Consider the following 144,179-nt stretch of genomic DNA (forward strand, 5'->3'; position numbering starts at 1 on the left):
TCCGGCGCCTTCTCCCCTATCACGCTAGCCAAGATAGCGAACGCCTGCAACCAATTATTAAAAGTTTGAGGAATTAAACGCCACCTGCGTTTTTTTTTCCTCCTCCTTCTTGTACTCCGTTCTTTTGCCTTTGTCTAAATTAAATTTCTCCAAAGGCAAGAGGGAGAATATTTCTACAAATTCATCCCTCCATATCTTTTCCTTAATTTCCTTTTTAAGATGGGCCCTCGAAGCACACATATACTTCCCCTTTTGCCCTATCATCCAACCGCACCGCTTCCCCATCTTTTTCCGTTTGCACGGCTACCGCCACCCCCGACTCCTCTGCCCCTACCAAGCTGTCCCCCAGAGTACCTACCCTACTGGAGGGGGTTGGCATTGAAGTACTCCAGGCCGCCACCGGCGACGGTCCAATGCCTGCCCCCCCCGCTCCCCTTGCCTGTTCTCCCCCAGTCGCCCCGGCAGGGGCTCCCGTTAAGGAGCCCTCCCTACCAGACGACACACTACATGGCGTGTTAAACGCCGAACCAGGCAAACCATCAGGCCCCATCTCCTGCCTCCGCAAAAATTCCCACATACAACCTAACAGTGCCCTCAACTCGCTATCCCCCCCATGCGCACCGGAAAATCGACCGCACCACTACCTATTCCCAAATTCCCCCCAGCGGGCACAGATCTAGCAACAACATTGAAAATGTTTTGTATGGGTAACTCACCGGGCTGTGCAGGTGCTGTGGGGCCACCAGCCACCGATCCGTCTTCCTGGCGTCTCGTCCTGGAATCCATCCATGTCCCGCTCGGTCCATCCGATTCCTCTGCCGACTGCCGCCTCTCAGCTGCGCGCGCAGCCGCCCCGCTGGAACTCAAAACACCGGCATTAGTGACATTCTCCGGACAAAGATCCTGTGTGTAGGATCGAAACGTTGCAGCTATGTCTTTTACCATTGAGGAATAAAGTGCTGTTTTATTCATGATTAACCCCTGGAGTGCTGATTCAACACATTTTGTAAGGATTTCCTGCTTCTTCCGGTCTTTGGGTCCAGACCTTGGCTGTGGATCGTGCACCCTGCAAGCCTGTAAGTGCTACAACATATTGATTGGAAGTGCTGTTCCCCTTCTCATCTCTTTCTACATTCTCCGGACCAGCCTGATGCTGTCCCCCTCTTTGCGTGATCCTCTGCTCCGACCCCCACCCTCTGGTCTCCTGGCTGACCCCCCACTGAGTCCACACTGCTCACCTCCTGCAGCTCTGGACCCTCTGTTCTCTCCTGCCCCGGATCCTCCTGACGAGCTGGGACAAGGGCGCTCCTCTCTGCTACCCCCACCACTGGAGCGCCCCCCCCCCTCTAACTGCTCCTGGAGCCAACCGTGCAGCCGCAGGTCCCGGCCCCCTTCCAGCACGGGTACCTGAGCTGCACGCTGTGCTACGCCGCCGGTTAGGATTCCTCCCAGCCCTGGCCCCCCCCCGCCTGCTGTTGCGGGGGCTAACCCGGCTGGAGGTTCCATAGATGGGCTCCCTGTGCGGCGCCGATGCACAGGTGCGTGCTCGGGGCTCAGCCTCTCCAGCGCACGCGCCCGACGTGGCCTCCTCTCCCTCTCCGGAACTGCCGCCGCTCCCCCCTCTCCCTCACTTGCCAGTCTCTCCAGCCACCCGATGCCTCGCTTAGCCGCCGCTGCCCGGATCCGCTCCATCAACGCCTCCATTCCGACCCCTGGTACCGTCTTCTTCAGGCTCTTCCTAATCGCTGCACCCTCCGGTCTTCTCCTGGTTATCTTCCTCCTCCGGTCTTCTCCTGGATGATTTTCTTCCTCCGGTCTTCTCACGTGAGTCTTCTTCTTTCTGTCTTCTCCCGAACGTCCTCTTCTTCAGGTCCTCACCCTTCTTTCTTCTCCCGCTACGCTTCTATTCTTCTTCCGCTGTCTTCCCTCTTCAGTCTTCACTCTTCTCCCCGTCCGGCTCCAGGTCCGTCTTCTTCCTCTGCTGCACCCGGAATGACTCCTCCCCCCTTCCTTCCCGCTCTTTCTATCCCATAATCCTTCGCTCCCCCTCTTTACCCCCTCCCCTCCTAACCTCATCCTAACCTTATCTTTTAAAAACATTAACCCCTTCCTCCCCGTTAACCCCGTCATGTTCGCCTCTACCTACAGCCCTGCGGGCTCCGGTTCCGGCCTCCCTTTTCATACGCAGCCTATACAAATGTATCGGGCTCACACTGCATACCGGTAGTACATGGGGAAATAGAGCATGCTGCCATCTATTTATCCTGTGTATCGATACACAGGGTCTACACGCACATGTGTAAGATTAGTGAAAGTCCATTGACTTCATTCACCATGTATCACGCAGCCGTGCAAAACACGTGTAAGACACAGTGAAAACAGTTGTGGACATGAGCCCGTAGAACGATAGTCCGAGCTCTCTGCATGGCTTATTCTTGTGCAAGAATCGGCCATTATTTTCTGTGGGAGTGTAAAAATAAACACATTGCAGTCACATGTTGTGCGGTTTACATACGTCTGTGAGGGTTTTTTAATGCAGGTTGCTATGGGGACCACATGGAAAAAAAGAACCAAGGAAGTGCGAAGCAAAGAAAAACGTACGGGAAAAAAACGCAGCATGTCCTATCTTTGGGTGATCTGAGACTTTTACTTCATGGTGCTGTTCCTTTAAGTTACTGATTAAAGATGAGCGAGTATACTCGCTAAAGGCAATTGCTCGAGCGAGCATTGCCTTTATCGAGTACCTGCCCACTCGAGACCGAAGGTTCGGGTGCCAGTGCAGGGGAGCAGTCAGCAGGAGGGAGGGGGGAGAGAGGGAGAGAGAGATCACATTGCATATATACATTGCATGCAATACAGCATGTTCTATTTCACTGTGTATCACGCGTGTGCAGCTTTTTTTTCCTTTGGTTTGCGTATTCCCCGCTGTCTATACTTAATGCATTGCATATGTGCGGCGTTGGATATGCAGTGCTGCTACAGATCCGCATACGCGGCTTCCACCGCAGTAAAACGCTGCATGATACACCCAGTGGTTTCTTCATACGGTTGTGTGAATGAGGTCTTAGGCAATAATGAGGGAGGTACTACTGCGTTTCCCTGAAAATAAGACCATGTCTTATATTAATTTTTCCCCAAAAAGAGGCACAGTGTTTTATTTTCGGGGAATGTCTTATTATACTGACGTAGCAGGCGCCGTCCGGGTCCCTCCCGCTGGTTTTCGCAGTTCCAGCAGGTTTGTGTGCAGTTCTCAGCGCCGACAGAACATGGACTGCTGGTAACGGGGTTTGTAACTCTCAGCTACAGCAAGCGATGTTCTGTCGTCATTGAGAACTGCAAGCAAGCCTGCCTGGGACTGCGGACACCAGCTGGAGGGACCCAGATGGTGCCTGCTAGCTAAGTATTGCTTTTTTTTCATGTAGAGTAGCTAGGACTTATTCTTAGGGTAGGGCTTATAGTTCAAGCCCCCTCCCCACCCACCCCCCAAAAAATCTGGGTAGGGTTTATTTTAGGTGAAACACGGTATTAGCAGTACTATTCTTGTTATATGGTCCCGCCTGTCCCCCTCCTGGCCCTGTATATAAGGGTGCTGCCTATATTTTCTGATGACAATACATGTATTTTGGGTACTATATATATGCACACGTTGTCTATTGGTGAGCCGCTGTCTGTGACAGTTCACTGGATATATTAGCTTTCTATAGGATGGAGTATACTGGTGAGGTTTCTGCTGGGAGCGCTCCCCTTGGGGCACTAATCCCATTATATAGGCAAGACCGTTATATACAGGGCTATGGGAGGGATAGAAAGGACCATCTAACTAGGAAAGTGTTACCATTAGTACTTCCCATGTCTTTTCTGTCACTGTATCTGTATACTGAGCAGGTCGGTATGGCATAGGCCACCTTGCGTGTTTTGCGCACGGAGTACGCTGTACGGTCGCACCTATACCCAGTTTTTTTACTTTTGCCTCACAGAATCCTTGAAGGATGGCAGGCTACATCTGCTGCACGGACCGGTCGGCGTCTGTAAGATGCACTACGCTACTTGCTTAGCGGAGCCGTGCTGCACAGATAGTGTAGTTGTGCTAAGCCAAGTGGAGCTGTGACTCAATTACTCAGTGGCACGCTGACGTGGAATACGTTAGTGTTACTACATCTGTAAATTGATGTCTTGCAGCTTTAAAATCCGCCCCACAGGTCAATTTAAACTGTAGATTGTTTTTCCGCATTATATGGATGAGATTTCTTTAAACGTGTGACTACTTCTCCATTCACTTCTGTGGAGCTGACGGAGATGGTCAAGCACTGAGCTCCCATGAACGGCGGAGTCGTAGTCATGCAATGAGACTAGTGCTACGCGACCAAGATCGCTGTATAGCCCTGCGACCTCACACTCTCGGGCCGGCTTCACACCACCGGTTTCCTATTGTGGAATCCTCAGTCGTCGTCCACACGGAGGATCTGCAGCAAATCACACACATTGAAAGATACATACTACTGCTACTTCCTTCACACTCGCGGTCATCCGCATTACAGATTCTGCAGGAACGCAGGGTCGCCGGCCGAGGTAATGGCCAGATTCCACTCCGGGATCCTGCATGCGGAATGTGAAGCCGGCCTTACTGAAGATAATGGAGTTGCGATACAATTCACAAGTAGCTGCGACCAATATATTGCAAAAATCCAACCTCGGTGAGGTTTTTGCAATCTGTAGGTTGTGGGAACTTGCGTGACCCCAATGATATATTTGAGAATGCAAGTTCACAGGGCTGCACAGCGATCTTTGGTCACATGACCCATGTCATGGCGAAAGGCTCCATAGAGCTCCAGCCTTAGGGCTCATGTCCACGACTGTGTTCTCACTGCAGAGACTGCTTTTTATTAATAAAAATGTGCATTTCACAGATATAATGGAGTACGCGTTTCAGTTCTTGCTAGAACCTTGCTCACCTTCATTCAGTAACTTCAGGCCACCTGTCCACGGGCGTTGTGTTTTCCCACAGCGAATTTCCGCTGCGGGAGAACCCTAAAGTCACCGCGATTTTCCGCGATGAACCTATGATTAGTGAACATGCATTATAACCATGCTGACTATCTTTTCAATGCCTATACCATGTATGTCATTTTCTTCTTCTTTAACGCTTTAATAAAGAAAGTATTTACAAAAAAAAAAAAATGATAGGTTCATCACGGCATGCTGTGATTTTTATACACAGGTGGAAAATCGCGGCAGATAATCACTTGTGTAAATCAGGCTGCGCTTTCCATAGTTATCCTATAGGAAGCGGTCAGTGCATTACCCACGTGTGGATTATCGCCGCAGATAACGCAATGATATATCGCCCGTGGACAGGAGGCCTTAAAGGGCAATTAAACTGAAGCCTCTGTATTTGTAGTAATTTACCACATAACATTTTTCCGCTATGTTCCACACGTAATCGCTTTACAATATACGTATTTTCTGTACATGTCGTAGGCTTCTGTCTGATTGGTTACTGAACAACTCTTTCCATTTGGCAGGCGTACTCATATCTGGGACCTTCAGAGGGGACTGTGGACCTTTTAAAAAGTGAGATGTTTACTAGAAGTTGGACTCGTGGCCATTCTGAAACCATTGCATTCTTGATGGCCGCCTTCACTAGCAAAATGCTGGCAGAGGAATCTGTACCATAAAGCTAGCCGAGGAAGAATGTAGCCTTTTACGTATTGAACTTTTGTAATTCCCTGCTTGCTGATCGGTCATCACAGAAGGTCTCAGCAGTGTTGGTTCAGCACTTGTTCTGCTGACCTCAGTAATATTGTCCCATCCAAGAACAGGAGTTTGCTTTTGGGCGTCCTTACAGAAGCTGCAGGAGTTAACATTGCCTTGTTATGCTGGAGAAAATATGGCAAACATGGCTACGTTCTCCGCTGGCCCAAGACTTGGTCATTTGGTACAGGTAACCAAGTTCAGGATAACCAAGGTGCTGTTATGTTCCTTCAGGGTCGGCAACTGCAAATCCTGGAGAAACTGGGGAGCCTGCTGAGAAGTGTTGGAGAACTCAAGGAGGAGATGAAATTTTCGAAAGAAACCATTCCGAAATGAGAAGAACAGATTAAGGATGAGCTAAGAGGCAAGAATGACGCGAAGAAGGTTAGTCCCCAGCACCGAAGTCTTAAAAGAAGGAAAAGTGAGACCACGAAGGCGTCTGGCGGATATACTAGTCCTGAGGATGCAGAAAGCGAAGGGGGTAAGTGTGAAATACAGTAATGCATGAATGCAGGAAAATTACATATTATGCCAATCTTGTGTACAGATTATAGATGTGCTGTCCACTTCCTACTGCATATAATCCATACAATCTGCACATACAGATTATGGCAGTGCTGGCCAGTTACTACATAATCCACAAAACTGCATATATATAGATTATGGCAGTGCTAGACAGTTACTATGTAATCCTCAAAACTGCATATATAGATTATGGCAGTGCTAGACAGTTACTATGTAATCCTCGAAACTGCATATATAGATTATGGCAGTGCTGGCCAGTTACTACGTAATCCACAAAACTGAATATATAGATTATGGCAGTGCTGGCCAGTTACTACGTAATCCTCAAAACTGAATATATAGATTATGGCAGTGCTGGACAATTACTATGTAATCCTCAAAACTGCATATATAGATTATGGCAGTGCTGGCCAGTTACTACGTAATCCTCAAAACTTCATATATAGATTATGGCAGTGCTGGACAGTTAGTATGTAATCCTCAAAACTGCATATATAGATTATGGCAGTGCTGGCCATTTACTACGTAATCCACAAAACTGAATACATAGATTATGGCAGTGCTGGACAGTTACTACGTAATCCTCAAAACTGCATATATACAGATTATGGCAGTGCTGGCCAGTTACTATGTAATCCTCAAAACTTCATATATAGATTATGGCAGTGCTGGACAGTTACTATGTAATCCTTGAAACGGCATATATAGATTATGGCAGTGCTGGCCATTTACTACGTAATCCACAAAACTGAATATATAGATTATGGCAGTTCTGGCCATTTACTACGTAATCCACAAAACTGAATATATAGATTATGGCAGTGCTGGCCAGTTACTACGTAATCCAAAAAACTGCAGAGACATGTTATCGTAGAGCTGGCCACTTACTATGTATCACACAGGATCTAACTCTAAAGTGAATAGCCGAGAGTAGGGAGATATCAGAGGGGGCCACAGTATGTGGTCTCCAGTCACGTGATCGTGGTTATCCAATGTCTAACAGCGATCATGTAAGATAAAAAAAAAAAAAAGTCTTCAATCAATATAAACTGTCATCTCCCCTCACGGATTTCCCGAAGGGCCTGGGAAATGTAAAATCTCCTTGCTCCAAAGGTAGCCAAGAGTTGCCTTGTTGAGTGGTCCCTGATCACATGATCGCCATTATTTAATGGTATAAAAAGGTAGCGATCTACTTAGGCCTGTCTCACATGACGGATAGGAGTTAGGGATCCCGCATGAATTTGATCAGCGGTAATTCGCGGATCAGTCAAAATATAAAAAGATGTTCTGCGCATGACTGCCTGCGTAGGTATGCAGTTATGCACAGTACATTACGTGGCCGTACGCAGGGCCATGGTTGGGCTTACAGTTGGGATCCGCTGCGGGCCTCCGCTAGCGGATTTCACATACGGCCGCGTGAGCCGGCATTATTCAGACCGCTACCTGTAATACATAATTTACGACAAGCCCCGGGATCGCTGAAGCCTCACAGAGCACCACTTTTTACACCCCATCCCTGTCGCTGAGGTCAAGTAATACCCCCACAAAAAATGTCGGGTTTGCAAGCCTAGTTTTAATGTCCCATGTGCCCATCCCAACCAATTACCCCCCCCCCCCCCCCCCCGTGGGGAAGGACAGGGATTCTTTTTAGGAAGTCAATTTTTTTTTCTGCACAATGGGGCCTGGAATTGATTCAGTTGTGCCCTGAAATCCAACGGGTGTTCCCTCCATTACAGACCTAGCCATTTGTCCGGTAAGGAGATTGGGACTACAATGCTGAACACAGAAGAACTAGCGCTATAACATTTGGGGTGCGTCTCCCCAGTTTTCCCTGCTTGAAACAAAATAGACTATCATAAAAGTGACATTAATGTAAATGATTACATTTTATTTATTTTTCACATGCTTTATTATTTTGCAAAAAACTGTGTGGTCAGAATGCTCAGTACGCTCCAGTCGTTGTAAACTGTTAATGGCGGAGGTTTCTTCGTTAGTGGGTGAACGTGTGCCCCACTTTGCGAAAGAACTGTCTTGGAGTGAAAAAGTTCAGCCATTTAAGACGGAGACTTTTCTTGTTGCCTCCACAATTCCACTGGTTCCATGTTAGGTGAAATGTGGTTTCTTCTTTCAGGACAATCTTTGATTTGGGAGGTCGAACTTTGGACCATTCTTCAGGTATCTGAGCAGCTTTGTTCTCCGGAGGGACGTGTATCACGTAATAGTGAAAGGGCTTTTTTATTGTTCTCCAGCAATTAATTGATAAATTATTCAAAACATTATATATATCCAAAATTAGTTCCTGAAAATACTAGAACTGGTCCCGCTAAATACAAGATCTCATACAGATAAACTGACGAAAAAATAGTAATGACTGCTGGAACACAAAATGGGAGACGATTTACTGTTTTTAAGGGCACAAATTAGTTATGTCACTAAGGGGTTAAAAAATGGACTAAAAGGGATATTCCAGGACATTAGCTACTGACAACCAATCCTCAGTATAGGTCATCAGTAGTTAAACAATGGGGGCCCGCCGCTCGGGATCCCTAACAATCAGCTGATCGCTTAGGTCGGATGTCGTCATAGGTGGTCAGGAGAGTAAGTAATAGTCGGCTTCACATCCCGTCCGGACTGCAATGAGGAGCCGGAAGTGTAATAGGAGGCAGCGCTCCCCTTGATTTTAATGGAAGTGAATCCAGCTCTTACGCTTATGGTGCTGACCAGCGATGACAGCATCCTGCGCACTGCACTGACAACGGGGCCAAACGATCAGCTGATTGGTGGGTATCCCGAACGGGGACTCCCTTCAATCAACTAATGAAGTAGGGCTTTCTGACTACTAACAAGATTAGAGCAATGCAGACATAGGTCTTTTTTCGGTCTTACATACTATGTTACTATGTCCATCCAGTGCAGCCCATAGAGGAAGGCAAAGAAAGCCCAATGAGGTAGAAGCCAGTTTCCCCAATTTAGGGGAAAAAAATTATTCCTGACGCAGATAGGATCAACAGCAGTTATACTGTGCCCACCATAGAAGGTCCTTGTATAAAGCCTCTGGGTGGACTGTGGCGGTCAGTGGAGGTGAGCCTCCTGCTGAAATATCTTCTCTGATAACCAGGTCATCCTCCAATGTAAATGGTGAAGTGCAGAGCTTGGACAATCGCCCTGGCCCCATCAGTCAGCTGATAGGTGGGGATCCTGGGTGGCAGACTCACACCAATCAGACACTGATAGCCGGTACTGAGCATAGGCCATCAGTTTCTACAAGCCGGAGAACCCCTTGAACGCTCGCAATCTCGCGACTCAGGATTTCAGCCTCAGTGCCTTATTAAAGAAAACACTCAAACATCTATTTGGAAGCAGCTCATCCCCCACCAAATTAAAGGGCTACCTTCTCATTCCCTTACAGGCGCTGGACTTACCAGCCTCTAATTCACACCAGCGCTGTTTTATCATATGTCGGGCCTGTGTGCAGTGAGGGAGAGTAGCTGTGTCCTGCTTCGGCTAACAGACGGAGTCCTAGAAGGGTCATTACAATACAGGAGCTAATTCTTCCAAGTCACTTTACACTTCTGATATGAGCAGAACTCTCAACAAGACATTTCTTCTCCTATCGTTAGATATTATATACATATTATTTTATCCATATCACTGACTACAGGTTTACATGTGAGGTTCTTGGCGCAGATTTTATTCAAATCATGCGAGCCCATCTGCCCCGTCACGGCGACCTCATTCAGATGGGTCCCTACACTAAGACTATATCTATGTAAGAGGAGATATACAGATGTGGCATGTGTCACTTCTCCATGTGGCTCATGTCATCATCTGTCAGAGCACAGAATCGCATTATCCTTTATAAAGCATCAATAGGCTGCAGAACCTTCTAATAACTGAGATAGTCTGCAGATGTTACATCCATACACATCTATGTGGCTTCTATTCTACATTAGGTACGTCATTCCAGTAGGAACCTTGTTATGTGCCACTTTATAGAATAATACCTATAGACAGATGATGCTGTGAGTTCCCATACAGGCAAAGTGGAAAAACACACTGCAAGTGTTAAAGGGATTCCCCGGGAATACATAAATAGCCGCTAGATAACCCGCCACTAGAGCTAGCCTTTTAATACCCTCATCTAAACACTGCGCCCCCTGCAGACCAGACCTAGAGATAAGCACTCCGAGACTGCAGGATAACCATGAGGATATAAGAAGGTTAGAGCGCATGTAGCGATCATCTATTTATCTGCTATATAATTGCTACTTACATCTAACCAGAGAATCCATATAAAGCCGACCAATTACACTGGAGATCTCCTGTTCTACATATACAGTGTTAGTATAGGGACCCATCCGATTGAGGAGCCCTGGAGGGCCAGATGGGAAGCGAAATGTCATTTACAATGTGTTCTCTGCTTATTTAGGGACAATACTCAGTGTAATTGGAAGGCTTTATCCATTGCAACGTGTCCTGCATTCTGCTTATTCTGTATGGTCAATCACATTTTACCTCATCTGACTTTACTTTATCTTAGCTTATCTCTCTTACCTACTATAGATTATTTTATATTAGCTCATCAATCTTAACAATGTTACCTATCCTGTGGGTCTTTGCATTGGCTGGGGGGTCTTTGCTTTGGCTGGGGATCTTTGCTTTGGCTCTTGAACGTTTCCAGCTTGACTAACTATAGCTTGTCTATTCTTTTTTTCCTGTAGTATCTGACATGTTATTAGTCTATCCTTTGTATTATACCTGATTTTGCTGTTGTTGTGGCTCTTGGACTTTGCTGTGGCTCTTGGACTTTGCTGTAGCACTTTGACTTTGCTGGGGCTCTTAGACTTTGCTTTACCTCTTGGTCTTCTCCAACTTGACTAACTATAGCTTATCTGTCCTATTTCACCTGTAGTATCTGACTTACCTGTGGGTCTTTGTTGTGACTCTTGGACTGTTGCTGTGGGTTATTGCTCTGGCTTTTTGACGTTGCTGTTGCTCTTTGACTTTGCTGTGGCTCTTGGACTTTGCTTTGGCTTTTCGTGTTCTCCAGCTTGGCTAACTATACCGTATCTATCCTATTTACGTGTAGTTTCTGACTTATTTTTGCTTATCCTCTTTATTATACCTGACTTTGCTGTGGGTTATTGCTGTGGCTCTTGGACTTTGCTTTTCCTCCTGGTCTTCTCCAGCTTCACTGACTATAGCTTGTCAATCCTTTTTCACCTGTAGTATCGGACTTACCTGTGCGTCTTTGTTGTGGCTCTTGGACTTTGCTGTGACTCTTGGACTTTGCTGTGACTCTTGGACTTTGCTTTGACTCTTGGACTTTGCTGTGGCTCTTGGGCTTTGCTTTGGCTCTTGGGCTTTGCTTTGTCTCTTCAACTTCTCCAGCTTGACTATTGCTCATCTATCCTATTTTTCCTTTTAGCATTTGACTTTTTTTTCTTATCCTCTTTATTATACGTGACTTTGCTGTTGCTGTGGCTTTTTGATGTTGCTGTGGCTCTTGGACTTTGCTGCGGCCCTTGATCTTTTGCTGTGGCTCTTGGACTTTGCTTTTCCTCTTGGTCTTCTCCAGCTTCACTAACTATAGCTTATCAATCCTTTTTCACCTGTAGTATCTGACTTACCTGTGTGTCTTTGCTGTGGCTCTTTGCTGTGGATCTTTGATCTTGCTGTGGCCCTTGGACTTTGCTGTAGCTATTGATCTTTGCTGTGGCTCTTGAACTTTGCTTTACCTCTTGGTCTTCTCCAGCTTGACTAGCTTATCTATCCTATTTTACCTGTATTATATGACTTACCTTATTTTAGCTTATCCCCTCTACTATACCTGACTTTGCTGTTGATGTGGCTGTGAGTCTTTGCTGTGGTTCTTTGATTTTGTTGTGGCTCTTGGACTTTGTTGTGGCTCCTTGACTTTGCTTTGGCTCTTTGTCTTCTCTAGCTTGACTAACTATAGGGTATCTATCCTATTTACCTGTAGTTTCTGACTTACCTTATTTTAGCTTATCCTCTCTTTTATACCTGATTTTGCTGTTGATGTGGCTGTGGTTGTTTGACTTTGCTGTGGTTGTTTGACTGCGCTGTGGATCTGTGACTCTGCTTTGCCTCTTGGTCTTCTTCAGCTTAACTAACTATATCTTATCAATCCTATTTTACCTGTATTATCTGAGTTACCTGTGGGTCTTTGTTGTGGCTCTTTTACTTTGCTGTGGCTCTTGGGCTTTGCTTTTGCTCTTCGACTTCTCCAGCTTGACCATCGCTTATCTATCCTTTTTTTCTGTAGCTTTTTGACTTTCTTTGGGTCTTGGACTTTGCTGTGGCTCTTGGACTTTGCTTTTCCTCTTGGTCTTCTCCAGCTTCACTAACTATAATAGCTTATCAATCCTTTTTCACCTGTAGTATCTGACTTACCTGTGTGTCTTTGTTGTGGCTCTTTGCTGTGGATCTTTGACCTTGCTGTGGCCCTTGGACTCTGCTGTAGCTCTTGATTTTTGCTGTGGCTCTTGAACTTTGCTTTACCTCTTAGTCTTCTCCAGCTTGACTAGCTTATCTATCCTATTTTACCTATAGTTTATAACTTACCGTATTTTAGCTTATCCCCTCTACTATACCTGACTTTGCTGTTGATTTGGCTGTGAGTCTTTGCTGTGGCTCTTGGGCTTTGCTTTTGCTCTTCAACTTCTCCAGCTTGACTATCACTTATCTATCCTTTTTTTCCTGTAGCTTTTTGACTTTCTTTGGGTCTTGGACTTTGCTGTAGCACTTTGACTTTACTGTGGCTCTTAGACTTTGCTTTACCTCTTGGTCTTCTCCAGCTTGACTAACTATAGCTTATCTGTCCTATTTCACCTGTAGTATCTGACTTACCTGTATTTCACCTGTAGTATCTGACTTACCTGTGGGTCTTTGTTGTGACTCTTGGACTGTTGCTGTGGGTTATTGCTCTGGCTTTTTGACGTTGCTGTCGCTCTTTGACTTTGCTGTGGCTCTATCCTATTTACGTGTAGTTTCTGACTTATTTTTGCTTATCCTCTTTATTATACCTGACTTTGCTGTGGGTTATTGCTGTGGCTCTTGGACTTTGCTTTTCCTCCTGGTCTTCTCCAGCTTCACTAACTATAGCTTGTCAATCCTTTTTCACCTGTAGTATCTGACTTACCTGTGCGTCTTTGTTGTGGTTCTTTGACTTTGCTGTGACTCTTGGACTTTGCTGTTACTCTTGAACTTTGCTTTGGCTCTTGGACTTTGCTTTGGCTCTTCAACTTCTCCAGCTTGACTATTGCTCATCTATCCTATTTTTCCTTTTAGCATTTGACTTTTTTTTCTTATCCTCTTTATTATACGTGACTTTGCTGTTGCTGTGGCTTTTTGATGTTGCTGTGGCTCTTGGACTTTGCTGCGGCTCTTGATCTTTTGCTGTGGCTCTTGAACTTTGCTTTCCCTCTTGGTCTTCTCCAGCTTCACTAACTATAGCTTATCAATCCTTTTTCACCTGTAATATCTGACTTACCTGTGTGTCTTTGTTGTGGCTCTTTGCTGTGGATCTTTGATCTTGCTGTGGCCCTTGGACTTTGCTGTAGCTATTGATCTTTGTTGTGTCTCTTGAACTTTGCTTTACCTCTTGGTCTTCTCCTGCTTGACTAGCTTATCTATCCTATTTTACCTGTATTATATGACTTACCTTATTTTAGCTTATCCCCTCTACTATACCTGACTTTGCTGTTGATGTGGCTGTGAGTCTTTGCTGTGGCTCTTGGGCTTTGCTTTTGCTCTTCGACTTCTCCAGCTTGCCTATCGCTTATCTATCCTTTTTTTCCTGTAGCTTTTTGACTTTCTTTGGGTCTTGGACTTTGCTGTGGCTCTTGGACTTTGCTTTTCCTCTTGGTCTTCTCCAGCTTCACTAACTATAATAGCTTATCAATCCTTTTTCACCTGTAGTATCTGACTTACCTGTGTGTCTTTGTTGTGGCTCTTTGCTGTGGATCTTTGACCTTGCTGTGGCCCTTGGACTCTGCTGTAGCTCTTGATTTTTGCTGTGGCTCTTGAACTTTGCTTTACCTCTTAGTCTTCTCCAGCTTGACTAGCTTATCTATCCTATTTTACCTATAGTTTATAACTTACCGTATTTTAGCTTATCCCCTCTACTATACCTGACTTTGCTGTTGATTTGGCTGTGAGTCTTTGCTGTGGCTCTTGGGCTTTGCTTTTGCTCTTCAACTTCTCCAGCTTGACTATCACTTATCTATCCTTTTTTTCCTGTAGCTTTTTGACTTTCTTTGGGTCTTGGACTTTGCTGTAGCACTTTGACTTTACTGTGGCTCTTAGACTTTGCTTTACCTCTTGGTCTTCTCCAGCTTGACTAACTATAGCTTATCTGTCCTATTTCACCTGTAGTATCTGACTTACCTGTATTTCACCTGTAGTATCTGACTTACCTGTGGGTCTTTGTTGTGACTCTTGGACTGTTGCTGTGGGTTATTGCTCTGGCTTTTTGACGTTGCTGTCGCTCTTTGACTTTGCTGTGGCTCTATCCTATTTACGTGTAGTTTCTGACTTATTTTTGCTTATCCTCTTTATTATACCTGACTTTGCTGTGGGTTATTGCTGTGGCTCTTGGACTTTGCTTTTCCTCCTGGTCTTCTCCAGCTTCACTAACTATAGCTTGTCAATCCTTTTTCACCTGTAGTATCTGACTTACCTGTGCGTCTTTGTTGTGGTTCTTTGACTTTGCTGTGACTCTTGGACTTTGCTGTTACTCTTGAACTTTGCTTTGGCTCTTGGGCTTTGCTTTGGCTCTTGGGCTTTGCTTTGTCTCTTCAACTTCTCCAGCTTGACTATTGCTCATCTATCCTATTTTTCCTTTTAGCATTTGACTTTTTTTTCTTATCCTCTTTATTATACGTGACTTTGCTGTTGCTGTGGCTTTTTGATGTTGCTGTGGCTCTTGGACTTTGCTGCGGCTCTTGATCTTTTGCTGTGGCTCTTGAACTTTGCTTTCCCTCTTGGTCTTCTCCAGCTTCACTAACTATAGCTTATCAATCCTTTTTCACCTGTAATATCTGACTTACCTGTGTGTCTTTGTTGTGGCTCTTTGCTGTGGATCTTTGATCTTGCTGTGGCCCTTGGACTTTGCTGTAGCTATTGATCTTTGTTGTGTCTCTTGAACTTTGCTTTACCTCTTGGTCTTCTCCTGCTTGACTAGCTTATCTATCCTATTTTACCTGTATTATATGACTTACCTTATTTTAGCTTATCCCCTCTACTATACCTGACTTTGCTGTTGATGTGGCTGTGAGTCTTTGCTGTGGCTCTTGGGCTTTGCTTTTGCTCTTCGACTTCTCCAGCTTGCCTATCGCTTATCTATCCTTTTTTTCCTGTAGCTTTTTGACTTTCTTTGGGTCTTGGACTTTGCTGTGGCTCTTGGACTTTGCTTTTCCTCTTGGTCTTCTCCAGCTTCACTAACTATAATAGCTTATCAATCCTTTTTCACCTGTAGTATCTGACTTACCTGTGTGTCTTTGTTGTGGCTCTTTGCTGTGGATCTTTGACCTTGCTGTGGCCCTTGGACTCTGCTGTAGCTCTTGATTTTTGCTGTGGCTCTTGAACTTTGCTTTACCTCTTAGTCTTCTCCAGCTTGACTAGCTTATCTATCCTATTTTACCTATAGTTTATAACTTACCGTATTTTAGCTTATCCCCTCTACTATACCTGACTTTGCTGTTGATTTGGCTGTGAGTCTTTGCTGTGGCTCTTGGGCTTTGCTTTTGCTCTTCAACTTCTCCAGCTTGACTATCACTTATCTATCCTTTTTTTCCTGTAGCTTTTTGACTTTCTTTGGGTCTTGGACTTTGCTGTAGCACTTTGACTTTACTGTGGCTCTTAGACTTTGCTTTACCTCTTGGTCTTCTCCGGCTTGACTAACTATAGCTTATCTGTCCTATTTCACCTGTAGTATCTGACTTACCTGTATTTCACCTGTAGTATCTGACTTACCTGTGGGTCTTTGTTGTGACTCTTGGACTGTTGCTGTGGGTTATTGCTCTGGCTTTTTGACGTTGCTGTCGCTCTTTGACTTTGCTGTGGCTCTATCCTATTTACGTGTAGTTTCTGACTTATTTTTGCTTATCCTCTTTATTATACCTGACTTTGCTGTGGGTTATTGCTGTGGCTCTTGGACTTTGCTTTTCCTCCTGGTCTTCTCCAGCTTCACTAACTATAGCTTGTCAATCCTTTTTCACCTGTAGTATCTGACTTACCTGTGCGTCTTTGTTGTGGTTCTTTGACTTTGCTGTGACTCTTGGACTTTGCTGTTACTCTTGAACTTTGCTTTGGCTCTTGGACTTTGCTTTGGCTCTTCAACTTCTCCAGCTTGACTATTGCTCATCTATCCTATTTTTCCTTTTAGCATTTGACTTTTTTTTCTTATCCTCTTTATTATACGTGACTTTGCTGTTGCTGTGGCTTTTTGATGTTGCTGTGGCTCTTGGACTTTGCTGCGGCTCTTGATCTTTTGCTGTGGCTCTTGAACTTTGCTTTCCCTCTTGGTCTTCTCCAGCTTCACTAACTATAGCTTATCAATCCTTTTTCACCTGTAATATCTGACTTACCTGTGTGTCTTTGTTGTGGCTCTTTGCTGTGGATCTTTGATCTTGCTGTGGCCCTTGGACTTTGCTGTAGCTATTGATCTTTGTTGTGTCTCTTGAACTTTGCTTTACCTCTTGGTCTTCTCCTGCTTGACTAGCTTATCTATCCTATTTTACCTGTATTATATGACTTACCTTATTTTAGCTTATCCCCTCTACTATACCTGACTTTGCTGTTGATGTGGCTGTGAGTCTTTGCTGTGGCTCTTGGGCTTTGCTTTTGCTCTTCGACTTCTCCAGCTTGCCTATCGCTTATCTATCCTTTTTTTCCTGTAGCTTTTTGACTTTCTTTGGGTCTTGGACTTTGCTGTGGCTCTTTGACTTTGCTGTAGCTCTTGGACTTTGCATTATATCTTATTTCACCAATTTTGAGCTTATTCACACAAGCGCTTATACGGCATATTTTTACACCTACTGTATATATGCGACCATCTGAAGTATTGGTTTCCAATGTATTCGTTCACATGGGCCATTATACGGCGCGTAATAACAGCGACCTGCTGAAAATAGAACATACGCGATTGAAATACGTGGCAACGCATATACAATTGCTAAAAAGATAGTTGTGAAAGTATGAACAGGCGAGCATACGCTTACTAGCTCTAGCTCTGGCTGTAATAGCTGGAAAATGTCCACGGACGTGCAAACATATGAATAATATTCGTGTGAATAGGCCCTTTATCTGTGGTATCGGACCTACCTTAATTTAACTAATCCTATCTACTATATCTGTCTTCGCTGTGGCTGTTGGATTTTTTTGCTGTGGCTGTTGGGTCTACACATTGGCCACTCTTATGCATGTGCTTTTTAACCGCGATTTCCACGACGTTTCGAATGCCGCGCTAATTGTGGTACAACGCTTTCATTGATTTCAATGGGGCCTTGCAGACCTGCGCTCATACATGGCATTTTATAACAGTGCGATTTTCATGCACTCTCTGCTGTGTTTTGGTGCATTTTTGTGCTTTTTAACGCACCTCATCACCCATAACAATGATGGGATGCATTAAAAAACGCTGTCGAATGCATTAAGCTGCATTTGAAAAAACTGATAAAAACTGCGGTAAAACAATGCATTCAAAATCGCAGTATTTTATCAGCTTTATCTGTAGTATCTTACCTACCTCCGTTTAGCTAATCCCCTCTATTATACCTGTGTTTGCTGTGGCTGTGGCAGTTCTTTTATTCAGGTGGCATAGATTGTGATGTCACATTACCATTTATTAGAAATGTACTGGTTATTGTGAGGTCACAGCACTGGTTCTATGGGTGTTTAACAAATATCCTACTGTGTGATTACAGGAGGAAGTGTCCGTTCACAGGTTGTCCGCTTAATCTGCAGCAGATTTCACACTTGTAATTGAAGTCAAATTAAAGGGGTAAATTCGCTGCAAAATCTGTGAGGAAATTAGCAGCCAATTGGCGACGTGAATGCACCCTTAGGGCTTATTCATACGGGCGTATATCGGCCGGGTTTTCACGCCCGGCCAACATACGCTGCCCCTCTGATGCATTGGTTTACAATGCATCAGTGCACAGGGGCGTATGTCTGCAGTGTAAAAGCGCTCTTATGTCGGTGGCAGCAGCAGCATTGACTCTTATGGGAGCCAATGACAGCTGCAGGACAAGGGGGGTGGGAGGGAGATTAGCGGCGTGACTACTAAACTTCGTCCCCCTCCTCTTCGCCCCTTGCTGCTTTTTGCAATGGGAAGGGCGGTATGGGGTTGGAGCTAAGCCCCACCCCATCCCACCCCTCCCATTGCAAACAGCGGAGAGGGGCGGGAGCTCAGCACACTAGCTCTCGCCCCGTCCCGCCTTCTCCCCTTGCAGAGATGGGGTAAGATAAACGCTCGTGTGAATAAGCCCTTAAAGTCACTTATGTGGCCTGCGTCTCCACCCATCATTTTGTTCCATGCCTTTATACAATGCTTGCAGCACATTGTGGTAACTACAAAAGCAAAATATATATATTATGATGAAAAAATAAGACCACCTCAAGTGGCACCCCCTGTATCCTATAGATATAACCTAACCCAACTGTGTTCCTTCTGAAAGGAAACATCATTACAGTTTTGGACTAACGGCTCATCCTGCTGCAGACGGCTGTAGCTGGGCTTCTATCGGTGCTTCGGATATGCCTACAGTGTGATTGTAAAGGGAAGTATCGTTGGAAAGTAGAACTTGTATGGCAAAAAACCAAGTCCCAAGAAACTCACAAGATACCAATGATATCATCACACAGTTACCGCAGCGCTGAGCAGAGCCGATCACATAAACATCCATCTCCCTTCATCACCCGAATGACAGTTTACAAACTTATAGGAGGTGTATTACCTAAATTTGACCCATGGATCCAATTTGCTGTTATTTGTGCGTGGTCACAAGGATCCAGGCGTTTACCTTTATCTTCTTCCAAAGGGTCTCCTATGCCAAGGTATCTGGCAATAACTTTCTCCCGCACTGTATGCTGATGAATCCCGGGGAGCGCTGTAGGCATCACTCAGTATGAAAGGGGGCTTGTTCTTGGCTGAAGAGAGCCGGACCGCTGGCGGTGGAGGAACCCTCATCAGACGGTCCGGGGTTCATTAGCATACTGTGCTAGAGAAAGTAATTGCCAAACATCTTTGCATAGGAGACACTTTAAAAGAAGATAAAGGTTCCTTGTGGCAGCGCATGTATAACAGTAGATTGGATTCATAGGCCAAATTTAAGTGACTGACTTCATTTAAATCTAGGAATACTATTCCGCAGTTACTATGGTAACACGCCATCTAAGGCCTCATGTCCACGGCAAAATAACATTTTAAATCCGCAGCGTTTCTCCCGCAGGTGTGATCCGCGCCCCATAGGGATGCATTGGACTCCCGCAGGTAGTTAAATACCTGCGGATGTCATTTTTCCCTGAGGCACGGATTGCGTGTGCGGGAAAACACCTGCGGCATGCTCCATTTTAGTGCAGGTCTCCCGTGGGGACGGCTCCTGCAGGCTTCTATTGAAGCCTATGGAAGCCGCCCACATCCGCGGCACACCCGCAGCTGAATTTTTGCTCCCCGGCACGGGAGCACGGGAAAGCAGGAGTTAAAAATAAAAAATCTGCCGGGCTGAAGAAAGAAGATACGGCTGCGACAGAGGGCAGATCCGCAGCGTCCGGACAGGTAAGTAATTCTTCTTTTTAGGCCTCATGTCCGCGGGAAAGGAGGGACTCGCTACGGGATTCTGCATGGAGATTCCGTGGCGGGCCTGATTTTCCCCCGTGGACATGAGGCCTAAAAATATTGAGACCCTGGATTGCTATTATGTTGCTTATTTACTATTAGAATGAAATGCCAGGTGTTTGAAAAATATAGCAATAAACCTATTATCACCCCACTATCATAGGACATATAATCATACCGCACAGTCTACCTCCTCCCCCTCCATGCTGATTCTGTCCTGTTGGATGAAGGAACCATGCATCATCTCTACTGGTCTCAGATGTGTCTCCTCCTTCTCAGACCTGAAGAAAGTGATGTCTGTAAAGAGGCAGCGATTCTATTCAAGTGGCATAGATTGTGATGTCATAATTCCGCTTATGAGGTAACAGTGCTGATGTTCTATGAGTGCTTCAATATCTCATACTGTGAGACTTCAGCTATATCAGCTGATTTTAATCCTTTAAGCACCACATGCGGGAAACTTACGGTGCTTGGTCTCCGGTTTTAGGCCTTATGCCCACTGGAAAAATAGAATTAGCAAATCTGCATGTTTTTCCGCGGGTGAGACCTGCAGTCAAATTTGCCCGTAGGGAATCATTGGCCATAAGCGGTCAATTAAATTGAATTTAACACCCACAGATGTGATTTAATTCAATTTGCGGATTTCACACGCGGAAAAAAAAAACGCAGCATGCTCCATTTTACTGTGGATGACGCACGGATGGGCTCCATTCAACTCATTGCTTATGATCTCCCACAAGCAATAAAAAATCAAATTAATGGTGACCCGCATTGCACCCGCTGCGGAAATCCGTGTGGATCATATTTTTCTAGTGGACAATAGGCCTTAATACTGGCTGATAGCAGAAGTAAAGCTCCTGCTCCTACAATCTAGCAGGAGGAGCTCGGGTCCTCTCAGCTGTTAGTTACATCCCATGACCTGAAGTAGGAGAGAGAAGCAGTTTTTAAGAGCTTTACATAGCGCTCCATGAAACTATGTACTAAAGAGAGAAAGGCAGTGATCACATGTTCACTGGGTGCCCCCTTGCACAGAAGAGCTGCAGGGTCCTAGTACACCCGGTTCAGCTATGTTAGTTACTACTGTTACTATGGGGGAATGTTTTTCCCTGTAACTGGGGCTGCTGTGGATGCCCGAACTACATGAAGAAATCCTCTGTCACAGCTGTGGCGGAGGAGAGCAATGTTCTCCCATTGAATTCAATGGAGCCGTCAATACAGCCGGCTCCATTGAAAGCAATGGGCTGCCGGCAAGCGACAGCATCCAGGGGTTTCACATACATAGAACACCAGTTTGCTGCAGTTACATGCGTTCTGCGAACTGGTGTCCTATGATTTCCGCCGCGTGCCGCCCACTCCCATTGAAAAGCATTGGTTCTATTTAGATGTGGCCGGCAAGCACAACTGACAGATGCGCGTACAAACACCCATGTGACTGAGCCCTACTAACGTTGGTAATCTGTCCGAAAGCAATCAGCTTTACCTGAAACCGTTTCTACTCGAGGTAATTATTTCCAGAGGAGTCAATGTAAAACCAATTAATTCATTCTAGACATTTCAAAAAACGCACCAAACCACATTTAATGGAGAATAAATATGGTCTTTAATACCAAAAAATAACAATAATAAATGAATATAAAATACTGTAAAGAATAAATGACCATTTAACATTGTATTGGACATGTTACTGTGTTTTATCTGTGGTGTTACATAGGACTGCAGGTCACATCTACTACTTCATTATCTGTCCTTAGCATTATCACAGTCTTCTCTGCTGTTACATAGGAGCAACTTTTGAGCAATAATCATTGTGTGCCTTTTAAAGGGGTTGTCCCGCGAAAGCAAGTGGGGGTATACACTTCTGTATGGCCATATTAATGCACTTTGTAATGTACATCGTGCATTAATTATGAGCCATACAGAAGTTATACACTTACCTGTTCCGTTGCTAGCGTCCTCGTCTCCATTGCCGGATTAGACGCGCTTGCGCAGTCCGGTCTTCTTCTTTTCTGAATGGGGCCGCTCGTGCCGGAGAGCGGCTCCTCGTAGCTCCGCCCCGTCACGTGCCGATTCCAGCCAAACAGGAGGCTGGAATCGGCAATGGACCGCACAGAAGCCCTGCGGTCCACCGAGGGTGAAGATCCCGGCGGCCATCTTCACCAGGTAAGTAAGAAGTCACCGTAGCGCGGGGATTCAGGTAAGCACTATCCGGCTTTCTTTTTTAACCCCTGCATCGGGTTTGTCTCGCGCCGAACGGGGGGGCTATTGAAAAAAAAAAACCCGTTTCGGCACGGGACAACCCCTTTAACTGCAAGCTCATCACTCAAACGTTGACTGATCCCTTTGCGCTCCAAGGGCTCTGAACGGGGGATGAAGAACACAGCTGGACCGCTGTGTTCTTTATACCTCGGCTATGTTCAGGGAGCAGGATACAGCTGAAACAATAGCATCAGTGGTATCCCGCTGTGACCTCCTGATAAGGCTGATCGTTGTCTTTTAGCATGCTGAAAGACAACGATTAGCGATTGCTTAATGAAAACTGCACGATGTCAGTGCAATTAGACACAACGTATATTAACCTATTGAAATCAATGCCTTATTTTCCCATGCGAGTTCTATCCATTTCTCAGTCGGCCAGAACTCGCACGGGAAAAACATTTGCGTAAATAGTCCCTAAGAACCACATCTAGTGTGATGTTAATTCAAATATTGGGAGTTTGTTTTGCATCCGTTGGTTACGCTAAGGGGTTAAACACATGGGCGTTATAATGAGACAAAACCACTGATTATAACGGTTTTGTTCTCATTAGCAGTATTGTCGCCCGTTAATAGTGCGGGTGAGATAAGATAGGAGTTGCCCCATCCTTCCGCACTTGGGTCCTGCACTCTTTCCCACATGTAGTAATACTATCTAGAGCGGTTTTATATTTGTTATAGCGCAGTTTTTTTTGTTTTTTTTTTAAATCTTTGAGTATTCATTCATGCGCAAATAGCTCCGTAGCGGTGAGCGCAGTTGGGCAGATAAACCATTTTTTTCAATGGGCTCAGTCACAACTATGTGTTTTTCATGCGACCTTCGGTCGTGACGTAAATATTTGCACATGCACGAGTCATTCTTGTACGTATATCGGCGCGTAGTTCTTTTTTTTTGCGCACGCAGGTCATTTTCACGTGCATGTGCAAAACACCCTGCCCTGATTTAAAAGGCTATTGAATCTAATGAGGTCCAAATGTGTTGTTTTCCCCGCGGTGAGTTGCACACATAATACGCAGTAAATGGACGTTCGTTGTTCCGGCGTGCGGACGCTGCGAATCGGTACACAAGAGACATAAATGGCGGCATGCTCTATTTCCTTGTATGGGCCGCCTACAATCTGCTGTCCGTACACAATACATTGCGGACGGCCAGCGTTTCCATACGTATCCCCGCTCTTAACAGATTGACAAATTACAAAACCCACCCACTGTGCATACTAGTGGAGCGTATGGGCTGTGATGTGTAAGCTCCGCAGCGTGGTACGCATACGGCCGTGGGCATGAGCCCTCATGTATCACAACACTTTACTGTATGTGACCTCCAGCTGAAGGGACATCAGGTGATGCAATACGACAAGGATCCAAAGCACAGAAGTACAGACTGTGTTAGACAGGTGGATGTGGGTCAGCCTCGCCATGCACCAGCTGGACTTTGGATTGTCTAAGGACGCAGCACTTGGGGAACCCCGGGTATCACCCATGACTCCTACAAGCAGTATTTGGTCTTTGCTGCCAAGTCCCCAAGCCGTTACAAGGATAGTCCCAGTAGTGCGGCTGCTGGCGGTGCACTGTGCTGGGGTGCCGTACCTGATGGTGTAAATGGGTGCGCAGCCGGAATACTTGCAATAGTCAGGGCTGGTGGCATTGATAGCGGCAAAAGGTTTGGGCAGGCAGCAAGCAATAATGCTGTCAGATAAACAGAGCCGAGGTCAGAGAGCTCAGAAAGCCGGCAGAGGGGGTACACAGGACGGAGGTCAGAACTGCAATGGGGGCTTTGTCACAATGGCTTAAGAGACTGATGCTTATACATCCTCCATGATGATAGGAGGTCTAATGTAGCTGGGAGCAGCATGTGATTGGGGGGAAGAGAATAGGGGAGTGTGAACTAGTAGGAGACACCAGGGGGCAGTGTGCAGCATATGCACAGTAATGCCATCTGAGGGGCTCCAGCAACAAGCGGGCAGGAGGAGCGGCAGCAGCGGTCCGCCATGACGGAATGATTGAGAAAAAAAGATTTGTGTTTTCAGTTGGCCAAGTGAGAGTCCTGACCTGAACTCTGACAAGCTGCTGTGGATGACGTGACGAGGGCACGCAGGCCGTCTTACATATATTGGTGAGCTGCGGTATATCTGTAGGGAGGAACGGTCCATAATGTCTCTTTCAATGGCAAAGGTCATATGTCCGATATTTACCTGCGCAAAAAAATATGCAGCGGTAAATATAGGGCAGCATATTTAAAACGCGGGTAACTGTGGCATCCGTCTTTTTTGGATGTGAAACCCCTGGATGCTGTCATATCCAGGGGTTTCACCTCGTGCTCAATGAGGCGGCGGCAACATTGCCAACCCCATTGAGAACATACAGTGAAGATCACGATCCTCTGGTACAGCTGTGACAGCTGTAGCACAGGAGCGCGGTGTTCTACCATTGAATTTAATGGAGCGGGCTGAAAGCAATGGGCTGCCGGCAAGTCCTGCAGTGATTTTTGGGGTAGGGCTTTAAATATAAGCCCTTCCCTAAAATGTGTAAAAAAAAAAAAAAAAAAAAAAATATATATATATATATATATATATATACTCATTTCTCTGCAGCTACCGGAGCTCAGGCGCATACAGCTGGGTCTTATCCCTGCACTGCTCTGAAGTGCTTTCAGCAGGCGGCAATTTAAAATCCCCGCCTGCTGAAAGGGCTGCCTCTCATTGGCTGAGCACCGTGACCAATCAGAGGCAGCACTCAGCTATTGAATGACAGTTTGCAATGGGAGTGGGCGGGATGGCGTGGAGCTAAGCTCCCACCCCTCCCTGTCCCTTGTCTATAGCCAGCAATAGGAGGGGGCGGGATAGATCGAAGCTTAGCTCCGCCCCATTCTGCAGACGGTGCCTGCTATCTAAGTATTGCTTTTTTTCATGTAGAGTAGCTAGGACTTATTCTTGGGGTAGGGCCTATAGTTCAAGCCCCCTCCCCACCCCCACAAAAAAAAATCTGGGAAGGGTTTATTTTAGGTGAAACACGGTATTAGCAGTACTATTCTTGTTATATGGTCCTGCCTGTCCCCCTCCTGGCCCTGTATATAAGGGTGCTGCCTATATTTTCTGATGACAATACATGTATTTTGGGTACTATATATATGCACACGTTGTCTATTGGTGAGCCGCTGTCTGTGACAGTTCACTGGATATATTAGCTTTCTATAGGATGGGGTATACTGGTGAGGTTTCTGCTGGGAGCGCTCTTCTTGGGGCACTAATCCCATTATATAGGCGAGACCGTTATATACAGGGCTATGGGAGGGATAGAAAGGACCATCTAACTAGGAAAGTGTTATCATTAGTACTTCCCATGTCTTTTCTGTCACTGTATCTGTATACTGCGCAGGTCGGTATGGCATAGGCCACCTTGCGTGTTTTGCGCACGGAGTACGCTGTACGGTCGCACCTATACCCAGTTTTTTTTACTTTTGCCTCACAGAATCCTTGAAGGATGGCAGGCTACATCTGCTGTGCGGACCAGACGGCGTCTGTAAGATGCGCTACACTACTTGCTTAGCGGAGCCGTGCTGCACAGATAGTGTAGTTGTGCTAAGCCAAGTGGAGCTGTGACTCAATTACTCAGTGGCACGCTGACGTGGAATACGTTAGTGTTACTACATCTGTAAATTGATGTCTTGCAGCTTTAAAATCCGCCCCGCAGGTCAATTTAAACTGTAGATTGTTTTTCCGAATTATATGGATGAGATTTCTTTAAACGTGTGACTACTTCTCCATTCACTTCTGTGGAGCTGACGGAGATGGTCAAGCACTGAGCTCCCATGAACGGCGGAGTCGTAGTCATGCAATGAGACTAGTGCTACGCGACCAAGATCGCTGTATAGCCCTGTGACCTCACACTCTCGGGCCGGCTTCACACCACCGGTTTCCTATTGTGGAATCCTCAGTCGTCGTCCACACGGAGGATCTGCAGCAAATCACACGCATTGAAAGATACATACTACTGCTACTTCCTTCACACTCGCGGTCATCCGCATTACAGATTCTGCAGGAACGCAGGGTCGCCGGCCGAGGTAATGGCCAGATTCCACTCCGGGATCCTGCATGCGGAATGTGAAGCCGGCCTTACTGAAGATAATGGAGTTGCGATACAATTCACAAGTAGCTGCGACCAATATATTGCAAAAATCCACCCTCGGTGAGGTTTTTGCAATCTGTAGGTTGTGGGAACTTGCGCGACCCCAATGATATATTTGAGAATGCAAGTTCACAGGGCTGCACAGCGATCTTTGGTCACATGACCCATGTCATGGCGAAAGACTCCATAGAGCTCCAGCCTTAGGGCTCATGTCCACGACTGTGTTCTCACTGCAGAGACTGCTTTTTATTAATAAAAATGTGCATTTCACAGATATAATGGAGTACGCGTTTCAGTTCTTGCTCACCTTCATTCAGTAACTTTAGGCCACCTGTCCACGGGCGTTGTGTTTTCCCACAGCGAATTTCCGCTGCGGGAGAACCCTAAAGTCACCGCGATTTTCCGCGATGAACCTATGATTAATGAACATGCATTATAACCATGCTGACTATCTTTTCAATGCCTATACCATGTATGTCATTTTCTTCTTCTTTAACGCTTTAATAAAGAAAGTATTTACAAAAAAAAAAAATGTTAGGTTCATCACGGCATGCTGTGATTTTTATACACGGGTGGAAAATCGCAGCAGATATTCACTTGTGTAAATCAGGCTGCGCTTTCCATAGTTATCCTATAGGAAGCGGTCAGTGCATTACCCACGTGTGGATTATCGCCGCGGATAACGCAATGATATATCGCCCGTGGACAGGAGGCCTTAAAGGGCAATTAAACTGAAGCCTCTGTATTTGTAGTAATTTACCACATAACATTTTTCCGCTATGTTCCACACGTAATCGCTTTACAATATACGTATTTTCTGTACATGTCGTAGGCTTCTGTCTGATTGGTTACTGAACAACTCTTTCCATTTGGCAGGCGTACTCATATCAGGGACCTTCAGAGGGGACTGTGGACCTTTTAAAAAGTGAGATGTTTACTAGAAGTTGGACTCGTGGCCATTCTGCAACCATTGCATTCTTGATGGCCGCCTTCACTAGCAAAATGCTGGCAGAGGAATCTGTACCATAAAGCTAGCCGAGGAAGAATGTAGCCTTTTACGTATTGAACTTTTGTAATTCCCTGCTTGCTGATCGGTCATCACAGAAAGTCTCAGCAGTGTTGGTTCAGCACTTGTTCTGCTGACCTCAGTAATATTGTCCCATCCAAGAACAGGAGTTTGCTTTTGGGCGTCCTTACAGAAGCTGCAGGAGTTAACATTGCCTTGTTATGCTGGAGAAAATATGGCAAACATGGCTACGTTCTCCGCTGGCCCAAGACTTGGTCATTTGGTACAGGTAACCAAGTTCAGGATAACCAAGGTGCTGTTATGTTCCTTCAGGGCCGGCAACTGCAAATCCTGGAGAAACTGGGGAGCCTGCTGAGAAGCGTTGGAGAACTCAAGGAGGAGGTGAAATTTTCGAAAGAAACCATTCCGAAATGAGAAGAACAGATTAAGGATGAGCTAAGACGCAAGAATGACGCGAAGAAGGTTAGTCCCCAGCACCGAAGTCTTAAAAGAAAGAAAAGTGAGACCACGAAGGCGTCTGGCGAATATCCTAGTCCTGAGGATGCAGAAAGCGAAGGGGGGTAAGTGTGAAATACAGTAATGCATGAATGCAGGAAAATTACATATTATGCCAATCTTGTGTACAGATTATAGATGTGCTGTCCACTTCCTACTGCATATAATCCAGTTACTACATAATCCACAAAACTGCATATATATAGATTATGGCAGTGCTGGCCAGTTACTACGTAATCCTCAAACTGCATGTACAAATTATGGCAGAACTGGCCAGTTACTACGTAATCCTCAAAACTTCATATATAGATTATGACAGTGCTGGCCAGTTACTACGTAATCCTCAAAACTTCATATATAGATTATGACAGTGCTGGCCAGTTACTACGTAATCCTCAAAACTTCATATATAGATTATGGCAGTGCTGGACAGTTACTACGTAATCCTCAAAACTTCATATATAGATTATGACAGTGCTGGACAGTTACTACGTAATCCTCAAAACTTCATATATAGATTATGGCAGTGCTAGACAGTTACTATGTAATCCTCAAAACTTCATATATAGATTATGGCAGTGCTAGACAGTTACTATGTAATCCTCAAAACTGCATATATAGATTATGGCAGTGCTGGCCAGTTACTACGTAATCCACAAAACTGAATATATAGATTATGGCAGTGCTGGCCAGTTACTACGTAATCCACAAAACTGAATATATAGATTAAGGCAGTGCTGGCCAGTTACTACGTAACCCACAAAATTGAATATATAGATTATGGCAATGCTGGACAGTTACTACGTAATCCTCAAAACTTCATATATAGATTATGGCAGTGCTGGACAATTACTATGTAATCCTCAAAACTGCATATATAGATTATGGCAGTGCTGGCCAGTTACTACGTAATCCTCAAAACTTCATATATAGATTATGGCAGTGCTGGACAGTTACTATGTAATCCTCAAAACTGCATATATAGATTATGGCAGTGCTGGCCAGTTACTACGTAATCCTCAAAACTTCATATATAGATTATGGCAGTGCTGGCCATTTACTACGTAATCCACAAAACTGAATACATAGATTATGGCAGTGCTGGCCAGTTACTACGTAATCCTCAAAACTGCATATATAAAGATTATGGCAGTGCTGGCCAGTTACTATGTAATCCTCAAAACTTCATATATAGATTATGGCAGTGCTGGACAGTTACTATGTAATCCTCGAAACTGCATATATAGATTATGGCAGTGCTGGCCAATTACTACGTAATCCACAAAACTGAATATATAGATTATGGCAGTGCTGGCCATTTACTACGTAATCCACAAAACTGAATATATAGATTATGGCAGTGCTGGCCAGTTACTACGTAATCCAAAAAACTGCGTATACAGGTTATGGCAAAGCTGACCAGTTACTACGTAATCTACAAAACTGCAGAGACATGTTATCGTAGAGCTGGCCACTTACTATGTATCACACAGGATCTAACTCTAAAGTGAATAGCCGAGAGTAGGGAGATATCAGAGGGGGCCACAGTATGTGGTCTCCAGTCACGTGATCGTGGTTATCCAATGTCTAACAGCGATCATGTAAGATAAAAAAAAAAAAAGTCTTCAATCAATATAAACTGTCATCTCCCCTCACGGATTTCCCGAAGGGCCTGGGAAATGTAAAATCTCCTTGCTCCAAAGGTAGCCAAGAGTTGCCTTGTTGAGTGGTCCCTGATCACATGATCGCCATTATTTAATGGTATAAAAAGGTAACGATCTACTTAGGCCTGTCTCACATGACGGATAGGAGTTAGGGATCCCGCATGAATTTGATCAGCGGTAATACGCGGATCAGTCAAAATATAAAAAGATGTTCTGCGCATGACTGCCTGCGTAGGTATGCAGTTATGCACAGTACATTACGTGGCCGTACGCAGGGCCATGGTTGGGCTTACAGTTGGGATCCGCTGCGGGCCTCTGCTAGCGGATTTCACATACGGCCGCGTGAGCCGGCATTATTCAGACCGCTACCTGTAATACATAATTTACGACAAGCCACGGGATCGCTGAAGCCTCACAGAGCACCACTTTTTACACCCCATCCCTGTTGCTGAGGTCAAGTAATACCCCCACAAAAAATGTCGGGTTTGCAAGCCTAGTTTTAATGTCCCATGTGCCCATCCCAACCAGGACCCCGTAATTACCCCCCCCCCCCCCCCCCGTGGGGAAGGACAGGGATTCTTTTTAGGAAGTCAATTTTTTTTTCTGCACAATGGGGCCTGGAATTGATTCAGTTGTGCCCTGAAATCCAACGGGTGTTCCCTCCATTACAGACCTAGCCATTTGTCCGGTAAGGAGATTGGGACTACAATGCTGAACACAGAAGAACTAGCGCTATAACATTTGGGGTGCGTCTCCCCAGTTTTCCCTGCTTGAAACAAAATAGACTATCATAAAAGTGACATTAATGTAAATGATTACATTTTATTTATTTTTCACATGCTTTATTATTTTGCAAAAAACTGTGTGGTCAGAATGCTCAGTACGCTCCAGTCGTTGTAAACTGTTAATGGCGGAGGTTTCTTCGTTAGTGGGTGAACGTGTGCCCCACTTTGCGAAAGAACTGTCTTGGAGTGAAAAAGTTCAGCCATTTAAGACGGAGACTTTTCTTGTTGCCTCCACAATTCCACTGGTTCCATGTTAGGTGAAATGTGGTTTCTTCTTTCAGGACAATCTTTGATTTGGGAGGTCGAACTTTGGACCATTCTTCAGGTATCTGAGCAGCTTTGTTCTCCGGAGGGATGTGTATCACATAATAGTGAAAGGGCTTTTTTTATTGTTCTCCAGCAATTAATTGATAAATTATTCAAAACATTATATATATATCCAAAATTAGTTCCTGAAAATACTAGAACTGGTCCCGCTAAATACAAGATCTCATACAGATAAACTGACGAAAAAATAGTAATGACTGCTGGAACACAAAATGGGAGACGATTTACTGTTTTTAAGGGCACAAATTAGTTATGTCACTAAGGGGTTAAAAATGGACTAAAAGGGATATTCCAGGACATTAGCTACTGACAACCAATCCTCAGTATAGGTCATCAGTAGTTAAACAATGGGGGCCCGCCGCTCGGGATCCCTAACAATCAGCTGATCGCTTAGGTCGGATGTCGTCATAGGTGGTCAGGAGAGTAAGTAATATTCGGCTTCACATCCCGTCCGGACTGCAATGAGGAGCCGGAAGTGTAGTAGGAGGCAGCGCTCCCCTTGATTTTAATGGAAGTGAATCCAGCTCTTACGCTTATGGTGCTGACCAGCGATGACAGCATCTTGCGCACTGCACTGACAACGGGGCCAAACGATCAGCTGATTGGTGGGTATCCCAAACGGGGACTCCCTTCAATCAACTAATGAAGTAGGGCTTTCTGACTACTAACAAGATTAGAGCAATGCAGACATAGGTCTTTTTTCGGTCTTACATACTATGTTACTATGTCCATCCAGTGCAGCCCATAGAGGAAGGCAAAGAAAGCCCAATGAGGTAGAAGCCAGTTTCCCCAATTTAGGGGAAAAAAATTATTCCTGACGCAGAGAGGATCAACAGCAGTTATACTGTGCCCACCATAGAAGGTCCTTGTATAAAGCCTCTGGGTGGACTGTGGCGGTCAGTGGAGGTGAGCCTCCTGCTGAAATATCTTCTCTGATAACCAGGTCATCCTCCAATGTAAATGGTGAAGTGCAGAGCTTGGACAATCGCCCTGGCCCCATCAGTCAGCTGATAGGTGGGGATCCTGGGTGGCGGACTGACACCAATCAGACACTGATAGGCGCTACTGAACATAGGCCATCAGTTTCTACAAGCCGGAGAACCCCTTGAACGCTCGCAATCTCGCGACTCAGGATTTCAGCCTCAGTGCCTTATCAAAGAAAACACTCAGACATCTATTTGGAAGCAGCTCATCCCCCACCAAATTAAAGGGCTACCTTCTCATTCCCTTACAGGCGCTGGACTTACCAGCCTCTAATTCACACCAGCGCTGTTTTATCATATGTCGGGCCGGTGTGCAGTGAGGGAGAGTAGCTGTGTCCTGCTTCGGCTAACAGACGGAGTCCTAGAAGGGTCCTTACAATACAGGAGCTAATTCTTCCAAGTCACTTTACACTTCTGATATGAGCAGAACTCTCAACAAGACATTTCTTCTCCTATCGTTAGATATTATATACATATTATTTTATCCATATCACTGACTACAGGTTTACATGTGAGGTTCTTGGCGCAGATTTTATTCAAATCATGCGAGCCCATCTGCCCCGTCACGGCGACCTCATTCAGATGGGTCCCTACACTAAGACTATATCTATGTAAGAGGAGATATACAGATGTGGCATGTGTCACTTCTCCATGTGGCTCATGTCATCATCTGTCAGAGCACAGAATCACATTATCCTTTATAAAGCATCAATAGGCTGCAGAACCTTCTAATAACTGAGATAGTCTGCAGATGTTACATCCATACACATTTATGTGGCTTCTATTCTACATTAGGTACGTCATTCCAGTAGGAACCTTGTTATGTGCCACTTTATAGAATAATACCTATAGACAGATGATGCTGTGAGTTCCCATACAGGCAAAGTGGAAAAACACACTGCAAGTGTTAAAGGGATTCCCTGGGAATACATAAATAGCCGCTAGATAACCCGCCACTAGAGCTAGCTTTCTATTACCCTCATCTAAACACTGCGCCCCCTGCAGACCAGACCCAGAGATAAGCACTCCGAGACTGCAGGATAACCATGAGGATATAAGAAGGTTAGAGCGCATGTAGCGATCAGCTACTTATCTGCTATATAATTGCTACTTACATCTAACCAGAGAATCCATATAAAGCCGACCAATTACACGGGAGATCTCCTGTTCTACATATACAGTGTTAGTATAGGGACCCATCTGATTGAGGAGCCCCGGAGGGCCAGATGGGAAGCGAAATGTCATTTACAATGTGTGCTCTGCTTATTTTGGGACAATACTCAGTGTAATTGGAAGGCTTTATCCATTGCAACGTGTCCTGCATTCTGCTTATTCTGTATGGTCAATCACATTTTACCTCATCTGACTTTACTTTATCTTAGCTTATCTCTCTTACCTACTATAGATTATTTTATATTAGCTCATCAATCTTAACTATGTTACCTATCCTGTGGGTCTTTGCATTGGCTGGGGGGTCTTTGCTTTGGCTGGGGGTCTTTGCTTTGGCTCTTGAACGTTTCCAGCTTGACTAACTATAGCTTGTCTATTCTTTTTTTCCTGTAGTATCTGACTTATCTTATTAGTCTATCCTTTGTATTATACCTGATTTTGCTGTTGTTGTGGCTCTTGGACTTTGCTGTGGCTCTTGGACTTTGCTGTAGCACTTTGACTTTGCTGGGGCTCTTAGACTTTGCCTTACCTCTTGGTCTTCTCCAACTTGACTAACTATAGCTTATCTGTCCTATTTCATCTGTAGTATCTGACTTACCTGTGGGTCTTTGTTGTGACTCTTGGACTATTGCTGTGGGTTATTGCTCTGGCTTTTTGACGTTGCTGTCGCTCTTTGACTTTGCTGTGGCTCTATCCTATTTGCGTGTAGTTTCTGACTTATTTTTGCTTATCCTCTTTATTATACCTGATTTTGCTGTGGGTTATTGCTGTGGCTCTTGGACTTTGCTTTTCCTCCTGGTCTTCTCCAGCTTCACTAACTATAGCTTGTCAATCCTTTTTCACCTGTAGTATCTGACTTACCTGTGCGTCTTTGTTGTGGCTCTTGGACTTTGCTGTGACTCTTGGACTTTGCTTTGGCTCTTGGGCTTTGCTTTGGCTCTTGGGCTTTGCTTTGGCTCTTGGGCTTTACTTTGTCTCTTCAACTTCTCCAGCTTGACTATTGCTCATCTATCCTATTTTTCCTTTTAGCATTTTACTTATTTTTGCTTATCCTGTTTATTATACGTGACTTTGCTGTTGCTGTGGGTTATTGCTGTGGCTTTTTGATGTTGCTGTGGCTCTTGGACTTTGCTGCGGCTCTTGATCTTTTGCTGTGGCTCTTGGACTTTGCTTTTCCTCCTGGTCTTCTCTGCATCACTAATTATAGCTTATCAATCCTTTTTCACCTGTAGTATCTGACTTACCTGTGTGTCTTTGTTGTGGCTCTTTGCTGTGGATCTTTGATCTTGCTGTGGCCCTTGGACTTTGCTGTAGCTATTGATCTTTGCTGTGGCTCTTGAACTTTGCTTTACCTCTTGGTCTTCTCCAGCTTGACTAGCTTATCTATCCTATTTTACCTGTATTATATGACTTACCTTATTTTATCTCATCCCCTCTACTATACCTGACTTTGCTGTTGATGTGGCTGTGAGTCTTTGCTGTGGTTCTTTGACTTTGTTGTGACTCTTGGACTTTGCTGTGGCTCCTTGACTTTGCTTTGGCTCTTTGTCTTCTCTAGCTTGACTAACTATAGGGTATCTATCCTATTTACCTGTAGTTTCTGACTTACCTTATTTTAGCTTATCCTCTCTTTTATACCTGATTTTGCTGTTGATGTGGCTGTGGTTGTTTGACTTTGCTGTGGTTGTTTGACTTCGCTGTGGATCTGTGACTCTGCTTTGGCTCTTGGTCTTTTCCAGCTTGTCTAACTATATCTCATCAATCCTATTTTACCTGTATTATCTGAGTTACCTGTGGGTCTTTGTTGTGGCTCTTTTACTTTGCTGTGGCTCTTGGGCTTTGCTTTTGCTCTTCGTCTTCTCCAGCTTGATCATCGCTTATCTATCCTTTTTTTCTGTAGCTTTTTGACTTTCTTTGGGTCTTGGACTTTGCTGTAGCACTTTGACTTTGCTGGGGCTCTTAGACTTTGCTTTACCTCTTGGTCTTCTCCAGCTTCACTAACTATAGCTTGTCAATCCTTTTTCACCTGTAGTATCTGACTTACCTGTGCGTCTTTGTTGTGGCTCTTGGACTTTGCTGTGACTCTTGGACTTTGCTGTGGCTCTTGGGCTTTGCTTTGGCTCTTGGGCTTTGCTTTGTCTCTTCAACTTCTCCAGCTTGACTATTGCTCATCTATCCTATTTTTCCTTTTAGCATTTGACTTTTTTTACTTATCCTCTTTATTATACGTGACTTTGCTGTTGCTGTGGCTTTTTGATGTTGCTGTGGCTCTTGGACTTTGCTGCGGCTCTTGATCTTTTGCTGTGGCTCTTGGACTTTGCTTTTCCTCTTGGTTTTCTCCAGCTTCACTAACGATAGCTTATCAATCCTTTTTCACCTGTAATATCTGACTTACCTGTGTGTCTTTGTTGTGGCTCTTTGCTGTGGATCTTTGATCTTGCTGTGGCCCTTGGACTTTGCTGTAGCTATTGATCTTTGCTGTGGCTCTTGAACTTTGCTTTACCTCTTGGTCTTTTCCAGCTTGACTAGCTTATCTATCCTATTTTACCTGTATTATATGACTTACCTTATTTTACCTAATCCCCTCTACTATACCTGACTTTGCTGTTGATGTGGCTGTGAGTCTTTGCTGTGGCTCTTGGGCTTTGCTTTTGCTCTTCGACTTCTCCAACTTGCCTATCGCTTATCTATCCTTTTTTTCCTGTAGCTTTTTGACTTTCTTTGGGTCTTGGACTTTGCTGTGGCTCTTTGACTTTGCTGTAGCTCTTGGACTTTGCATTATATCTTATTTCACCAATTTTGAGCTTATTCACACAAGCGCTTATCCGGCATATTTTTACACCTACTGTATATATGCGACCTTCTGAAGTATTGGTTTCCAATGTATTCGTTCACACGGGCCATTATACGGCGCGTAATAACAGCGACCTGCTTAAATTAGAACATACGCGATTGAAATACGTAGCAACGCATATACAATTGCCAAAAATTGCCGGAAAATGTCCGCGGACGTGCAAACATATGAATAATATTCGTGTGAATAGGCCCTTTATCTGTGGTATCGGACCTACCTTAATTTAACTAATCCTATCTACTATATCTGTCTTCGCTGTGGCTGTTGGATTTTTTTGCTGTGGCTGTTGGGTCTACACATTGGCCACTCTTATGCATGTGCTTTTTAACCGCGATTTCCACGGCGTTTCGAATGCCGCGCTAATTGTGGTACAACGCTTTCATTGATTTCAATGGGGCCTTGCGGACCTGCGCTCATACATGGCATTTTATAACAGTGCGATTTTCATGCACTGTCTGCTGTGTTTTGGTGCATTTTTGTGCTTTTTAACGCACCTCATCACCCATAACAATGATGGGATGCATTAAAAAACGCTGTCGAATGCATTAAGCTGCATTTGAAAAAACTGATAAAAACTGCGGTAAAACAATGCATTCAAAATCGCAGTATTTTATCAGCTTTATCTGTAGTATCTTACCTACCTCCGTTTAGCTAATCCCCTCTATTATACCTGTGTTTGCTGTGGCTGTGGCAGTTATTTTATTCAGGTGGCATAGATTGTGATGTCACATTACCATTTATTAGAAATGTACTGGTTATTGTGAGGTCACAGCACTGGTTCTATGGGTGTTTAACAAATATCCTACTGTGTGATTACAGGAGGAAGTGTCCGTTCACACGTTGTCCGCTTAATCTGCAGCAGATTTCACACTTGTAATTGAAGTCAAATTAAAGGGGTAAATTCGCTGCAAAATCTGTGAGGAAATTAGCAGCCAATTGGCGACGTGAATGCACCCTTAGGGCTTATTCATACGGGCGTATATCGGCCGGGTTTTCACGCCCGGCCAACATAAGCTGCCCCTCTGATGCATTGGTTTACAGTGCATCAGTGCACAGGGGCGTATGTCTGCAGTGTAAAAGCGCTCTTATGTCGGTGGCAGCAGCAGCATTGACTCTTATGGGAGCCAATGACAGCTGCAGGACAAGGGGGGTGGGAGGGAGATTAGCGGCGTGACTACTAAACTTCGTCCCCCTCCTCTTCGCCCCTTGCTGCTTTTTGCAATGGGAAGGGCGGTATGGGGTTGGAGCTAAGCCCCACCCCATCCCACCCCTCCCATTGCAAACAGCGGAGAGGGGCGGAAGCTCAGCACACTAGCTCTCGCCCCGTCCCGCCTTCTCCCCTTGCAGAGATGGGGTAAGATAAACGCTCGTGTGAATAAGCCCTTAAAGTCAGTTATGTGGCCTGCGTCTCCACCCGTCATTTTGTTCCATGCCTTTATACAATGCTTGCAGCACATTGTGGTAACTACAAAAGCAAAATATATATATTATGATGAAAAAATAAGACCACCTCAAGTGGCACCCCCTGTATCCTATAGATATAACCTAACCCAACTGTGTTCCTTCTGAAAGGAAACAACATTACAGTTTTGGACTAACGGCTCATCCTGCTGCAGACGGCTGTAGCTGGGCTTCTATCGGTGCTTCGGATATGCCTACAGTGTGATTGTAAAGGGAAGTATCGTTGGAAAGTAGAACTTGTATGGCAAAAAACCAAGTCCCAAGAAACTCACAAGATACCAATGATATCATCACTCAGTTACCGCAGCGCTGAGCAGAGCCGATCACATAAACATCCATCTCCCTTCATCACCCGAATGACAGTTTACAAACTTATAGGAAGTGTATTACCTAAATTTGACCCATGGATCCAATTTGCTGTTATTTGTGCGTGGTCACAAGGATCCAGGCGTTTACCTTTATCTTCTTCTAAGTGTCTCCTATGCCAAGGTATCTGGCAACAACTATCTCACGCACTGTATGCTGATGAATCCTGGGGAGCGCTGTAGGCATCACTCAGTATGAAAGGGGGCTTGTTCTTAGCTGAAGAGAGCCGGACCGCTGGCGGTGGAGGAACCCTCATCAGACGGTCCGGGGTTCATTAGCATACTGTGCTAGAGAAAGTAATTGCCAAACATCTTTGCATAGGAGACACTTCAAAAGAAGATAAAGGTTCCTTGTGGCAGCGCATGCATAACAGTAGATTGGATTCATAGGCCAAATGTAAGTGACTGACTTCATTTAAATCTAGGAATACTATTCCGCAGTTACTATGGTAACACGCCATCTAAGGCCTCATGTCCACGGCAAAATAACATTGTAAATCCGCAGCGTTTCTCCCGCAGGTGTGCTCCGCGCCCCATAGGGATGCATTGGACTCCCGCAGGTAGTTAAATACCTGCGGATGTCATTTTTCCCTGAGGCGCGGATTGCGTGTGCGGGAAAACACCCGCAGCATGCTCCATTTAAGTGCAGGTCTCCCGCGGGGACGGCTCCTGCAGGCTTCTATTGAAGCCTATGGAAGCCGCCCAGATCCGCGGCACACCCGCAGCTGAATTTTTGCTCCCCGGCGCGGGAGCACGGGAAAGCAGGAGTTAAAAAAAAAAAAAAATCTGCCGGGCTGAAGAAAGAAGATACGGCTGCGACAGAGGGCAGATCCGCAGCGTCCGGACAGGTAAGTAATTCTTCTTTTTAGGCCTCATGTCAGCGGGAAAGTGGGGACCCGCTGCGTGATTCTGCATGGAGATTCCGTGGCGGGCCTGATTTTCCCCCGTGGACATGAGGCCTAAAAATATTGAGACCCTGAATTGCTATTATGTTGCTTATTTACTATTAAAATGAAATGCCAGGTGTTTGAAAAATACAGCAATAAACCTATTATCACCCCACTATCATAGGACATATAATCATACCGCACAGTCTACCTCCTCCCCCTCCATGCTGATTCTGTTTTGTTGGATGAAGGAACGATGCATCATCTCTACTGGTCTCAGATGTGTCTCCTCCTTCTCAGACCTGAAGAAAGTGATGTCTGTAAAGAGGCAGCGATTCTATTCAAGTGACATAGATTGTGATGTCATAATTCCGCTTATGAGGTAACAGTGCTGATGTTCTATGAGTGCTTCAATATCTCATACTGTGAGACTTCAGCTATATCAGCTGATTTTAACCCTTTAAGCACAACATGCGGGAAACTTATGGTGCTTGGTCCCGGGTTTTAGGCCTTATGCCCACTAGAAAAATAGAATTAGCAAATCTGCACGTTTTTCCACGGGTGAGACCTGCAGTCAAATTTGCCCATAGGGAATCATTGGCCATAAGCGGTCTGCTTGTCTGCGGGGCTGCTTGTCTTCTGCATCCAGCTGTTCTCTGCTCGGAGTGCCCGTCTGTTATACAGCCAAGCGCTCTGAACGGGGGATGAAGAACACAGCTCGACCGCTGTGTTCTTTATACCTCGGCTATGTTCAGGGAGCAGGATACAGCTGAAACAATAGCATCAGTGGTATCCCGCTGTGACCTCCTGATAAGGCTGATCGTTGTCTTTTAGCATGCTGAAAAACAACGATTAGCGATTGCTTAATGAAAACTGCACGATGTCAGTGCAATTAGACACAACGTATATTAACCTATTGAAATCAATGCCTTATTTTCCCATGCGAGTTCTATCCATTTCTCAGTCGGCCAGAACTCGCACGGGAAAAACATTTGCGTAAATAGTCCCTAAGAACCACATCTAGTGTGATGTTAATTCAAATATTGGGAGTTTGTTTTGCATCCGTTGGTTACGCTAAGGGGTTAAACACATGGGCGTTATAATGAGACAAAACCACTGATTATAACGGTTTTGTTCTCATTAGCAGTATTGTCGCCCGTTAATAGTGCGGGTGAGATAAGATAGGACTTGCCCCATCCTTCCGCACTTGGGTCCTGCACTCTTTCCCACATGTAGTAATACTATCTAGAGCGGTTTTATATTTGTTATAGCGCATTTTTTTTTGTTTTTTTGTTAAATCTTTGAGTATTCATTCATGCGCAAATAGCTCCGTAGCGGTGAGCGCAGTTGGGCAGATAAACCATTTTTTTCAATGGGCTCAGTCACAACTATGTGTTTTTCATGCGACCTTCGGTCGTGACGTAAATATTTGCACATGCACGAGTCATTCTTGTACGTATATCGGCGCGTAGTTCTTTTTTTTTGCGCACGCAGGTCATTTTCACGTGCATGTGCAAAACACCCTGCCCTGATTTAAAAGGCTATTGAATCTAATGAGGTCCAAATGTGTTGTTTTCCCCGCGGTGAGTTGCACACATAATACGCAGTAAATGGACGTTCGTTGTTCCGGCGTGCGGACGCTGCGAATCGGTACACAAGAGACATAAATGGCGGCATGCTCTATTTCCTTATATGGGCCGCCTACAATCTGCTGTCCATACACAATACATTGCGGATGGCCAGAGTTTCCATACGTATCCCCGCTCTTAACAGATTGACAAATTACAAAACCCACCCACTGTGCATACTAGTGGAGCGTATGGGCTGTGATGTGTAAGCTCCGGAGCGTGGTACGCATACGGCCGTGGGCATGAGCCCTCATGTATCACAACACTTTACTGTACGTGACCTCCAGCTGAAGGGACATCAGGTGATGCAATACGACAAGGATCCAAAGCACAGAAGTACAGACTGTGTTAGACAGGTGGATGTGGGTCAGCCTCGCCATGCACCAGCTGGACTTTGGATTGTCTAAGGACGCAGCACTTGGGGAACCCCGGGTATCACCCATGACTCCTACAAGCAGTATTTGGTCTTTGCTGCCAAGTCCCCAAGCCGTTACAAGGATAGTCCCAGTAGTGCGGCTGCTGGCGCTGCACTGTGCTGGGGTGCCGTACCTGATGGTGTAAATGGGTGCGCAGCCGGAATACTTGCAATAGTCAGGGCTGGTGGCATTGATAGCGGCAAAAGGTTTGGGCAGGCAGCAAGCAATAATGCTGTCAGATAAACAGAGCCGAGGTCAGAGAGCTCAGAAAGCCGGCAGAGGGGGTACACAGGACGGAGGTCAGAACTGCAATGGGGGCTTTGTCACAATGGCTTAAGAGACTGATGCTTATACATCCTCCATGATAATAGGAGGTCTAATGTAGCTGGGAGCAGCATGTGATTGGGGGGAAGAGAATAGGGGAGTGTGAACTAGTAGGAGACACCAGGGGGCAGTGTGCAGCATGTGCACAGTAATGCCATCTGAGGGGCTCCAGCAACAAGCGGGCAGGAGGAGCGGCAGCAGCGGTCCGCCATGACGGAATGATTGAGAAAAAAAGATTTGTTTTTTCAGTTGGCCAAGTGAGAGTCCTGACCTGAACTCTGACAAGCTGCTGTGGATGACGTGACGAGGGCACGCAGGCCGTCTTATATATATTGGTGAGCTGCGGTATATCTGTAGGGAGGAACGGTCCATAAAGTCTCTTTCAATGGCAAAGGTCATATGTCCGATATTTACCTGCGCACAAAAATATGCAGCGGTAAATATAGGGCAGCGTATTTAAAACGCGGGTAACTGTGGCATCCGTCTTTTTTGGATGTGAAACGCCTGGATGCTGTCACAACCAGGGGTTTCACCTTGTGCTCAATGAGGCGGCGGCAACATTGCCAACCCCATTGAGAACATACAGTGAAGATCGCGATCCTCTGGTACAGCTGTGACAGCTGTAGTACAGGGGCGCGGTGTTCTACCATTGAATTCAATGGAGCCGGCTGAAAGCAATGGGCTGTCGGCAAGTCCTGCAGTGATTTTCGGGATAGGGATTTAAATATAACCCTAAAATGTGTAAAAAATTTTTTAAAAATATATATACTCATCTCTCTGCAGCTGCCAGAGCTCAGGCGCATCCAGCTGGGTCTTCTCCCTGCACTGCTCTGAAGTGCTTTCAGCAGGCGGCGATTTAAAATCCCCGCCTGCTGAAAGGGCTGCCTCTCATTGGCTGAGCACCGTGACCAATCAGAGGCAGCACTCAGCTATTGAATGACAGTTTGCAATGGGAGTGGGCGGGATGGCGTGGAGCTAAGCTCCCACCCCTCCCTGTCCCTTGTCTATAGCCAGCAATAGGAGGGGGCGGGATAGATCAAAGCTTAGCTCCGCCCCATTCTGCCCCCTCCCATTGCAAACGCTGGAGTGGAGGAGAGAGGTAGAGAGCAGGTCAGGGGGAGGGAAGGGGGGACTGCTCAGATGGAAGCGTATATCGTCCGGCCATGAAAACGCAGGCTGATATACACTTGTGTAAATAAGCCCTCAAGGGTACATACCCACTAGCGATGTTTTTTCCTGCGATGAGCAATGATTATGACACCAATGATTTTCAATGGTTTCATACTCATTTGTGTTTTTTCACTGCAGCCTCACAGTGAGTGTATGATTTTTTAATATAATTTTTTAATATTTCAAGCTCTTCCCCAAAAATCCTCTCTGCGGGGATTGCCTGCAACCCACTGCTTTCAATGGGGCCACAGCAGCGCCGACCCCATTAAAAGCAATGGAATAGCATCCTGGACTTCTGCCAGAGCTGTCACAGCTGTGGCAGAAGTCTGCAATATACTCTTTATGTTTTTAGTGGGGCCTGCGCTACTGCTAGCCCCACTGAAAGCATTTAGCGATATCGTAGAGTTTTCTTTGTGCTGCAAGTCGTGTGTTTTCACTCGCCTCACAGCGCAAGAAAAAAAAATCGCTAGTGGGTAAGCACCCTAAAACTCAAAGACAGATGTGATCTGAAGGGGTGTAACTACATGATGCCCCCCCCCCCCCCCCCCAATCACTGTTCCTTAGGTATACGATCCCTGGTGGCATTGGGAGAACCTTAAATAAGACATCCAATTTTAAATAAAGACACCGGCACAAAGGTTTATGGGGGGGAGAAAGAACATTTTATTTCTAGTTGTAGGAAATTGTAGTTTTTATTATAGGGGAATTTTGAGGCTGAGTTGATCCAGAGGAAGGCGAAAACCCTTTGATAGGAAAAAGCCAATTATCCTTGTTTAAAGGGGAAAAAATTCCTTCCTGACCCCAAATATGGCGATCAGAACAAGTCCCAGGATCAAAGCCGACATCTGATCTGACTTTCTAAAATGTATTATTGTTTCCATAAATCTAAATAAATCTATTACCATTTATTCTTAGTGTGAAATCTAAAGTGTATTGGACTAAACCTGTTTATAGACTGTGTTGGTCCAGAGGAAGGCGAAAACCCCCTTGAGGAAAGAGCCAATTATCCTGTTTTAAGGGGGGAAAATTCCTTCCTGACCCCAAATATGGCGACCAGAATAAATCTCAGGATCAAACGCCAGCAGCTCACCTCCCTGGTGTATGTGATGTCAGCTAGAAACCCTACAAAGCTAAAGATTTTTGTATATGTATTTATATAATATTATTTATGTGGCTACTTCCCTATAAATAAAACCTAACCCTATTTAAAGCTGTGAGCTGATCCAGAGGAAGGCAAAAACCTCCTTGAGGTACGAGCCGATTGTCCTCAAGTTGGAAAAATTCCTTCCTGACCCCAAATATGGCGATCAGAGCAAGTCCCAGGATCAAAGCCGAAATCTACACCTATCAGTGTGTGTATTTGTGTCTATATATGTGTTAGTGTCTACACTTGTGTCTAACCTTAATGTATGTGGTGTGTGCTACTTACCTGGCCTGTGCCGAGGTCTTACTAGTAACCAGGAGTTCAGGGATAATAGTCACTCGGGCTATTGTTCCTGAACTCGCAAGTTACCAATCAAGCACAGGCCGCTCCTGGGGGTGTAGAGGGTCTTCAGGAGAGGATGATGTCTGATGCCAGCCGTTGGATGTCGGAGTTCGGGGTAGCATGATAGTAATGCAGGATGCAGTTGGTGGAGAGAGGATGTTGTTGGTAAGCCGGGGTCTTCTACAGCAGCAGAGTCGAGACAGTTGGCGAGGGCCGAGCCTGCAAGACATAAGAGAGAATTGTCAGTTTTACCAGCTGTGGATATAAAGCAGTGAACTGCTGTAACATGATGGCTTGTATCAGGATCTGATTGGTATCTGATCTAAAGAAAAGATTTTTTATATATTAAACTTTCTTTGGTATGTGAGGTTCTGCTACAGTGTATGGATATAATTGTAGGTGTCCTGTGTGTATAGGTGTATATAGGTGTACAGATATGTATGTTTAGGTGTATATAGGTGTACATATATACGTATATGTGTAGGTGTGTATAGAGGGTACTTACCAGATGGTCGCGGCTTCCTTTACAATCGGATTCTTCTCATTATCCTAAGAAGAAGCAGAGACATAGTAATTACAGGAGCAATAATAGGAGGGAGAAGTCTGCGGACCAGACATGGTGACATGAAGCAGGGTTATTATGTGACCTCCTGTGCTGTCTGACACCAGAGGAACAATGATGATGAACACAGAGGTCTGCCTGAAAAACATCATCCCTAGATGAGGAAGATCGTACCGGGTCCAGCTTGGGTGAAGCGTACGAGAATCCGTCGACGGGGTGAAGGGGTGTCCCATTCTCCGGCCACGGCAGGTCTCGGTTTCTGGGAACTCTGCTGAAGGGCTTGAACGGCGGTTCTGCTCTTCTCAGTTCCAGCTCCCCCCAATTTACGGTGTTGAAGAAACAGTGACCTCTGATGTTCTTGTGGACACCCAGCCTCTTCTTGGGCTTCTTCCGCAGCAGTCTTTTCACAAGATGTTTTAGGTCCGCATCAAGCCAAGATGGGAATTTTGGCTTCTTTCTTTTGATGGACTTGATGATCTTCCTCCTGGATGAGCCTTCGTAGAAAGGGGGCTGTCCTGTCGCCATCCAGGATACGACAATCCCCAGGCTCCACCAGTCGACTGCTGCATCGTAGTCCTTCTTAGGAAGCACCTCTGGGGCCATAAATCGATATGTACCCGTCACTCCGCTGATCTTCTTAGACGGGACAACGCCGTCTTGGGCCAGCCCAAGGTCAATCAGGCGGATGTGTCCATCTCCGTCCAGCATGATGTTTGCCGGCTTTATGTCACTGCAATGAAAAAAAAAGAAATGTTAATCTGTTCAGTGATACAGAGGTCTTAGGAATGTACCGCAGCAAACCAGTCCTAATTCAGGACACTGGGAAAGCTGGGTACATTACGGTATCTCCACCATCGCAAGGAAATAGGGAGATGTGGGACAGTTGTACTTACCGGTGGATGATGTAGCGTCGGTGCAGGAACTGGAGGCCGCATGCAATCTCCGCGTGTAGAATCTGAGAGAAGAGTGTAGTATCAATGACATGACATCAGTCCCCGACATCATGTCTCCATCATAGTGTCCCCACCAGAAGAGGCGCTGCTTATGGCAGCCTGCACGCCCTCCACTTTTCTGTACCTGTCATGTCACCCTCAGTATCCCCCCCACCCGTCTCCTGATTAGTCCTTTACTCACCTCACATGGTTGATGTCCAAGCTGCCGCACATCCTGATCATCGCCGCCAGGCTTTCTCCGGACAGATACTCCGTGATGAAGTAGGCCCGGTCTGCAGACTGCTGTGCGGCGTACAGATGGCAGAGGAAGGGACAGTCTTGGCCCTTCAGGAGTATCCGCCGCTCTCTCCTTATGCTGTCCGCCTTGTTCTTTCCTCTGTCGACAACCTTGATGGCCATGAAGGTGTTCCTTCCGGGAAAAGATGCCAGGACCACCTCAAGAAAGCAAACGGGAAATTATCACTGACAGCAGCCAGAGGGAATAGTCATATATATTTATTACATGGGGGATTTATCACTAGGCCACTTTCACATGGCGAAGAAGATCGTGCAAGATGTGTGCGCTGTGAGACACACAAATAAGAACCCCATTCCTTTGAATGGAGTCATATATATGAGTATCTTTCTCTTTTTTTTCCCCACACTGCATCTTGGTAAAAAAAAATTGCAATATGCTTTCTTGGCACGTTCATCGGAACGCATCGCCCATTGTTTTCAGAGGGACAGGAAAACACACAGCATGGCATGCAATGCGAGGTTTCCCATTGCCGATCCCTACTTTACCTCTCCTACGGATTACATGACTGATAACAGGGGACAATAGTATGCACAGTAAATGAAAGTAAGAATTCGGGTCGGACTCCTTCACACCAGCGCATTTTTCATCAGTATTTTGTGAGCGAAAACCAGAAGTGGATAGTACAGTGAGGAAGTATAATGGAAGGATCGGCATTTCTTCCATATTTTGGACCGGCTCCTGGCTTTTGGTTCACAAAATACTGATGAATAATCGGCGGGTGTGAAGGATCCGTCACTGCGCCATTACCAAAAAATAACAGTCATATAACTTACCTCGCTGAAGCTTCCTCTACCCAAGAGCTGTAGGGCGGTGAAGCGATTGATGTTAAATCCGCGGTCTGATGGCACAAGGTCCTGGCTGGTGCCCGGTTTTTGCTCCTCATCCTCTCCGCTCCTCTTCTTCTTTATCTCTGTGAGTCCTCTCACGCTCTCCTCTTCTCTCTTACGCTTCTCGCTGTCTCTATGTCCATTGGACGCCATTTTTCTCAATCCTGTAGTCTTCAATCCAACCGCTGCCGTCGTCAGTTGAAAGGAAATGGCAGTTGGCCGAGTGGAGGTCAAAGGTCAGTGAAGCTGCAAGTACCATGCTTGCCAGCACTCTGCTTGCCAGTACCCTGCTCTGCCATATACACAGTGATGTGGGCACCATGAGTGATGGTCTATTGCCCAGAGAAATTGAGAAATTCATAGCTGGTTCTTCTAGTGCCACATTATTAGTAGATGGGGCAAGGATGGCACTTCATGTCTGGGTTGGCAGTGGTGCCCATAGTTTATCAGAAACTCCTGGAGTTTTAGAAAACTTCCAGTTGTGTGGGAATTGAAACGAACCCGGTGGAGGAAAAGCCATAAATTGTACTAATGAGAGGAATAATAAAGCCTTGTGAGGGTCATTTTCTGCTGCATTCAATAAGTATCCATCATCCAGATGCATGATGTGTATTTCCATAGGTTACAATGGGCAGCGCCCTCGCTAGCGCAGATCTGGGTGTAGCGGGTGGAGATGCTTCTATGGAGGTTATCCTCTTAGTGACCAAGCTTTTATTTTATTTATTTATTTTTTTTCATTTTTCACCCCCTTTTAAAAAATCGTAACTCCTTTATTTATCTATTGACGTCGCTGTATGAGGCCTTGTTTTTTGCGGGACGAGTTGTATTTTTCAATGGTGCTATTTAATATACCATATAATGTACTAAAACATTTTAAAAAAATTCCAAGTGGAGAGAAATGGAAATAAAATGAAATTCCACCATATTTCGATGCGTCCTGTTTCTACGAAGCACAAACTGCAACAAAAATGACATGATAACTTTATTCTATGGATCAGTATGATTACTATGATACCAAACATATAATTTGTTTTTGCTGTACTACTTGTTTTTTTTTTCAAAGATATTTAATTTTTTAAAATTCTTTTCTGGCACCATCTTCTTTGAGTGTCATTTTTTGCGGGACGTCCTGTAGTTTGCGTTGGTACCATTTTGGATTATATACGACTTTTTGATCGTTTTTTATTGCATTTTTCTTGTAGACAGGGTGACCAGAAAAGTGCATTTCTGGTGCCGGGTGTCCGCTGTAAGAACAGCCGACACCGACGTTGTATGGAGCGGGATCCACTTGCGATCCCGCTCCATACAAGCATTTGCTCGGACATACGAACAAATGTACTTGCGAACAGGTTCCTGGAACGGAACCTGTTGGCAAGTAGGGGAGTATCTGTATTACATTCCTCAGTACTAGTGATGGTTGTCGCAGTAATGTAGCCGTCACTCATCCTCATAGTAACCATTAAAAATAATAACCCTTGTAAAAAATGACATATTGTAATTTCCCATTTTGCTCTTGCAGATACATCATTGCTCAGACTGACACAGAAGCAGAATCAGAGGATGAGTCTGGAGTGGGAATTGTCAAAGCAGAAAGGGTTAAAATCCTCAAAGAAGAAGCTGAACTTCATCCTCTGCTGCAGCAAGTGGATAGCAGCCTCCGAGAAACATGACGGCTTCAGAATGTTACTTACCAAGCAGGAAAAGGTACCAAAAGAACTGCCTTCTTGTGGGCTTAAAGGGGTTGTCCCGCGGCAGCAAGTGGGTCTATACACTTCTGTATGGCCATATTAATGCACTTTGTAATATACATTGTGCATTAATTATGAGCCATACAGAAGTTATCAAAAGTTATTCACTTACCTGCTCCGTTGCTGGCGTCCTCGTCTCCATGGTTGCCGTCTAATTTTCGCCGTCTAAAATGGCCTAATGGCCAAATTAGACGCGCTTGCGCAGTCCAGGTCTTCTCCTGTTCTCTATGGGGCTCCGTGTAGCTCCGCCCCGTCACGTGCCGATTCCAGCCAATCAGGAGGCTGGAATCGGCAATGGACCGCACAGAAGAGCTGCGGTCCACGGAGGAAGAGGATCCCGGCGGCCATCTTCACCGGTAAGTATAGAAGTCACCGGAGCGCGGGGATTAAGGTAAGCGCTCCGGTAAGCTTTCTTTAGGTCCCTGCATCGGGGTTGTCTCGCGCCGAACGGGGGGGGGGGGTTGAAAAAAAAAAAAACCCGTTTCGGCGCGGGACAACCCCTTTAATACATACACTGTACGGGTGGGGCTGTCAGTCACTCAGGGTGCATGAACAGGCTTTCTCTAAGGCCTTGTTCACAAGAGCGTGTGTTCCCAATTACATAGGTGATCTCAAAACTGCACATCCACGTATGTGCAAAAACACGCATGAATGAAGCTCCATGCACCATTGCTTTAAATAAGGGCCTCCACTGCTGCCGACAGCACCATTTAAAGCAATGGCCTGCCGGCAAACCCATATATATATCCATAGAGCCTTGTGTGTTGCAGAGTGTAAGCTCTCTCTCACTACCTTAAGGTTGCAAGTTCAATCCCCGCGTGGTACAGGTAGCCAGCTCAGGGTCAACTCAGCCTTCCACCCTTTCGAGGTCGGTAAAACGAGTACCCAGCTTGGTGGGGGGAGCACTGCGGAATAACTTGGCGCTATACAAATAACAAGATTTATTTATATATATATATATATATATATATATATACTCACCTCTCCGCCGTTGTGGGGTTCAGGCGCGTCTAACCGCTTGTCCTTCTGAACTGCTCTGAAGCTCTCTCAGCGGGCGGGGATTTAAAATCCCCACCTGCTGAAAGGACTGTATCTTGTTGGCTGAGCGCACAGCCAATCACAGGCAGTTTATTGAATGACAGCTGAGCGCTGCCTGTGATTGGTCACAGCTCTCTGCCAATCACAGGCAGCACTCGGCCATTCGTTGAATTCAATGCCTGTGATTGAATTCAATGAATGGCCAAGCACTGCCTGAGATTGGCTGAGCGCTGTGACCAATCACAGGCAGCACTCAGCTGTCATTCAATGAATGGCTGAGCACTGCCTGTGATTGGCTGAGTGCTCAGCCAATCAGATACAGCCCTTTCAGCAGGCAGGGATTTAAATCCCCGTCTGCTGAAAGAACTTCAGAGCAGTTTAGGAGGACAAGCGGGTAGATGCACCTGCGTCCTACAGCGGCGTAGAGGTGAGTATATGTATTTTTTTATTTTTTTTTACATATGCTAGGGATGATTTTCAGGGAAGGGCTTAGATTTAAATCACTGCAGCTGCGGCCTCATTGAAAGCAATGGGAGAACATTGCAATCCTCTGTCACAGCTGATTCTTTACTCCCCGCTGTTTAGCGACAAGGGGACTCCCCGCAGAGAATATTGACATGCAGCACGGACCTATGCGTGTATGCATGTCCTATGTTTTGCAGGTACGCACATTTGCACGCCTGTAAAACACGGACATGTGAACACACCATAGGGAACCAATGGTTTTAAATAGACGTGCAGTTTTGTGTGTGCGTAAACACGCTTGTCTAAACGAGGCCTAAGGGCATGTGCGCACGTAGCAAAATTGGGGTGGATATTCTACAATGAAAAATACACACCAAAATGTGCATTATTGGTGTGGATTTAGATGCTGAATTTGCCGTAGATCCGCAGCAGAATTCACGTCTTCAATGGAGAGGGGGAAATCGGCTGCAGGTCTGAAGGCAAAACGTCCACCAAATAATCTACTGATCTTGGCGCTGATCCACCCTAAAATACACTGCACCCTCAGCCCAAATCACGTTACATGAAAGTACTAAATCAAATTCTAGAAAAATATTTACCCCCCTGCCCCCACTAACGTATCCTATGCTGCCCAAAAAGTTTTAAAACTTTGCAATTCCCACTTTATTATAGTCCATCCATAGAGGAACTCACTGGGACAGTTCTTTTCACACTGATAAAGAACATCCTGTGGACACACATTGTATATGTACAACTTGGCTAATTCTCTTTGGCATCAGCACATGCCGTGTTTTCCTGATAATAACATTCTCCCCACCCCCACCCTGATAATAAGACCTACCCCAATTTTCAGGGGGTTGAGGGTCCAGGAAGAACTGCACTGTCAGCCTGAAGGAGGACACAGCAGCCTGTAGCAGCGATGGAGGTCAGCATGAGGACTGCAAAGCCGGCGCTAGGTGAGTATTATAAGACAGTGTGCCTCTTTTGAGGCACCAATTAATATAAAACAATGTCTTATTTTCGGGAAAACATGGTAGCATTTACGTCTATTTCTCTGTCTTCTGTTTAAATTCATGGATTTCATTGGCGACATTGAACAAAACCCTAGGCTGCCATTGCTAAAACTGAGACCAAAGCTGCACATTTTGATCTCCATTTCAGCAGGTTTCTGTTGGTTTCCCACATTTCTGCCGGACAGAATAACTTAGTCGACTACACGGCTCTATCTGGCCAGAAACTAATGGAAACCTAGTTAAATGGGGACTTTTTCTTGTGTCCATTTGACTAATGGAAGCCTATTGTTGTGTCCGGGAGCTCCATCTGAATGACCTGGACATACAAGATCTGTGACTGAAGTCTTAAAAGGGTATTTCAATCTCAGGAAATAAAAGTAATCCCTTGTATAATAAAGAGTTACAATCTTCTGATATAATTTCTATATGAATTCCTCTGTTTACAAGACCTCTGCTTGCAGTCATTTAATAGAAGTTTTCACTGTTTACTCCCAGAGTATAAAATCTACCGTGGTCCTGTGAAGATCACGAACGTGCTTGACTTGTTGCAGGTACTTCTAATTCTCTGCTCTGTTTCATCGTGGGGGTTGCATATGTATTGTGCATGGACATGGTTGTATATACGCTGCTCATACAAAAGTATAGGGCACACACTGCGTGATATGTGGAGAAATAGAGCAAGCTGCCATCTTTTCCTCGCTCGGATCTACACACAGTGTTTACACGCTAATGTGAATGGATCAATAAAAGTCAGACAAAAATAAAATTCACATAGAGCGGCCATATACTCACTGATATACTGATTCACCACGTGTCACACGGCAGTACATCGCATGAGCCCTAAAGTAGAACATGCTGCGTACCTATTTCTGTGCGTATTATACACAATGACTATACGCAAGTGTGAATGGATCAATGTACTAGACACCATTCACCGTGTATCATGTGCTCGATATACGCAATGCAAGCCTACGTTAAGGCTGGATTCACACAAACGTATATCAGCTCAGTTTTCACGCCGAGCTGATATACGTCATCCTCATCTGCAGGGGGGGGGGAGGATGGAAGAGCCAGGAGCAGGAACTGAGCTCCCGCCCCCTCTCTGCCTCCTCTCCGCCCCTCTGCACTATTTGCAATGTGGAGAGGCGGGACGGAGGTGGGGCTTATTCGCAGGACTTAGCCCCACCCCCATCCCGCCTCCTTTCATTGCAAATAGTGCAGAGGGGTGGAGAGGAGGCAGAGAGGGGGCTGGAGCTCAGTTCCTGCTCCTGGTTCTTCCATCCTCCCCCCCTGCAGATGGGAACGACGTATATCAGCTCGGCGTGAAAACCGAGCCGATATACGGTCGTCTGAATCCACCCTAAGGCAGTATTTACACACAAGAGATTTGTTGCGGCCGAGACGACCCCATTACACACGGATGGAACAGATTTCTGCAACAAATCTGACACGAGTGTAGAGAACATAAAGCCGTCCGTAGTTGGCCTGTGAAGGCTGTGATGATGATGATGATACTACCATAATTTTAAATGACAATTTGAGCAAAGCGACTGAAGGATCTGTTCCATGATCGGAGACTGAGCCCGGGCTTCTGTTAATGAGATGCAAATCTGTCATTCAACAGGAACAACTTGCTAATGACGGCACCCGACAACTGCCAGAAATTCAACACAGCAGATGAACTTACCCCCTCTTAAAAGTGCGGCTGTGATTGGCTGAGTGCTCAGCCAATCAGAGGCAGCGCTCAGTCATTCATTGGAAGTGAAAAAAAGTAGACATTATTTAAGAGGCACTGTCAGCTCCACAGCGAGATTCCTTTTCACCTCCAGCAGACTGGCTTGTATTCTTCAACATGCACTTTCAGATTTGTAGGTTCAAAATTCCCGCCTCATGGAAGCACTGACTGTGATTGTTTCTCGAGCGTCGCGGCTTCGCCAATCAGAGCCGTTTGATGAACCAATCACAGCCATTGCATTTTTTTTTATGCAACTTAGGCTTATTTTAGGACTTTTACAGTCAGATTTCCTACTGTAAAAGTTGCATCGCACCGCATAAAAAATGCATTTTTGTGCGATGCCATACAAAGCGAGAGTCCATAGGGAGACATGGGCTACAAAACATAGCGAATCACGGCTGTATAGAGCATGCCATAATTTTGTATTCTCTCAATGTTGCAGGCTACAAAACATCCCTAGTGTAAAAGAACCCATTGAAAAGCGTGGGCTTCACATACATGCGATTTGTAGCACTGGCGCATCGTCAGAAAATTGCACAATTTTGACACCCATGTGAAAGCGGCTTTTAAAGGAGCTACTCTAGCTACTGTGTGATAAGAGTATCTCCCCTGTAGCAGACTATAGAACTCAGCGTTGGCATATTAGGTCAGCAGACTACAGAACCCAATGTTGGCATATTAGGTCAGCAGACTATAGAACTCAGCGTTGGCATATTTGACAAACCATCTGTTGCTTGCAGAAACTGATGTAAACCATGGTGAAATGGCCATACTACACTGTTTTTGTAGCATCTTAGTAACACATCGGGCAATTCTGTTATTTTCGGTTATTATGAAACTGCAGTATGTTCTGCATTTCAAAGTTCAAAGGATTTTTCAGGACTGAGATATTGATAATTTGTCATCAGGGAAGATCATCAACATCACATTGGTGCCGCTCGGGACCCCCAATGATCAGCAGGTTGAAGAAACTGCAGGCCTGTGATGTAGCATTCATCAGCCACATTGCCTAAAATCAGATTAGTCCCATTCAAGTAATGCTATTGAGTTGGTATGCAGTGAAATGGCTGCAGTGCTCATCTGAGTGCTGTGGTCTCTACAGCCAGCAAATTGGCATGGGTCCAGACTGATGGACCCCACTGATCTAATAGTGAAGACCTGTCCTTTAGATAGGTCATTGTTGGAGTAACCCTTTAAATTTAGATTTGGTAATAAGGTTGCCAGGATCTGAGTGATCTCATGTGTCCAAATTAATTAATGAGGATCATCAGAGAAAGAACGAGAGACATCAACTGCATGAAGCCACCGCTATGCTCTTTCTAAGGGTGCGTTCACACGAGCGCATAAACGGCGCGTTTTTGCGCCCAATCATATAAACGTGACCATCTGAGGCATTGGTTTCCAATGTATTCGTTCGCACGGGCGATTTTATGGCGCGTAAAAACGGCAACCCGAAAAAAAAACGGAACATATGCGACCGAAATACGCGCCAACGCATATTCGATGGCCGAAAAGATAGCTTGCAAAGTAGGAACAAACGAAAATATGCTTTCTAGCTCTGGTCGTAATCGGCGAAAAACGTTCTTTCCGGCGATTATACGCTGCGCTCGTGCGAAAGTAAATACGCCTACGCTCGTGTGAACGCACCCTCAAGAGCCCAGCCCAGTTTTAGGTTTATTTATATTGCAAGCAGACAAAGGGAGTATAGTGGCCTATCATGGTGGACAACCATGCTGAACTTCACAAATCATGACTAAGTTCAATGAGTAATTATTGGACTCGTTGCCTACATCATCATAGTAAGGAATGCGACGGACACAATGACCAAACATGGTCTCCAGGAAAGGCTGATTCTACTAGACTGAAGAACAGTTCAGTGAAACTAAATATTAACCCTTATATAAGAAATGTAATACAGATCCTCTTAATACTTTCACAGTCATCAATACCCTAATCCAGTAAAATCCCTTTATATTTGCTATCCATTGATCCACTTTGGACAGCCTATTTGCATTAAGCAAGTCTACCTGTCACTAAGAAGTGGCTAAATAAGTATTCCATGTTATCAGTGGGGATTTACTCTTAGGCTGGGTTCATACGGGGCGGAATCGCCACAGAATTTCCGTGTGGAAAGTCCGCACGGCACTTCTGCCTGCAGCTCCTAATCCCAGGATTAGCCATAAAAGTGGATGAGATTTTACAAAAATGTATCTTGCCCACATGCTGCTACCAATCCATTGCGGAGAAACTGCACGAAAACTGACATGTGGCGTGGAATTCAATTTCGCGGCATGTCAATTTTTTTCTTTTCCGCAGCAGCCTCTCACCTCTCTATGGGGAGAGAAAGCCGCAGCAGAATGCCGACGGTGAAACCGCTCCAAAACCTGCGGGTTTTCGAAGCTGCGCTTTTCCAGCAGACTTCTCACGGTTTTCCGGTGCGGCCATTCTGCGAGAATTCTGCTGAAATTCCATCCTGTGTGACCCCAGCCTTAAAATGCAGATCTGATACATGGACAGGAGCTCACTCCAGGACTGCATCTTTTATTTGCAATACCTTAAAGGGGTTGTCCCGCGAAAGCAAGTGGAGTTAAGCACTTCTGTATGGCCATATAAATGCACTTTGTATTATACATCGTGCATTAAATATTGGCCATACAGAAGTTATATACTTACCCCCTCCGGTGTTGGAGTCCCCGTCTCCATGGCGCCGACCGAAGCCTTCTTCTGCCTGGATTAGACGCGCTTGCGCTGTCTGCTTCTTCTGTCTCGCTGAAGGGCCCGCTCCGGCGTGCTCGCGCCGCACAGGCCTTCTGCGCATGCGCAGAAGACCTCTGCGACGCGAGCACGCCGGAGCGGGACAGAAGAGGGCAGACAGCAAAAGCGCGTCTAATCCAGGCAGAAGAAGGCTTCAGTCGGCGCCATGGAGACGGGGACGCCAACACCGGAGGGGGTAAGTATATAACTTCTGTATGGCCAACATTTAATGCACGATGTATATTACAAAGTGCATTTATATGGCCATACAGAAGTGCTTAACCCCACTTGCTTTCGCGGGACAACCCCTTTAACTTAAGGCCCATTTACAAAGGACGAGAGTCGGGCAAACGATGCCCGACACTCGTCCCTGTGTCCCCACGCTCTCGTGCTCCTGCATGGGAGCTAACATAGCTGGCTCGCTCACGGAGCGACCAGCACGTGGGTGGGACAGAAGTCGGAGAAGATCCGTGGAGCAGTATTGCATTGGGGTTAAAATGCAGATTCTTCCGGTAAGAAGTTTCATCTTCTCTCACCGATCGCATCTTTTTAAAAAAGTTTTACATTATTGCCATTATCCATTGGATAACAGCGATCACGTGACCAGTAACCGCATACCGTTTCCCCTGTGACATCTCCAGGCTCTTGGCTACCTTTGGTAGCCAGTAGCAGGGAGATTTTAAATTTTTTTGGGCAATCCTTCAGTCTTGTGCATGCGTCCGCTAGGATACGCTGATGGGCACATGCGCCAAAACTGAGGTCCGCAGATAAAGATCCTATCGGAGGATAAATCCTGGGACCTTGGGTATGTAATTTCATCTCCCCTTACGGATATGGGATATTTTCAGCTGCCCTCATGGATACCATCTGTGAGGGCATCTGAATCTTTAACTTTTTTAAAATTTTTTTACACTTTAATGCGGGTTAAAGGGGGGTTAAAGGATCTGTCTTATGACCTAAACCGCAAATCTGAATGGGTTCCATCTGGCTTCTACCATGCTCCCCGACAAATAATACAGCATGCCTAAGATTAAAGCGGGCTATTCAAAAATACCACAAAGTGAGTGCTGTGTGTCCAACCTATCTAGGTTGTGAAAATGTATGGATCAGAGGGGGATGGGGGCTGGGATGGGGGGGGGGGGGGGCAGGGGGCGTAGCCTAACACTATACTGTCTTTGTACAGAGCATTTGCCCCTGTAGACAGCAAAAGTCTGCTTTTACCCCTGTAGACTACAACCACATCTGTGGCATCTCCTTTTATAGAATCCCATTTCTGAAGATTTTTCGCTCCTCCATCTTCTGCAGCGCTGTATCTTGTAAGAAGAACAAATTGTAAGGCCGGTTTCACCCGACCGGATTTGAATTGCAGATTCCACACTTGTCATCTGCGTGGAGGACTTGCGGTAAAATCCGCACATTGAAAGGCATGTACTTTAAATTTTTCCTTCCCACTCAGAGATACGAATTACGTATTCTGCGCGGAAAACTATCGCAGCATACTCTATTTTGCCACGGAATCAGCATGGATGGCTTCCACTGAAGTCAATGAAGGCGTCCGACCCGCAGTCCATAACATTGCACATGGGCTGCGGGTATGGGCATCATTGCTAGGAACGGCGCAGAAAATACAAACAAAGAAGAAAAACCCTGTACTGTGCATGGCCACCTACGAGCCGCGGCGGTCATCCACAATAATGGCACTTACAGAACACAGGGTCACCGGTCAGGTGCGTACGGAATCCGATTTGATCATGTAAGCTCGGTCGTATACAGTTACTAGAGTAAGAATGTAAAGCATATTCCAGCCTGCATCTAATATTACAGTAAAATACAGTGCAATACCGATAAAAGGTACATTTTAATATACATATTCTAACCCCAATACCCAGACCTCAGTTCAGCTGGAGTGAAAGTAGATCACCCTACAACCCCAGCTCTACCCTGTGGGATCTGGCATAAAGATGTTGGTAGCAGATTCTTAACCCTTTTTTGTTTTTTATTTTAGATTTTTTTCTTCCCACTTTTATAAAGTCATAACTCTTTTATTAATCCATCGATGTCTGACGGCTTGAGTTTTCAGTGGTGCTATATAATATACCAAATAATGTAGTGAAAAACTTAAAAAAGCCTAAGTGGAGTGAAATAATGAATTTCCGCCATCTTTGGGGGGAGGTCTTGTTTCTACGGCATACAGCCTTCCTCAAAAATTGCATGATAGCTTTTTTCTAAGGGTCAGTACAATTACTACAATACCAAGTTTATATAGTTTTTTTTTCTGTACTACTTTTATTTTTTCCAAAGATATTTAATTAAAAAAAAATATTTTCTGCTGCCGTCTTCTGACAGCCCTAACTTTTAGATTTTTTTTCGACATAGTTGTCTGGCAGCTCATTTTTTGTGGGACGACCTGTAGTTTCTATCGGTACTATTTTGGTACATATGACGTTTGATTGCTTTTTCTTACATTTTTTCTTGCAGACTAAGTGACCAAAAAAGCGCAATTCTTGTTTTTTTTATGTTGTTGCTTGTATGACATTCACGGTGTGGGGTTAATAATGCATTACTTTGGTAGATTGGACTTTTATTGATGCAGCAATATGAAATGTTTTTTGGTGTTTTCATTTACATTTTTCTATTATAAATATGGCAAAAGGTGTTTTTTTTTTTACTAAATATAGGGGTTGTTCCGTTGTGAGAAGTGCATGTCTGCACTTCTGTATGGCCATTACAGAGTACTTTGCAATATACATTGTGCATTGTATATGAGCCATACAGAAGTTATATACTTACCTACAGGGGTGCCCCTGCCCCTGTGTTGACGATCATGTCCCTGGATCTAACAAAAGCTTGCCGCCGGCGACTCCACTCGTCAGGCATGTGCAGAAAAGATCATCAGTCCATGGAAGAGTCTGTTGTAGTTAGCGCATGTGCAGTATTGCGCTTCATTCCTGGACAGCCGTGGCGAGGATCACAAGTGTTCAGCGGTTACTGGAGGGGGGGGGGGGCGGTGGTTGGTGCTGTTCAATGTCAAATTGCATGCTTGTACGGCACCAGGAAATTATATAACATCGGGGGTAAGTTACCCTTGCACTTAGAATTGTATAATCAAGTTCCTTTTTAGGACCTAAAGAATGTTTGTGCCAAATTTAAACGCTTGTACGAAACCAGGAAGCTACATAACATATTGCAGTTAGGAATAAAAAATAAGGTTGTGGCTACTTTACTTTTCCTATTTATGACCTAAAGAATACTTGTGCCAAAGTTCATGCTTGTACGACATCAGGAAGTGAGAGAATTAAATTAGGTATGTTATATAGGGGTGCACTTACTTTTGCACTTAGCATTGAATAATTAACTTGTAAACCCTTTTCTTTTCCCATGTAGGACCTAAAGAATGCTCATGTCACATTTCACTCTTGTACGATACCGGGAAGTTACATAACATAGGGGTTCACTTACTTTTGCAGTTAGCATTTAATAATCAAGTTGTGACCCCTTTACTTTTCCTATTTATGACCAATAGAATACTTGTGCCAAATTTCACGTTTGTGCGCCTTACAACAAGCTACATAACATATGGGGTGCACTTCCTTTTGCATGTAGCATTGAATAATAAAGTTCTGACCCCTTTACTTTTCCTATTTTGGAACCAAGGAATACCCGTGTCAAATTTCACACTTTTATGACAGCGGGAAGCTACATAACATAGGGAGTCACTTACTTTTGCACATAGCATTGAATAATCAAGCTGCAACTCCTTTAGTTTTCCTATTTAGGACCTAAAGTATGATTGCGCCAAATGTAACACTTGTATGAAACCAGGAAGTTGCATAACATAGGGGGTACTTACTTTTGCACTTAGCATTGAATAATCAAGTTGTGACCCCTTTACTTTTCCTATTTATGACCAATAGAATACTTGTGCCAAATTTCATGCTTGTGCGCCATACAACAAGCTACATAACATATGGGGTGCACTTCCTTTTGCATGTAGCATTGAATAATAAAGTTCTGACCCCTTTACTTTTTCTTTTTTGGAACCAAAGAATACCCGTGTCAAATTTCACACTTTTATGACAGTGGGAAGCTACATAACGTAGGGAGTCACTTACTTTTGCACTTAGCATTGAATAATCAAGCTGTAACTCCTTTAGTTTTCCTATTTAGGACCTAAAGTATGATTGCGCCAAATGTAACGCTTGTATGAAACCAGGAAGTTGCATAACATAGGGGGTCCTTACTTTTGCACTTAGCATTGAATAATCAAGTTGTGACCCCTTTACTTTTCTTATATAGGACCTAAAGAATGCTCTTGCCAAATGTCAAGTTTGTACAACATCGGGAAGTTAGAGAATTACATTAGGTACATTACATAGGGTTGCCAATACTTTTGCACTTAGCATTGAACAATTGAGTTGTGACTAGAGATGAGCGAGCACCAAAATGCTAGTAATGCGAGTAACGAACCCCATTGAAGTCAATGGACGACTCGAGCATTTTTGTATATCGCCGATGCTCGCTAAGGTTTTCATTTGTGAAAATCTGGGAAATTCAAGAAAGTGATGGGAACGACACAGCAACGGATAGGGCAGGCGAGGGGCTGCATCTCAAGTTCCCAGGTCCCACTATTAAGCCACAATAGCGGCAAGAGTGCCCCCCCCCCAACAATTTTTATTTCTGAAAAACCCTCATTAGCAAGGCATACCTTAGCTAAGCACCACACTACCTCCAACAAAGCACAATCACTGCCTTCATGACACTCCGCTGCCACTTCTCCAGGGTTACATGCTGCCCAACCCCCCCGCACGACCCAGTGTCCACAGCGCACACCAAAGTGTCCCTGCACAGCCTTCAGCTGCCCTCATGCCACACGCTGGCCTCATAGCCACACCACCCTCATGTCTATTTATAAGTGCGTCTGCCATGAGGAGGAACCGGAGGCACACACTGCGGAGGGTTGGCAGGGCCAGGCAGCGACCCTCTTTAAAAGGGGCGGGGCGATAACCCACAATGCTGTACAGAAGCAATGAGAAATCCAATCCTGTGCCACCTCCATCAGGAGCTGCACACGTGGGCATAGCAATGGGGAACCCATGTGCCACACACTATTCATTCTGTCAAGGTGTCGCATAGCTCAATCCACACTGCAAGGGGAAAGCCGTCTGCGCTCTGCCCCCTACCCAAGTCAGTCAGTGTCTTTGTGCCAGACAGGTCAAACACCACGATGGGAGCTAAGTTTACACCAACAGCATAGGTGGGTCCTAGGAAGCCCAAGACATGAACCAAAAATTGATATGACCGGCCAAACATGGCAGACTTGCACCGCGGCCACGACATAGGCCTCGGCCCCCAGCTTCAGCAATCCTAGGCAGGAAGCGGACTTTCACTGCACCCAGGACATAGGCCTTTGCACAAACCCTCAGCAATCGCGGGCCTACAGCGGACTCCAATGCTAGCGTAGCTGTGCACGTCTCATTAGAGCTGTATTGCTCCTGTAGTTTGTCCCAATGCAGTGCCCCGGATAGTAGAGCTAACGTCAGATTAAATACAGGTGGGCTTTGGGCCACACTGCATGCCCCAGTCAGACCGGGGTTTTTTATAAATAGTCACAGGTAGGTACAACTCCGCAATGGGAATTCCGTGTGCACCCACAGCATGGGTGGCTCCCTGGAACCCACCGGCGGTACATAAATAAATCCCATTGCAGTGCCCAGCACAGCTGAGTTAACGTCAGGTTTAATGCAGGTGGGCTTCGGCCCACACTGCATGCCCCAGTCAGACTGGGGTTCTTTATAAGTAGACACATGCAGTTGCAACTCCGTGTGGACCGACAGCATGGGTGGGTCCCAGGAAGCCACCGGCGGTACATAAATATATCCCATTGCAGTGCCCTGGACAGCAAAGCTAACGTCAGATTACATACAGGTGGGCTTTGGCCCACACTGCATGCCCCAACCTGACCAGGGTTTCTAATTCATAGACACAGGCAGGTACAAATCCCCTATGTGAAGTCCCTGTGGACCCACAGCATGGGTGGCTCCCTGGAACCCACCGGCTGTACATAAATATATCCCATCGCAGTGCCCAGCACAGCTGAGGTAACATCAGATTTAATGCAGGTGGGCTTCGGCCCACACTGCATGCCCCAGTCAGACTGGGGTTCTTTATAAGTAGACACATGCAGTTACAACTCCGTGTGGACCGCCAGCATAGTTGGGTCCCAGGAAGCCACCGGCGGTACATAAATAAATCCCATTGCATTGCCCAGCACAGCTGAGGTAACGTCTGATTAAATGCAGGTGGGCTTCGGCCCACACTGCATGCCCCTGTCTGACCGGGGTTTTTAATACATAGACACTGACAGGTACAAATCCCTAATGTGAAGTCCCTGTGGACCGACAGCATGGGTGGCTCCCTGGAACCCACCGGCGGGACATAAATAAATCCCATTGCAGAGCCCAGCACAGCTGAGGTAACGTCAGGTTTAATGGAGGTGGGCTTCGGCCCACACTGCATGCCCCAGTCAGACTGGGGTTCTTTATAAGCAGACACATGCAGTTACAACTATGTGTGGACCGACAGCATAGTTGGGTCCCAGGAAGCCACCGGCGGTATATAAATAAATCCCATGGCATTGCCCAGCACAGCTGAGGTAACGTCTGATTAAATGCAGGTGGGCTTCGGCCCACACTGCATGCTCCAGTCTGACCGGGGTTTTTAATACATAGACACTGGCAGGTACAAATCCCTAATGTGAAGTCCCTGTGGACCGACAGCATGGGTGGCTCCCTAGAACCCATCGGCGGTACATAAATGTATCCAATTGCAGTGCCCTGCTCAGCAGAGCTAATGTCACATACAATACAGGTGGGCTTCGGCCCACAGTGCATGCCCCAGTCAGACTGGTAATATGTACCTTAACAGTAACCGCGTTGGTGGGAATGTGGTGGCGACTGCGGACCTAGTAGCGCGGTTTTATTTCGTTGGTTTTCGGAATGTGGCCAGGATTAAGTGGGCCGTGGCGGGGGGATGTTGGTGGTGCTCTCTTGTTGTGTCGTTAAAGGTGAAATTCTTGGACTGCCACCAGACGGACCAATGCAAAGGTATTTGCCAAGAATGTTTTCATTGTTGGAGGAGGAGGGGGATGTTTTTGAGGCACTACGTGTCCTGTCCACGTGTCCGTGGTTATATGCACCTTAACAGTAACCGCGTTGGTGGGAAATGGCCTCGCCGCCATCATGTCTTTGGGAAGCCTCCGTTTCCACACCCCAGTGACATAGCATTAGCAGCGGTATAGGCAGAGCCCAGAATTAGTAACATTTCAGCGGTAGCATTAGGGGCAGGCCCCAGTAGCATATCACTAGCAGCATTATAGGGGGAGCACAGTATTAGTTCCATTTCAGTAGTAGTAGCAGTCCAGACAGGCCCCAGTAACAATTCCAAAGCAGCAGTATAGGGGGAGCACAGTCTTAGTTCCATTTCAGTAATAGTAGCACTCAAGACAGGCCCCAGTAATATTCCCGTTGCAGCAGTTTAGGGAGATAACAGTCTCTTTCACATTTCAGTAGTTGCAGTATAGACAAGGCCCCAGTTACATTTATGTAGCAAAAGTGTAGGCCAACCCCACACACCTTGCTGTACCATGAGTGCAGGCGAAGCCCATAAAAATTACAAGGATTACACTGTAGACGAGGGCCCAAAAAAATTGGTGTACCAACAGTACTAATGTACCTCAGAAAAATTGCCCATGCCCAACCAAGAGGGCAGGTGAAACCCATTAATGGCTTTGGTTAATGTGGCTTAATTTGTAACTAGGCCTGTAGGCAGCCCAGTTAGAAATAAAAATTGGTTCAGGTGCAAGTTTCAACACTTTAATGAGCATTGAAACGTATAAAAATTGTTTACAAAAATTATATGACTGAGCCTTGTGGGCCTAAGAAAAATTGCCCGTTCGGCGTGATTACATGAGGTTTCAGGAGGAGGAGCAGGAGGAGGAGGATGAATATTATACACAGATTGATGAAGCTAAAAGGTCCACGTTTTTGATGGTGATAGAGAACAATGCTTCCATCCGCGGGTGCAGCCTACGTATTGTTTAGGTATTGCTGCTGTCCGCTGGTGGAGAAGAGAAGTCTGGTGAAATCCAGGCTTTGTTCATCTTGATGAGTGTAAGCCTGTCGGCACTGTCAGTTGACAGGCGGGTACGCTTATCTGTGATGATTCCTCCAGCCGCACTAAACACCCTCTCTGACAAGACGCTAACCGCAGGACAAGCAAGCACCTCCAGGGCATACAGCGCGAGTTCAGGCCACGTGTCCAGCTTCGACACCCAGTAGTTGTAGGGGGCAGAGGCGTCACGGAGGACGGTCGTGCGATCAGCTACGTACTCCCTCACCATCCTTTTACAGTGCTCCCGCCGACTCAACCTTGACTGGGGAGCGGTGACACAGTCTTGCTGGGGAGCCAGAAAGCTGTCAAAGGCCTTAGAGAGTGTTCCCCTGTCTGTGCTGTACATGCTGCCTGATCTCCGTGCCTCTCCTGGTACCTGGCCCTCGGAACTGCGCCTTCTGCCACTAGCGCTGTCGGATGGGAATTTTACCATCAGCTTGTCCGCCAGCGCCCTGTGGTATAGCATCACTCTCGAACCCCTTTCCTCTTCGGGTATGAGAGTGGAAAGGTTCTCCTTATACCGTGGGTCGAGCAGTGTGTACACCCAGTAATCCGTAGTGGCCAGAATGCGTGTAATGCGAGGGTCACGAGAAAGGCATCCTAACATGAAGTCAGCCATGTGTGCCAGGGTACCTGTACGCAACACATGGCTGTCCTCACTAGGAAGATCACTTTCAGGATCCTCCTCCTCCTCCTCAGGCCATACACGCTGAAAGGATGACAGGCAAGCAGCATGGGTACCCTCAGCAGTGGGCCAAGCTGTCTCTTCCCCCTCCTCCTCATGCTCCTCCTCCTCCTCCTGAACGCGCTGAGATATAGACAGGAGGGTGCTCTGACTACCCAGCGACATACTGTCTTCCCCCGGCTCTGTTTCCGAGCGCAAAGCGTCTGCCTTTATGCTTTGCAGGGAACTTCTCAAGAGGCATAGCAGAGGAATGGTGACGCTAATGATTGCAGCATCGCCGCTCACTATCTGGGTAGACTCCTCAAAGTTTCCAAGGACCTGGCAGATGTCTGCCAACCAGGCCCACTCTTCTGTAAAGAATTGAGGAGGCTGACTCCCACTGCGCCGCCCATGTTGGAGTTGGTATTCCACTATAGCTCTACGCTGCTCATAGAGCCTGGCCAACATGTGGAGCGTAGAGTTCCACCGTGTTGGCACGTCGCACAGCAGTCGGTGCACTGGCAGATTAAACCGATGTTGCAGGGTGCGCAGGGTGGCAGCGTCCGTGTGGGACTTGCGGAAATGTGCGCAGAGCCGGCGCACCTTTCCGAGCAGGTCTGACAAGCATGGGTAGCTTTTCAGAAAGCGCTGAACCACCAAATTAAAGACGTGGGCCAGGTATGGCACGTGCGTGAGGCTGCAGAGCCGCCACCAGGTTACGGCCGTTGTCACACACGACGATGCCCGGTTGGAGGCTCAGCGGCGCAAGCCAGTGGTCGGTCTGCTCTGTTAGACCCTGCAGCAGTTCGTGGGCCGTGTGCCTCTTCTCTGCTAAGCTGAGTAGTTTCAGCACGGCCTGCTGACGCTTGCCCACCGCTGTGCTGCCGTGCCGCGCGACACCGACTGCTGGCGACGTGCTGCTGACACATCTTGATTGCGAGACAGAGGTTGCATTGGAGGAGGAGGGTGGTTTAGTGGAGGAAGCATACACCGCCGCAGATACCAGCACCGAGCTGGGGCCCGCAATGCTGGGGGTGGGTAGTACGAGAGCGGTCCCAGGCTCTGACTCGGTCCCAGCCTCCACTAAATTCACCCAATGTGCCGTCAGGGAGATATAGTGGCCCTGCCCGCCTGTGCTTGTCCACGTGTCCGTTGTTAAGTGGACCTTGGCAGTAACCGCGTTGGTGAGGGCGCGTACAATGTTGCGGGAGACGTGGTCGTGCAGGGCTGGCTATGTGCACGTTTAATGCTTGAGCGTGCGGGTGCGTGGCGGCGTACTTGCGCTTGCGCTCAAACACTTGCGCTAGCGACGGCTGGACGGTGTGCTGACAGACATTGGTGGATGGGGCCGAGGACAGCGGAGGTGAGAGTATGGGTGCAGGCAAGGAGACGGTAGTGCCTGTGTCCTGAGAGGGGGGTTGGATCTCGGTGGCAGGTTGGGGCACAGGGGTAGAGGCAGTGGTGCAAACCGGAGGCGGTGAACGGCCTTCGTTCCACCTTGTGGGGTGCTTGGCCATCATATGCCTGCGCATGCTGGTGGTGGTGGCTCCCCGGCTGATCTTGGCGCGACAAAGGTTGCACACCACTGTTCGTCGGTCGTCTGCACTCTCAGTGAAAAACTGCCAGACCTTTGAACACCTCGGCCTCTGCAGGGTGGCATGGCGCGAGGGGGCGCTTTGGGAAACAGTTGGTGGATTATTCGGTCTGGACCTGCCTCTACCCCTGGCCACCGCACTGCCTCTTCCAACCTGCCCTGCTGCTGCACTTGCCTCCCCCTCTGAAGACCTGTCCTCAGTAGGCTTAGCAAACCAGGTGGGGTCAGTCACCTCATCGTCCAGCTGCTCTTCCTCCGAATCCTCTGTGCGCTCCACCCTCGGACTTACTGCCCTTACTACTACCTGACTGATAGACAACTGTGTCTCATCGTCATCGTCCTCCTCACCCACTGAAAGCTCTTGAGACACTTGCCGGAAGTCCCCAGCCTCATCCCCCGGACCCCGGGAACTTTCCAAAGGTTGGGCATCTGTCACGACAAACTCCTCCGATGGGAGAGGAACCATTGCTGCCCATTCTGGGCAGGGGCCCGAGAACAGTTCATGAGAGTGTGCCTGCTCCTCAGAATGTGTCATTGTAATGGAGTGAGGAGGCTGGGAGGAAGGAGGAACAGCAGCCAGAGGATTCAGAGTTGCAGCAGTGGACGGCGCAGAACTCTGGGTGGTCAATAGATTGCTGGATGCACTTTCTGCCATCCACGACAGAACCTGCTCACACTGCTCATTTTCTAATAAAGGTCTACCGCGTGGACCCATTAATTGTGAGATGAATGTGGGGACGCCAGAAACGTGCCTCTCTCCTAATCCCGCAGCAGTCGGCTGCGATACGCCTGGATCAGGAGCTCGGCCTGTGCCCACACCCTGACTTGGGCCTCCGCGTCCTCGCCCGCGTCCACGTCCTCTAGGCCTACCCCTACCCCTCAGCATGCTGTATTACCAGTAGTGCAGAAACTGAACGCTGTAAATAAATGTGCCGCTTATTGGCCTGTGGTTGGAGGTTGACTTCGCTTATGGAACGCACAGCAGAGCCAGGAAAGAATTTTGCGCAAGCCTGCTGTAACACTTAGCTGGCTGCGTATGAGTTAGGACAACTACCCCCAGCAGAGACGCAGTACACTGAGGACGGTCACAGGCAGCCCAAATAGATTTTTTTTCCCAAATTTTTTTGGAAAAGCCCACTGCCTATATAGACTGTATATGTCTTCTGTCCCTGCTTCACCACTACTGGCCATGGACTATGTAAAATTACTGCAGACTGTTTCACTCTGGACAGGAATACAGCGGTGATGTGACAGGCAACGCAGAGCCAGGAAAGAATTTTGCGCAAGCCTGCTGTAACACTTAGCTGGCTGCGTATGAATTAGGACAACTACCCCCAGCAGAGACGCAGTACACTGAGGACGGTCACAGGCAGCCCAAATAGATTTTTTTCCCCAAATTTTTTTGGAAAAGCCCACTGCCTATATAGACTGTATATGTCTTCTGTCCCTGCCTCACCACTACTGGCCCTGGACTATGTAAAATTACTGCAGACTGTTTCACACTGGACAGGAATACAGCGGTGATGTAAGAGGCAACGCAGAGCCAGGAAAGAATTTTGCGCAAGCCTGCTGTAACACTTAGCTGGCCGATATACAAAAAAAAAAAGTGCAACACTGCAAAAAGCAGCCTCAACAGTACTGCACACGGTCAGATGTGGCCCTAAGAAGGACCGTTGGTGTTCTTGAAGCCTAAAATAACTCCTAATGCTCTCCCTATAGCAGCTCCGGCACCAGCAGCACTTTCCCTGAACTATGTCAGAATGCATCTGTGGCGAGCCGCGGGAGGGGCCGATTTATATACTCGGGTGACACCTGATCTTGCCAGCCACTCACTGCAGGGGGGTGGTATAGGGCTTGAACGTCGCAGGGGGAAGTTGTAATGCCTTCCCTGTCTTTTTATTGGCCAGAAAAGCGCACTAATGTCTCAGAGATGAAAGTGAAAGTAACTCGAACATCGCGTGGTGCTCGTTTCGAATAACAAGCATCTCGAACACGCTAATACTCGAACGAGTATCAAGCTCGGACGAGTACGTCAGCTCATCTCTAGTGTTCACCTATACTCTTGGTACACCAATTTTTCAGGCCTTCGCCTATACTTTTTGCCAACCTATTTTTCCAGGCCTCGCCTATACTCTTGGTAAACAAATTTTTTCAGGTGTTTGCCTATACTTTTGGTACACCAATGTTTCAGGGGTTCGCCTGCACTCTTGCTACAGGAATGTTTCAGGGGTTCACCTATACACTTGCTAGAGAAATGCTTCAGGGGTTCGCCTATACACTTGCTACAGAAAGGTTTGAGGGTTTCACCCATACTATTGCTAATGAAAGGTTTCAGGGGTACCCCTACACTCTTGCTACAGAAAGATTTCAGGGGTTCGCCTACACTCTTGCTACAGAAAGGTTTCAGGGGTTCGCCTATACTCTTGCTACAGAAAGGTTTCAGGGGTCCGCCTATGCACTTGCTACAGAAATATTTCAGGGGTTAGCCTATATTCTTGCTACAGAATGGTTTGAGGGGTTCACCTGTACTCTTGCTGCAGAAATATTTCAGGGGTCTATATTATTGCTACAGAAAGGTTTGAGGGGTTCAGCTGTACTCTTGCTGCAGAAATATTTCAGGGGTCTGCCTATACACTTGCAACTGAAAGGTTTGAGGGGTTCGCCTATACTTTTGCTGCAGAAAGGTTTCAGGGGTCCGCCTACACACTTGCTACTAAAAGGTTTGAGGGGTTTGCTTATACTATTGCTACAGAATTGTTTCAGGGGTTCGCCTACACTCTTGCTACAGAAATGTTTCAGAGGGTCGGCTACACACTTGCTACATAAATGTTTCAGGGGTTAGCCTATACTCTTGCTATAGAAAGGTTTAAGGGGTTCGCCTATACTCTTGCTTCAGAAATGTTTCAGGGGTCCGTCTACCCACTTGCTACTGAAAGGTTTGAGGGGTTTGCCTACACTCCTGCTACAGAAAGGTTTCAGGGGTTCGCTTACACTCTTGCTACAGAAATGTTTCAGGGGTTCGCCTATACACTTGCTACAGAAAGATTTGGGGGGTTCGCCTAAAGTATTGCTACAGAAATGTTTCAGGGGTTCGCCTATACACTTGCTACAGAATTGTGTTAGGGGTTCGCCTATACACTTGCTACAGAAAGATTTGAGGGGTTCGCCTAAAGTATTGCTACAGAAATGTTTCAGGGGTCCGCCTATACACTTGCTACAGAATTGTTTCAGGGGTTCGCCTATACACTTGCTACAGAAAGATTTGAGGGGTTTGCCTAAAGTATTGCTACAGAAATGTTTCAGGGGTTCACCTATACACTTGCTACAGCAATATTTCAGGGGTCCGCCTATACACTTGCTACAGAAATATTTCAGGGGTTAGCCTATATTCTTGCTACAGAAAGGTTTGAGGGGTTCACCTGTACTCTTGCTGCAGAAATATTTCAGGGGTCTGCCTATACACTTGCTACTGAAAGGTTTGAGGGGTTCGCCTATACTCTTGCTGCAGAAAGGTTTCAGGGGTTTGCTTATACTATTGCTACAGAATTGTTTCAGGGGTTGCCTACACTCTTGCTACAGAAACGTTTCAGAGGGCCGGCTATACACTTGCTACAGAAATGTTTCAGGGGTCCGCCTATACTCTTGCTACAGAAATGTTTAAGGGGTTCGCCTATACTCTTGCTACAGAAATGTTTCAGGGGTCCGCCTACCCACTTGCTACTAAAAGGTTTGAGGGGTTTGCCTACACTCCTGCTACAGAAAGGTTTCAGGGGTTCGCTTACACTCTTGCTACAGAAATGTTTCAGTGGTCCGCCTATACACTTGCTACAGAATTGTTTCAGGGGTTCACCTATACACTTGCTACAGAAAGATTTAAGGGGTTCGCCTAAAGTATTGCTACAGAAATGTTTCAGGGGTCCGCCTATACACTTGCAAATGTGTAGACAAACCCCTGAAACCTTTCTGTAGCAAGTGTATAGGCGAACCCCTGAAACATTTCTGTAGCACTACTTTAGGCGAACCCCTCAAACCTTTCTGTAGCAAGTGTATACGCGAACCCCTGAAACAATTCTGTAGCAAGGGTATAGGCGGACCCCTGAAACCTTTCTGTAGCAGGAGTGTAGGCTAATCCCTGAAACATTTATGTAGCAATAGTATAGGTGAAATGTTTCAGGGGTCCGTCTACCCACTTGCTACTGAAAGGTTTGAGGGGTTTGCCTACACTCCTGCTACAGAAAGGTTTCGGGGGTTCGCTTACACTCTTGCTACAGAAATGTTTCAGGGGTTCGCCTATACACTTGCTACAGAAAGATTTGGGGGGTTCGCCTAAAGTATTGCTACAGAAAGGTTTCAGGGGTCCGCCTATACCCTTGCTACAGAATTGTTTCAGGGGTTCGCCTATACACTTGCTACAGAAAGGTTTGAGGGGTTCGCCTAAAGTATTGCTACAGAAATGTTTCAGAGGTCCGCCTATACACTTGCTACAGAATTGTTTCAGGGGTTCGCCTATACACTTGCTACAGAAAGGTTTGAGGGGTTCGCCTAAAGTATTGCTACAGAAATGTTTCAGGGGTCCGCCTATACACTTGCTACAGAAAGGTTTCAGGGGTTTGTCTATACACTTGCTACAGAAATGTTTCCAGGGTCCTCCTATACATTTGCTACTGAAAGGTTTGGGAGGTTCGCCTATACTATTGCTACATAAATGTTTCAGGAATTAGCCTACACTCTTGCTACAGAAAGGTTTCAGGGTTCGCCTATACTTTTGCTACAGAAATGTTTCAGGGGACCGCCTATACACTTGCTACTGAAAGGTTTGAGGGGTTCGCCTATACTCTTGCTACAGAAATGTTTCAGGGGTCCGCCTATACCATTGCAACAGAAATGTTTCAGGGGGCACGCAAAACGATAGCCACCTACTGGATGGCGGCAGGAACTCCCACGATCTCATGCTGGGTTCGGTCGGTGAACACAGTAATCTCCTACGAAAAAATCATCTACCAAAATAGAGGATGCCCAAACAAATTCCAAAAAATATGGGATATATGGCTGGATACCAAATCCACTTTATCCGCGGATTGAATTCCCAAACTCATACCCCTTTTCTCGCCCCCCTCCCCCTCCCTACATATACCCCTGAACTCCCGTCTACCTAACAAACAGCAAGAGCAGAGCTTTATTCCACAAAAAGCCCAACCAATCGGCATGGGCGGATCAAGTTTATTGGTTAAAAGTTCACTGTTATTTACAAGTAAAAAATATATACAAGGAAAATGTTATGTTATTATATCGAAGTAAGTTATAGCACAGCATGCATTCCATGTAACATTGAGTCTATTTTTTACAAGAGTTTGTTATGTACTGCACAAATTTTCCTTAATAAAGAAAATAAAATAAAAAAAAAAAGAAATGTTTCAGGGGTCCGCCTATACACATGCTACTGAAAGATTTGAGGGGTTCGCCTATACCCTTGCTACAGAAATGTTTCATGGGTACGCCTATACACTTGCTACAGAAAGGTTTGAGGGGTTTGCCTATACTCTTGCTACAGAAATGTCACAGGGGTCTGCCTATACTCTTGCTACAGAAATGTTTCATGGGTCCACCTATACACTTGCTACTGAAAGGTTTGAGGGGTTCGCATATACTCTTGCTACAGAAATGTTTCAGGGGTTCGCCTATAGACTTGCTACTGAAAGGTTTGAGGGGTTCGCCTATACTATTGCTATAGAATGTTTCAGGGGTTTGCCAATACACTTGCTACAGAAAGGTTTGTGGGGTTCACCTATACTCTTGCTACAGAAATGTTTCAGGGGTTCCCCTACACTCTTGCTACAGTAAGGTTTCAGGGGTCCACCTACACTCTTGCTACAGAAATGTTTCAGGGGTTCGCCTATACACTTGCTACAGAAATGTTTCAGGGGTCCGCCTATGCACTTGCTACAGAAAGCTTTGAGTGGTTCGCCTATACTCTCGCTACAGAAATGTTTCAGGGGTCCGCCTACATACTTGCTACTGAAAGGTTTGAGTGGTTCGCCTATACTCTTGCTACAGATATGTTTTAGGGGTCCGTCTATAAACTTGCTACTGAAAGGTTTGAGGGGTCCGCCCATACTCTTGCTATGGAAATGTTTCAGGGGTTCGCCTACGCTCTTGCTATAGAAAGGTTTGAGGGGTTCGCCTATACCAATGCCACAGAAATGTTTCAGGGGTCCGCCTAAACTGTGGGTGCACAAAGGTTTTCCCATTGCGTTGTTCAGTTATCTGACACATAATGAATTGGGCAGAAGTGTGGGCGGAGGCTGAGGTCCTGGGCAGGGTGAAACTCTGCCATGTTTGGGCACTCTCTGTTCTTCCTGTTTAATACTGTTCTTGGGTTTCATGGGCTCGCCTATACTGTGGGTGCACAAAGGTTTTCCAGTGCGGTGTCCAGCTGTCTGGCACAAATACAGTGTATGACTTGGTTAGGGTGCAGACGGCTTTTTCCATTGCGTTGTTCAGCTATCTGACACATACACAGAATGAATTGTGTGGGGACACATGGGTTTCCCATAGCTATGTAACTCACGGCACCTTCGGTCACATAAGGTGGAGGCTGGGACCAAGCCTGACCCTGGGCCAGCTCACATGCTTCCCACACAGAGAATTGCGGGTCCTACCTCGGTCACGGTTTCTCGGGCTTATTATGCCACCTCCCCCTACTGCTTGAGGTCTGGGGATCAGGGCTGGTCGACATGTATTTGCTCTCGTGTTACCACAGTTATCTGAGGCACTGGTTTAGACCAATCAAAAGAAGCGTAACTGAATTAATGAGACATTTACAGCAGTACTAGCATCCGAGTCCGCTTTATGCCCATGATTGCTGAGGGTGTGGGCCAAGGTCAAGGTCTTGGGGGGAAGTGAAACTCTGCCATGTTTGGGCACTCTCATTTCTTCATGTTTAATACTGTCTGTGGTTTTCATGGGCTCGCCTATGCTGTGGGTGCACAAAGGTTTCCCAGCGCTGTGTTCAGTTATCTGGCACAAATACACTGAATGACTTGGGCAGAAGTGTGGGCCGAGGCCAAGGTCCTGGGCGGGGTGAAAGTCTGCCATGTTTTGGCACTCTCATTTCTTCATGTTTAATACTGTCCTTGGGTTTTATGGGCTCGCCTATGCTGTGGGTGCACAAAGGTTTCCCAGCGTGGTGTTCAGCTATCTGGCACAAATACACTGAATGATTTTGGGCAGGGTGCAGACGGCTTTCCCATTGCGGTGTTCAGCTGTCTGGCAAAAATACACTGAATGACTTAGGCAGAAGTGTGGGCCGAGGCCGAGGTCCTGGGCGGCGTGAAACTCTGCCATGTTTGGACACTTTCATTTCTTCATGTTTTATACTGGCGATATTACAGCGTTTTTCTTGCCCTGCGAGGCGAGTGTTTTCATTTGCTCTCGCAGCGCAGGAGAGAATAAAACGCCAGTGGGTGTGAGTCCTTAAAGTGACACATGTCAGATTTCCACAATTTGGCTCCGTCACTAAGGCGCAAATAGGTTTGGTCACTAAGGGGTTAAATAACTTCCATTATGTTTTTTTTTAAAGACGGGACGAAAAAATGGTAATTTTGTCATTTTTTTCGGGATTTATTTTTACAATGCTCACTGTGTAGTCTAAATGTCATGATAACTTTATTCTACAGGTTGTTATGACCTGTATTATTAAGGTGACACCAAAATGATATATTTTTTGTTTACTACTGTTACACAATAAAAACACTTATGCTTTCCATAGTTTTCGTTTTCGTGTTGCTACATTCCAAGACTTGTATTTTTACTTTTCTATTTACGTAGCTGTATGAGCACTTACTTTTTGCAGGATGTCTTGTAGTTTTTACTGGTGCTTTTTTCAGGTACAGAAGACTTTATGACTTTTCAGTTATCTTTACTCTTGTTTTTGGTTCAAAAAGATTTTATTAGGACATTCAATGTAAAGACATAATAGCAATGCGCCTCAGAGGGCTTGACTCATACTCAAATCCACATTGGAGCGTAGGCAACTACCCCCCCCCCCCCCCCCGGCCACACCCTTACTCGAATGGCGGCATAAATCACACTGTCCTAGGTTTTACGTTTGAGGATACTTAATAGAGATGAGCGAGTATACTCGGTAAAGGCAATTGCTCGAGCAAGCATTGCCTTTATCGAGTACTTGCCTGCTCGAGATGAAACGTTTGGGTGCCGGCAGCGGGCAGGGAGCTGCGGGGGAGAGCGGAATGGAGAGGAGATCTCTCTCTCCCTCTCTCCCCCCGCTCCCTCCTGCTGACAGCCGCTACTCACCGCTCCCCCGCGCTGGCACCCGAACGTTTCATCTCAATGCTCGCTCGAGCAATTGCGTTTACCGAGTACACTCGCTCATCTCTAATACTTAAATAATCAAACATAAATTTAAAGTAAAATATAGCAGAAGTAAAAAACAACCAGTAAATAGGGTGAGAGCTCTGGGTCCCTCTAGGAGGGGAAAAAGGAGAAAAGACAGAGAAAGGAAAAGAAGAAAGAAGGGAGGAGAGAGGGAAAAGGGGGGGGGGCAAGAAACAACGCTAGCCCTGCACTCCAACCAAGGTCCTAGGGTCCGGCGCTGGTTGGGAATCTCTGAGGCCGCGCTGCCTGAGTCTTACTGGGGAGACCTCTCCGCATCAGATCTCGACCAAGCACACCTCCTGTCCCCCAGTCCCGAACAGAAGTGGAGGAGAGCGGGCAAGGAGTCAATGAGGGTACCTACCCCTTGTCACCCACTTCGCGGCCCCAGGTGTGGCTCTGAACTCTAGCCAGGGACGCCAAAGTGCATAATAACTCTCGCGGTTCATGTCCTTGTCCGCCCTCATCCCCTCGTACCTTGCCAGCTCATTAATGGCCCCAACCCAGTGACCTATAGTGGGATAGGTATTGGACCGCCAGAACCTCAGGATGATTTGCCTCACTGCTTGTACAAAAAAGTGCAGCAGGCCTTTCTTCATCTTGAATATTGAACCCGAGAACATGGATAGCACAGCCGCTTCAAGGGTGAGTTGCACATCTCCACCGCATAGGTTGTTATAAAGTCTTGACACATCTTTCCACAAAGAAGCTATCGGTGGGCATTCCCACCAAATATGGGACATACTTCTCAATACATCCGGGCATCTCCAGCACCCAAAAGAAAGTTGAGAGAGCATTTTGTGCAACCTGACCGGGGTTCTTTACCAACAAGATTTTATCTTAAATTTTAGTTCTTGAAGTCTGGAGTACACTGACCCCTTGTGTGTCAAGGCAAAAGCCTTATCCCACATAGCTGGGGGTAAACTCCTACCAATATCCTCCTCCCACGCATACACATAACTCGGAGGGGTGTCCCCCATTTCCCGCTCATGCAGCATCTTGTACAGCAATCATATTGGGTGGCTAATAGGCTCAGTGGACATGCAAAGTCTCTCAAAAAGGGTGAGGTCTCTCATCACATGAGACCCAGGGCATCCACCGAACCCTTCGACTGAAAGTATTCCACCCAAGCTCCCGGTGGGGACGGCTAACCCCGTGAACAGCTCTGTCAGCGGTCTCCGCCCCTCCCCACCCATCACATCTCTCAGACGTGGCTCAGGGTTCACAGGGGCAGTCGCCAGGGCCTTGCATTGCACGAAAGCCCTGAACTGGGGGTTGGCCAGTAGAGGCGTGAGAGGACCCGGTACCGAAATCAGCGTGTTTCCCCTTGCAAACCCCATCCAGGCTTCCATCAGTTGTCTCAGCAGCGGTGATAGACCGGGGAAGCCCCTGGTCAGGCCACCCAGGACCCAAAAGATACCCTGGGTCAGTCTAAGCTCCAGGTTGTGTTCCATTTCGATCCATAGTTTGGAGTCTCGGTGTCTGAGCAGGTTCAGCACGCAGTTTGCTATGTTGGCTTTATAGTACAGAGAAAAGTCCGGGAGACCCAGGCCTCCCCTCGGCTTACTTCTAGCCAATGTACTATATTTTAGTCTGGGGCTGCGGCCTCGCCAGACAAATTTTGTGACCAAGGAGCGAATATATTTGAAAAAAGATCTGTGTATCTTAATGGGGAATGTCTGGCATATGTATACAAACCTCAGCAGGGCATCCATCTTAATCACGTTTATCCTACCCCCCAAAATAGAAAAAGAGGGATCGATTTTCCAAGGTCCCTTTCTAAATTTGCTAGGAAAGGTTTGAAATTCAGGTCGAACATGTCTGAGGGGTCCTCCGGGAGCTGCACACCTAGGTATTTGAAGGAATTAGCCCTCCATTTAAACGGGAATAACTCCCGTAGGAACTGTATCTCGGCCTGTGGGAGGGAGACGTTCATAATTTCAGTTTTTTGGAGGTTAATTTTAAAGTTGCTCATTGAACTAAACCTATTAAATTCTTGTAGTAATACTGGAATTCCCACCCTTGGACAAGACAAGTATAACAAGAGGTCGTCTGCAAATAAGGAAAGTTTGAATCTGCTTGCCCCAGCCTTACACCTCTAATAGCGTCATTTCTCCTTATAGCATTGGCCAGGGATTCCATCGTCAGTATGTACAGAAAAGGAGACAGTGGGCAGTCCTGCCGCTTTCTGTTTCGTATGCAAACATTGTCTGACAGGACCCCATTAACTCTAACCCTAGCCGAGGGGTCCCTGTACAGCGCCATTATCCAGTCCCTCATGTAGGGCCCCAGCCCCACTCTCCTCAGCGTAGCCTCCAAGAATCCCCAGCCGACCCTGTCAAAGGCCTTTTTGGCGTCAACCACCATGAGGCAGAGCGGGGACCCAGCATTCCGGGCACGCAAAATCAATGACATAGACTTTATTATACTGTCCCTTCCCTCTCTCCCCGGGACAAATCCCACCTGGTCTTTGTGTATCAGCTACGGGATATATGGCTGGAGGTGGGCCGCGATCAATTTTGCAAAGAGTTTGATGTCTAAGTTTAAGAGTGAAATAGGCCTGTAGCTTCCGCAATCCGTGGCGTCTTTCCCCGGTTTAGGTATGACGACCAGGTGCACTTGTAGGGCCTGTGTCAGGAAGGGGCAGCCCCTGCTAATCGCATTAAAGAAGTCAAGTAACATCGGTGCAATGTCATCCCTAAAGAATTTGTAAAATTTTGAGGACAAACCATCTGGTCCCGGACTCTTGTCCACTTTAAGTTCCTTAATTAGGGCCGAGATCTCCGGGAGAGACAAATCTTCCTCCATATCTGCAGACGCCTCTGGGTCCATAGGTCCAGGAATAAGGTCTTCCAAGTACTCCTCCACGTTCCTCTCCCCCTAAGCCTGAGTAGTGTTCAGTTCGATATTATACAAGTTATTATAGTATTCATGAAAGACCTCTAAGATTTCAGAGGTCGAGTGAGTGACACCCCCCTGCCGTCTTTGTATCTTTGGGATGTGGGTAAAGGGAGTTTTGGGGTGGAGAGTCCTAGATAGCCACCTATCACATTTGTCCCCATATTCAAAAGCACATCTGAGCATTCTGTCCCTGAAACCCATTGACTTCTGATCAAGAATCGAGAGAATTTGCTGCCGTATTGTGGAAATTTCTGCTCTCGTATATTCTGTCGGGTGCCCCTTATTTATTCGCTCCTTTGTCTGTAGCTCGCCCAAAAGCCTTTTTAGTTTTGCTGATCTATCTTTTTTTAAGCAAGCCCTGTGGGAGATGAAAACGCCTCTCAGGACGCACTGCAGGACTTCCCATTTAAAGGGGTATTTGGGGGGCTGAGGGACTCCTGGGAGATCCCTATCTCTTTTGCCCTGAATGTGACCTGCCCCTCCCCCACTGCTGTGGCTGGGGAAGAAGCAAACCAAAGCCTTTACTAATAAATATAAGTATCTCATACCATCCTTATTGAAAAAAAAATGACCAAATATGGGATTGACAAGGCAACTGTTAGTTGGATTCACAACTGGCTGAGTGATCCTACTCAGAGTGGTCATAAATGGCTGCACATCAAAGTGGAAGAATGTGTCAAGTGGGGAACCACAAGGCTCTGTCCAAAGAAGAGTGTAGGAGCTGGGCTTTCAAAAACATACTTGCTGTCATCCTCCAACCATTTCTGTCTCTGGCCTACTCGGTTTGACACTATTTTATTATTGTATGAAGGGTAAAGTTAAAGGGGTTGTCCCGCGCCGAAACGTTTTTTTTTATTTTTTAACCCCCCCCCCCCCCCGTTCGGCGCGAGACAACCCCGATGCAGGGGTTAAAAAAGATCACCAGACAGCGCTTACCTGAATTCCCGCACTCCGGTGACTTCTTACTTACCCGGTGAAGATGGCCGCCGGCATCTTCTCCCTCCGTGGACCGCAGGGCTTCTGTGTGGTCCATTGCCGATTCCAGCCTCCTGATTGGCTGGAATCGGCACGTGATGGGGCGGAGCTACACGGAGCCCCATTGAGAAGATAAGAAGACCCGGACTGTGCAAGCGCGTCTAATTTGGCCATTAGACGGCGAAAATTAGACGGCAACCATGGAGACGAGGACGCCAGCAACGGAGCAGGTAAGTGAAAAACTTTTTATGACTTCTGTATGGCTCATAATTAATGCACAATGTAGAAGTGTATAGACCCACTTGCTGCCGCGGGACAACCCCTTTAATGAAGAACCAGCAAGGGGTATCTTATTTTATGTTTCCTAAAAAAAGAAGTAATATTTAGCAACATTACTTTGGTCAATTTGATTAATTTTGTAACCCTTTGACTTTATCCACATGTAATCTTGAAAGTCACGAGTGATATGTTCTGACTATTCTAAAATTAATAAAAATTTTGTTAACCAAAGACATTCTTGCCAAATAGTTAGTAAACCCAATATACTGAAGAAATGCCAGTTCCATAAAGCAATCCTATTTATTTAGAAAAAATATATAAAATCACATAATGAAGGTACCATGTAATACTATGTTCACGCTAAGACGTGTTTTGAAAGCCACTGTTTTCTTGATCACAGTTAACAGACCCACATGGTACTCCTCCTTAATACCAGTTACGGATCAATCATCTTTCATACAATGTGATTAAACTTTACAACACTTTCAGCTTGCCAGGAACATTTCTGCACAACCCCTAGCGCTTCCCATCTACAGGACGGAGCTGGAGTTGTTGCTTCTCGCACTCTTCTGTTAGACACGTTTAGTTTTCCTATAATTTACCATCCTCCATATCCATATAGAATTTTGTTTTTTAATTAATGTCCAGTTCTTAACTTCTGCCTTCAACTATAGAAATTATATCCCAAGATCAAATATTTGCAAAAATTGAAGTCATCACTTTGTAGGATTTCATAGGAATATAAAAAGGCTTTTTGTTAAAAAGTCAATTTTTGTCAGATTATATAAAATCTATATAAGGATATAACAATGAAGAAAAAAACCCTTTCCATCGTTACCATTGGGGGATGTTCATACGGTGTGGAATGTTTCTCATTACGAGTCCACAATAAAATCTGCATGTGTTACCTGCGCATTAAAGGGTAAAATCAGTGGCTTTTTATTTATTTATTTTTTTTACGAGATAATTGGCATTCTACAGACTTCAGAATCTGCAGAAAGCTTATTTTTTCTGTACATATTTCCTTCCTGCTACATATGGACGGGCGGAGCCTGACTGCGGAGTGTGATGGCCGCTTAGAGTGAAAGCTCCGTCACAGAGACAGCAATACAAGCATCCTGCTGCAGCGTATTTCTCACAACATAGGAAAACTGAACAAAGAAAAGAGTGGAGATCACCTGGGGACCCCCCGACCGGCCCGTGGACAGTCTGATCTCTAGAAATTCCTCAGAGAATGGACCGCATGCTCTCCCCGAGCTCCAGGCAAGATGGCGTCGGCGGCTGTAGCGGCACTACAGGCTGAGCGGGAGGGTGAGTCCTCCTCGGAGGGGGAAGATGAGGAGAGAATCTCAAGAAGTTTTATGAGAGATCTCATCTCCAAAGCCATGAGCCCCGTCCTGGCCGATTTGGCAGAAATTAAAGAAGAGGTGAGACACATGGGGAGAAGGGTGAAGGATCTGGAGGGCTCTTCTGCCGCTATTACCACACACTCACTTTAGATGGCACATGTTTTGAAGGCACAACACCTACAGCGGAGCAAAACACTCCTTATGCAAAAAGATTTGGAGAACCGTAATCGCCGCAGTAATGTGCGCATTAAAAGTGTCCCTGAGTTGTGGGCGACTGATGTACTTCCAAATATCGCACTGGAGATCTTCTCGTCCCTGGTGGGAGCAGATAGAGCAGCATCAATGTCCATTGAAAGGGTCCATAGAGCACTACGACCACAACCCGCAGCTACGGACCTGCCAAGGGACATCATTTGCAAATTGCTTGCTTTTCCAGACGCGGTGGCCATCTTGGAAGCTGCCAGAAATTACCGGGAGTCGATTAAATTGTTCCAGGACTTGGCCCCCACGACTCTAGCCAAACACAGGCTACTAAAACCTCTGCTGGACGCATTGAAATCTAAAAATATCAAATACGCCTGGCTGTTTCCTTTTGGTTTGGGGGTGACCCACAGAGGAAAGAGACTTAATATTCGTACACCTGAAGACCTGCAGAACAGCTGGCAGTATCCTGATCTAGAGCCCATCGATCTTCCTAATTGGCTGCCTATCCTAGATTTCCCTACTCTGCCTCGCCTGTCGGCTCCCGAAAATTGGGGCTTGGTGAGCCATACGAAATCCACTAGGAGCAAACAGAAGAAAGAATCCAGAGATGACAGCACAGCAGACGATACCTGACTCAATGATCAACTCTTTTGTTTGACCTCTGAATACCAGACAGAGCGTGGCCGAAGCCAGGACTGCTCGTTATAAAGCATGCTTACCAGTGGCTCTGGGTTAAGTAAAATATGGCTCAAGTATGGGGTCTGGGGGGGGAAAGGGCTCTCCCTCCCTCTTATATCATACAGTTGCTAGTTTATTATAGCTCCCCTAAGGATGTGGTGCTTGTTTGTCTCAATTCGATCAGGCAGAGAAAGTTCAAAGTTCTAGTTTTATGTTCTATAACTCTCGCCTCCATTTTACGGACGTGCTCAAGTGTTGAAAACTGCAGTTGTCCGTATCTCTCCTACGAAGTGAGAGAGACTTTGCTTTCCTTAATTGTATTTTAGATTCATTTGTTATCTCATCTTTTCCTTCCCTACTTTCCCCCCACCCTTTCTTACCCCCCCCCCCTCTTTTTCTTACAACTTCTGTCTTCTTGTCAGCCCTCCTCGACAGTGTAATCTTACCCCCAACCAGCTGGGTGTACATAGGTGCTAAGAGTTACAACACGCCTTGATATATCCAGAAGCAACAAACAGCTAATACCTTTTCAAATCCCTTGTACTGCATTATAGGTGCTTAGCTTTGTTTTTCTGATCACAATGTCTGTGGAAACGCTACGATGTACCTCCTTCAATGTCCGGGGCCTCAACTCACCACAGAAGAGGTATGGTGTCTCCCAGCTACTAAAAAGGTACAACACAAAAATCTTACTCCTATAGGAGACACACTTTAACCCTTTCCAATCCACTGTCTGACCTCTGAAGACATTATGATTTAAGGCTGTACAGCTCCGAAGTTGGAAGATGCCTGTCGGGGTTCTCTTACTGTATATTGCCAGCCTCTCTGTTGTCGGAGCCTATCCAACGTGTCACCTCATACAGTACTGGCTCTAGCCAGCATACAGTGCCATTGTATAACTGCAGAAAAAGAGTAAGCCCCCTAGGAAAACCAGGATACAAATTGGATTGGAAAGGGTTAAGCGGAGTAGGTGCCTGACCTTGCCTGGGAAACAGTTCCCACAGAGCTTCCATAGCACCCATCCTCTCACGGCTTCCAAAGGAGTCTCGATATTATTCCACAAATCGGTGAATTTTATCCCCCTGTCGGAATTTTCTGACGAAGAGGGCAGGGTGCTATTTCTAAAAGGCGCAATAAACAATGTAAAATTAACCATTGCAAATCTAAATGCTCCAAACACCAATCAGACAGAGTGGCTAACCAAACAGATCAAAATCCTCAAGGAGTTTGCTACTGGCGCTATTTTTCTGGGTGGTGATTGGAACGTAACCCTGAACCCGCTATTGGACTCCTCAAGGGGTAGATCCCAGGTCTCGCAGGGGCATTTGAGTAAAGTGATCAGAGCTCTAGGGGATTTGGACGCATGGCGAACATTGAATTCCTCAGTCAGGGATTACACCTACTTCTCTCAGGTACACTACACATATCAAAGATTAGATTACATCTTTATATCCTCAAGTCTTCTGTCACATGTTGAGAGAGCAGACAGAGATGTAATCTCGATCTCAGATCATGCCCCACTACATATCGACGTCTGGATTGGTTGTGATGACCCTAGAGAGTGGAGCTGGCGTATGAATGACTCCTTGTTAGACAACGAAGAGGAAAGAATGAAACTCGCGGAGTTGTTAGAGGAATATTTCCGTTTAAACAATGGGAAGGATCTTAAACCCCCTCTAGTCTGGGAGGCCCATAAGGCCTACATGAGAGGTATTCTCATTGCCTTGGGATCTAGAATAAAAAGATTGCAACAGCAGGAGATGGATAATCTATTATCCCAAATAGCGAAATTGGAGCGAATATCCAAACTCTCTCAATCAAAAACTAGCTTAGAAGAACTGACTGACAGGCGAAGGGAACTTGGGCGACTTTTGAGATCTAGATTCAATAAGAAACACCTCTTCCTAAAACAGACCGTGTTCATCCATGGTAACAAAGGGAGTAAGTGTATGTCTGCACCACTTAAGAAATCCCGTTCTAGAAATCACATTAACGTGGTTAAAGACCAGACAGGAAAAGTAGTAACCTCATCTTAGGATATTGCCAGGGCTTTTCATTTGTTCTATACACAACTGTATAACTTGAGAGACCATTCTGGACCAGTTGATCAGGAATTATTAAAAGGTAAAATAGATTCCTTTTTGAATACTCTAAAACTCCCGAAACTAGATGGAGAAGTCGCTCAGTCTCTGCTGATGTCAGCAACAGAGCAGGAGGTCAAGGAATTGATCACATCTTGCCCTTCAGGCAAAAGCCCTGGGCCTGACGGCTTCTCCTCCGCCTTCTCCTCCACCTATTACAAAACCTTTAAAACAATCCTAATCCCTAGATTGAAAGATCTATTTAATTCTTTAATACGGGGGAAGACCTTCCTAAACAGTCTCTGGAAGCCCATATCACTCTTATATACAAAGAAAACAAAGACCCAGAATCGTGCGCCAGTTATAGGCCAATATCTTTGATTAACTTAGATATGAAACTATGGGCCAAGCTTCTCGTCAAAAGAATGGAGGACTTTATTCCCAAGTTGATTAATACTGAACAAGCAGGTTTTATAAAGGGAAGGGAGGGTAAAGATAACTGTTACAGACTACTCCATGCTATGAGACTCGCACAAACATGTAAAATACCAATGGTGCTGATAGGCACAGATGCAGAAAAAGCATTTGACCGCATGAACTGGCTTTACTTGGAGAGAGTCTTAGCTTGCTACAATTTCCCGCCGCCCTTGATCTCAGCGATCTTCTCACTATATATAAACCCATATGCGAGGCTGAGAGTTAACAACACCCTTTCACCTGCTTTTGATATCCGGAATGGCACCCGTCAGGGGTGCCCACTCTCTCCGACCCTTTGTCCTTGGTTGGAACCACTTCTACAGGAGATGAGACAGCGCTCGGATATAAAGGGGATCACAGTTGGCCAGCACTCACTTTCGGCAGCCGTATACGCAGACGACATCATGTTTATGATATCAGAACCGCAGAGAGCGGTTCCAAATTTGGTATTGTTATTATAGACCTTCAGTGCCAGTTCGGATTTCAAAATAAAATTCCTTAAAGGGGTTGTCCCGCGCCGAAACTGGTTTTTTTTTTTTTAACCCCCCCCCCCCCGTTCGGCGCGAGACAACCCCGATGCAGGGGTTAAAAAAACAAACCGGAGAGTGCTTACCTGAATCCCGGCGGTCAGGCGTCTTCATACTCACCTGCTGAAGATCGCCGCCGGGGTCTGCTCCCTCCATGGACCGCAGCTCTTCTGTGCGGTCCATTGCCGATTCCAGCCTCCTGATTGGCTGGAATCGGCACGTGACGGGGCGGAGCTACACGGAGACGGCATTCTGCACGAGCGGCCCCATTGAAGACAGCAGAAGACCCGGACTGCGCAAGCTAATTTGGCCATCGGAGGCTGAAAATTAGTCGGCACCATGGAGACGAGGACGCCAGCAACGGAGCAGGTAAGTATAAAACTTTTGATAACTTCTGTATGGCTCATAATTAATGCACAATGTACATTACAAAGTGCATTAATATGGCCATACAGAAGTGTATAGACCCACTTGCTGCCGCGGGACAACCCCTTTAAATCCACTTTCCTTAATGTCTCCGTTCCATCAAACCTTAGTAAAACTCTAAAGACACAGTCACCCTTTACTTGGTCGGAAACCACAATAGACTTCTTAGGCATTAAAATTACAAAAAAGTAGAAAATCTCCTTACCACCAATTTCCAGCCCCTCGTCCTGTCCGTCAAGAATTTACTCCCTACATAGTATTTACCCTACATCTCATGGTTTTGGAGAAAAAACATTGTTAAATCTTATGTCCTACCTATCATTATGTACAAACTTCGTATGCTCCCAATCCTTATTCCCAAATCCTTTTTCCACTCTCTTCGCTCTTTATTCTTGAGCTACATATGGAGACAGAAGAGACCACGAATAGCTCACAACCTCCTGGTAAGGAGGAGAGGGGAAGGGGGGATTGACATGCCATGTGTCCATGACATTTATAGGTCAATTCAGCTCAGCTATTGGCTAGAATTGGTTCATCCAATGAGAGATCCTCTTTTGCTACACCTAGCGAAGGGTATGCATGGTGATACTCTGCTGGATGACCTCTGGTGCCCTGCTAAGAGTCTATATAACTCTAAAGGGTTCAATCCCCTGGTGAGGGGCCCCTGCGAGGCCTGGGACACGTTGAGGAGCTCTTTAGCCCCAGAACCATGACCAATAGCCCGATAGGCATCATATGCAAATTATTAGGATTCCCTATGGATCCCGCAATTAGGAGTGTCTGGGGAAAATTCACGGGTTTAAAACTAGGGGATATCCAGTCATTGGCTCATGAGAAGGCCTTGGATGTGCTCCAATTACTGAACCCAGACTTACATCTCTCCTTTTTACAGAAAGCTCACATTACTAAAATAATAGAGGATTTTTGTAAGAAATATAGGTCCACCAGACCAGTAACACCATTTGAGAAACTCTTTCAGTAAGGGGTCCCTAAATATAAATAAATCTCGCAATTTGTGCTTTAAAGCGGCCTTTCTCAGTTCGTGGGAACGGGAGCTGAATATCTCCCTTTCCTCGGCTGACATGAAAATCATTCTGCAATTGGCATTTGGCCTCTCACCGTGTGTCCTCCTCCAAGAAAGCCATTACAAAATACTAGCGAGATGGTATAGGACTCCACAATGGTTATATGCACATAATCTGGCCACACACGAAAGATGTTGGAGATGCGACTCTGCTGTGGGTTCTTACTGACACATCTGGTGGGAATTCCCCGCACTCTCCACCTTTTGGAGAGAAGTCGAGAGCTCAATTAGGAGCATCAAACCGGGGTTCTCACTATTGGCTGTGTGAGGGGTAAATTCACGTTTATGCCTTATTGACTACAGCGACTCCATTTTGTATTCTTTGCTTTTGCTAAACACATGTATTTGTACATCTTTCACTTTTGAACTAGAAGAATGTTAGACCCAATTATAATAATGATTTCGAATCCTTATCAGTTTCCTCTCTCACATGCATTCTTTCCCTTGAGAAAGTTCACTCCTTTCTCTCAGAAGCGCCCAGGAATGTTTTGTTTTGTTACAGGTGTCACCGGACATTGATATATATTGTTTATGTAGGAGACTTCTCTAAAAGATGTGTAATGCTAATTAAAATCTGCAGATGCTATGTAACCTTGGGCATGCGCAGTAATCAAATCATACGTCAGCAAACTTTTCCCTATAACTTCTGTAATACTCTGAATAAACTCACTTCACTCTGACAACTCATCCAGCATGTGGTTGTCCATTTGTGTCGTCTATGGGTACCCATATCTCAAGACTAATCTGGAGGCAGACAGCATCCGCTCTACGGTCAAGACTTGATTGACCCCCTACATTACTTGGCGCAACCAACGAGGGCCAGAATTTAACTCCTTACCTGCAGCCAATATCTGACAACCCTGCCTGCCGACCATCCGACTAGGGGACACGGGACCTCAGATCTACAAAACACCGGTGTAAGGTAAGCCATTGACTTATCACTCAAAGATCTGAGCCCCCCTGTCTCCAAGAGCCACGTGTCGACAGAAAGGTTTGTTGCTGCATGTTTATAGGATACTTCTGCCTGTGTAACTTACGGTGTTCTTAGTAACCGTGTTAGACGGAAAGAACCCACATGTGTATATTGCCATGCTGTCTGCTGGAACCATTGAATTGATAACTTTCTGTTGTACTCTGACTGCCGCACTCATTTTCCTAGCTGTCATTTGTTATAAGATCACAGAGGCCGCGTATAAAGGTGAGAGGTGGTTTCCTCTCTCTCCATAAAAAGTCTACTAGTAAACATCCGTACCCTGCCAGCCGTAGGCTTGGCAGAAGGGACTGTGTCCTGATCTACCCGAAGGACTGAGGTAGAGACAGCGGACACCAAGTCCATAATACTAATAAGTGAATATTAAAACATTCATACCCTGCCAGCCGCGACCTGGCAGAAGGGACTGTCCTGATCTACCCGAAGGACTGAGGTAGAGACAGCGGACACCAAAGTCCATAATACACATTTGTGTCCTGCCCATAGTACACATTTGTGTCCTGCCAGCCGCGACCTGGCAGAAGGGACTTAAAAGGTCATCGCGACCGCCAGATTTACCGGTGAATCAAAAATGGCAAGTCCAATTATTAGTATGGGGTCTCAGTTCTTGACCCCTATTGAGATAATTAGGGAGAGAGAGGGGGAGGACAGTTATAAACAAGCCCGTAAAGTTTACAAGCTGATAGGGCTTAAAAAGGCAGGAACTTTCAACTATGAGTTCTGGCGGCAGTACGGAACAAAACACAAGAAAGCTATCAAAGATGCCAATCTAGATAAAGGAGTAGAGGCCATAATCAAATATAGTAGAAAGGCAAACGTAGAACGGTGGGATTGTGAGCCGGTGTTTGAGGGCATACTTGTGTATGCACCACCCCCGGTGCGTGATCCGACCAGAATGCACCCGATTTTACCAACCGCAAGCAGCTCTGAGATTCTTCCTGAGTATCAGAGTTGTACCGCTGCAACTCCACCACAAGAGCCCCAAAGAAAAAAAAACCTTATTGGCATTGTCCCAGATGCGGACAACGACACCCTTTACAAAAAAACAGCTTTAACTATGTGTAAACAGGAAAAGAATGAAACCGTTGAATGCTATTTTGGCAGATTAGAAACAAAGGCTAGAGACATGGGTCTCACCCCCCCGTACAGATGAAGTGTACTACTCAATGATGTGTGAAGCGTTCATGCAAGGCATTGGCCCATCATTGGCAAATAAAATAAAAGCATGCACCCCTGATTGGCAACAAGCCAAGCCCAGAGACTTGTATAAAAAGGCAGTAGGGTTTGCTATGGATAAGAAGCGCCCTGCAGTGGTGGTTAAATATTATAGCTACCAGGAGGGGAAAGTCCAACTCTGGGACAGACCCCACAGAGAAACACGCAAGTGTTACAACTGCGGCAAGGTAGGCCACCTGGCCAAGCATTGCCGCTGTCCCAAGAAACCTTGTAACCAGAAGACGGATCAGGGCGCCACTCCCAGCGACAGCGCCGCGTCGCCCGAATCCGTCCCAATGAAGTCCCGGCGATCCAGCCCCAGTATCCCTACCGTGGAAACAGAGGATAGAGGCACACAGACTCTCGAGCCTGTTTCCATATGAAGTGAGGAAGTGCCCTTCCTTATAGACACTGGGGCTACAAATCCTGTCTCAAAAATTCATGTGAAATAGTAGAAATGTTTAAGGCAAAGAGTATGCCTATATGGAAAAGCAAGTTAGAGAAATAACAAAGGACAGACAAAGCAAGTTAGAATTTTGGGGATCTGAGACCCACAAAGTCTCACAGATTCAGAGATAAGCAAAAGTTGGTGAAAGTATGTTGATAGAAGGAGTAAGATACGTGTAGATACGGTAGTTATCAGAGAAAGAGAATTCTTTTATAGTTTGTGTCCCTAGGGACATAAAGCAAGTTCATGCAGAATCTGTGAATAATTATGTGTCAAATAACCAATATTGTGTGTCTTCATGTTATGTAATCTAATTTTTTGTCATACGTTTGGTCTTTTGTCCTTTTTTTTTGTTGTGTGAGCGTTTAACTATTCCTCTGCCGTCCAGGTTTGATTGGTGTGGTTTGGAGCCTGGATATTCTGGCTGTTTTCCAAAAATCTTAGTTCTGTTCCAGAGAGATAGAGGAATGCGTGCCTCTCAAGGCCAAAAAGATTAGAGTGGAGAACACTGAACGAGTAACCCTGCTTGCTTGAATAGAATGAAACCCGTAATGAATCCAATGAATCTTGCTGTTTTTGCTGTTCTTTGAATGCCGCGAGCTAACTAAGGATGCGGCACATGACTGGGAACAGGTACAGCAGGGGTTAAGTAGAGCGAGCAAAAGGGGGGTGGAGTTTAGACAGGAAGAGAAAGGGTGGGGGGGGAGCGGAAGGAGCTCAGTCGTGAGACAGGAAGAGACGGGAGAAGACTGGAGAAGAGACAGCAGCAGAAAGAAGATTGCAAAGGGCGAAAAGCGTTTTCAGAAGAGAGGAGAAGAAGTGCGGAAAAGGGAAGGAGTATCCAGCAGAAGAGGAGAAGCGGCGAAGAAATACCTGCAAGCGGCGTGGAAGAGGAGAAGGCAACCGCGTCCGGCGATCCAGAAGTCCCAAGATCGGAGGATGGAGGAGCTGCGAGCCCAGATTCGGGAGGCGATCCAGACGGACGGCGCGGAATGGCTGGAGGAGATCCTCGCAAGCTGCAGATCGGGGTCGGAGTCCGGAAGGCCAGTCGGGCCGGCAGCAGCGTTACCGGCGGCTGCCGAGGGAGCGGAACAGCTGGGGGATGCCGGGCGAGGCCGCCCGAAGAGAAGACGGAACCCCCCCTGCGAGGCTCAGTCCGAGCCCCGCCGCCAAGAGGGTCGGCCGCAGGAGCGGCCGCAGCGGAGAGATGTTGCAGGGCGCGGGACGCGCCACGAGGGCGGAGGCGCGAAATTCGAATCGCGCGGCGGTTGGAGCGACCGCGGAGGAGCAGCGGGAACAGCCGGGCGGCAGTCCGCAAAACAGCAGAGGGGCACCGGCAGCATCAAGCAGGGGCTCCGGGTCCAGGAGCCAGCGCGCAGTCGGGCGCACGGCAGCAGGAGACACCGGCAGCATGGAGCAGCAAGGGAGGCACGTGCCACGTGCAGACGCATGGCGGGAAGGCAGGCAAGATGGCGGCAGAGCAAGGCAGCAGCGCCAGGTACCGGGGAGGAGGGGGGGAGGAGCGTCCTCAGAGGGCCAGGTGGCCAGGCACTTAAATCCATTACCCGGGAAGTATAACCCTGGGGGGGGGAGGGATAGGGGATACAGCCCGGCCACCAGCTCTACAGGCAGTGCAGCCACCAGGGCAGGGAGCGCTCAGGGAGTTAGGGAAAGTGGGGAGATTATAGGAGAAGCGGGGATCCCATTTGTTTCCCTTGTCCCGGAGGGTCCATCGGCCGGGTCTTATGCGAGTCACCCTATACATGAGCAACGACATAGCCGGTATGTAACTTACATCCCGCCCGCTGGCACCGGGTACATAGTCAGCACCCAGACCCGTGAGCATAGCGGTCGCGCGGCTCACAGATATCACCTTCCACAGCAGCAAGCGATAGCGCCCCCTAGCTCACAGAGACTTTGTTATGTCAACCCACGTTTCGTGGTGGCAACATCGTCAGGTGGGGGGGATTCCTCACAGGGCTACGCCAGTCGCGCAAGCGGCAACAGGCAAGGTTTGGGTGCCAAGCGTAGGCAACGCGAGAGAGCTAGGAGGGCAAGGTATCAGCAAAGGCGTGAGAATGAGCTTGCGAGAGTAGGAGCGCAAGCAAGCGAGAGCATAAGGAGGCCGAGCGGAGAGTCTCTGGGCGACGGATCCAGGAGTCCAGGTGTGCGGCACCACCAGGATACTTACCGCCATGCGGAACCTCCGCCAACACCTTCAACAAACAGGCACAACATACGCCACAGGAGGCGGGATACACCCCCGGGACGGCCAGAGCGGGGCCACCTTATGATAGCGGGAGGATATGCGACAAACGACGCTCCGCATGTGAGTTCGCGGCAGCCATCGAGCAGCAGAGGCAGGAGCCCTGGGAGAAGGACGGCAGGGACCTCGCCCTTGGCGATGCCGGAGGACGGTCGTGCCGGTGAGTCAGACTGTTTAAATGCTTGGAAAAATGTAATGGATCCCGCCAAGGTGGCGGAGAAAAACGATTTGGTGTTAGTATTAAAATCGGTTTTGAGTAAAATGGATAAAAAAGAGGTTTTATCGGTGTCCTGTGGATCCCCGGGGGGCGCGGGCCCACCCGTGGGGCAGGAGGGTGGCTTAACAGCCGGAGGTGAAGTGGACCCGATGGAAGGGTTGAGATACGCAGACTCGTTGTTCTGCGGGGTTGCCCCCTTGGGGGTCGGTGTGTCGGATGATCTTCTCGATAAGATCCGGAAAGGTGTTTATGTGGACATTTGGTCTCTGTTGTCTCCGGACCATGTGACGGTGGATAAAGAGAGGGTGTCGGATCGTGTGGATAAAAAATCGAAGGTCGCTAAGACTTTCTGTAATTGGGTTCAAGCGTTTACGGTTTTGGCGTACGTTACATGCCAACAGTACCCTAAGAAAGGTCCCGAGATGTTGGTCTATCTTAACACCATTTTCAGTGCATATAAGTTGCACGGAGGCACCGCGTGGTGGCGCTACGACGAGGACTTTCGTCGGCGCGTGTCGGGTACGGCCGTGAGTTGGGCGACAAAAGCGACCGATGTATGGTTGCAACTCATTTTAGCCCAACGCCCGCAAAAACCTACCTTTCAAGGGGGGGCCGCGGGGGGCGGGCAACAGCCCCCTGCGGCCTCTCCGCGGCAAAACGGGTCATGCTGGCTCTATAATGAGGGCCACTGTCGGTTTTTCGCGACGTGCAAGTTTAGGCACGAATGTTCGGTCTGCGGAGGACAACACTCCGCGGTGCGCTGCTTCAAAAAACAGAGACTGCCAGTCACCGGGGGCGGTGCCAGTGGAGCACCGAACCCCGGTGAAAAGCAAGTACCTCTTCCAGTGGCTCGACAGATACCACAGGAGGGAGGAAGCAAGAATCCTTAAGCAAGGTTTTACCGACGGTTTTTTAATCCCCTTTTCATTTCAACCTTCTTCCACCTTGTGCGCAAATTTAAAGTCGGCCCTGGATAATATAGTATTGGTAAGAGAAAAGGTCAGCAAAGAGGTGTCGGCGGGCCGCATGGCGGGCCCCTTCGACGAACCACCGTTCGCGAACTTGCGGGTCTCACCGTTGGGGCTAGTCCCTAAGAAAGAGGCGGGCAAGTTCCGATTGATCCATCATCTATCCTTCCCAAAAGGGGAGTCGGTAAATGATGGCATTACAAAGGAACAAGCATCGGTGGTTTATGCGTCATTTGATCAGGCGGTCGCTTTGGTCAGAGCAGCGGGTAAGCGGGCACAGTTAGCGAAAGCCGACATTGAGTCGGCTTTTCGGCTACTTCCAATTCACCCTGAGTGTTTCCACTTGTTGGGTTGCAAGGTAGATAATCAGTTCTTTTATGATATGTGTCTGCCGATGGGCTGCTCGATTTCGTGCTATTACTTCGAGCTTTTCAGTTCATTCCTGGAATGGATGCTCAGGTTCGAAACGGGCGTCACATCGGTGACGCACTACCTTGACGATTTTCTGTTTGTCGGTACGGAGGCATCGGGCACCTGCGAGTTTTTGTTACGCACATTTCGGTCATTGATGCAGGAGGCGGGGGTCCCGTTGTCTGAGGAAAAGACCATGGGCCCGGTGACAAGGTTAACGTTCCTAGGAATCGAGATCGACACCGAGGAAATGGTTTTTAGATTACCGATCGAAAAAATTGCCCGCCTCCGGCAGACGGTTAACGATGTCGTACGGTGTAAAAAAGTTACGCTGCGCCAAATACAGGTCCTCTTGGGTTTATTGAACTTTGCGTGCAAAGTGATACCCATGGGTCGCGTTTTTTCACGGAGGCTGTCGCTAGCGACGGTGGGTGTAAAGGAGCCGCATCATTTTATTAGAGTCACGCCCGGGATGCGAGGGGATTTACACACATGGAAAATCTTCTTGGAAGCGTTCAATGGGCACGTGGTGTGCCCTAAGGAAGAGTGGTCGGGTACAGGTCTTAGCCTGTCCGCGGATGCTGCAGGGTCTACCGGATTTGGGGTTATTTTCCGGAACCACTGGTGCAGGGAACCATGGCCAGTATCCTGGATAACTAAGCGGTGGAATCAAAACATTACTTTATTGGAGTTTTTCCCGTTGGTGGTGGCTGTGGAACTATGGGGTGAGGAGTTACAAGATCACAAAGTGTGTTTTTGGTCTGATAATGCTGCGGTGGTGCACATTATTAATCGGCAGTCTTCATCTTCCCCACCGGTGTTGGCACTCGTGAGACATGTGGTCTTGAGATGTTTACAGCGTAATATATATTTACGGTCAAAGCATGTGCCGGGATATAAAAATGTGGCAGCTGACGCGCTCTCTCGTTCGCAGATGGAGCGGTTCAGAGAGCGGCACCCTCAGGCGGATGCGTTGGGAGTACGCTGCCCGCTTTTCTTGTGGGATCTGGCAGAACAGAGCTGCTGAAGCTTGTCGAGTCATCCGTGGCAGTGGGAACCTGGAAAAATTATAATGCGGTGTGGAAAAAATGGTTGTGTTGTACGGATGGCAGGGTAGCTGGGGGCGAGAGGGCCCGGTCAGCTACCCTGGATATGTTAGCGTCCCTACGGGCGGGACGGGCGTCGGTGGATGCGGCGAAAAAGCATCTTGCGGGCGTCGCTTTTTTGCTAAAGTTGCACGGGTTCAGAGACGTGACAAAAGAGTTCGTTTTTCGCCAGATAGTGCGCGGGTGGAAGAAAGAAAAGGCCGGCTCGGATGCCCGCCGCCCGATTACTTACCGGTTGTTGTGCAAGTTATTGGACACTTTGGAGGTCACGTGCTGCAACGGGCACGAGGTTTTACTGTTTAGGACGGCGTTCTTGCTGGCATTTTTTGCGGCGCTCAGGATCGGCGAGTTAGTCCCGAAGAGCAAGTTTATGACGGGAGGTCTTATGTTTGACGATGTGGTACCGGTAGACGACGGGATACGGGTCAGGATTAAAAAATCAAAAACCGACGTTTTCGGTAGAGGTGAGTGGGTGCCGATCTCGCGGCTAGGCGCCGTTTGGTGCCCAGTAGATACGGTAGCCAGTTACATGGCAACAAGGCCGGCGGGGGAGCAGTTTTTGGTTCACGCATCCGGTCTCCCCCTCACCAGGTTTCAGGTAACGGCGGGGTTAAAATCGGCTTTGAGGTCTGTGGGCCTCGATCCGAAGGAATTCGGAACCCACTCCTTCAGAATCGGTGCGGCCACGTCGGCAGATGCGGGTGGAATGAACGAAGACGGGGTAAAACGGCTTGGGAGATGGAAGTCCCAGGCATATAAGTCTTATGTGCGACCCGATCTGGCGGTGCGAGATTTAAGTTAGGGTCAAAAGGCCCCTCGTTTTTCTTTAAATGTGAGGCAGTGTCCTTCAAGTTGGTTGCCCTTGTTTTGTTCTTCTTGTTTTTTATTTGCAGCAGCAGAACCGTGGAAGGTACACATAGTCGGGCATTCCTATATTCACTGGGCACAAAGGAGGGCAGCAGTACGCCCGTTGGGATCGGAGCTAGGCCTACCCGGAACATCCGTAACCTGGCACGGAGTCCGGGGGCTAAGATGGCCCGACATGTGGAAGCTGGTGGTGGACATAGCCAGAAGTACCCCCCGGAAAGTGGTGTTGGTGGTTCACGCCGGGGGGAATGATCTCGGGAAAGCAAAGACACGAGACCTGTTGGTCATCATGAAACAGGACTTACTGCGTTTTCGGGAATGTTTTAATGGTTGCATCATCGTGTGGTCTGACATTGTCGCGAGGAGGCTCTGGAATGGAGCAAGGAGCCTGGAAGCGGTGGACAGAGCCAGGAGGCTGATCAACATGCGGATGTCGCAGTTTGTTCACTCTATCGGAGGGGTGGCGGTGCGCCATTGGGAGCTGGAAGAGAAGGAAAAGGGGGCATTGAGGAGGGACGGTGTTCACCTCAATGAGGTAGGGTTGGATACGTTCCTATCCGGCTTGCAGGATGGGGTCGAGAAAGCTTTAGCTCGGGTTGGTGGGGTGGGGACGGAATGAGCCGTAGTAACGCGGCACATCCCGTGTGGCCCGGATTTTTTGTCCATGCTGTGAGGAAGTAGAGGAGGGTTTGCAAGCCGAAGGAACGGGGCTTACAAACGTCCTCAGTGGACTGTTTATGGACTTTAAAGTTTTAGCATACGGACAGCATGGACGGTTTTTTCTATAAAGTTTTTCAATAAAGTTTTTTGATATTCGTTAATAAATAAAAGCTGTGGCCTACCCCACAATTGGCAGAAACAAGAAGTTGTAAGTATTGGTTATTTAGTAGATAAGTGAGCGGGTAAAGGATTGTGAGTGTTCCCAGTCTTGAATGCCGCGAGCTAACTAAGGATGCGGCACATGACTGGGAACAGGTACAGCAGGGGTTAAGTAGAGCGAGCAAAAGGGGGGTGGAGTTTAGACAGGAAGAGAAAGGGTGGGGGGGGAGCGGAAGGAGCTCAGTCGTGAGACAGGAAGAGACGGGAGAAGACTGGAGAAGAGACACCCGCCCACCCGCCCTGGAGGGATAGGGGAGAGGTGGGATGGTTATGAAGGACTATCGTTGGAAGTTGTCACAGCTGTTTTTGGCCCGGATTTTTTGTCCATGCTGTGAGGAAGTAGAGGAGGGTTTGCAAGCCGAAGGAACGGGGCTTACAAACGTCCTCAGTGGACTGTTTATGGACTTTAAAGTTTTAGCATACGGACAGCATGGACGGTTTTTTCTATAAAGTTTTTCAATAAAGTTTTTTGATATTCGTTAATAAATAAAAGCTGTGGCCTACCCCACAATTGGCAGAAACAAGAAGTTGTAAGTATTGGTTATTTAGTAGATAAGTGAGCGGGTAAAGGATTGTGAGTGTTCCCAGTCTTGTGTAAATGTCAGTTTTGTAACTGGTCGGACGTGTGCATAATTGCTAAATGTGTGTTCATTAGTTTTACAAAGTGGTTGATGTGGAATCTGGTATACTTCTCTGGTATTACAGACAGTTAAAGTTTGACTGATCCCAGGGAGGGGTGAGAATGATTGAATGTATTTGTCTGCAAGATGAGGACAGTTGCATCCTGCGTGTTACGTCCTGTGTGAACTCTTACTAATATTTGAATGAGACTTGACCGCATGAACGGATGAGAATTAATGACCCGTGTTCAGACTGTAATGTATGCATAATGTGTGTGATGTAGGCGCTGTGTGCTGATAATTTGGCAGCCTGCCAACAAGTCATAATTATACTGTTTCTGAGAATGCTCTATAGAAGAAATGTACGGACGGCCATGCCTGTACTTACACCTGCTGCCAAATTCCGCACCTTTCTGGGCCTTGTTTTCATACTGCCCCCATTGGTCCACTTTGTTTTCGCTCTTATACAACTACTCATTCTTTTCTCTCACCCCTGAAGCTCATTCTCATCCTTTTATACTTCATCTGTTGTTCTTTTCTGTACTGAATTTTCTGACCAGGTGACAGTATCGACACAAAAGCACAGGGGACGACCACGGCCACCTGGATGCTACTCAGAATCCAGTGGCTCGAGGAGCTCCCTCATGTGTTTGTGCGGTGGCAGCAGTACAGGCAATGGTTAACAAATCTTCGGAGTTGGTCTTGAACCAACTCCCCCTAGTGGTCCTCACCCCCCCATGACACCCGGAGCATATACACGCAAGTGCAACCCAAGCACTTATTTCTGGCCCGTCAAATCCAGCTACAATGTGCTCCTGTCATTCTTCTCACTGTTGCTACTACCTTGAACTCGGTTACCCTTCCAACTAAGTACCCTAGTTCAAAAGGGGGGGAGAGAAGATATAGGTGATCTAGGTATTGCAGGTCAGCTATTTTTAAAGCTATTTTTAAATTTTTAATTTTTTTCTTTTTCCTTTTTACAACAAGGTGATGATCTATTTGAAATAGAATACCAGCCTGATTGTCTAGCGGTAATCGGTGCAAGGGGCTTCAGAAGTGCCAATTCAGCTGGCAGAAACTGAACCGCTTGAGGTAATGTTTAAAGGGTCACGATACCTCACTCGCTTCCTTATGCTGGAAGGTCCTGAAAGCATATTGAGAATTGCGTGATGGGACCCTTGGGAGGTTGTATCAAACTTCACCCGTCCGGTGAGGCTTGTATACACCCCGGGTCTGAAAGTCACCCGACCTTATGTCGGATGGCAGCAGACCAAGCGACACCTCTACCCGTCCTCACTTTTACGTACGCAGAGGAACAAGCTCTTAGCCCCCTTGGTCCGTCAGTACCCCCTGGCACACGTCCAGGAAGATGTAATTGTAGACACAGTCTCTTCTTTATGTCAACTGAAAGTTTTTGTTAATAATGTATATTCTGAGTTGTTTTTGTAGATGGTACCAGGGTAATTGATGACTCCACGCTGGATAAGCAGTGATCACGCAACAAGATGTCCTAAAAGCAGAATGCCTCCGCATGTCCCAGGACAGGAAGCGGAGTTACAGGCCCTCGCTGAGGCGTGTGGAGTGGAAAAAGGTAAGACGGCAAACATTTACACTGACTCCCAGTATGCATTTGGCATAAGCTCATGACTACGGCCTAACATGGAAGGCCAGACAGCTTGTTAAGAATGGTGCAGCGGTGACCAAGTGGAAAGCTCACACCAATTCCTACAGCAGAGAAACGAGAGGCAACGCCATCACAGATCACACAGCAAAGGCAGCGGCCCTTAAGCCGTGGAAGAAAAGAAGAAAAGAAGAATTTAACAATAATTTTGGACTTTGAATTACTTTGATACAAACATTGGACTTTGATATGCTAAAAGACTTTACAGTTACAAGCAGCAGAAATGGGACGGTGAATGGCGAACAGTCAACAGAACTTGCCCACCAAGGTCCCTGTGCCCCATGATGGCCCAGCAAATGCACGGAAAGACACACCTACCGGGGGTCCAGATGTCCGCCTTGAGGTCGTGTCCTCTGGCCTGCTTCGTCGCCTCCGGTGCCGTTCCGGCATGACGTGCCCACAAGGGTCTTTCTGACTTTATTCCTGACAATGTTGCCTCCTGTGGCTAGAAACGCACTGACGCCGAAATCTGCGATCTGCACGGAGCCGTCTTCGCCCCGGGGAATGTTTCCAGCCTTAACATCCCTGTGGATCTGGCCGTTCTTATGCAGGTACTCCAGGCCTTCTAGCATCTCCTTCAGCATGGTGGCGATGCTTGCCTCATCCAGCACTCCGTTCCAAGCAGCAATGAGATCGACGCTTGAACACGGACAGGTGGCTCCTAGGTTTCCTGTAGTTGCTGCATCATCACTTGTCCAATTTTGCATGACCTTTGCCGTAAGCAACAGGGCAGAAGTAAATTTGCCACATAACACTTGCCTAGACCACTCTACCCATTTCAGGGATTGCAATTTGACTACACTCAGCTCCCACTTATTGGGAAGTATGACCACGTGCTTGTTGTTGTTGATGTCTTTCCAGGTCGGAGACCTACCCTGTTATCAAGGTAAATAAGCAGGTAATCGTACAGGAGCTGATGAATGAGGTAATCCGCAGATACGAGGTACCGGAAGTGATTGACTCAAACAAAGGTACACACTTCACACCTGCAGAGTTTAGACAAAGTTAACAGACTAAATGGTACGCTTAAGTTAAAGAAAGTGTTGTTTGGCTTTATGCCAAGATTGGGGTTGTATCATCCACAAGCCCTACAGCAGGGCTATGACATAGTAGCCGGATATGTAAAGCACCTGTGTGACCAACTAATGGTAACCCAGAATCTAGTCTTTTTCTCCCATTCCAGGCCCAGACAACTTAGAGGGATCTCATTCCCTACTACCTGGAGATTGGGTGGTCGCAAAGAGACGTGTCCGGAAATCCCTAGGGCCCAGAGTCAAAGGGCCCTGTCAAGTCCTGCTGACCACACCTACTTTAGTAAAGTTGAAAGAACTGTTGTTTGTTTTAGGACTAATGGACTTTTCACGCCCTACCTTTGTCCCCCCCCCATGAGAAGGAAAATGAAGGACATTTTGTTTATTGATGGACTTTTGGACTCTTCACTCCATGCTTCACCCTTGTGAGAGGGTGCAAAGGGACAATGCCCCAAACCACCTTGTTAGGCACCACCAAGTACTGTTGGACTTGTACCCACGCCTCCACACCTGGTGCCACTGGTTTTCCTTTCTTGGCTGTTCCTGTTCCGTCAAAAGAACTGTTTGCATGGACAAATGAAAACTCAGAAACCAGAGATAGCTGGTGGGGTAACACATTTAGTGCTTTGAACCCTGCCAATTGGTTTTCTGGTTTAGGAGGTTGGTTTATGGGGATCCTACAAAGTATATTACAAGTTGTGATGATTTTATTATGCATTTATAGAGCAATTAAGGTTATAATTTCATGTATTTCTAAATGTACTGAAAAAGCTTTCTTTTCGCCGATATGAATCACGTGTTTATGGACTAGGAGTCATACTTGTCTTGACCCCATGTCCAAAACGGGGGAATGTGAGGGGTAAATTCACGTTTATGCCTTATTGACTACAGCGACTCCATTTTGTATTCTTTGCTTTTGCTAAACACATGTATTTGTACATCTTTCACTTTTGAACTAGAAGAATGTTAGACCCAATTATAATAATGATTTCGAATCCTTATCAGTTTCCTCTCTCACATGCATTCTTTCCCTTGAGAAAGTTCACTCCTTTCTCTCAGAAGCGCCCAGGAATGTTTTGTTTTGTTACAGGTGTCACCGGACATTGATATATATTGTTTATGTAGGAGACTTCTCTAAAAGATGTGTAATGCTAATTAAAATCTGCAGATGCTATGTAACCTTGGGCATGCGCAGTAATCAAATCATACGTCAGCAAACTTTTCCCTATAACTTCTGTAATACTCTGAATAAACTCACTTCACTCTGACAACTCATCCAGCATGTGGTTGTCCATTTGTGTCGTCTATGGGTACCCATATCTCAAGACTAATCTGGAGGCAGACAGCATCCGCTCTACGGTCAAGACTTGATTGACCCCCTACAGCTGAAAGAATTTTCTTGTGGAGGCCATCAGCAGACTTTAATTCTCTTAAAGACAAACTACTAGCTCTCCTTATTGTTGCTGCTGAGGCTCTGATTCCTGTTCTGTGGTTACAGAAGATTCCCCCTCACTATCCCAGTGGAAAGAAAAGGTTGATCTAATTTACAACCTTGAGGAACTTACTAGCTAGAAAAGGAACACGCATGATAAATTTGTTTAGGAATGGGAGCTCTGGAAGCGGATGTCCTAGAGCCCTACTTCATTGAAGTGAGGGTGGCGCTTTACTAACCTGCCTGGGGTTATTGAGTAGGGGAATATCCCATGGACCTGGGAGTGGAATGGCTCCCTGGATGACCCCTCAGGCGTGGCTCTGGATAGGCCCTGGACGTTGATAAAACTCCTATGTGCGATCCTACGGAGGAGGGAGAGTGATGCGGATCGAGTGGAGTGAGTAAAGAGATATGGAAGACGAGACGAAGGGTTTCACTACCGACATTGCCCCCCCCCACCAACACCACCACCTTCTCTTCCCCTTCCCTTTCCTCCCCCTCCCCCCCCCTTTTTTTAAACTTTTTTTTCTTCTTTGTTTGTATATGTTTAAGAAGTCTTTAATTGTGTCTTGTGGGGTATAGGCGATGTTATACGAAAGACTTGAGACTGTTTTGTTATATAATCTTTAGGCCTGATTTCTTATGTCTTGTCAGGATTATATATAGAGACAGATATCTTCATCATTTGTGATTTTTGTTGATTAATGAAAAAACTGTAATAAAATTTTGATTAAGAAAAAAAAAAAAGAAAACACTATTCACATAAATTAAGGCCTCATGCTCACGGACAAATTGAATTGCAGATCCCGCGCCTGTTGATCCGCTGCTCAATGTGCCCATTGATGTGTGTGGAGATTCCTCTCTCCATGCGCACCAGCAGATTCTATTTGTGGCCGCTACGTGCCGAAATAAAATTGCAGCATGCTCTATTTTCAGAGCAGATACGCAGGGACAGCTTCCATTGAAGTCCGATCCATGCGGGGAGGTGAAATTACTAAAGACTCCTGCACACGGGTGTATTTCCATTGCAGAGTCCACGGTGGGCATCCGCCTCTGGATATCACAACAAAACCAGACCATAGTTTTCAATGCAAAATGTCATTTCATCTCCACGAGCGGGAATCAATTGCAATTTTCTGCTCGTGGAGAATAAATCGCAGCATGTGCAGGTTATGCATGGCTGGCTTTTCATATTGAATTCAATGGAAGCTGTCAGTCAGGCAGCACTTCCGCAATGAACACTGCAAAAGTACGCTGGACAGGTACTCTAGGGGCCACCGGGTCGAACTCTGCTGCAGGAATCTCGTATGCTGGGTCTGAGCCGCATGTGTGCAGGAGGCCTAAGGCCTCAGGCAATGTCTTCTGACGGGATCTTTATCCGTTGACCTTTTATCCAACTTTGGTTTATGCACACGTCGGCAAAATGGCGAACGCAAAAGCAGAAGCTGGGGAGGGTCTGGGAAATGTAACATTTCCTGGCTACTAAAGGTAGCGGAGAGTCTGGAGCAGTGACTGAGGGCCGCAGTGAGCTGTCTCAGGTCATGTGATCGCTGTTATCCCGCGGATAATGGCAATTCCGTAAAAGTTAAAAACAATTGAACTTCAATGCTCCTTTCAGTTTGGGCCCTGTTGTGCAGCCAGACAGAAGATTAGGGCCACAATTGGTATATTTTTGAACACGGGACAAACAGGGGTATCCATTTTAAGGTGCAAGTCTTTATTTATATGTGTGCGTTACAAAAAAAAAATTTTTTTAATTACACAATTGCCAAAAAATTGAAAGTCGTAATTTTTTTTCGATTTGTATAGATTCATTCAAAAACTGTGGGGTCAAACTACGCAGTACACCCCTAGATGAATTCATTAAGGGGTCTAGTTTTTTAAAATATGGTCATTTTTGGGATTTCTCTGTCGTTTTGGCCACTCAAGGGCTCTACAAGTGGGCAATGGGGCCTAAAACACCTTCAAGCAAAATGCCTGTTCTGAAAGCCACCGGCTGCTCCTTTCGGTTTAGGCCCCGTTGTGCATATGGATATAAGATTAGGTCCACAATGGGTATGTCTCTGAACACAGGACAAACAGGGGTATCCATATTGGGCTGTAAATTCCCATTTTCATGTGCACCATAGAAAAGAATATGTCTTTGAAATGACATATTAGCAAAAATATCAAATTTTATTTTTTCTCCTCTAAATTGCATTAATTCCTGAAAAAAAAAACGTGGGGGCAAAATAATCATGACCCCCCCCCCCTCAGTGAATATATAAAGGGGTGTAGATTTTAAAATGGGGCCATTTGTGGGGGTATCTATCATTCTGACACCTATGAGCCTTTGCAATCTTGGCTTGGTGCAGGAAAACAAAGTGTTCCTTAAAATGTTGATAAGTAATTTTTAAATTTGTAGGTCTCCTAAATGGTTAAAAAACAAAAAAATTAAATGTGCGCCAGAATAAAGTAAACATATGGAAATATATATATCTTAGCAAAAATTTGTACAGTTTGTTTGCACATATTTGAGATATTACAGTTGAAAATGTAAAAAAAACAACATTTTTTCCAAAATTTTCCCAATTTTGGCAATTTTAATATTCACAAATTCTATTGGTCTATGTTTACTACCTAAATTAAGTACAATATGTGGTGAAAAAACAATGTCAGAATCACTGGGATATGCAAAACCTTTACAGAGTTATTCCATGTTAAAGAGACTCATGTCAGATTTCAAAAATTTGGCTCCGTTACTAAGGGGTTAAACATATGTTTTTTTGTTTTTTTTTTCAAGGGAACCCAATCCATCCCAAAAATCTATTTAACCTGTATACCAGAATGTGCACATTTAAGGGGGGCTAGAAATGTGACGTGAACAGGGGCTGAACAATATCCTTCTATTTCCCAAGTACGGCTTTACAACTCTGGATGATTGATATAAAGTATATTAGAGACTTGACCGACTTCTACAGTGAATAACGTTAACGGACGTAATATTAGGAAACTCCTTTTAATTACTGATTTGCTGTTTTGTAAGTCAGTATTATTCCAGGGTGTATTGTACACGTGTCAGTAAGTGCTTCAGTGGTTTTCATACATTTCTGCCATACCTGAAATTAACCACAAGATGTCGCTGTGCTCTGTAAAACATCTATCTGTTCCCTGGAGGCTTTTTTCCTAACATTTAATTTTTATCAAGTTGATTTTTGAACACTGAAAAAGGTGACTGTACAAAGAAATCTAACAAATGTAGCTGCTAACGTATAAACAAGGAAAGGAACATGTTAAAATATAGTCAAGCAAGGTGGAATCAGTTTCCTGACTGAGTAGATATCTTATGGCCCTTTTACACGCAACGAGTATCGCTTGAACGACTAAAGAACTTAATGAATTTTTTGCATAAAATGCGGAACATTTATATATGCAGACAGGGGCGTACCTAAAGGCTCAGGGGCCCGGGTGCAAAAGTTCAACTTGGGCCCCCTTCCACCCCCACCCCCCCCCCGGGCCCTTTTTCCCCCTCGCCCCACACCTAAGCCTGAGGGCCAATGTCCACATGCGGATTTTATTTATAAAATCAGCCTCAGTAGGGCAGCTAAAAGCATGCAGATGGGATTCCTTCCCGGCGTGTGGGTCACACACACAGGAAGAAATCACAGCATGCTCCATTTTCCTGCGGATCTGCCACACGGACGGCTCCCGTGGCTTCCATTGAAGCCTATGGAAGCCGTTCATATTCGCGGAACAACCAAAGCTGTTTTGTGCTGTGCCGTGGATATGCGGGAGAACAGGAGAATTTTTTAAAATATTGGTGCGCATGCACACGGCACGCTGCCGGTGTGCCGAGCACATCCACCGACCGGAAGAAAGAAATTGCGTCCAGCACAGAGGGGAGCCCCGAAGCGTCCGGAGAGGTGAGTATAATGTATTGTCCCTCTCCATGTTCGCGGGCATGTACGGATTTCACTGCGGGATTCAGCAGTGAAATCTGTGCGTGCAAGTGGACATGAGGCCTAAGAGAGAGAGATATGAGAGAGATTCAGAGATAGATATATAGATAGATAAATAGATAGATAGATAGATAGATATGAGAGAGATTCATAAATAAATAGATAGAAAGATAGATAGATATATGAGATAGATAGATAGATAAATAGAAATGAGAGAGATTCAGAGATAGATAGATATGAGATAGATAGATACATAGATATGAGAGAGATTCAGAGATAGATAGATATGAGATAGATAGATAGATAGATAGATAGATAGATAGTAGAGATGAGCGAACACCAAAATGTTCGGGTGTTCGTTATTCGGAACGAACTTCCCGTGATGCTCGAGGGTTCGTTTCGAACAACGAACCCCATTGAAGTCAATGGGCGACCAGAACATTTTTGTATTTCGCCGATGCTCGCTAAGGTTTTCATGTGTGAAAATCTGGGCAATTCAAGAAAGTGATGGGAATGACACAGAAACGGATAGGGCAGGCGAGGGGCTACGTGTTGGGCTGCATCTCAAGTTCACAGGTCCCACTATTAAGCCACAATACCGGCAAGAGTGGGCCCCCCCCTCCCAACAACTTTTACTTCTGAAAAGCCCTCATTAGCATGGCATACCTTTGCTAAGCACCACACTAGCTACAACAAAGCACAATCACTGCCTGGATGACACTCCACTGCCACTTCTCCTGGGTTACATGCTGCCCAACCGCCCCCCCTCCCCCCCACAGCACACACCAAAGTGTCCCTGCGCAGCCTTCAGCTGCCCTCATGCCACGCCACACTCATGTCTATTTAGAAGTGCGTCTGCCATTAGGAGGAACCGCAGGCACACACTGCAGAGGGTTGGCACGGCTAGGCAGCGACCCTCTTTAATAGGGGCGGGGCGATAGCCCACAATGCTGTACAGAAGCAATGAGAAATAGAATCCTGTGCCACCGCCATCAGAAGCTGCACACGTGGGCATAGCAATGGGGAAGCTATGTGCCACACACTATTCATTCTGTCAAGGTGTCTGCATGCCCCAGTCAGACTGGTAATATGCACCTTAACAGTAACCGCGTTGGTGGTAATGTGGTGGTGACTGCGGACCTAGTAGCACGGTTGTATTTTGTTGGTTTTCGGAATGTGGCCAGGATTAAGTGGGCCGTGGCGGGGGGATGGTGTGGGGGCTCTCTTGTTGTGTCGGTAAAGGTGAAATTCTTGGACTGCCACCAGACGAACCAATGCAAAGGCATTTGCCAAGAATGTTTTCCCTGTTGGAGGAGGAGGGAGATGTTTTTGAGGCACTACGTGTCCTCTCCACGTGTCCGTGGTTATATGCACCTTAACAGTAACCGCGTTGGTGGTAATGTGGTGGTGACTGCGGACCTAGTAGCACGGTTGTATTTTTTTGGTTTTCGGAATGTGGCCAGGATTAAGTGGGCAGTGGCGGGGGGATGGTGTGGGGGCTCTCTTGTTGTGTCGGTAAAGGTGAAATTCTTGGACTGCCACCAGACGAACCAATGCAAAGGCATTTGCCAAGAATGTTTTCCCTGTTGGAGGAGGAGGGGGATGTTTTTGAGGCACTATGTGTCCTCTCCACGTGTCCGTGGTTATATGCACCTTAACAGTAACCGCGTTGGTGGTAATGTGGTGGTGACTGCGGACCTAGTAGCACGGTTGTATTTTGTTGGTTTTCGGAATGTGGCCAGGATTAAGTGGGCCGTGGCGGGGGGATGGTGTGGGGGCTCTCTTGTTGTGTCGGTAAAGGTGAAATTCTTGGACTGCCACCAGACGAACCAATGCAAAGGCATTTGCCAAGAATGTTTTCCCTGTTGGAGGAGGAGGGGGATGTTTTTGAGGCACTACGTGTCCTGTCCACGTGTCCGTTCCATGTCAGCAATAGTAGCACTCAAGACAGGCCCCAGTAACAATTCTGAAGCAGCAGTATAGCGGGAGCGCAGTCTTCGTTCCATGTAAGCAATAGTAGCACTCAGGACAGGCCCCATTAACAATTCTGAAGCAGCAGTATAGCAGGAGCGCAGTCTTCGTTCCATGTAAGCAATAGTAGCACTCAGGACAGGCCCCATTAACAATTCTGAAGCAGCAGTATAGCGGGAGCGCAGTCTTCGTTCCATGTAAGCAATAGTAGCACTCAGGACAGGCCCCATTAACAATTCTGAAGCAGCAGTATAGCGGGAGCGCAGTCTTCGTTCCATTTAAGCAATAGTAGCACTCAGGACAGGCCCCATTAACAATTCTGAAGCAGCAGTATAGCGGGAGCGCAGTCTTCGTTCCATGTAAGCAATAGTAGCACTCAGGACAGGCCCCATTAACAATTCTGAAGCAGCAGTATAGCGGGAGCGCAGTCTTCGTTCCATGTAAGCAATAGTAGCACTCAGGACAGGCCCCATTAACAATTCTGAAGCAGCAGTATAGCGGGAGCGCAGTCTTCGTTCCATTTCAGTAGCTGCAGTATAGCCAAGGCCCAAGTTACATTTATGTAGCTAAAGTGTAGGCCAACCCCACACACCTTTCTGTACCATGAGTGCAGGCGAAGAACATAGAAATTACTATGATTACACTGTAGGTGAGGTCCCCAAAAAATTGGTGTACCAACAGTACTAATGTACCTCAGTAAAAATTGGCCATGCCCAACCAAGATGGCAGGTGAATCGCTTTGGTTAATGTGGCTTAAGTGGTAACTAGGCCTGGAGGCAGCCCAGTGTAACGAAAAATTGGTTCAAGTTAAAGTTCCAACGCTTTTAAGCGCATTGAAACTTATAAAAATTGTTCTGAAAAATTATTTGAGTGAGCCTTGTGGCCCTAAGAAAAATTGCCCGTTCAGCGTGATTACGTGAGGTTTCAGGAGGAGGAGCAGGAGGAGGAGGAGGAGGAATATTAGACACAGATTGATGAAGCAGAAATGTCCCCGTTTTGGATGGTGAGAGAGAACGTAGCTTCCATCCGCGGGTGCAGCCTACGTATTGCTTACGTATCGCTGCTGTCCGCTGGTGGAGAACAGAAGTCTGGGGAAATCCAGCCTTTGTTCATCTTGATGAGTGTTAGCCTGTCGGCACTGTCGGTTGACAAGCGGCTACGCTTATCTGTGATGATTCCCCCAGCCGCACTAAACACCCTCTCCGACAAGACGCTAGCCGCAGGACAAGCAAGCACCTCCAGGGCATACAGCGCTAGTTCAGGCCACGTGTCCAGCTTCGACACCCAGTAGTTGTAGGGGGCAGAGGCGTCACCGAGGATGGTCGTGCGATCCGCTACGTACTCCCTCACCATCCTTTTACAGTGCTCCCGCCGACTCAGCCGTGACTGGGGAGCGGTGACACAGTCTTGGTGGGGAGCCATAAAGCTGGCCAGGCCCTTAAAGACTGTTGCACTGCCTGGGATGTACATGCTGCTCGATCTACGCACATCCCCTGCTACCTGGCCCTCGGTACTGCGCCTTCTGCCACTAGCGCTGTCGGCTGGGAATTTTACCATCAGCTTGTCCGCAAGGGTCCTGTGGTATAGCAACACTCTCGAACCCCTTTCCTCTTCGAGAATCAGAGTGGGCAGGTTCTCCTTATACCGTGGATCGAGCAGTGTGTACACCCAGTAATCCGTCGTGGCCAGAATGCGTGCAACGCGAGGGTCACGAGAAAGGCATCCTAACATGAAGTCAGCCATGTGTGCCAGGGTACCTGTACGCAACACATGGCTGTCTTCCCTAGGAAGATCACTTTCAGGATCCTCCTCCTCCTCCTCCTCCTCCTCCTCCTCAGGCCATACACGCTGAAAGGATGACAGGCAATCAGCCGGTGTACCGTCAGCAGCGGCCCAAGCTGTCTCTTCCCCCTCCTCCTCATCCTCCTCATGCTCCTCCTCCTCCTCCTGTACGCGCTGAGAAATAGACAGGAGGGTGCCCTGACTATCCAGCGGCATACTGTCCTCCCCCGCCCCCGTTTCCGAGCGCAAAGCAGCTGCCTTTATGGTTTGCAGGGAATTTCTCAAGATGCATAGCAGAGGAATGGTGACGCTAATGATTGTAGCATCGCCGCTCACCACCTGGGTAGACTCCTCAAAATTACCAAGGACATGGCAGATGTCTGCCAACCAGGCCCACTCTTCTGAAAGGAATTGAGGAGGCTGACTCCCACTGCGCCGCCCATGTTGGAGTTGGTATTCGACTATAGCTCTACGTTGTTCATAGAGCCTGGCCAACATGTGGAGCGTAGAGTTCCACCGTGTGGGCACGTCGCACAGCAGTCGGTGCACTGGCAGCTTAAAGTGATGTTGCAGGGTGCGCAGGGTGGCAGCGTCCGTGTGGGACTTGCGGAAATGTGCGCAGAGCCGGCGCGCCTTTACGAGCAGGTCTGACAAGCGTGGGTAGCTTTTCAGAAACCGCTGAACCACCAAATTAAAGACGTGGGCCAGGCATGGCACGTGCGTGAGGCTGCCGAGCTGCAGAGCCGCCACCAGGTTACGGCCGTTGTCACACACGACCATGCCCGGTTGGAGGCTCAGCGGCGCAAGCCAGCGGTCGGTCTGCTGTGTCAGACCCTGCAGCAGTTCGTGGGCCGTGTGCCTCTTATCGCCTAAGCTGAGTAGTTTCAGCACGGCCTGCTGACGCTTGCCCACCGCTGTGCTGCCACACCGCGCGACACCGACTGCTGGCGACATGCTGCTGCTAACACATCTTGATTGCGAGACAGAGGAGGAGGAGGAGGAGGAGGAGGGTGCTTTAGTGGAGGAAGCATACACCTCCGCAGATACCAGCACCGAGCTGGGGCCCGCAATTCTGGGGGTGGGTAGGACGTGAGCGGTCCCAGGCTCTGACTCTGTCCCAGCCTCCACTAAATTCACCCAATGTGCCGTCAGGGAGATGTAGTGGCCCTGCCCGCCTGTGCTTGTCCACGTGTCCGTAGTTAAGTGGACCGTGGCAGTAACCGCGTTGGTGAGGGCGCGTACAATGTTGCGGGAGACGTGGTCGTGCAGGGCTGGGACGGCACATCGGGAAAAGTAGTGGCGACTGGGAACTGAGTAGCGCGGGGCCGCCGCCTCCATGATACTTTTGAAGGACTCCGTTTCCACAACCCTATACGGCAGCATCTCAAGGCTGATGAATTTTGCTATGCGGACGGTTAACGTTTGAGCGTGCGGGTGCGTGGCGGCGTACTTGCGCTTGCGCTCCAACAGTTGCGCAAGCGACGGCTGGACGGTGCGCTGAACTACACTGCTGGATGGGGCCGAGGACAGCGGAGGTGAGGGTGTGGGTGCAGGCCAGGAGACGGTAGTGCCTGTGTCCTGAGAGCGGGGTTGCATCTCAGTGGCAGGTTGGGGCACAGGGGGAGAGGCAGGGGTGCAAACCGGAGGCGCTGAACGGCCTTCGTCCCACCTTGCGGGGTGCTTGGCCATCATATGTCTGCGCATGGTGGTGGTGGTGAGGCTGTTGGTGTTGGCTCCCCGGCTGAGCTTTGCGCGACAAAGGTTGCACACCACTGTTCGTCGGTCGTCAGGCGTCTCTGTGAAAAACTGCCAGACCTTAGAGCACCTCGGCCTCTGCAGGGTGGCATGGCGCGAGGGGGCGCTTTGGGAAACACTTGGTGGATTATTCGGTCTGGCCCTGCCTCTACCCCTGGCCACCGCACTGCCTCTTGCAACCTGCCCTGCTGATGCCCTTGACTCCCCCTCTGAAGACCTGTCCTCCTGAGTAAGCGTTGCACACCAGGTGGGGTCAGTCACCTCATCGTCCTGCTGCTCTTCCTCCGAATCCTCTGTGCGCTGCTCCCTCGGACTTACTGCCCTTACTACTACCTCACTGCAAGACAACTGTGTCTGATCGTCATCGTCCTCCTCACCCACAGAAAGTTGTTGAGACAGTTGGCGGAAGTCCCCAGCCTCTTCCCCCGGACCCCGGGAACTTTCGAATGGTTGGGCATCAGTGACGATAAACTCCTCTGGTGGGAGAGGAACCGCTGCTGCCCAATCTAAGCAGGGGCCCGAGAACAGTTCCTGGGAGTGTTCCCGCTCCTGAGCAGGTGTTATTGTAGTGGAGTGAGGAGGCTGGGAGGAAGGAGGAGCAGCAGACAGAGGATTCGGATTGGCAGCAGTGGACGGCGCAGAACTGCGGGTAGACGATAGGTTGCTCGAAGCACTTTCTGCCATCCAGGACAGGACCTGCTCACACTGCTCATTTTCTAATAACCGTCTCCCGCGTGGACCCATTAATTGGGCGATGAATGTGGGGACGCCAGAAACGTGCCTCTCTCCTAATCGCGCAGCAGTCGGCTGCGACACACCGGGATCAGGAGCTCGGGCTGTGCCCACACCCTGACTTGGCCCTCCGCGTCCTCGGCCGCGTCCACGTCCTCTAGGCCTACCCCTACCCCTCAGCATGCTGTATTACCAGTGATTTGATTTCACAGGCAGGAAATAAATTGGCGCAAGACTGCAGGCCAAATATAATTTTTGCCCTTTTTGGAAAACGAAAGGCCCCACTGCCTCTAGTGAATGAATTATCTAAGTTTAATGACTGTGCTGTGTCCCTGCTAATGTGTCACAGAACGTGAGGGTAGCAGAGTTATTATAACTCTGGCAGAGCAGGTATTTTTTTCCCAATTAAGGAAAGCAAATGGCGAAGCCAGCAGTAAAGCGTAGCTGGGTGCGTCTGATTTAGCAATGTTGTTCACGCAGCTCACACGTGTCCACAGCCCTTAGGACGGACAGAGGCTGGACAAATAGATTTGTTTTCAGTTTTTTTCCACCAAAAGGCAGCACTGCGTATATTCAATGAACATGAGAAGTTTAATAACTGTGCTGTGTCCCTGCTTATGTGTCACAGAACGTGAGGGTAGCAGAGTTCTTATAACTCTGGCAGAGCAGGTATTTTTTTCCCAATTAAGGAAAGCAAATGGCGAAGCCAGCAGTAAAGCGTAGCTGGGTGCGTCTGATTTAGCAATGTTGTTCACGCAGCTCACACGTGTCCACAGCCCTTAGGACGGACAGAGGCTGGACAAATAGATTTGTTTTCAGTTTTTTTCCACCAAAAGGCAGCACTGCGTATATTCAATGAACATGAGAAGTTTAATAACTGTGCTGTGTCCCTGCTTATGTGTCACAGAACGTGAGGGTAGCAGAGTTATTATAACTCTGGCAGAGCAGGTATTTTTTTCCCAATTAAGGAAAGCAAATGGCGAAGCCAGCAGTAAAGCGTAGCTGGGTGCGTCTGATTTAGCAATGTTGTTCACGCAGCTCACACGTGTCCACAGCCCTTAGGACGGACAGAGGCTGGACAAATAGATTTGTTTTCAGTTTTTTTCCACCAAAAGGCAGCACTGCGTATATTCAATGAACATGAGAAGTTTAATAACTGTGCTGTGTCCCTGCTTATGTGTCACAGAACGTGAGGGTAGCAGAGTTATTATAACTCTGGCAGAGCAGGTATTTTTTTCCCAATTAAGGAAAGCAAATGGCGAAGCCAGCAGTAAAGCGTAGCTGGGTGCGTCTGATTTAGCAATGTTGTTCACGCAGCTCACACGTGTCCACAGCCCTTAGGACGGACAGAGGCAGGACAAATAGATTTGTTTTCAGTTTTTTTCCACCAAAAGGCAGCACTGCGTATATTCAATGAACATGAGAAGTTTAATAACTGTGCTGTGTCCCTGCTTATGTGTCACAGAACGTGAGGGTAGCAGAGTTATTATAACTCTGGCAGAGCAGGTATTTTTTTCCCAATTAAGGAAAGCAAATGGCGAAGCCAGCAGTAAAGCGTAGCTGGGTGCGTCTGATTTTTACAGGTTGCAGACGCAGCTCACACGTGTCCACCGGCGTTAGGCCGGACAGAGGCAGGACAAATTTAATTATTTTCCGTTTTTTGGCACCAAAAGGCAGCACTGCGTATATTCAATGAATAACAACTGTGTTGTCGCCCTGCCTATACAATTCTTTCCCTGCAGTATCAATGGAGGGTGCAATGGTCTGCAGAGGCGATTTTGAGAAGCAAAAAAAAATGCAGCACAGCTAACAGCAGCCTGGACAGTACTGCACACGGATAAATATGGCCCTAGAAAGGACTGTTGAGGTTCTTGAAGGCTACACTCACTCCTAACACTCTCCCTGCCTATGCAGCACTTCTGTCCCTAATGCCGGGTGCAACGGTCTGCAGAGGCGATTTTGAGAAAAAAAAAATTGCCACTGCTAACAGCAGCCAACACACAGCTATCAGTGGCCCTAATAAGGACCTTTGGGGGGTCTTGAGGCCTACACTAACTACCAATTCTTTCCCTACAGCAGCTCCGGTACAAACAGCACTGTCCCTCATCTAACTCACACCGCATCTGAGGCGAACCGCGGGAGGGGCCGACTTTTATGTTCGGGTGACACCTGATCTCCCCAGCCACTCACAGCAGGGGGGTGGTATAGGGCTTGAACGTCACAGGGGGAAGTTGTAATGCCTTCCCTGTCTTTCAATTGGCCAGGGAAAACAAGGGAAAAAATTCTATTTTGGCTGCAGGCTTGCGCCAATTTTTTTCCTGCATGGGAAATCCCTGATCTGCTGTAGCGAATAACTTTGCATCACTGCAGTTCTCTGACACATTTGCAGGGCCACAACACAGTTATTACACTTAGTTGTATTCATTGAATACACGCAGTGTGGCTTGTCCTTTTGAAAAACAAGGGAAAAAATTCTATTTTGGCTGCAGGCTTGCGCCAATTTCTTTCCTGGCTTGGAAATCACTGGTAATACAGCATGCTGAGGGGTAGGGGTAGGCCTAGAGGACGTGGACGCGGCCGAGGACGCGTAGGCCCAAGTGAGGGTGTGGGCACAGGCCGAGCTCCTGATCCAGGTGTGTCGCAGCCGACTGCTGCGCGATTTGGAGAGAGGCACGTTTCTGGCGTCCCCACATTCATCGCCCAATTAATGGGTCCACGCGGGAGACCTTTATTAGAAAATGAGCAGTGTGAGCAGGTCCTGTCGTGGATGGCAGAAAGTGCTTCGAGCAAGCTATCATCCACCCAGAGTTCTGCGCCGTCCAGTGCTGCAAATCCGAATCCTCTGTCTGCTGCTCCTCCTTCCTCCCAGCCTCCTCACTCCACTACAATGACACATGCTCAGGAGCGGGAACACTCCCAGGAACTGTTCTCGGGCCCCTGCTCAGATTGGGCAGCAGTGGTTCCTCTCCCACCAGAGGAGTTTATCGTCACTGATGCACAACCATTGGAAAGTTCCCGGGGTCCGGGGGATGAGGCTGGGGACTTCCGGCAACTGTCTCAAGACCTTTCAGTGGGTGAGGAGGACGATGACGATGAGACACAGTTGTCTTGCAGTGAGGTAGTAGTAAGGGCAGTAAGTGCGAGGGAAGAGCGCACAGAGGATTCGGAGGAAGAGCAGCAGGACGATGAGGTGACTGACCCCACCTGGTGTGCAACGCCTACTCAGGACAGGTCTTCAGAGGGGGAGTCAAGGGCAGCAGCAGGGCAGGTTGCAAAAGGCAGTGCGGTGTCCAGGGGTAGAGGCAGGGCCAGACCGAATAATCCACCAACTGTTTCCCAAAGCGCACCCTCGCGCCATGCCACCCTGCAGAGGCCAAGGTGCTCTAAGGTCTGGCAGTTTTTCACAGAGACGCCTGACGACCGACGAACAGTGGTGTGCAACCTTTGTCGCGCCAAGATCAGCCGGGGAGCCACCACCAACAGCCTCACCACCACCAGCATGCGCAGACATATGATGGCCAAGCACCCCACAAGGTGGGACGAAGGCCGTTCACCGCCTCTGGTTTGCACCGCTGCCTCTCCCCCTGTGCCCCAACCTGCCACTGAGATCCAACCCCCCTTTCAGGACACAGGCACTACCGTCTCCTGGCCTGCACCCACACCCTCACCTCCGCTGTCCTCGGCCCCATCCACCAATGTCTCGCACCGCACAGTCCAGCTGTCGCTAGCGCAAGTGTTGGAGCGCAAGTACGCCGCCACGCACCCGCACGCTCAATCGTTAACCGTCAACATAGCCAAATTTATCAGCCTTGAGATGCTGCCGTATAGGGTTGTGGAAACGGAGTCTTTCAAAGCTATGATGGCGGCGGCTCCGCGCTACTCAGTTCCCAGTCGCCACTACTTTTCCCGATGTGCCGTCCCAGCCCTGCACGACCACGTCTCCCGCAATATTGTACGCGCCCTCACCAATGCGGTTAGTGGCAAGGTCCACTTAACTACGGACACGTGGACAAGCACAGGCGGACAGGGCCACTACATCTCCCTGACGGCACATTGGGTGAATTTAGTGGAGGCTGGGACAGAGTCAGAGCCTGGGACCACTCACGTCCTACCCACCCCCAGAATTGCGGGCCCCAGCTCGGTGGTGGTATGTTCGGCGGTGTATGCTTCCTCCACTAAAGCACCCTCCTCCTCCTCCTCCTCAACCTCTGTCTTGCAATCTAGATGTGTCAGCAGCAGCAGGACGTCGCCAGCAGTCGGTGTCGCGCGGCGTGGCAGCACAGCGGTGGGCAAGCGTCAGCAGGCCGTGCTGAAACTACTCAGCTTAGGAGATAGGAGGCACACGGCCCACGAACTGCTGCAGGGTCTGACAGAGCAGACCGACCGTTGGCTTGCGCCGCTGAGCCTCCAACCAGGCATGGTCGTGTGTGACAACGGCCGTAACCTGGTGGCGGCTCTGCAGCTCGGCAGCCTCACGCACGTGCCATGCCTGGCCCATGTCTTTAATTTGGTGGTTCAGCGGTTTCTGAAAAGCTACCCACGCTTGTCAGACCTGCTCGTAAAGGTGCGCCGGCTCTGCGCACATTTCCGCAAGTCCCACACGGACGCTGCCACCCTGCGCACCCTGCAACATCGGTTTAATCTGCCAGTGCAGCGACTGCTGTGCGACGTGCCCACACGGTGGAACTCTACGCTCCACATGTTGGCTAGGCTCTATGAGCAGCGTAAAGCTATAGTGGAATACCAACTCCAACATGGGCGGCGCAGTGGGAGTCAGCCTCCTCAATTATTTTCAGAAGAGTGGGCCTGGTTGGCAGACATCTGCCAGGTCCTTCGAAACTTTGAGGAGTCTACCCAGGTGGTGAGCGGCGATGCTGCAATCATTAGCGTCACCATTCCTCTGCTATGCATCTTGAGAAGTTCCCTGCAAACCATAAAGGCAGCCGCTTTGCGCTCGGAAACAGAGCTGGGGGAAGACAGTATGTCGCTGGATAGTCAGAGCACCCTCCTGTCTATATCTCAGCGCGTTCAGGAGGAGGAGGAGGAGCATGAGGAGGATGAGGAGGAGGGGGAAGAGACAGCTTGGCCCACTGCTGACGGTACCCATGCTGCTTGCCTGTCATCATTTCAGCGTTTATGGCCTGAGGAGGAGGAGGAGGAGGATCCTGAAAGTGATCTTCCTAGTGCGGACAGCCACGGGGTTCGAGAGTGTTGCTATACCACAGGACCCTGGCGGACAAGCTGATGGTAAAATTCCCATCCGACAGCGCTAGTGGCAGAAGGCGCAGTTCCGAGGGCCAGGTAGCAGGGGAGGTGCGGAGATCGAGCAGCATGTACAGCCCAGGCAGTGCAACAGTCTTTAAGGGCCTGGACAGCTTTATGGCTCCCCAGCAAGACTGTGTCACCGCTCCCCAGTCAAGGCTGAGTCGGCGGGAGCACTGTAAAAGGATGGTGAGGGAGTACGTAGCCGATCGCACGACCGTCCTCCGTGACGCCTCTGCCACCTACAACTACTGGGTGTTGAAGCTGGACACGTGGCCTGAACTAGCGCTGTATGCCCTGGAGGTGCTTGCTTGTCCTGCGGCTAGCGTCTTGTCGGAAGGGTGTTTAGTGCGGCTGGGGGAATCATCACAGATAAGCGTACCCGCCTGTCAACCGACAGTGCCGACAGGCTGACATTCATCAAGATGAACAAAGCCTGGATTTCCCCAGACTTCTGTTCTCCACCAGCGGACAGCAGCGATACGTAAGCAATACGTAGGCTGCACCCGCGGATGGAAGCTACGTTCTCTCTCACCATCCAAAATGGGGACATTTCTGCTTCATCAATCTGTGTCTAATATTCCTCCTCCTCCTCCTGCTCCTCCTCCTGAAACCTCACGTAATCACGCCGAACGGGCAATTTTTCTTAGGGCCACAAGGCTCACTCATCTAATTTGTCTAAACAATTTTTATATGTTTCAATGCTCTTAAAAGAGTTGAAACTTTAACTTGAACCAATTTTTAGTTAAACTGGGCTGCCTCCAGGCCTAGTTACCACTTAAGCCACATTAACCAAACCGATTAATGGGTTTCACCTGCCATCTTGGTTGGGCATGGCCAATTTTTACTGAGGTACATTAGTACTGTTGGTACACCAATGTTTTGGGGCCCTCACCTACAGTGTAATCATAGCAATTTGTATGTTCTTCGCCTGCACTCATGGTACAGAAGTGTGTGCGGGGTTGGCCTACACTTTAGCTACATAAATGTAACTTGGGCTTGGCTATACTGCAGCTACTGAAATGGAACTAAGACTATGCTCCTCCTATACTGCTGCTTCGGAATTGTTCCTGGGGCCTGTGTAGGCTGCTACAATGACTTAAATGGAACTAAGACTATGCTCCTCCTATACTGCTGCTTCGGAATTGTTCCTGTGGGCCTGTGTAGGCTGCTACAATGACTTAAATGGAACTAAGACTGTGCTCCCCCTATAATGCTGCTAGTGATATGTTAGTGGGGCCTGTCGCTAATGCTACAGCTGAAATGTTACTAATTCTGGGCTCTGCCTATACCGCTGCTAATGGTATGTCTCTGGGGTGTGGAAACAGAGGCTTCCCAAAGACATGATGGCGGCGAGGTCATTTCCCACCAACGCTGTTACTGTTAAGGTGCATATAACCACGGACACGTGGAGAGGACACGTAGTGCCTCCAAAACATCCCCCGCCATGGCCCACTTAATCCTGGCCACATTCCGAAAACCAACAAAATAAAACCGCGCTACTAGGTCCGCAGTCACCACCACATTACCACCAACGCGGTTACTGTTAAGGTACATATTACCAGTCTGACTGGGGCATGCAGTGTTGGCCGGAGCCCACCTGCATTAGGCATGACATTACTACCTCAGCTGTGTTGGGCAATGCAATGGGATATTTCTATGTACCGCCGGTGGGTTCCAGGGAGCCACCCATGCTGTGGGTCCACAGGGAATTATAAATGCATCTGTTTCCACTTGTAAAGAACCACAGTCTGACTGGGGCATGCAGTGTGGGCCGAAGCCCACCTGCATTAAGCACGACATTACTACCTCAGCTGTGTTGGGCAATGCAATGGGATATTTCTATGTACCGCCGGTGGCTTCCTGGCACCCACCCATGCTGTGGGTCCACAGGGAATTATAAATGCATCCGTTTCCACTTGTAAAGAACCCCAGTCAGACTAGGGCATGCAGTGTGGGCCGAAGCCCACCTGCATTAAGCACGACATTACTACCTCAGCTGTGTTGGGCAATGCAATGGGATATTTCTATGTACCGCCGGTGGCTTCCTGGCACCCACCCATGCTGTGGGTCCACAGGGAATTATAAATGCATCCGTTTCCACTTGTAAAGAACCCCAGTCAGACTGGGGCATGCAGTGTGGGCCGAAGCCCACCTGCATTAAGCACGACATTACTACCTCAGCTGTGTTGGGCAATGCAATGGGATATTTTTGTGTATCGCCGGTGGGTTCCAGGGAGCCACCCATGCTGTAGGTGCACACGGAGTTTAACCTACATGTGTCCACTTGTAAAGAACCCCAGTCTGACTGGGGCATGCAGTGTGGGCCGAAGCCCACTTGCATTAAGCACGACATTACTACCTCAGCTGTGTTGGGCAATGCAATGGGATATTTTTGTGTATCGCCGGTGGGTTCCAGGGAGCCACCCATGCTGTCGGTCGACAGGGACTTCACAATAGGGAGTTGGACATGCCTGTGTCTATGAATTAAAAAGCCCGGTCTGACTGGGGCATGCAGAGACACCTTGACAGAAGGAATAGTGTGTGGCACATAGGTTCCCCATTGCTATGCCCACGTGTGCAGCTCCTGATGGAGCTGGCACAGGATTGGATTTCTCATTGCTTCTGTACAGCATTGTGGGCTATCGCCCCGCCCCTTTTAAAGAGGGTCGCTGCCTAGCTGTGCCAACCCTCTGCAGTGTGTGCCTGCGGTTCCTCCTCATGGCAGACGCACTTCTAAATAGACATGAGGGTGGTGTGGCATGAGGGCAGCTGAAGGCTGCGCAGGGACACTTTGGTGTGCGCTGTGGGGGGGGGGAGGGGGGGGCGGTTGGGCAGCTTGTAACCCAGGAGAAGTTGCAGTGGAGTGTCATGCAGGCAGTGATTGTGCTTTGTTGGAGGTAGTGTGGTGCTTAGCAAAGGTATGCCATGCTAATGAGGCCTTTTCAGAAGTAAAAGTTTTTGGGAGGGGGGGGGGCCCACTCTTGCCGCTATTGTGGCTTAATAGTGGGACCTGTGAACTTGAGATGCAGCCCAACATGTAGCCCCTCGCCTGCCCTATCCGTTGCTGTGTCGTTCCCATCACTTTCTTGAATTGCCCAGATTTTCACACAAGGAAACCTTAGCGAGCATCGCCGAAATACAAAAATGCTCGGGTCGCCCATTGACTTCAATGGGGTTCGTTACTCGAAACGAACCCTCGAGCATCGCGATAATTTCATCCCGAGTAACGAGCACCCGAGCATTTTGGTGCTCGCTCATCTCTAATAAGTACCAGTTCACACTACAGGCTTTTCCTGTGCGGCTGTCCAAAGTTAGGATCACTACACAGAGGTACATTACTGAGTTACACCCACGTGCCTGCCGTGCGGGGTGTTTATTGTTTAAGCCTTTCTGTCAATAATTGTCTGCCAGAGAGTCTGCGGAGTGACCCCTACCTCCTTTCCTCCTCTGGGGTGCTCCCAGTCCAGGAGCGATACCGTGCAGATAATGTGGACTGTAGGACCGTATTCATCCTGTGTATCCTCCCTACCTCTGAGCTCTGGCCTGCTTATGTTGAAAGCGAATTGTACCTGCCTTACCTTAAATACCTGTTGTAAAAGTTTATTCTTAAGTAAAAGTTATACCGGGCCCTAACTGTTCCCGGGGACCTGAGGTACTATACACAAGTCTGTGTGTTCTTTTTTCTGCCGCGTAGCATGCCGGTGTGTGGGAACGGTGGTGTCACGAGTGATCAGTACTACTACTCTCCCCATCCGGTTTATTGGCATTCCCTATCATAGGGGTGTCGAAGCTGGCCTGCGATCCTACTCTGGCCTTGGCTGCATGTCATTCCTCTGGGACCAGAGCCTGGTAAGTGCCACCGTGACAAGCCAGCGCTTATCGTTCCCAGCTCTTTATGTTAGCCAAGTGCCCAGGATCACCCCTCTGGGGTGTTACACCTTCCCTTGGTAAGTGTAGCCGGAAAAGATTTGAAAATAATGGGAGCTGCTGATACCACTCAGGAAGGTGCAAATCCTTGAGGATGCTTTAAGCAATGCATCCTTGAAGTGATAGAAATGTAATCTGGCCAAACCATCCCTTGAAGACAAGTTCTTAGGTTTAGACACTTTAAGAGTGCAATCAAGAGGTGTCTTATGTGCATCTGGAAGAATAGCAACAAACTCCATGAGAAACTCAATGAGCTGAGAGTCCTTCAGTTTCTGGAAAGTTTCTAAAGTGCATATTGTTCCTTTTAGAAGGGGCGCCTCAATAAGCCAATTATAACTTAGGTGCTGCAAACTCCTTCTCAGTGTCGCTGTAACCATCTACTAGTGAATTATGCGCAACAACAAACTCTACATTTTATCCTCAAGATATTACTATCCCTCATAGTAACCAGATCTACATGTATGGCTGATAAGGCATTTTTAATATCACTTTTTGTATAGATTCCCTTTAAAGTCATGTTTCAAGAGATTGGAGAATCTATCACCTATTTTTAACCCCTTTAAGTGTGTTTTTGCTTGTTTTTCTACACTTGACATATGCGCTGACCAAGCATGCACTACATTGACAGGGTCGGACTCTACACTGACACTTTGGTCACACTTTACTAACTAGACTAATATAGCGCTTGCTAGGGCAGGACTGCTGTGATTAGTCACCCAGTGGCAAGTAGTGATTGGCTACTGACTATGTCAGCAGCTATCAGTAAAATGTTGCCATTATCATCACAGCGGCGACACTTTAAGCACAGGACGTAAGTTTACGTGCAGATGCACTAAGTACTAAGCGTCCATGACATAAACTTATGTCCTGTGTCGTTAAGGGCTTAAATGTTCTGATCACCTAATTTATGACCAAAGTTTTAACAGTAAACAAAAATTACCTGAAAGTGCTGCGGAATAAGTTGGCGCAAATAACATGTCCCATTGTGGACAAAAAGTAGCTAATTAAAAAGTGCAGAAGAAATGATCTCATCAGTCCAGCCTCACTGATGGATCTCCTATTGAGACTGAGGCTTCTTTCACATGAGCGCATATCGGCCGGCCGTTTTCACGGCCAACCGATATACGCTACATTGGAGGAGAAAAACCTGGTGAACGGGCGCACAAATCAAACGTTTGTGCGCCCGTTCATATGGCCTGGTGAGGCTGGCGCAAATGCGACAACATAAGCAGGCCATCTCCTATTTCCCCTCCCTCCCCATCACAGGCTTACCCATCTTCCTCTTAGCTCGGTCCGTGCAATGGGAGGGGGCGGAGCTAAGCGCCGCTCCACCCCGCCTCCCATTGATGGCTATGGACAAGGGGAGGGTAGAGGGTGGGCGCTTAGCTCCGCCCACGTCCCAATCCTTGTCTATAGCCATTAATAGAGGGGGCGGGGCAGATCAGCACTTAGCTCTGCCCCCATACCACCCCCTCCCATTGCACATTACGAGAGGAAGGAAGACAGGTGAGCCTGCATGGGTGGGGGGGAGAACAGAGGGAGGGAGTTTACCAGCCATGCTGCTAAACTCCCTCCCACCTACGGCCGGTGCCATGGGCTCCCACAGGAGCCCGTGCAACGGCTGGACGTATTCCGGCCCAAACATAGTTCCAGAACTATGTTTTGGGCCCGAAGTAAAAATACCCGACGCTATATTGGCCGTCCGGGCGTTTTTACGTCTCACAAATACGCCTATGTGATCTGATGCATTGAAATCCATTGCATCAGATCACAGCACATATCGGATGACCGTGAAAACAGCGGCCGATATGCGCTCATGTGAAAGAAGCCTAAGACTGCAGTGTCTATATACAGTGATATTTAGAAGCTGCAGAAGACAAATAGAGCAACATTTTTTATTAAACCCTATTGCAAAAATGATTGTCAGCATAATATATGTGTGTATGTGTATGCATTGTGAGGTACTGAGGGGCGTAGTGGTGGACGATCGCTTCGTCGCCCCTAGGTTTCGGTACTATGCATAAGGGGACTGGAGGAAGGTCATGTCTCGCTCTCGGAGACGTAAGAAACCAGGAGCGTAATGTGGTCTCCAGCAAGCAGTTGCTAGAGCACTGTTCTTTCAAAATATCCGGGCCTGTTTTTTTTTTGGAATGGATGGCAGGTTGGTAGTGGGGCTGTCTATTCCATCTCCTCCACTCCAGGGTGTGGGTGAGCTCAATCAGCCCAGGTGCTGAGGCTGAGTCGGTTCTAGTGTGCACATAAATAGCAGGTGCACAGACACAGGGGAGCTAGGATGGCTGCTGGACCCTGTGCGGCCGGCTGGAGTTAGAAGCCCTGCTTTATGCTGCACCTGCCAAGTGCGACCTGATCAGGCTGGGACGGCCTGATAGCTGGATTTTGGACTATTATGTGTTTGCCTGAAGCTAAGGTTGGACTGTTTATGTTGCTGTTATAAAAATAAACGCAGGCCACGCTGGTGTTCCGTCTCTAAATATCGCGAAACCCGCATGTTACTGAGCTGTCCTCCCACAGCATGTATGTGAAAACATTTTGCCCCAAAAGTTCTCAATAGCCAACGTCCAAACATACTGAACTTACCCTGCTTTTCCACGAAAATAAGACAGGGTCTTTATAGTAATTTTTTTACATGTACAGCTGCTTGGAAACTATTTAAATTGACTTTTTTATTAACTGTCACTTGGGCTTATTTTTTGAAGTAGGGCTTATATTTTAAGCATCCTCAAAAATACTGAAAAATTATGCTAGGGCTTAATTTTGGGACTGGTCTTATTTTTAGGGAAACTGGGTATATTCGTTTGCGTTACTTTACAGTGCTTATACAAATGCAGCTGCAGATGAGTTGGGCTTGACTAAATTGGGTAGATTATAAAATGTGTCCTATTCTTCAATCTGTGGTAAGTAATAACTAAGGGCATGTTTTGACTTCTAACTAACCCGTACTTTTACCATTTAGCGTTTCAGGATTCCTACAGAAAACAGGTTGTCATAGATGGAGAAACTTGTTTGCTGGACATCCTGGACACAGCAGGTCAAGAGGAATACAGTGCAATGCGGGACCAGTACATGAGAACAGGAGAGGGATTTTTATGTGTATTTGCCATTAACAACACCAAGTCTTTTGAGGATATTCACCAGTACAGGTGTGTGTGACCCAGAACCTCAAGTGACACTTAGCCCATAAAACCTTTTCACCACCAAGTAATCCTCAAGTAAGGAGCTCTGTGAATCTCCTTGACTTTTCCTTCAATGTTCCTCTGCACATACCACCATTATACAAGGCACCATGCATAAATGTACAGTATAGATTACCCATGCAAATGCTATAGGGCCCTTGACGAGCAAGAACCAGATCATGGTTGGTCCCATGCCCTTTGCTGACTGGCAATAGTTACTGCAACGTTCACAGAAGTGACACCCGAAAATCTGTCCAAAGGTCATAGAAAGAAGATGGAGAGTGAAAATAGTACTGAGCCCTTCTGTCCAGGTTGATATCGCCAAGACCTTCCTGCATTCTGCAGAAGTATATCAGCACATATACTTATTGCATAAGGTAAAGAGCCTTAAATTTGGCGTGACATGAGAATATTTGGTTACAATTTAGATAATCTCAGAAAACCGTAGACTAATCTTGGTCCTGCCAATGTAATGGTAGGCATGGACACCCATATTATTAATGGCCCTGAAAGTGACCCTACATATTGGATATGATCTAATGTGTATCTGCAGATTTGTTGGTGATAAGTCTGCGACTGTCCCTGCAGTTTAACCCCATTTGGATATATGGAACAGAGTTTTGCAACAACTCTGATGCAGTTGAATGTTTCCTAACTGTTCCTTGACATCTGATCAGGGAAACCAGATGGGTAGGTTACATTATAAACCCACCCAGTCATTGATGATCTACCACAACAGTAATGTATCTGGTAGACTCTTATCTCAAGCACTCCATCTGCCATTGAACTAAGATACTTGGTCAGCTGAACTGCATGAAGAAGTTTATAACGTGACTGCTGTCAGTCAACAACAACGTCTGTATATGTAGTCCCCATAAAAGTCTTACCCCATTTGGCAACCCCTTCTTGGTTTCAAGCTACTGAACCTCAGTGATTAACTAAATTCACTAAATACCTGCAATCAGATGCCAACTGCTGGGGAAAGCCAATATTTAGCTGATGAATGAGCGACTATGTAATACACGGCCATGTTCATTATCTTAGATTGGGACCCAACTTTTCCAGCAGCTTGCTCCCTGGCTCATAAAGGGTGCTCAAGTGTGGGGTACACTTTGAAATCCACGTCCATGCCTTACGGGGTCTTCAGGATAAAATTGTAGTCTGGAGTCTCTAAAGCAGGGGTGTGAAACTCCTTTTCACTGGGTGCCGCAACAGCCCTATTGCCTTCAAAGGGCCGATTGTAATTGTAAAACTGTATAGTAGTAGTGTTCCCCATAGTGACCACAGTAGTAATAGGGTCCTAAATTGTGGCCCCAGTAGAAACGGTGAATCCCATAGGGGCTCCAGTAGTAATGGTGTTCCCTATCTTGGACCCAGGAGTAATAAGTTGCCCCAATAGTAATCCCAGTAGTATTAGTGACTCTTCTGTCTTGCCCTCCCTTCCTTATTGGCACCTGGCCAGGCAACATCCCTACAGGCATTCCACTGGTCCGATCTGCAGCTGAGTCTGTGACCGCTGACTTCTCCCCTTGGCATCTATACTGCATACAGGACAGCACCCTCAGACATTGGGGGAAGAGGTCAGAGGTCACTGACTCTGCACTGCCCCACCAGGCCGGAGATGCAGGCTGGGTGAGTGGAAAGCCTGCTGGGTCGCTGTCCGGCCTTCAGGCCTCAAGTTTAATTTGTGTGCTCTAAAGCGATCTGTTAATGTTAATGCAAGTCCTTTTTAATATTTTACATAGGGAACAAATAAAACGGGTAAAGGACTCTGATGATGTTCCAATGGTGTTGGTGGGGAATAAGTGTGACCTCCCAGCTAGAACTGTGGAGACCCGACAAGCCCAGGACCTGGCCAGAAGTTATGGCATTCCTTACATTGAAACCTCTGCTAAAACCAGGCAGGTAGGAGCAGGATGTATTTTGCTTTATTGGTAATGAGATACAATCTGACTGGTATGGATGACTGTTTTACTGTTTTACCAAAGGCTGTAAGTCTTTGTTCACACTGCTAGAATTTTCAAACCATGTCTGGTCCTGTACAGCTAGGAAAGGAGTCACACTTTTATTTATCCATCGACCTAGGTGCAGGTTGAGGGACACTTGGGAAATAGTGACCTCCATAAGTAATTTCCAGCTGTCATTCAATAGGAAGCCTTATCAGTGAGTAACAAAAAAACTGAACTTTAGTAAGGCAACATTTGATCAGCTGAGAATTACTCTTGGCAACATCAAATGGGACAACATCCTCAAAAATAACAGTACAGGCGACAAATGGGAGAAGTTCAAAAACATCCTATTAACCTCATGTGAGCAGTTCATACCCTTTAAAAATAAAAGGACTGTGAATAGAAACCAATGTGGCTCAACAAGACCATAGGGGGGCAATAAGTAAAAAGAAGAAAGCCTTTAAATGACTAAAACAAGTGGACAGTGAAAAAGCGCTAAAAAAACAGGAAAAAAACATTATATAAGAAAAAAATTAAAACTGCAAAGGAGGCTGAAAGACTGATTGCCAAAAAGAGCAAAAATCCTTAAACTATTCTTCAATTACATAAATGGTAAAAGGATTTGCCCTGAAAGCACTGGCCCTTTAACCCCTTAAGGACATGCCCCCCCCCCCTTTTAACCCATTTTCAGCTTTTTCTCCCCCCCCCCTCCTTTTTTAAAAAAACAAAAAACTCTTTATCCATCACCGCTGCTGTCTGAAGGTTGTTTTTTGCGGGGCGAGTTGTATTTTTTAATGGCACTAATTAATGTGCCGTATAATGTACTGAAAAACTTAAACAAAAATTCTAAGTGGAGTGCAATGGAAAAAAACAGAAATTTTTCCATCTTTGAGTGTGTCTTGTTTCTATGGTGTACACACTGCAACAGAATGACTTTTCGCCACCCGACCAACCAAGGGTTCTAAGGGAACTAAGTGACGTGATGGACAAACCGCTATTTCTTATATTTAGGGACTCTATTGAGACCAGGGTTGTACCACTGGATTGGCGCATTGCCAATGTGGTTCAAATATACAAAAAGGGGTCAAGAAGGGAACCTGGTAACTACAGACCGGTAAGTCTCTCTTAATTGAAAAAATATTCAAGGGGTTTCTGAGAGATGCCATCCTGGAATACTTCAAGGAAAAAGGTATAACTCCTCACCAGCATGGGTTCATGGGGGGTCAATCATGTCAAACCAATTTGATCAGCTTCTACGATGAAGTAAGCTCTAGGCTGGACCTGGGAGAGTCTATTGATCTTGTATATCTGGATTTCTTTAAAGCATTTGACACTGTGTTGCATAATGGGTTAATATATAAAATGAGACAGCTCGGACTGGGTGAAAACATGTGTAGCTGGGTTAAGAACTGGCTCAGAGATAGAAAGCAGAGGGTGATAATAAATTGTTTGTACTCAGATTGGGCCACCGTTGCTAGTGGGGTGCCACAGGGTTCGGTATTAGACCCTATTCTGTTCAATATATTTGTCAATGACCTGATAGAGGGACTGCACTGTAAAATTATACAAAATTATATAAGATAATACAATGGAGGACAATGTGCGGCTACAAAAGGACCTAGATAAACTGGGGGCTTGGGTAGAAAAATGACAAATGTAGTTTAATGTTGATAAATGTAAGGTTCTGCACATGGGCAGGAGAAACGGATGTCATCAGGTATTTCTGGCAGGTTTGATACAAATCTGTATACAGGTGTATATAATATTATTCTGCCCTTCCAACTGGTGTACTGGGTTGTAAGCAGTCATGTAGCTTGGTGTCTCCTGTATCTCGCAGGGAGTAGAAGACGCCTTTTACACACTCGTGCGAGAGATCCGGCAGCATAAGTTGCGGAAGCTGAATCCTCCCGATGAGAGCGAGAAGGGATGTCTGAACTGCAAGTGCGTTGTATCCTGACCCTGGTAAGCAAGTCGCCAGCCGCTGTTTTCTAACAAAATGTTCATAAATGCTCCCCACATTCCATAAATACAGAATACTGATAGCTACTATGCATCGCATCTCATTGTAATTGTGTTTTAAAACCTTAAATTGACCCTCTGGCTTCTGCACAAAATTTACTTTTCCTATTTAAGACCTAAAGAACGGTCATGCCAAATTTCATGTTTGTACGACATCGGGAAGTTAGAGAATTAGTGGTGATAGATAGATATAAGAGAGATTCAGAGATAAATAGATAGATAGATATGAGATAGATAGATAGATGGATAGATATGAGATAGATAGATATGAGAAAGATTCAGAGATAGATAGATAGATAGATAGATAGATAGATAGATAGATAGATAGATAGAGGCATACTATATGGCTGCTGTGGTATTCTTGGAGAAAAAAAGGCCCAGTGGTGGTTGGCAAGAACTTGAGCCAAACTCTTTATTTTCATAAAAACTGCTTTTTTTCGTAAACAAGAGGGTGAAAAATTGGCCCAAAGTCAATGAAAAGTGGATAGGAAAGATAATGCCTTTCTGTCCTGAATGCTAAAACTTGCCATCATAATTAAGGCTGTTTTTAATCTTTGCTATGGTGCCCTTTTATCTTCTCTGTATGCCACTTGACTTAAAGGGGTTGTCTCGCGGCAAGCATCAAAATTTTACATTACCCCATTCCCCCTGTCACCCCCCTGGCAGAAAATATCAAATTAAAGCGGTTTTTAAACCGCTTGCCACTCACCGATCTGACGAAATAAGGAGTTTAAAAAATCTTCTCCCTAAGATGGCCGCCGGTCCTTTCCCAGGGATGCACTGCGGTTTTCTCCCATGGTGCACCGCGGGTCTTCTCCCATGGTGCACCATGGGCTCTGTGCGTTCCATTGCCGATTCCAGCCTCCTGATTGGCTGGAATCGGCACATGTGACGGGGCGGAGCTACGATGACGACGCGGTGACCAGCTCTCCGGCACGAGCGGCCCAATTCACCAGGCAGAAGACCACACAGCGCAAGTGCGTCTAAAAAAGCAAGAAGCCAGCGAAATTAGACGGAGCCATGGAGACGTGGACACTAGCAACGGAGCAGGTAAGTGAATAACTTCTGTATGGCTCATATTTAATGCACGATGTATATTACAAAGTGCATTAATATGGCCATACAGAAGTGCATACCCCCACTTGCTGCCGCGAGACAACCCCTTTAAACCTCGTTTATCAAGCAAAAATAACCTTTTTTCCCACTGCTAATGATTTTTTTTTCTAATGGGGCAGCATTATTAATTTTATAGACAGAAATGCACTCATTTTGTCAGGGTTTTTTTTTCTTGTTTGTTTGCCTTCATTGATATTATTTTCTACTGTGCAAATACAGATCCATATTTGCCCAGTAGAAAACTAAACCAATGACCACAAATACGGAGGCAAGTACATATCTGACAACTTAAATCTTGTGCTAATGACTTGCAATGTCATCTGTAACACGTCTGTATTATGGACATTTGACAATATTCTCCTCTGAAACTAGCCTAACACAGACAGACCTGTCAATCAGCACTGGGACGGAGGAGGTGGATGGCAGAATAGTGGATAAATGAATATTCGTGAGCCCCATTGGGCTACACTTTGCCACAACTTTCAAAAGTAAGCTTTCCAGATCAGCTGAACTGATTGGTATAAGTGACAGACCGCTGAAGTCAGCATGTCTGTCACTATACTGTGCTGCCCACAGATAGACATATAAAGGACTGAACGGGTTCCCTTTTAAGAAATGTCCATGGTTTTAAGATTAAATTGTCAGTTATTTATTGTGACCACTGCTTTTGCCCAGGTCATAGCATGCAATACAGTGTTGGAGATTATATATACAAGGAAAGGGCAAAAATTTGGACACGTCCTATAAAATTCATGCATTAAAGACGGTCTCTACATGTCTTATTGAAATATGATCTATAATCCCATGTAACTTAAGTAGAGGTAATATGACCCAGATGCTGCTGGGCAGAAGTGAACACCTGCCCGAGCAAGAGGTCAGGGGTTTGAGCAACTCAGCTGCTGTTACCAGCTGGCTCCCCAAACCACCCAGAGCAGGGCAAGAGGTGAAGTAAACACAAATTTGGCTGGTAAGCTCTTAGCCAAGCATGCTATTATAACATTACACATTTTTGGTCTTGTCAAGATCGCAGGTCACGGTCTGACCTGAATGTATTTCCCTGTTCTGCTTCTCCGGCCAAGTGCCAGATACCCAGGTGGATACCTATTAGAAGAGATTAGAAGACATCAAGCCTTCTGTGGAGACGTCTGTAAACCGTCAACCATGATTACCTGGGTATTATATTTCCATATCCAGGAATGTATCGCCTTCTGGATGTGCGGAATGTATACCACAGGTAGCATAAATGCCACAAAGGGGTTAATGACATGACTCAGCAACTCAGCTAATGGCAACTCAGCAGATCTACAACTCATTAGTCATTATGGTACTAATATCAGTATCATTCCTTAGAGGTAAATCTTGATCTCTGGATGAGCAACCTGGTCCTGCATGCAATGCCATATTTCAGCCAAAGGGCCCTTTAAGGAACACGTCATATCATTGATTACAAGGATCTGTTTGGCATGCTCCAAAGTAAAGAATTTTACCTTGACATGTCTGCTTATGTACTTCTTGATTAATGTCCATTACAATACCAAAAAGAAAAAAATTCAGACCTGAAATTAGTCTAAAAATCTGCAAAATTTAAGTAAGATCCTAATTTAAGTATTCAGTATGATGTGTGTGACATGCTGGTTGGTGCTTGAAAAAGAGCCATAGCTGCTGTGAAGTACAAGTTATTTCCCCCACGATATCTATACAGTAAGAAATAAAAATCATTTATAATAGCTATATTTACTTTTCCGTTTTTTTATTAGTGTACTAAACTTTCATGAACCTTCATTGCAGATTGTTTGATTACATACAAGACTGTAAAATTGTAAACTACGTAATCTTCATGTATGTTCACTCAGGGCAGCTATACACATTAGATGGCCGTTTGCTCTGCCGAGTATGCATGCATTCGAAGGGTATGCACAGCGGAATTCGGCTCTGATTCCCACCTCTGTAAACCATGCATTTTTCTATGGTTTTTGGCACATGGAATCTGCCCTGTCAATGGGCAAAATCCATTTGCGGAATTCCAACGCGGAAACAGCAGCTGACAACTCCATTGACATTAACGGGACAAATTCCATCCTAAGAGTAGAGGGAAGCAAAGCCGCTGGCAGCTGCTTATCTCCCGAATACAATGAAACTGGCAGTTGAAATCCAGCTACCCAATCCTTATTTCCCCCAACATCTGCCATCAATGGAGTGCTGGGAAGCTGTCATACATATTAGATGATTGTCCGGACCTGCTGATATCAGCGGGTTGGGACAGTGTGCATCTAATGTCGATGGCCACCCTTATTGTATCTTGGGTTATGGTTACAAGGCTTGTCGACTCGAAACAAGCTCTAGTCTAGATATCATGGGTGAGGAGACTTTTGCTTGAGACTCTGGTTAGCCATTCATTTAAATGCTCTGATACTACTTTCCCCCCTGTAGTAGTAGGGGGATAACCACATTGACTGGCAAAATCGGTGGCCTGCTGCGATCTTGGGAGCAGAACCAACATCAATTAGCTGAATGAATTGGTGGCTGTCATATTATCGAGGTTGTCTTTGATTGACAAGGCCTCTATAGAGAAAGCAAGCTTTATAGAAGACAGGCTCAACCATCTAATATATGGGTAACAATTGGGACCAAACCTTTACATAATTTGTAGGCATTATATATACTTGTAGCTATCTTGCAAACTTGAAATGCAATAAGTTCCTCATGTGCTGAGTCAGGATATATTTTTGGGAAAGCAGAGGGTAAGTATTGCCCTCACCTAGAGAGGTTCTGTAGTACACAGTTTGGTTCTCGCACTTGAAGATGAAGCCCTGGGTAAGCCCCAAGGAATAGCTGTACACTAGGAGGCCACTGCTCATGTCGTGGTGGATATAAGGAAGTAATCTTCTGTATTACAGGTACACAAACTGCATAGTTTTGGACCTGGACTTGCTTATACCCACCATAACCTGAGCACTCCAGCTGGCATGTGCAAGTACCAGCCGTGATCTCCTCCTACATTGATTAGCAGGTTTCTTGGCCTATCCATCTATATGCAGTGCTATAGGAGTTCAGAAGTTGTAGCTCTTGAAAGCATTTTTGGTTGCAAAATCATCAGTTGGTTTTCTCCAAAAATCATCCAGTACACATTTACCATGGCCGTTTTTTCTTTGCCTCATTTACACAAACAACGTATTGGGAAATATTTTAAATGGGTTTTCTGGGCAAAACCTATGAATGCCATCCTGGGGTTAGGTTAGCAGAAGTGCACTATGGGAGTGAAGCCAGCTAGGGCACTTCTACCATCCCCTATGACTCACATCTGGGCCACTGCACTGATAACGCGCTCGGAGATTACGCCTCGACGGGGATCCTCGTAGATATACCATTAATAACCTATCCTGAGGATAGACTATCAATAGTTTTTGCCCAGAATATATCTTTAAAGGGGTTATCTGTGTTGTAGCTTCCATGTAAAAGCTTCTTCTCCATGAACCAACATAACAAATTGGCCCCTCCTCCGGCTCCCACTGTGTCTCTCTCTGCTGCTCCGGGTCTCCCATCTGACGTCACATTTACAGCCTTTTTATGGGAGGTCGCAGGCGCTGCCGCCAATGACAGAGCTCCTCTCTGTTAGAGAATTGCAGGACAGTCCAAAACAGGAGTCGGCGGGTTGGAAGGATGGCAGAGAACTGCATGTAATCTATCCCCAACCCTTCTGGTCCCGGGACAGAATTTTAGTTCCAAAACGAAAGTTTGCTTTAAAGGTATATTACTAATTAAAACCACATATTGAAATATTTTCAAATTGGAGATATCTTTTTATTCTTCTCTTCTGTACATGATTATGGGAGCCATCTTTAATAAGCTTCTCTTAACAGCATTGAGTTATATGCTTACAGGAAACACATGAACCATAGGGTCTTGTAGTCTAGAGAGGTTTTATTAACTTCTATGGAAGAGTGTTCTAGGCATGCTCAGTGACCAGCATAGGGCTGACTTGGAAGTAGGTGAGCCTTGATTGTCACTTCTTGTGAATTTTAGATCCTTTTATGTATAGGTGTTACTTGCTATTATAATCTTGCCTGTTATGATAATGAGATGACTACTGAGAAGTAATCTATACAGAACAGGAAGTCTCAACACTACAAGATTTCAGGATGGTTTTAAATATAATGACATGGAAAATTAAACCGTTTTACGTTAAAAAATAAATTAAAAATTAAAAAAGCTTAACATAAAAATTTGATTTAAAAAAAATAGATAATTTCATGATGACGCAATCCCATTAAGGCAAGAATTACTGTGTCTTTACTTTTTGTTTGTTTTTTCTTTCTACATTTAGTGTTTTGTTTTTTTCGGAACGAGGTGTCAATATATTGTATTCAGTATGAGTGCTCAGTCACACGGGCGTTTAGTTGCACTATTTTTTGTGCGCATCACTGATGCGTTAAAAAAATCATGTGACGAACGCCGGCGTCACAGCAAAAAATCTTCACCTAGCAACGTTTATCCTCGCCGGTAAAACACCCATCTGACCTGAGTATAATCGCAGTGCACGTCAAAATGCGCATGAATCTTTGATCGGCCAGAACTTTTTCGTCGTGCATCTAATCGTGCTGCAGCCCACTACCAGGTGTTATAAATTGCTGGTAAGGAGGCCTGTTCTTCATTCTGCTTATGGTTCGGGCTGGATGTGTGTGGCATTACTGGATTTGGAGAGATGTCTTCGAAAGATGATATTTACTTTACCTGGTTTAACCCCTTAGTGATAGTGACGGAGCTTTTTTGCTTTTTTCCATTTTTGTTTTTTCCTACTCCCTTTTAAAAAATCGTAGCTCCTTTATTTATCCATCGACGTCGCTGTATGTGGGCTTGTTTTTTGCGGGATGAGTTGTATTTTTCAATGGCACTATTTATTGTACGATATAATTTACTGAAAAACTTTTAAAAAATTCTTAGCGGAGAGAAATGGAAAAAAAACGACATTCCACCATCTTTCGGTGCGTCCTGTTTCTACAGCACACAAATTGCAACAAAAACGACCTGATATTTTTATTCTATGGGTCAGTGTGATTGCTACGATACCAAACTTATATAGTTTTTTTTTGCTGTAGTACTTTTATTTTTTTTTTAAGATATTTAATTTTTTTCAATTATTTTCTGCGGTCATTTTGTGCGCGCAATACCTTTTTTATTTTTCCGTAGACGTAGTTGAGCAAGGACTCATTTTTTGTGGGATGTCCTGAAGTTTCCGATAGTATCAATTTGGAATACATATGACTTTTTGATCACTTTTTATTGCGTTTTTTCTGGGAGACAGGGTAACTAAAAAAGTGTATTTCTGGCGTTCTTTATTTTTTTTTTCACACAACGTTCACCTTGTGGGAAAAATAATGCACTACTTTGATAGATCGGACTTTTACGGACGCGGCGATATCAAATACATATTTTTATTTTATGATTTTGATTTTTTAATAATGGATATGGCAAAAGGGGGTGATTTAAACTTTTATAACTTTTTTTTTTTTTAGCAATTAAAAAAACTTTTTTGATCTTTTTTTTTACTTTACTTTGAAGTCCCCCTGGGGGACTTTAACATGCGATGCTTTGATCGCTCCTGCAGTATGACGTAATGCTATAGCATTACGTCATACTGCTTTTTTACAGGCAGTCTATGAAGCCACCCTGTGTGGATGGCTTGATAGGCAGTCTGCTAAGGCAGCCCTGGGGCCATTCATTAGGCCCCCGGCTGCCGTGACACCTGCACAGCTCCCCCGATCTCACCGCGGGGGGGCCGTGCGGGACCCCCGAACAGCGTTCGGGGGATTTAAATGCCGCTGTCAGAAGTGACAGCGGCATTTAAAGGGTTAATAGCTGCGATCGGCCGAACGGCCGAGCGCAGCTATTGCCCGCGGGTGTCAGCTGTAATAAACAGCTGATGCCCGCGCTGTATGGAGGGAGATAGCGGCGCTACCTCCCTCCATACACGTCCTGCAACAGCAGGACGTAGTTTCCCGATGGGGCGGTCGTTAAGGGGTTAAGTTGCATATATGTAGGCTTTCGGGTTGCCTACCAGAGGAGGCATTTCGCTACCTTGCTAGGGACCAACCTAGGGCTAGCAATAGTTCTAGGCCAGTCAGGAGGAAGAGGACTAGGAGGTACTGGGTGCATCCGCTGGTGGAGCTGCGGTAACGTATTGGGATGTTTCACTCCCTGTATGCGGACCTGAGGCGTTACCCGGACAGGTTCATTACCTTTTGTCGTTTGTCGGTGGCCATGTTCGATGAACTTCAGGAGATGGTGCATGCCGGTATTACCCACAGAGATACCAACATGCGTGAAAGTGTCTCTGCTGAGGAAAGACTCCTGGTCACTCTGCGGTAAGTTAACCCTTTCCAATCCAATTTGTATTCTGGTTTTCCTAGGGGTCTTACTCTTTTTCTGCTGTTATACAACGGCGCTATATGCTGGCTAAAGCCAGTACTGCATAAGGTGACACGTTGGATAGGCTCTGACCTCAAAGAGGCTGGCGATATACAGTAAGAGAACCCCGACGGATGTCTTCCAACATTGGAGCTGCACAGCCTTAAATCATAATGTCTTTAGACGTCAGACAGTGGATTGGAAAGGGTTAACATCTGTCTCTAGGTCACATCATCTATGTCGTTATATTTCATCCCTTCCGTGTGTAGCCTTTGTAGCTTTGTCTATACATGTTTGCTTTAGTCTGCGTCTTAGATTTCCCTGCACATTAGCAAACCATAGCACCTACACCTGGTACACCATCACAAGCTCCATGGCGAGGGCACATATGGTTTGGCATATCCTTCATTACAAACACGAAATGTCTACCTACATCTTTTTTTGTAATTCACTGAAAGCCGAACAATAAACAACATTTATTTGTGATGGCGCTTAGTTATTGCTGCGGCCCCACCCCTTCCTTTCTTTGCTTTGTTTGCCACATCTTGCTGCTGCTTGTTAAAGCCCTTGACGTAGGCTGTATCGAGGGAGCATGATGCAGCTGAATAAATAGTCTCACCTGTCTTCCGCTGTCAGCTCCTCATAAAGTGATTGGGGATCTTTCACCATACCTCACCGGTTAGGACTAAAATATAACTTTTATTGGTATGCATTAAAATAAAAGACACCCTACAAACAAAAACGATAAAAACTAGAAAGAATTTCTGTAATCAATTGGACCACCGGGATATGATGTTCCCACGCAACAATTGATACTGACTAGGTCCAAGAAAGAACGCAATTCAATAGATTGTGCGTCATAAATTGATGACACTCAGAAGCGAGTTATATCGCCATTGGAAATCACCAATAGTGACAGGGGTTGACAATTAAACCCTCTGACTATGTCATCAATGGCTATAGTCATACGAAGTGGTAGAGACACGGAATATGCGTGGCATAAGAGAATAAATATGGTATTTATATACACACCAATTTATTGTGTATAGAGAGAAAAAAAACTGTTGGTTTCACTCATAATCACTTTGATAGATATATGCCACATGAGATGTATTGTTAGTAGGGATGAGCGAGTATACTTGCTAAGGCACTACTCGCTCGAGTAATGTGCCTTAGCCGAGTATCTCCCTGCTCGTCCCGAAAGATTCGGGCGCTGCCGCGGGGCGGGGAGCTGCGGGGGAGAGCGGGGAGGAACGGAGGGGAGATCTCTCTCTCCCTCTCTCCCGCCCGCTCTCCCCCGCTCCCCGCCGCAACGCACCTGTCAGCTGCGGCGGCCCCCGAATCTTTCGGGATGAGCAGGGAGATACTCGGCTAAGGCACATTACTCGAGCGAGTAGTGCCTTAGCGAGTATACTCGCTCATCCCTAATTGTTAGTTTATTACATTTCTCACATAGATGTAAACATATGTTTAATGTTGTGTACTGTGGCCACCGGTCTCTACACCGTAGTTGTTTATTCAAACATTCTACCAATTCCTACATACAATAATGGGATTTTTGATTTCCCAGATATTCCCTTTATTCCATAGCACCACTTACTCTGGTCTGCAATGAATGAGGCCTATTTGTATGGACCCATGCATACCAGTACAAAGAAGCACTGACCGTTTTACTGCTATGCTATAATATAATGACAGGTATGTTAAGTTACCTGTTCAAAAGAATTCTTTTACTGTGTGCCTCTTACTAAGTTCTATGGAGCATACAAACGTTTGTCAAGCATGACAAAGATCTCAACTGAGATCGTAACGTTGCATGGGTGATGTGAAGGAATAAACACGTTTGTTTTAACTGCATTTTTACGTGCGGCCTCTAACTTATTTTTGCTTCATGTAGCGCCTAAGTTGTTTGGTTGTTAGCATGAGCTTACCTTGGACAGACGGTTAATTTGGCAAAAATATTTAGCGAACATGTATATGAAAAACCTGTGCGCAAATGGGCAATGTGTTTCAGTCGTCTCTGGATAGTTCTTGTATGTTTTTTTTAATGTTGCTGAAACATATTTTTAAATGTCATTTGATGTTCAAATGTTTGTACCTTCATAGTAAGATATCTTCTTTCTCTCCTTCTCAAACAGATTTTTGGCTACTGGGAATTCGTTTGCTTCGCAGCATTTGTCTTTCTTGATTGGCCGCTCTACTATTGGTGGAATCATCAGGGAGACCCGTGCCGTCATTTGGTGTCTTGTACCTTTGGTGATGGCTCCTCCCTCTTGTCAAGATTGGATGGATGTCGCTGCGGGATTTATGAGCGCTGCGCATTTCCCAAACTGCATTTGGGTGTAGAACAGGAAGCATATTCGTGTCTAGAAGCCACCTAACTCAGGGTCTCAGTATTTCAGCTATAGGCAGTACGTTTGGTGGTCCTCCTTGCTGTTGCTGAAAGCAACTATTGATTCCTGCTTGTTGATATTGGGTCCTTTGGAAGCACTTCCACAATGGGTAGGCAGCAAAGGGAACAGCAGCTTTCTATTCCTGCACCCCAGGTACAGAAGCCCCATTTGTCTTTGTGGCAGATGAGGCATTTGGCCTGTCTAATAATGTAATGTGTCCCTTTGCTCACAGGAACATTGACAGCAGGAGGCAGGTGTTTAATTACCGCCTCACACGTGCCCGGCATTATGTGGAGTGTGTATTTGGTATTCTCGCTAATCGTTGGCAAGTCTTACTAAGTACCATTCAGCTGCCTCCTGACAACGTGGCTGCGGTAATTCGCGCCTGTGTGGTTCTACATAATTTTTGCCAGGAACAAGATACAGTTTTGAATGCTGCCCATGCTTTACCCACTGCTTTTGGGGGCAAAGTTTTGGAGGAACCTGCGCAGTATGGTAGGCCAGCACAATCTGCTATCCTAGTCAGGGACCTCTTTGCGGAGTATTTCCTATCTCCACAGGGAGCACTTCTGTGGCAGTTGGACCATGTTCAAATAGGCCGATGAGCTGGTTTCCCAACATTGTATATATATTTTTTAAGCCGGCTGTGCCCACCCTTTTTTTTTAGTTAGATCATTATTGGCACATTCTCTTAGTTAGGGACTTGTAAATAACGAGGATCCTCGACGTGGGTTGCGAGCTTGTACTAACTTGGCCACCTTCAGCTCCATATAGGAAACAGCCTCTCTAGCTTGGGGCCTCTTTAATAGTGTGTTTTGTCAAGGAGGCGAAGGTGGCCAATGTAGTAAACCAATAACTCGTTTGGGGCTCTTAGCCAAGGGAACCCCTTGACAATTTTTCTTTTGGGGGGGGGGGGAGGAGGGTGGTATTAGCCTGAAATTGTTTTCCTAGTAGCATAATTTAGCAACGTCTGGTCACCAATGATGTCATAGGTAAAGTAGCTCACCATTTTTGTTTTTAAGTACTTTAAAAAACCCGACTTTTTATTTTAATGTTGTGGTATTTTGGGGGTCATAGCTAATGTTTGACTCCATGTAGCCAATAAACACAAACCTGTTAAATCATTACATTCTATACCTTTTGTAGCTATTTTCATGTTGCCGCAGAAATATGGCAGCTCAAGTAATTTTGTTAAAAGCATTCTCTATTTGGACTTATTGTGTGGTTATGGGGCGTACTCACAATGCTTGCAGCAGCAGTGTATTTGTTCCAAGACTTATGAATGGCAAAGTTGACACTCTAGTGATGTTGCCTCTATCACAGCTTTAGGCCTCATGTCCATGGGGAAAATCAGGCCCGCTACGGATTCTCCATGGAGAATCCGTAGCGGGTCCCTCCTGCCCCACGGAAATGAGGGCTGAAAATAATAATTACTCACCGCTCCAGATCTTCCCTTCTTCACGGCCTGATCTTCTCTCCATCGCGGCCAGATCTTCTTTCTTCGGCAAAGCGGGTGTGCTCGGCACGTCGGCTGCGTGCTGCGCGCATGCACTGGGCACAACCACCGGGCCGAAGAAAGAAGATCTGGCCACGAAGAAGGGAAGACCCGTACCGTCAATAGAAGCCTGCGGGAGCGGTCCCCGGGGGAGACCCGCACGAAAATGGAGCATGTCCGGATTTTTTCAAGCACGCGGGACCCGCGCCTGCAGGGAAAAATGACATCCGCAGGTATTTAACTAACTGCGGGTGTCTAATGCATCCCTATGGGGCGCTGATCGGCGTGCAGGAAAAACGCTCCGGATTTTAATTCTTATTTTGCCCGTGGACATGAGGCCTTACAGTAATTTATGTACAAATATCCTCCTGGGGATCTTGCCTTTCAAATGATCTCAAAATAAGAATATATGTTTTTAAATATCACTTGACTTTAAATGTGTTGTAATTTTTAATTAAATGTACCCTTCTTTTAACCTTACGTCCAGCCAGAATGTTGGTGGGCCCTTAACTGGCTGTCTAACGCAAAGCATGTGTTCAGAGGAAAAGACAATTCTAACATCAGGACCACAATGCTTGAAACATGTATGAAGGGCGTGTAGGACAAATTGCTCACTTCCAAAGTGAAGTGTCACGACTAAAAACCCCTAACATCTGATTTTGCTCAACTAGTGTCGCCTGTCCCACTGTGTAAATGTGTTGACACTGACTATGAGGGTTGAAATGCTGTCTGTGGCAGTTCTAACCACTCACCCAGCATCAAAGTATGTATGTTTTTGAGCCATTGTACCTTTCAATGGAAGTGAGAAATGGACAAACAAGGAGCCAAAGAACTGTCCATGAGTTGCATAGGAACATACTGTGTGTAATAGTGTAAGGTTTTATTACCTTGTATGGCCATGAAGTTGCCCTTGCTGCAAGATATTCAACAGCCAAAATGTTTACATGAACTCAGGTGTATGTATGAAACCATTATTGAACCGTTTATCATCTGCAATCATCATTTTCCAGTGTTCCCCACTAATGCTCTGAATAGTGTACTAACATTTTGTAATAACGACTAAAACATGTTTTTTTTTGTTTGTTTTTTATAAATAAACTTGGTTTTTGTATTCTTTTTTAAATATGGCAGTGAGCCAACATGGCTCAAACATTGTAAAATTCTGTGAGAACTGTTAAAACTTTTTAGGGACGTCGCAAAACCCATCTTCAGGTAGCCCCAGATGATGGATCAGCTGGAACAATGAGAAAACAAGGGCATTTCTGCACCCCCACAAACATCTTCATTGTTTCCTAGAAAGATCCACGGGCGATGGCGTGGACAGGGACTGCGGGGAGCCGGAAGTAGATTGGAGCGACATCTGTTCCATCGTTGGAAAGTGATGCACTCCCCACTGATGGAGGTTGGCTAGCCTTTCCTGGAGTCCATCTAGGCCACTCTGCAGGAATCTATCTGCAGGGGGCATAGACGGATTTTGTGAAAGAACTAGCGCACCCTCTCATCAGGGGGGACATCTTTCCACGCTGTGACAAAATAGAAATACAGCAAATCAGGCATGTGTCAATGGGTCCCTTGCTCACCTACTGTGTGTCTTAACATTTCTTGGGCCTACTCTGGTGATTGTATTTACACCCAAATATGTAATCAATATTTTCTCTGCTTATCAGAACCCAGATGTTAACTTCTAGAGGCCCCAATGTGAACTAATTACCAGTCACCGGGCAGAAAGGGTCCAAGCTGGGTCTATCCACCTCCACCAGAGGCTGTGGTGACATCAGGGGAGCCTGGCTAAATGGGAACCCCTCTGCAGAGGTGTTGGTCACTTGCAAGGGGTTCTTCTGCTGACCAGGAGAACAAGGCAGTGTATTAAAATATTGTTTTAATTACAAAATATATTAATTTGCACGTCTATAGGGTTGCAACAATAATTGGACAGACTATAATACTTACCGGGTGCCTCCTCCTGAGTGGCTTATGGTGGAGGTGTTGGCTGGCAGGCCAGCGGTGGTGGTGAAGATGGGCCGGCCTCCCCAGAATCCACTCTGTGACTTTGTTGTGCATCTGTTAGGACAGTAAAATGAACACTTTAAATGATGTATTCTCAACTTTTAGCAACAGCATTGGTCTTACATTAACTACCCGAAACGCCTTGCAGGATCCCAAGAAGAAGCAGGGCCACAGACTACGGCCAATGCAGCGCTGTACGTAAGGCACCACATTTTTAGGTTATTTGGTGTGTTTTATATTTAAATGTTTGCCCATTGTAAAAGGCTGACTTTGTTCAAAATCTTTGTATTAAAATTTTTGATGGCCATGGTGAGAAGGATACATATATATCCTTGTAGGTAGAAAAGAAAACACTGGAATATATACATTTATATAGATATAGTTATGTGCCTTTCTTTTTATATGCATACTAACTTTATTCTCATATGTACTAACTCCATGAAAAACTTAATACTTCGCCTTATACCAGATATTCCAAAGGCCTTGCCAGGCGAAGACAAAATGTATTTTAAACACAGCAAAGAAGAACCAGACACAAGGCCGTGTACTTGGCCGTTTTCCCAGAAGCGCCATATCTAGATGAAGACCGTTCAACTATGCATCTGAACTTTCACTGTCTCAGGCCGGAAATCCGGACTTTCCATATATGGTTATGCTGTGAATTTGAGCCAATGAGCCCATCACCCATTTCTAGTGATGAGACCAAAGGGTATAAGATCTCATGTAATCTGTAATAAAGCGCGCAGCGCAGTCATGTCCCCGTGTGAGGAGCTATACCAGACCTCGGTGTGTGGTGTTTTCTTCTTTACCGCCGGCAGCGGGGCAAGTGGGGTGGGTCTGATTGGTGCTGTACTTAGAAATTTTCCCTGACAATGGCACATTTACTTAACTTCTGCATGTAAAAAGACGTTCTTTATATACACTTCAAGGCGTTCTATAGTTAACACAACATGGTATAGATGTTTTAAAGATGAGAATCTACGAAAGGTTGCTCCTTTAACTAAAGTGGCACTTGCATGTCTTAGTGTCACATAAGCCACGCCCCCTTAAAAAACCATTGTTTTTGAACCTGAATATTTTTGTATGAGGGATTTTGCTTTCGGTGGCCTAATTTTGGGCCGAGTTATCAAATAATACCTTGTTTTAAGTCTTGCTTGATAACATAACATAATGTCTGTATGCATGTGCTACAAACTACACTAACTTTTTTCGATGCCCACATTTAACATACCCTTGATTATAGCCCTGAGTATATGCATATTTAAACACAATCCTTTTCGTTTACTACGACAAACATTTAGACCAATGACGCTATTAGAAGAAGAAATTAAAAGAAAAACAAAACAAAAAAAAACATGCTTGTATTGTGCGCCCAAAAGTTGGGGGGCTGACATTGAAACTTTTTTTTAATTATGCCTGCATTTCCAGGACCCTTTGCCCAGAATTTTTAAACAGCCTGTTGCCCCCATAAGGACAACCTCGTCAGCCTTTGCCATTTACTTCAGTTTTTACTGCATAGAAGACTACAGTGTGGCGTGGTCAAAAAATAAAAATTGCAGGCATTTGCAATTCCTGCATTTTTACGCTACACTGAAACGCAGAATGCAGATAGCTCGTTCAGTGAATCGTTGTGTCCTATAATTTTCGCCGCATGCGTTTGTGCGCATGTAAAATTCGCACATGTGACCGCTCCCATTGAACGCAAATGCAACTGACAGATGCGCATAAAAACGCCCATGTGACTGAGCCCTTACACCAAATACACTGAGACACTGACAGAGTGCATTGGGTCTCTATGAGGAGCAGGCACGATGTGAGGAGGAGAAGCCGTATGCAGCACAGGATGGCTTCTCCTCATACAGCGCATGCAGCCAGGCAGGAATATATCTGATGGATGAAATGGCTAATTTAGACCAAAAAAAGAGAAGTTATTAATAAACTATATTCTGTACACTGCAGTACCTGCACTACATATGACAGTGCAGGTACAGCGAAGAGCAGAGAGCCCATATTCACTATCTCTATTCAGCTAGCTGAAGACGGATTTTTGCTTAGCAACACGTTTCAGCTACATAGCGGCAGCATTTCAAGAGGCTTTTTCTGCCTAAAATGAAAAGAATAGGCAAATCATATATGTATGTATCTGCCCAATCTGTACATTTAAAAAATAATTATCTAACAGGCAAACTTTAAGAAAGGAATAGAACAATAATAACAAAAAACAATACTTGGATTTGTTCTTGCTTATAGCTAAGAAAAAAACTCCAAAAGGCAGAATTTATTGCTCAAGTGCTACTGGGATCTGAATATTCAGATTAGTAGAATCAACCGTGAATTTTTTTGGGTCACTGAGGTATTACGGTGTTCTTACAGGTCTCATCTCCCAAGGCTTTTGCAGGTAATTAATACTTGGCAAGGAGTGGTTGGCACCTTGTACGGAATGCAGTAAGCTATGAATATTGTGCAATAGTTAAAGTCAAAAAGCAGAACAAAAAGATTTTATGAAACAGTTTAAACACTTGAATGACTTGTTGGCATTTATAATATGCCATGTTTGTACCAATGAATGAAAAGTTTACAACAAATGCGTCATGTATAATCAAGATAGTCTCGATGCCAAGTCATTAAACTATAAATACACCGAAGGATAAAAGTTGAAGAACAAGCTCATGAAGAGCTCCTTCACAAAAAAAAAAAAAAAATGCGGCAAAAACACAGCTTCGTTCAGGTGGTTTTTGAGCGTCAGCAATGCTTTTTCCTGGGAAAAATCTTGTTTCGCTGCAGCGTGTGATATTTGAGCGCAAAAGGCAATACGTTTCTAATTTAAAAACGATTTGCACGAATATGGCAAGTTTGCGTGTTGTAATGCGATAAAACGGAGGCTCCATAGGGAAAGATGGGAGATAAAAAAACACAAAAAGGTAGGACATGCTGTGATTTTTAAATCGCTCAACATCGCATGAGTGAAAACATCGCAAATGGGAATGAAAACATTCAAAAGCAAGGGTTTCATAATTCGCCACTGTGAAGGCAGTCTAAGTATTGTTTCACATACAGGTTTTTGGGGGGCAGTTTTTAACGCTTTTTTTTTTTTTAAGCAAAAGCCAGTTGATTCAAAAAGAATGGTAAATATATAGGAAGGACTTCTACTTCTCCTTTCCGCCAGATCCACTTTAGGCTTTGGTTAAAAAAATTGCACCAAAAATTGCCTGAACAAACCTATGTGAAATAACCCCAAGAGCTTCATTACATTTTGGGACTTGTTTGCATATAGAGACCGTGGCATGTTTGCATTTAATGCAAATTCTGCATTAAAATCCATGTGTATTTACCTTGATATCACTGAGAATTCATGCTGTATTTCATTCAAGGGATAAGTCACTTATTGATGCAGAAACTGCGTCAGGTAGCTATGCGCTAATTGGCCCCATTAACTGAATCTAATCAGTGTGAGAATCCATGATATTTTCTGCAGAAATGTAAAGGATCGGCCTCCGATTTCTGCTGCGGATACCGCTGTAAATGCACAATGGATTTTTTCCAAAAAGTATATTTGATGTGTACACTGGGATAAGTTCCCAAGCAAAGGTGGTTTTTGGGCAATTTTCCCTTTTGCAAAGTTGAAAAAATGGAAACTCTTGTTTAAGGCCTCCCCACACAGGCATTTTTGTACAGCGTTTAGCGCTGCCTTTTCAGCGCTGTAATAAACGCTGTACAACGCTCCCATTCAATTCATTGGGGCTGTTCACACAAGCGTCAAAACACAGTGTCTTCAGCGCTGCGCTTTGACAGCGATGCATGTTCTATCTGTGGCAGTTTTCAGCGATGCGTCGTCCATTGAAATGAATGGGCAACGGTTTCAGCGCTGCTGAAAACATGGCACAACTTGTAAAATGTTTTTGGCAGTGCTAAATGCAAGCACTAATTGCACTACCTAAAAAAATATATATCAATACTCACCTAGCTGCCGCCTTCCGGGGCTCTCTAGCTGTTCCTCAGAGCTCCAGGCAGGCTGCCGGCCACTTATCGCCGACAGGGCATCTTTTGCTAGTGACGGGGTTTGAAGAACCTGCCTCCAGCAAATGATTGCTCTGATTGGTTAATTGAGCACTGGCTGAGCCAATCGTAGCCAGCGATCGATGAACCAATCCTAGCCATTCAATGAATGGTGGTGATTAGTGCATCCAGCGCTGGCTGTGACTGGCTGAGCATGCTGACACTCAGCCGGCTCAGCCAATCGGAGCAATCTCTTGCTGGAGGTGGGGTCTTCAAACCCCATCACTAGTATATGATCCTAAGTTGGCGATAAGAAGTGCCTGGAGATCCAGGGAGCAACGACAGGGACCCGGACAGGGCCAGCTAAGTGAGTATTGATTTTTTTTCAGAATCCTTGGCTGCATTTTCAGCTGTGCTGAAAACACAGCCAAAATATTGTCAAAAATGCATGACAAGGCTGCTGAAACCACAGTAAACCGAGCGTTGAAAAACAATGTGTTTCTGCAAATGCCTGAGTCCAGCTCCCTGTGTAGACAAAATGTAAATGTGGCAATGTGACTTGGCTGTTAACCAGAACCTGTTATCTCCCCGTTTTAGACGGAACGATTTAATTGTTCTGTTTAAACTCTGGCAAACTACAGAACGACGAGCAGAATCGTGAGGTTCGCGCTCGCCGTTCAGTTTCAGCCAGCATAACCACCAGCACGGCTCGTGTACTTATCATGCTGTTTAAACACCATTTTCAGTGTTTTACATAGGAATGTTAAGCACTGAACGATAAATGCCCGAGGACTGCCCAATTTTCAATGACTACCATGCAGTCTAATTGGGCTGCCCGAGCGCGAATGAGCTGGTGATGAAGTCCCCATCCTCGGGCAAGCATGAATCGTGAGATTCTTGGCCCATGTAAAAGGGCCATAAGTATGGTGTTTTTTGTTTTTTTCTGTTGTTTTTTAAACTCTCCCCCCACCCCACCCAATAAGTTAATAACTGATAGTCATGCAAACATTTCTCCATTCGCAGAACTGTGTGCTGCTGGTAGACAGCATGTTTCTAAATGTGGATGTTAAATAGAAAATTTATAAAATGCTATTTTTTAACTAGAGATGAGCGAGCATACTCGTTAAGTCGTTTTACTCGAGAGAGCATCGCCTTTTTCGAGTAACTGCTGTCTCGTCCCTGAAGATTCGGGGGGGCCCCAAATATTCAGTTACTCGAAGAAGGCGATTCTCTCTTGCGTAAATCGCCTTAACGAGTATACTCGCTCATCTCTATTTATAACCTATCTGTAAAATGGAACTGCATCAAAAATTGCATATGTGATTCCAGGCTTAAATTTGATTCAACCAGAAGT

This window comes from Eleutherodactylus coqui, chromosome 11 (assembly GCF_035609145.1).
Source record: "Eleutherodactylus coqui strain aEleCoq1 chromosome 11, aEleCoq1.hap1, whole genome shotgun sequence".
In the NCBI taxonomy this organism is placed as follows: domain Eukaryota; kingdom Metazoa; phylum Chordata; class Amphibia; order Anura; family Eleutherodactylidae; genus Eleutherodactylus; species Eleutherodactylus coqui.